This window comes from Sorex araneus, chromosome 2 (genome assembly GCF_027595985.1).
Source record: "Sorex araneus isolate mSorAra2 chromosome 2, mSorAra2.pri, whole genome shotgun sequence".
Classification (NCBI taxonomy): Eukaryota; Metazoa; Chordata; class Mammalia; order Eulipotyphla; family Soricidae; genus Sorex; species Sorex araneus.
In genome coordinates this window covers 94,653,882-94,769,460 of record NC_073303.1, presented here as the reverse complement: position 1 = coordinate 94,769,460, position 115,579 = coordinate 94,653,882, and the positions used below count along the sequence as shown (strand labels likewise).

General features: G+C 37.3%; 1 protein-coding gene across 7 annotated transcripts; it reads left to right on the top strand.

Moving 5' to 3' along the window:
- The first annotated feature begins 19,552 nt into the window (after positions 1-19,552).
- On the top strand, positions 19,553-95,331 carry PHF20L1 (PHD finger protein 20 like 1). 7 transcript variants are annotated; one of them, XM_004602447.3, is made up of 21 exons: positions 19,553-19,689; positions 21,814-21,933; positions 41,992-42,163; positions 42,309-42,393; positions 47,370-47,458; positions 47,684-47,761; positions 51,061-51,274; positions 51,821-51,946; positions 58,268-58,350; positions 61,845-62,097; positions 64,071-64,259; positions 64,517-64,723; positions 72,249-72,305; positions 73,461-73,568; positions 76,811-76,975; positions 80,384-80,565; positions 81,879-81,978; positions 83,140-83,335; positions 87,714-88,077; positions 89,679-89,841; positions 90,807-95,331. In XM_004602447.3, the coding sequence occupies exons 2-21, from the start codon at positions 21,851-21,853 to the stop codon at positions 90,947-90,949; spliced, it is 3,057 nt and encodes a 1,018-aa protein (XP_004602504.1). In that variant the 5' UTR covers positions 19,553-19,689; positions 21,814-21,850; the 3' UTR covers positions 90,950-95,331. The 7 variants fall into 7 exon arrangements, with proteins under 7 accessions (XP_004602504.1, XP_054981144.1, XP_004602505.1 ...); XM_055125169.1 differs by having other exon boundaries at positions 51,818-51,946; XM_055125170.1 differs by having other exon boundaries at positions 19,554-19,689; positions 21,818-21,933; positions 51,818-51,946.
- Positions 95,332-115,579: the final 20,248 nt, after the last annotated feature.

The following is a 115,579-nucleotide window of genomic DNA, read 5'->3' as shown; positions in this document are numbered from 1 at the left end:
GAGTATTTCCTATAAACCAGGCACAGCATAAAATAGTATATGGTTTTCTCTCTGGTATCAGCTGAGAGATGGGTCTAGGAACCTAGTTTCCCTACATATCAAACTGTTTGAATGTTCAATTTCTTCTATGATATAAAAGGTGTATGTAGTGTTTACATAATTTCTATGCACATACCCTCATACTTTTGGGGAGATTCAACCCAGCAATACTCAGGAGTTCCTCTTGGATCTGCACTCAGACACAGGAATTACTCCTGGTGGTACTCAGGGAAACATGGGATGCTGAAGATTGATAATACAGCTCTACTCACTGTACTATCTCTTCAGACCCAGGTGCTCCCCTTGAGTATAATTATCTAATATCAATCACGTGTAAATAGCCTTTGCATTGTATAGTTTAATGAGTTCACTACAGGACTCAACCATTGTAGGACTAGCTACAATGTATGTATTTTCTGTCCTTGGTTGTTAGTTGAATCCATAAATGTGAAAGAGTCAACAGAGAGAACCTCCTGCATGAATATCTTGTTTAAGCTTCAAACAACCCCAGAAAAGAAGTACAGAAATTTTCATGGGGGATGGAAAAATAGGGAGTTAAATAAATATCTTAGCCTTGCCAAGTGTTAAAGCTAGAATTCAATTCTAAGGGCACATCCTTTTTCCTACCTGCCTTTAAGTCTATTAACTGTCTATGCTGTTCCTCCAACACCAGACTTGCTGTTCTTTGTCTGAATATCCTCATCACCGGTATCACTTGTAATCCTGTTGCTCATTGATTTGCTCTTGTGGGTGCCAGTAATATCTCCATTTGTCCCTGTCGCGTGCTAGTGTAGCCCAGTTGCTTACTCCAGGAACAAGAAGAGCCTCAAACCGTTCATTCAGGGTCTTGACGAAAAAGTCTGACCATCTCATAGGTGGGTGGTGAGGAGTTCTTTTGACATCCTGTGGAGTCCAGTCGGTAACGGCTCTAGTCCAGCAGTCGTCTCCAAATCACATTACATGTCTGGCCCATCTGATTTTCTATGCCTTGGCAAATGAGACAGTGTCCCTGATTCTTGATCATTGATGGAGGTCGGAATTCCGGATTCCTTTTGTCACTTAAGTGAAACATGATACTCTAAGCATAGCTCTTTTGATTCCTCTTTGGGAGATAGGAATAGCGTTCTTATCCTGTTTTCATAGGGCCCAGGTCTCTGAAGCATATGTTAGTGCAGGAAGAATGGTACAACTTCTTTGACGCTCTTAAAGGCATTCCATGCCACTCTTTCCAGTGCAGTTTAGGTGCCAGGTAGTTGGTCATGTTGAGTTCTCAACCTAGGTACACATAACTGCTGCATTTGGAGATGTTCATTGTGTTGAGATAAAATGGAATGTCAGGAACTAGTCCGTTTCTCATGAACATTGTCTTCGTGAGATTCAGCTGCAGTCTGACCTTTCCACACTGACAGTCAAAGTCAGCCAGCATTCCTGCCACTTGGCTAATGTTTGGTCTTATTAGAACAATGTCATCAGTGAAGCGAGGGTGGTGTAGTTGCTGACCATCTATGTTCACTCCCATTCCTTCCCATTCCAGTTGTCGCATGACATTCTTGAGGGTGGCACTGAAGAGTTTTGGCAAAATGGTATCACCCTGCCTAACCCCTCTCTTTACCTCGATGATCATTTCTTTGTAGAATGGTGAGATCCTGGTGGTGAATCTGTAATACAGCTCGTTGAGGATCCTGATGTACTAAGTTTGAATGCCCTCTTTAGCTAGGGCTTTGATGACCACTTCAGTCTCAACAATATCAAAAGCCTTCTTTAAATCAATGAACATTAGACAGAGCAGCATCTTGAACTCTCATGAAACTTCAATGAGCTTGGTCACTGTGTGGATATGGTCGATCATTCTGAATCCTTTTCAAAGCCCTGATTGCTCACATAGCTGTCCTTCATCTAGTGTTCTGCCAATCCTATTTAGGATGACTCGGGTGAACAACTTGTAGACAACAGGCAACAGGCAGATCAGGCAATTGTTCCCAATGTCATGGATGTCTCCCCCCCCTTTTTTTACAACAAAACAATCCTGCTGGTTTTCCATTGGGATGGAACCTTGCATTCAGACATGTAGCTTGTGAAGAGCTGAGCCAGTATATTGACGAGTACTGGTTGCAGATTCTTCAGGTGTTTGGGTCTGACTTTGTCTGGACCGGGCACTGTACGCTTCTTTACTGACAAAACAGTGTGTAAGATTTCGGAAGGGAGAACGCTGGGAACAACATATCCATCCTGTGGAATTTGGTATACAGGCAGGTGGATGTGGCTATCAAAGAGATCCGTGTAGATGTGGTGGAAAACCTTCTCCATTGCTCTTCTGGAAGATGTGATAGATCCATCAGGACATTGGAGGAAAGTTGTCTTGGTCTTATAGTTGACGAAGGACAGGTGGGCATTGCAAATACTTTTCCCGGCTTCTGCCGCATCAGCCAACACTGCTGCTCTTCTGTCTTTGAGGTCTTCCTTTATAGCTTCTCTGCACAGCTTTGTGAGCTCAGACATTAGCTTGTGATTGCCTGAGGCTCGCACCAAACCATGTTGGTGAATGAGCTCGAGAGTTTCCAAAGACAAGCGTCTTTTTGTGGCTTTCTTACTCTCGGCATTCCTCGCACAGTCATGGAGGTGCTGAACCAATTGATTCATATTCTTTGTTGATATTGTCAATGACAGTATCTTCCCATACTGCTGCAATAGTGCCAAAGAGCTCCAAGTTGGTGGTCGTTCTGGGAGTTCTTCTCTTAAACTTTTCAGTTCTTTCTCTCCACTGCATGAAGTAGAATTTCGCACGAAGGAGACGGAGGTCTGATCCTGTCTGGAGTTTTGGGACAATAGCGATATCAGTCGGGCAAAACCATCAATTGAATATGATGTGATCAATTTCATTGTGGACCTGTCCACCGGGAGACTTCCATGTCCAACGTTTGAATTCAGCCTTCTGGAACTGCGAGTTACCATGTCTTTGTCAACATGATGAACTCAGACAGTCTCTCACCCTGTTCATTCCATTCTAGGCGGTGGCTCCATCGTGATGAGTTATTTGGAAGATCTCCTTAGTCCTATCTTGGCATTAAAATTACAAAAATGACCAGGTAGAAGGTGTGGTCTTCTTTATAGAACTTCTCCAGCTCCATGTAGAACTTCTCAATTTCTTCTTCATTGTAGTTGGATGTTGGTGCATAGACGATGAAGATAGATACTGCCAGCAATGAGCCACATCTATTCAAACATAAACGTCCAATTCGAGTTGTTAGGCATTTAAACAAATCAATGCTCATGGCCAAGTTCATGTTGATGAGGACACCAACACCACTGATGCCTCTACTGTTACATGTTCCAAGGAAGAGTTCTTCTCCAGTGTCGAAAATGGCATGATGTGATCGATGCCTTCTCATCTCAGTCAATCCAATGACATCATACTTGATCTTCTGTGCTTGCACCATCAGGTCCTCAATGGATGCTTCCGATGCTAGCTTACATGTGTTAAAAGTGCAGAGAGTCATTTTAGTCATTCTTCGCTTTGGCAGCCTAGTTCAGCCCTGAGATTTTATCAGCCTTTCCTTGTTCATCATTCTCAATGCTGCCGTATTGGGGGCTCTTCCAGGGTCAGGGGAATGAGGACCATTTTTTTTTACATTTTTGGCATATGGAATATGCCACAGGTAGCTTGCCAGGCTCTGCCTTGTGGGTGGCATGCTGATTTGCTCTTTGCCAGTTGGTACTGTTGCCACCCCTCACCACAATTAGGCAGTAAACCATCGAGGGGGGAATATCCTCATAATATTCAAAATTTTCTTCCTTATCTCCTAGTTCTTTTCACAATCTCTTGGTCACTAAATCAGTCTCTATACATACACACTCTCTAGTCTTTCCCTACTTTATACTTCTCTTTAGCTCTTTTCATTATGCAGCATGATGTACCATTTATTATTTCTAATATGAAATACAATCCTTTTTTAAATTGAATCACCAGGAAATACAGTTATGGAGTTTTAATCTTTGAGTTTCAGTGATACAATGATCGAACATCCATCCCTCCACCAGTGCGTATTTTCCACCACCAATATCTCCACTATCTCCCCCCATCCCAGCCCTCCCCCTGCCTTTGCGGCAGACAATTTCCCGTATACTCTCTCTACTTTGGGGCATTATGGTTTGCAATATAGATACTGAGAAGGCTATCACCTTTGGTCCTTTATCTGCTTTCAGCACACATCTCCCATCTCGAATGATCCCTCCAACTATCATTGACTTAGTGATACCTTCTCTATTCCAGCTATCTTTTCCCCCAGCTCATTAGGCAGGCTTCCACCTATGGAGCAATATTCCTGGTCCTTTTGTCTACTTACTGTCATTGGGTGTCAGCCTCATATTATGTTATTTTATATTCCACAAATGAGTGCAGTCATTCTATGTCTGTCCCTCTGTTTCTGATTCATTTTACTTAGCATGGTACTCTCCATTACTATCCACTTATAAGCAAATGAAATACAATATGTAGTAACAACATAAGATTCAGGGAGTCAGACAATTTTGTTACATCATTTCTGTAGTCACAGTGATATTCACACTATCCTTGAATAGTCCTTGTCATATAAGAAGTTAACAGTCTTTGTATAATGAATAACTGGATTAAAATATATGTGGAAGTGGCTTCAGAACCTTTAGAACCTCTGAATACTATCAATAACTGTTTCTAAAAGAATCTGCTATAGAATTCTCAGCCCTCCAGTATTAGTGGAAGTTGTACATGTGGATGGGAGAAAGGAGTTAATTTCAGCTTATTCTTATCACTTCTATCTAACATCATGCTGGAAGAACTACTACCCAGAGACAGGATGCAAGGAAAAATAAATAATGGAGCCAGAACATTAGTACAGTGGGTAGGGCATTTGCCTTGCACGAGGCTGACCCTGTTTTGATCCCTGGCATCCCATATGGTTCTCTGACACCACCAGGAGTAATTCCTGAGTACTGAGCCAAGAGTACTGAGCCATGATCATCACTGGGCGTGACCTAAAAAGCAAAAAAAGAAAAGAAAAGAAATAAAATATATAAAAAGCAGAAAGGAAGAAGTAAAATTATCTTTATTTGGGGGGTTAATGAATTAACACAAAGAATAAGGAGTTTATCTACATGGATCAGACCATGCTCCCCAGACCACCTTGCTCCCCATCACAACATGTGGTCCCTTGAGCACTTCTAAGAGTGATTCCTGAGCTTGCAGCCCGCAGTAAGCCCTAAACAGGACAAGATGTGGCCTCCATTTGTAAAGATTTATAAAGATACAAATTATCTTTGCTTGTTATTATCAAGCAATGATATTATCATAGTCCTATAAAATGCCAAAGATGGCTCAAAAAAAACCTTCTATAATATTAAATTAAGTAAAGTTGCAGCATAGAAAATCAATATACAAACATCAGATTTTTTGTATACTAATTATGAACTCACCCATTTCTCATTATATAATAGTATCAAAAATAACTGAATATTTAACAAAGAGGGTGAAAGCCTGTGCACAGAATACAATAAAACATTAAAGAAAGTATGGGGGAAATAAGAAAATGGTAAAAATATCATATCTTATATTTATGGATTAGAATATTAATATGTTTATTCAAACTACTGCCAAGAATAACATAAAACATTAAAGAAAGCACAGGGGAAATACTATACTGCAGTTTCTTTTCTTTCTTTTTTTACAATGCTTTCAGGCTTAACTCTCAGTTATACAATGCTGAAACAACCATCCCTTCACCAGTGCACATATTCCACCACCAAAGAAACCCAGTATACCTCCCATCCCCCCACCCACCCACCACAGCTTGTGTAACTGATAAATTTCACTTTACTTTCTCTTTACTTTGGTTACATTCAATATTTCAACAAAAAATTCACTATTATTGTTAGGACTTCCCCACTAGAGTCAGACCTGCTGTGAAGAGATATGATGTCGGTTTTGGATTTCTGTATTTTAGCAACTAAGTCCAGGGAAGTTTCTTCCGGAAATTAGATCATTGCAAGCTTATATCTCTCATTAGTGGTCCTCATAATATGGCGGTTGCCATGTCCTTCACCTCTGGCAAGGAAAAGGCGAGAGAGAATGCCTCCTGGGCAGGCATGGGGCCGCGGCTTAGTTCTCAATCTGGAGACATTTCTGCAAGGAGCTGCCGGTACCAAAAGTAGTTTAGCTGGCGTCTAGAATCATGCTCATGTAGCTGCGGTGAGACCACACACATGCGGCCTCTGGGATCACCTTCTTTTCTTTAAAAAAAAAATTTTATTAGTGGATCACCGTGAGGTGCAGTTACAGACTTATAAATTTTTGTGCTTGTGTTCCAGTCACACAATGATCGAATACCCATCCCTCCACAGATACCCATTCTCCACCACCAATAATCCCAGTATCCCTCCCAACACCCCCACCTTACCCTCCCATCCTCGCCCACCCTGCCTCTGTGGTGGGGCATTCCTTTTTGTTCTCTCTCTCCTTCTGGGTATTGTGGTCTGCAATAGAGGTATTGAGTGGCCATCGTGTCCAGTCTATAGTCTACTTTCAGCACATATGGAGCGGGTCCTCCAAACACCCTTTACTTGTGTTCCCTTCTCTGTCTATCTGAACTCTCTTTTCCCCCAGCATGTGAGGCCAGCTTCCAAGCCATGGAGCTAACCTCCTGGTACTTATCTCTACTATTCTTGGGTGTATAAACAGCAATTTTTTAACTTTTTTTTATTAGTTTTTTGACAATGCTCAGGGGTTACTCTTGGCTTTATTCTCAGGAATCACTCATGGCTGGACTCAGCAGCCCATATGGAGTGCGAGGGACAGACCCTGGGTCAGCCACATACAAGACAAGTGCCCTGCCTGCTATAATATCTCTCTACACTCCCTCTCCCTTACCCTTAAAAAAAGAACAAAACCAAACCCTGAATTTAGGCATGGGATTAATGTGGAAGCACAAAAGAGCTCCAATTCCCAAAGAAACTTGAAGCAAGAAGAACAAAATTGGAGGCATCACATTTAACTTACTTTAAGCAGCCCTTCTGATCCACCAAGACCAATTTCTAGGGACTGGAGCAATAGCACAGTGGGTAGGGCGTTTGCCTTGCACGAGGCCAACTTGGGTTTGATTCCCAACATCCTATATGGTCCCTGGAGCACAGCCAAGGTTGATTACTGAGTACAGAGCCAGGAGTAATCCCTGTGCATCGCCAGGTGTGACACAAAAAGAAAAAAAAATCCAATTTCTAGGTCATATAGCTGTCTGCAATTTTCTTTTGGAGCATACAAGACAGATGCAGTTAGTAGACTGGATTCTTATAGATGTTGGTTTCTCCTAATGTGCTCTGATCCTCAGAAAATGGAACCATGCCTTATTCATTTTCTCTTATAGTTTCCTAGATCAGCATAAAGCCTAGTGCATGGTAGTATCATTGGGCTCTTTGCCACACCTACCAGAAAACTTCATTTGGATAATGCCCCCAAAATGCTAATGATCTGGAAGGAGTTGGAGGAAAGCCATTTATCACAACAATTTGTGTTGTGATAAATGTTGTAACAAACAAACTAGCAAACAAACTCATGTTTTATGTTATAACTAATGGTTTTGCTTCTTCGCTTAACCTGATCTATATATGCTTCGTCTTATTTTGAGGTCAAATCCTTACTAAAAAGGCTTATATTCTGCATTATTCCTTTTGATTATGTTTCTTTTTTTGAACAACAATATATCTTGTTATGTGTAAACTGGAAATTGACAATCTCTAATCATTGTCCCTCTATTCCAAAAGGGTCAGTCCTTTGTCAGGGAAATGCTCTTTTAGATGCAGAAGAAAACGGATAAAAATCTGGTAGATATATACAATCGTTTTTAAAGTTTCTTTTGATAAGTAGTATTTGACATTAAACTCCCATTTCTTTGTTAAATCAAACAAATGGTTAAGCATAATGTCTCTGCAATAAGGAAGCAAATCTCTCCCATAGGAAGCATGACTATCAGAGAACAATGGATGGGGCATTGACAGCAGATGTGCACTGAAAGGAAGTGATATGGTTACATAATTTATAATCCTTTGTCTATTTACCATTCCATCTTTCAGTAGATAGTATGCTTATTTTTTCTCTTTAGAAGACACCCCAAAAATCCCTTTCAAGCATGGCAGCAGATTTTAAGTCCCTGATCTTGGAAAAGTCTGAATATTGAGGTAGTTCCTTTCCAAATGTATATTGATCGCTGAACCATCTTACCCTCTCTGCCCAACAGTCAGTACTGAAACAGGGACAGAAGAGCCTCAATTCACTTCAAACCTCTGCTGTTTAGAACTGGAAGTTATGGGAGACACAATGAGTTCACAGAAGTTCTAAAATGCACTGATGGGTCAATGTAAGAGCTTGGTTCCCTATGGTAAGAGCTTCTAAGAAAACTCAAATTCTGTATCTCAGGTGTGGTAATTGGGCAATTATTTACAACCCCTGGCTGAACCCTCTAGGAAGTAAGGGCCATTCTTTTTCCACTGCTTTCTGCTCACATCTGAAATTACACAACATGTCTTTCTAGGAAACTGAACAGCTTTCTCACTTATTCTTTATTCTTCTAAGTTGAAAAGTGGCAAGATCCTTTGAAATATTGAATTAGCTTAATATCTTTGATATCAGACTGCCATAAACAAAGTCAATAACTTTTACTGATTTCATTTCAATCAGCTCTCTGTAACAAAATGTGTGCCTCGGATTGTAAGAAAGACCTATCTTTATATTTATAAATAGCTACTGTCATCAACTGGCCATACCACCTGCTTCAGGGTATTTGTCATGAGTAATGTGAATAAATGCAAGGGCATGGTTTTGAAGAATCTTCAAAATGGTTTAGTTTTATGAGAATTAAATTATGTTCAGCATATGAGTTATAATCAGATAATAATATCAGAATGCCAGTAAATGGAATACTTTGTAGGTAATATGGGGCAGGGATAGGAATTTTCAAGTATATATCAGGAAGACATGATAATAATTCAGTTGAATGATTCACTAAGAAGAAGCAAAAAAAAATCAGGAAACTGTCCAGACAGGATAGAATGTACATTTTTAAAAATACACTCACTTCATTTAGGTTTTTTTGGGGGGAAGAGGGCCAGACCCAACAATACTGAGGGCCTACTTCTGGAGGAATCACTTCTGTTGGTTCTTGAGGGATCTATATGAGATTGTGGGAATTGAATCTGGTCAGCAGCATGTAAGGCAAGAGCCCTACTTGCTGGACTATTGCTCTAGACCTTTAACCCACTCACTTTAATTCCCTGGTTATAATACTGGAGTGTCTGATGTTCAGATTATGATAGAATAATTAAATCTCTAATAGCATTTTGAATTTAAAAATTTTGAGGCACCATGATTGACAGTATTTTTAATGAAAGGGTTTTGTGCCTACAATGTCCCAACACCGCACTCTCCACCAAAGTGTCTACTTCTCTCCACTGGTGTCTCAGAGTCCCCTCCCACCAAACCCCCCCCCTTGGTGAGTTCATTTTGTAGACTCAGTCTGTAGACCAGTTTTTTGTTGTCTTAGACCACTTGTTATTCTCATAACTATGCTTCTTTATATCCCACATATGAAAGAGTTCCTTCTGTATCTGTCTTTCTCCTTCTGACTGACTTCATTTGACACAAAACACTCCAGTTCCATCCACATAGTGGTAAATTGCATGATTTTGTTTTTCTCTTATAAATTAGTTGTTTCACTGTGCATATTTATGACAACATCCTTAGTAGTCATCTGTTCATAGACAGTGGGGTGTTCTCATAGCTTGACTAATGGTGTCTTCTGCATGTTAAAATCTACAATTTATATACAGACTCATTGCAGTACTTTTATTACTTGTTTTAAAATTTTATTATAATTTATGCTCTCAGATTTCCTTCATTACTAATGTATCAGTTTAGAAGGGTCTGGCCCCCTTCCCTCAAAAAATATTGTAATTTGTATAATATTTCTTACAATTTGAATTCATTTTGCTCAAAAGTAGTTTACATAGTTTCTCACTGATTTTTCAGCATTCATACTTGATTTGCAAAATTGAACTGAATTTCTTGCTTAAAATAAAGATTAAGAGAGAGAGACTGAGCACTAGTGGGGGTAGGGATTCAGAGTGGGAGAACTCAGAAAAACTGATTTTCTAGTGAAAACTCTACAATAATGTCTTAGTAAAAGCCTACCTCCCCGATTAAAATAACAGTATCTTATTCTGTTTTGTAATCTCCAGCAACAAATATGTGACTTGATGCAAAGTAAGTGTTCAGAAAATGTATGTTTTCATGGAATCAACAGAATAAAATGGGAATTCATTAGAAATTATAATGACCAGAACTGCGAGTCCCTGTTAAAGGTGAAATCAGAACATGAATTTCATGTGATGTGATATTTCTGTATCCAATATGATTTTTTCAGAGAATGTAAGATTTATTCTATGTAACCCAGTTACATAGAATGCTCATTACAACTTTGCAAAGGAAATTTAAGATTTATGTTTACATGTGAGGAAAGGAACAGGGAAAAGTGTCTTTTCCCCAAGCATTCTAGAAATAGCCTCCAGTCTAATGTACACTTTTTGGTCTTATTTCACATTATTGGGGTCTTATGTGCTTTAAAAAATTTGAGTTTTTACCTAAAAGTTTCACAAAACACAGATTCATTTTAGATGTATAGTATCCTCTGATACTCCTTATATCATAATTCTAAAAGAAAAAAGAAAAAGAAAAGGAAAACATCAAAGGGCGTTACCCTCTACCCAATATAAAACTGGCTCTGTTGAATGTTTTGCAGAAACACAAAAGAGGAAGTAATCTAACACCTGACCACAAAGTTGTGTTGCTTCAGTGTTTTTAACTATCGAAAAACCACGGACTATGGCAATGCTTGTGCTGACAAGTCCTCTGCAGTAAACCAACCCTAGTCTACTTCTGAGAAGAAACTTTTATCTCACTGTCAGGCAGTTAGTTACCTTGGAGATACTGCTATTATTTTATAGCTCTGGCCAAGAGGACAGAAACTTAGAGAATTTGCAACTGATCAGTTAAAGCACATATTCTGACCCGGTACATTCCTGCTTAAAATGGTTTAAAAATGAAACGGATTGTGTGTTGTTAAATGCTTCAATGTTAGGAATTAAGTTTATTCATTACTATGCACCCTAGGTACTATCCATGGAAGATAGTCAATACATGCTCCAGAGAAAGAAATGGAGGTAAAGTGATGTATTGTATGGTCAGAGCTTAAATGAAAACTATGAAGAATTATAGAATAATAATGATTTTGTAGAGATCAGAGAATTTTTATTTATAGCTTACTATTCATCAAACATTACCCCCTTGATAACCTCAGTTCTGTGGTTAGACTGAGGTTTGTTTTACTTGGACATTGCCAGTTCTCCTGCTTTGTTTCTTTACGTATCACTTATGGGTGAGATCACTGGTATTTTCTTTTCTCCTTATGACATATTACATTAAGCTTGTCCCTCTTCTTTCATCCATGTTATAGCAAAAAACAATAGTTCAGCTTTTTAAAGGCTGAACTGGGTATGTAATACACTGGGGCACTGCATACCTTGTCTAAGTGAGACCATGAGTTCAGTGCCAGCAATGTTGACCTGATTCTTGCCCCAACAACTAACTGCGCGTGAGTACTATAACTTAATATATAACTCCTGGTGCATTGCAACAACAGCAAAAAATAAATACAATGCAGGACCAAAGTAATGACATAGAGCGCAGGCAGTTATCTTACATAGGGCCAATCCCAGTTGAATCCCTGGAACAGTGACCCCTCCAAGCACCACTAGTTTAAAAACAAATAAACAAAAAAATCAACTAGAAGAAAGAGTAGTAGTTAACTGTGTGTAAACATATATTGAGAACATCTGTATTTATTTATCTAATGTTGTATATGTGAATCATTTCCAAGTCTTAACTGATTTAAATTGCACTGTAGCACTGTAGTACTGTTGTCCGGTTGTTCAATGATTTGCTCAAGCGGGCACCAGTAATGTCTCCATTGTGAGACTCGTTACTGTTTTTGGCATATCGAATATGTCATGGGGAGCTTGCTAGGCTCTGCTGTGTGGGTGGGATACTCTCAGTAGAATGCCAGGCTCTCCAACAGAGATGGAGGAATCAAACCCGGGTCAGTTGCGTGCAAGGCAAATGCCCTACCTGCTGGGCTATCGCTCCATTCAACTATAAATAGTATGACAGTATATATAGTTTTATACATTGTTTCAAATTAATGGTTGTTATTGTGCTATAAATAAAAGAATGGAATTGCTAGATTTTATCAAATTTTAGTTTTAATATTTTAGTAAATCTCCTTAGTGTTTTCTCCAGAAGTGCCCCTACTAGCTCTTGTCATTTCTGGAATTTTTGATAAAGGTTGCTCTCCAATGTTTGAGATGACATCTCATTGTTATTTTGGTTTGTATTCTCTTACTAATAATAGGTGATACAATTTTTTTTCTGTGTGTACATTGGTTACCTCTACATCTTTTTTAAGTGAAGAGCCTGTTCAGTTCTTCTGATTTTTTGATCCAGTTGTTGCTTTGTTTGTTGTTGAATACTTTCAGAGCTCTGCATAGATTAACTATTATCCCTTTCTAAGATAGTGGTATCAGAGTACTTTTTCTATTCATAAAGATGTCCTTTTGTTTTAACAGTATTAATTTACCACAGTTTGGAAGCTTTTTAGTTTGACATAATCCTCTCTTGATATCTGTGTTGCAAACCATAATGCCCCCAAATAGAGAGAGTTTGGGGAAAATTGTCTGACATGGAGGCTGAGGGAGGGTGGGAAAGTGGGTATACTGGGGAGATTGGTGGTGGGGAATGTGCACTGGTGGAGGGATGGGTATTTGAACATTGTATGATTGTAACTCAAACATGAAAGCTTGTAACTGTATCTTACAGTGATTTAATTAAAAAAAATCCCATTTGTTTACTTTTGCTTTTGTTTCCCTTGCCAGTAGAGTAGATTCATAGAAGACAACACTGAGTCTATTATCAAGAAGTGTTTTGCTAGATTTATTTGGCATATTTTATGAATTGGGTCTAACACCTAAGTATTCCCTTAATTTTGAGTTAAATTTTGTGCATGGTTTAAGATGATCATTTAATTGTATTCTTTTCTAGGTGATTATTCAGTTTTTCTAATGCCATTTGTTGAAGAGTCTTTCCAAAAACAAATTTTCTTTTGCCTAAACATATTTGCATTTTTTTTGTCTGCAATCCAAAACCTCCAAGATACTATATTGGAAGCTTTCATACATTTAGGATGACTTGTATAATGCAAATTTCCAGTCACCAAAGACAAGATATAGATTATGTCCAGGTACCTGTATTTTAACAACCAGCCCAGGTTCTCTAATGTCAATAATTAATGGATAAACATTCTAAAAATATAAATAAAATCAATGCAACATAACAGAAAAAAATAACAAAATCACAGGAGGAGCAAAGTATTACAGTAAAAGTTAAAAGTAAAGCCCATTCTATGTCGTGTTATCACAAGGGAGACTCCAGTGAGGTTGTATTTTATTTTAATTTTTAAAATTTAATTTTTAATTGAATCACTATGAGCTACAGTTACAAAGATTTCATGTTTGAGTTTCAGTCATACAATTATCGAATACCCATCCCTCCACCCAGTGTACATTTTTCACCACCAATGTCCCCAGTATCTCTTTCCTGACCCTGATTCACACCTCCCCATCCCCTTCTATGGTTTTTGTAGTTGATTCCATATTCAATGCTTTTAAATTTCATGAATCTTTGTTTTGTTTCTCTGTTTTATTCTTTAGGTGTTAGGTAGCATGTTGTCATATATTGTTTTTTTTTTTCTTGGACTTCCCAGGAATTCACTTATTGTTCTGGTGTAGTTTTTAATCATAATTCTTCCACTTTCAGAATCACTCTCTGAAATAAATATACACAGGAAGTTGTCATTCAGCTCTCTTGTGTCATTTCTAAGCTTTTGAACCTTTAAAATTTTCTTGGCCTCTACTAGCAGAAAATTATATTGTAAATTTGAGGTAGGGAAGCAAAAGTGAAAAGTTTCTTTTCAAAAACTCCCCAAATGACTATCTCATGTGGCTGAAGAAGGAAAGGTCTTGAGAAAAGAGGATCACATTGTTACACTGATGGACTTTATATTTAAGCTTTCTGAAAAAGGGAAGATTCTAAAAAGTAGTAAGAAACAATTATTGGAGTATGTACAGAAAACACAATTTACACCTTAATTCCAATTAACTTTTCACTAACCTAAAACATTCATTAACTCACAATACCCCAACTGCATCCATGAGATACTAGTGATATATAATGTGTAATCTAGCATGTAGTTTTTATATAAATGCACAGCTTAAGAAATCCCTGATGATGCTATGCAAACTAGTTTTCCTATTGATCCACTTTAGTTATTTCACTACTTCTTAAAAACACTTGCTCATTTTTCATTCCAAAATATGGCACTTGTTTCTCCATTGAGGGTGCCTTTGGGCACCTCTTTTTTTTTAACTTTCTTATTGAATCACTGTGAGAGGACTCTTACAACACTGTTCATGATTGGATTTTAGTTATACAGTATTCCAATACTGGGGGAACTCCTTGAGTATGCACTGTCCCTTTAATAAATCTTAACTACCTATGCTGACTGTGTTGTCCTTGAATTTTTTTCTCATGATTAAGAAAAGAACCAGACTTTCAGGTTGAGGCTACTCACATTTCTCTTATAGACCCTAAAGAGATCCATTTCATCCCAGGCTAAGTTCTACTTATCCTGTGGGACACAGAGTGGCAGGTGTTGAGCCTTAGTCCATGTGAATCAAATGAATCTAAGTGTAGCCTGATGATCACTTGTGGCACTAACAGGGTAATTGCATGACGGGACTGGATCTTTCCTTCTTCTTCTCTATAGTTTCCATAGGTCTGGCCTCTAGAAACACATTATTGCTCCTACATCAAAAAAATTTTAAAAATCTCAGAAACCCAAATAGACTCTGAGTTATGTACAGAGTTCCAGTAAAATACAAATGAGTAAAGTGAAATAGTACAGAACAGCTTAAAATGCTTAGGATTGACTCATTATAATAAAGTATAAGTTAAACTACAAATCAAAATGGGACATATGTCAAAATATAAAGAATGCTCTGTGAACATGAAAGATACGATATATCTATTTCTGGTTCACTTGTGATCTTGAGGGTCAACACAGAGTTTAATTCTTGTGCAATCATCAGTTATGGTCACTTGATAAAGGCATATGGGCACAGATCACTAAGTTAGTTACTTGGCAGGTAAAGAAAATTAATTGTAGTGCCATTTTCAAATATTTTTAAGTAACTTGAGCAGAGAACAGAGTAGTGGTGTAAGTATCTACTATTGATATACATATTTAATTTTTTAAAAACTCAAAACTTGGGGCTGGAGCGATAGCACAGCAAGTATGGCATTTGCCTTGCATGCGGCCGATGTGGGTTCGATTCCCAGCATCCCATATGGTCCCCCTAGCATTGCCAGGAGTAATTCCTGAGTGCAGAGCCAGGAGTAACCCCTCAGCATCTCTGGGTGTGACCCAAAAAGCAGAAAAAACACCTCAAAACTTTTAATTACTTCGCTCATTCTATTTATAATTATTAGAGAAATAAAATATTTCTTGGCGTATTCGATATGCCAAAAACAGTAACGAGTCTCACAATGGAGACATTACTGGTGCCCGCTTGAGCAAATAGATGAGCAATGGGATTACAGTGACAGTGTCAGTGACATTTTATATGTAATCGAATAATATTGGGTAGTTTGTAGTGAGTTATCATCAAATAAGTATATATAGTTTTCAAATTTTCCAAGAGCTCTTGTAGCTCCATAGTCATGTTTTTTAAAATGTTGCAATAATTTAGTTCAGTGATTTCTGCTTAAGGATTGTTTCAAGATAATTTTCCCACTGCTCGTTTCATTCCACTCAAACACAGCTGTAAGATATTTCTATCTATATTTGGAGATGAAGTGACTGATGGCTAACACTAACCATCTGGATGAGGGGTGTGCTGGGTAAGAGTGGAGAGGATATCCCAATGTATAACTTCACAGCATGGCTGGGAAATCATCCAGAAAATTTCCTATATTTTATATTCTTTTTCTTATTTATGTTCTTATTGTTGGCCTTTGGCTCTTGATGGTCAAATGACTCAACCACAGCCTATATGACTTTCTTTATCATATCAAATTTACTGAACCTTTGTTAGTGTTAATATTATATAACATGTTACCCACTTTTCTGATATTCAATTTATACATACTGTAATTAATCAAGGCACATACACTAAAAACTCATGTGTGAGGCTAGAGAGATAGTACAGCAGGTAAATTTCTCACTTTGCAAGCGACCAACCAGGGTTTAATCCCTGGCACCTCATATAAGTCCCGCCAGGAGTAATGCCTGAGCACAGACTCATTGCAATATTTAAAGTTATTCCATGACTCACAGAAACATAATGAAGTAGCTGATACTTCAGCTACTGAATCCTAAATTAAAATATACCCCCAAAATAGCAGCTGCAAATACGAAGTGATACAGGTGCTTTCTATCAGTTCCTTCTATGAGGAGCTTTGCTGTTGTCACATCTAACAAAATAGGATAAATTCTTGGAAATGTTCATCATAAAGGAGAATCTTCCCTCATATAACATAATTGTTCCACTCCTTGAAAATATGAAAACACTGTGATCATGGCTTATGTGTGAAACTGATTTCCACACCCAATTACGTATGGGTTCTTACCCATGTGATGTCTAGAACAATATTCAAAAGTTACTCATGCCCCTGGTAAATTATTCAAAGTATGGGACTGCACTGTGCATTTCAGAATGTCTCACTGCTGGTTCTCACTATTAAACGGAACTTTTCCCTATCTCAATCATGTAAGATGGAGATGAGGACCCAGCCCTCCTATTCCCACATGTTCTCTAGGATGCAGTTGCTGGTCCACATCCTATACTGGCCTACATTATGAAAAAAGGCTGGAAAAAAAAACAGAACTACCAAAATGATTTTGTACTGACAGTTCAAGGACTAATCCTTGATAGATGATAGCCTTCAGATATAAAAAGAATGACATTATCCCCATTGAGAACTCTCCTCTCTATAATCTGCTCAAGTCAGGGTTGTTAGCAGAAGAGATTATTTTCATATTTTTGTTTCAGTTTTATTATTGAATGGGTTCCTTAAATTTTATTATTGAATATTCTATTATTGAATGGGTTTTATATCCCAATAAAAATAGAAAAATTAACTTTGCAGGGTGAATTGGTGGATTTTCAGTGGTGGTGAGTAGACAGAACTTGTTATTCTTGACATACACATTTTGTTTAAATATAAACGACTTCAATTTTTCAGTGATATAGTATAACAAAACATTTTTACTCTGTCTATTTGGGTTCTTTGACAGCAAGTTTCTGTCAAGGTATAGTTAGTTCTGGGATGAAAGAAACATAAGTTATCACTAGTACTGCAAACTGCAACTGTTGGAGAATATTTTCCTCATTTTCCAGAACGTCTCTAGAAGCTTCTGTACCAGAGTCCTCAGTGAGAGGGCTAATTACCACAGCTAAGTATAGCACTTGAACTTCACCCTGCCTTTCTGATGTTTTCATCTTATATAGTGTGAGGTTGACTCTTATTCCAAGATCCATAAAGTGGTTGCATCTATCAGTTTGAATAGGTTAATGCTATAAAACAAGAATTAAATTCTCAGCAACTTAAAGCAACAAAATTTTTGTTTTTTACCTTATATTATGGACCAGTTGCAGATTGGTAGTGGGTTCAGATTTGATATACTAGAATCACAGTTGGTAATATAGTAGAATTCAGAGTTGAATTTGGGGTGTTAGAGCGGCCCCATATTTTAAAAAAAATCTGCCTAGGGTCAGGAAACTTGCTTTTGTGTCCTAACAGGATTTTGACTTTTTAAAAATCCAGCTGATCATGATAATGGTAAATTCTAACCTAGTTTTATTAACTAAAAACAAATTAAATGATCATTAATAATCCTACGAAAGGAAGGAAGCATAATTCTTCTTCCAGGTACACAGAAGTTTCTCAAAATACTTTATATGCTGCACAAATAACAACTATGATGAAAACTTTTCCAAACATGAAAAGGGAGTTCAGATATTAGACTACCAGAAAACAAGAAGGGCAAATGACCAAAGAAGAGATTTTTCTTATTTTAAAATCTGTTCTATATAACTCCATTCTCAGTCTGGCTCACTACCTATTAGTAATATAGTAATTGCTGAATGAATGGAGAATAACCGGATATGAATGAGATTATTTAAATTACACCACAATTAAAAAATTAGATTTGAATCAGACCACAATTGAAGCTTTACGGGAGATGCTTTACTGTTTTAGCTCCACACTATTAAGCATGACCAATACGTTGTTTGCAGTATTGCATTTTAGAGTTTGAAAGCCAAGTGGTACACTGGAAAGAGACGTAATAAGATGTTTCATCTCATCATTATTTAGAATCTGTGCATTTGTTGATTTCCTTTAAAGTGGAAACTTTCTTGGAACCTACATAGTTAACGACAGACATTTTCTTTTATGCCTATAACGGGGCTTGAAACAGGATAGGGATATGTTGCTACATTGTTTATCTGCGCGCGTGTGCACACACACACACACACACACACACGGCTATGCTGCTACATTGTTCATCTGCGCGCACACACACACACACACACACACACGGCTATGTTGCTACATTGTTCATCTGGACACACGCACACACGGATACGTTGCTACATTGTTCATCTGGACACACGCACACACGGATACGTTGCTACATTGTTCATCTGCACACACACACCACACACACACACACACACACCCTTAGTAATGGGTGTCTTATGCGATGAAAAGATTTGATTTTCAGAGTAATATGACTGTGCAACAGTTTTTAACGTAGACTGTGGTTTACATCTAGGCAGCAGGTAGTACTACTGCCTTTGCAAAAGTTTTTCCGAGATGATGGAGCGCGTTTTGGTACTCATCAAAGGATACTATTTCAACCGGCTTCCAGCCCAACTTTTAGAGGTCATCACTCCGCAACTCTGGTACGGCTCCAGAGCCCGAATTCCTTCCCCCACCAACAAAGGCCCCTCCCACTAGCCTTTAGGCTGCAATCTCACGCCCCGCCTCCCAGGAGGCTTTCCAATCGGACGGCGCGTCCCGGGCCCAGCCCCCAGTCACGTGACGCAGCCCGGCCCGCTTCCGGCGCGTCGCGGGTGGCTGACGTCGGGGTCCGGCGTCGCGTTCCGGCTGTCCGGCGGCGGCGGCGGCGGCGGCGGCGGCGGCGACAGAGGCGGCATCAGAGGCGATGGCAGCGGACGCCGAGCGGGCTTGAGGGCTCGGAGCCGTTCTTTCCGTTGCGACTTCGGGGCGTGACGCGGCCCTGCGACTTTCGGCTCTCTCGCTCCCGTCCTGCTTCCTCCGCAGCCGCTGCCTGGGCGGAGGCGGACGCGGTGCTGGAGGCCCGGGCTGGCCCCGCGCTCGCGCCCCGGCTCGGCCCCGGACGGCCCGGGCTGCTGTGCGGAGAGGAGGCCGAGTCGGTAAGAGGCAGCGGCGGCGGTGGCGGCGGGGCCTGCTGGTGGCCTGGCCCCCGCGCCCGGCCTCCCGGGACGCCCCCGCGCCGGGTGTCTGTCCCTGGCCCGCTCGCTCCCCTCCCTCGTCCCTCTCGGCGACTCGCCGCCCCTATTGTCTGGGCGCCGCCGCTCCCGCTCCCCACCCTTCCTCCCCCCACCCCCCCTGCGGAGGGCCGGATGGCTGTCAAACCTGGACCTCCTCTCCCCGCGGCCAGCCGGCCCGCCGCTTTTCCTGTTGGTCCTGTGCCATCGCCTCCTGCCCCTCGTGGTGGCCTCCCCTCCCTGCGCTTCTGGTCCCCCGCTTGCCCCGGTGCTGTATCCTCCTCTGGCAGATAGATGTTCTCTCCGTCCCCGGCTGTCATCACGCACCGCTTGCTTCCACCACTGTTCCTGACGTGGTAGTTTTTTGTTGTTTTAGAAGGGGGGGGCGCTCTCTGGGGTCAGCTTTCCCGTTTTACTGTGCTGGGACCCATTTTCCCCTTTTTTTCTGCCACGCCGCCCCGTGTGTCTGTGTCTCACTTTGTCTTTTCATAAATTGAAATTTCCTCCTGTTACTTCCAATTCCACCCCAGAGAAAGGAAATCTTTACACCCCCCTCACCCCCCCCACTTCTTCCCGCTTTTTGTTTTTTGGGACTTTCTTCAGTATCAGGAGAGCATTTGTACATCTTTATTACTCTGGGTTCTTAAGTTTGAGTCTGGAAAAGGTTAACATCTGGGGAACTGTTCCTTACTATGATCTTTTGTGAAGAGTAGCAGAAACGGCTTGGTTACATTTCTACACAGCTGTTGAAGTTGCTGCATCATAATTACACACTGACCTGACCTCTGTTAAAATGATTTCCACTTTTATTCTTTTTACACCAAATGCCCAATGGTGGAGCTTTTTAATACATTTTTTATTGGGGGGGAGGAGGCAACAGTGCAGGAAAACTCCCCTTATCCTTTCTCTTGAGTATTTTAATTTGGCTTGATATATTTTTTGCAGGCTAATATTGGTGCTGTTTTTCTCATCAGATTCTTTCAAAGAAGAAAAGACAGTTTTTGTTCTCTGCTACGTTTTGTTCTTTTTTGAATTGCCACCCAATTATTTTAAAAAATGACACTTTGTGTGTTGTTGTGTGTGTGTTTAAACTGGAATGAAACAGAGATAGTATCAATTTTTAATATCAGTAGTGTTTTGAGTACCCTTCTTTCCCAATAAAAAGGAGATTTCCTTCCTTATTGCCTATTTTCATTGGGATGTCTGAGAATACTAAAGTATAGTTAGTGGAGGGGGCCAAAAAGGACCACCACAGGTATACTGAGTGGACATTGTGGCTAAAAGAACAGTAGATAGTCCTTCAGTCATCCTGAGACTAATCTGTAGTATTTTGTTTAATATGACAGTCAGCCATATGCACTGCCCATATTGAAATACAGTAATTTGGTACAAATAAATTATTAAGAGTAAAAAAATTCATATTATTGTTACTTTTTGAATAAAATATAAAGACAGAAATTTCCATTGCCACTTTGTATAGGAAATCATTTTCCCATGGAATCATTTCCTACCACTATGGGAAATCATAGGTATCTTTATCACAAGATAATGTATTAAAGTCTTTACCGGTAAAGAGCATGTCGGCTATCTCCATCTTCATGTGCATTTTAGTGTCTTTTCAAGTGTGTTGAGACATTAGTGAATATTGAAAATTTTGATGAGGTTTATCTTTAAGAATTTTAGTAGTTAAATTCCAGAACACTCAGAAGTCTTGGTTTTTTTTTTTCTTTTCTAGCATTTTGGGAAGACTTTTTTAAATTAAAATTTGAGGCCTTTCAGCCTCAGTATGTATTATCAATCTGTAATGCCTATATATTTAAGTATTAATTTTTATTGTGCCCTTTTCTTAATTTATCAAGATTCTAAGTTGCATGCTAGAAGTATTGGTACATCATCTTGAAATATCTTAAAAATTTGACAATGTTAGGTTTTCGTGTAATGTTTTAAAAAGTTCCGGTTAAAAGAAATTTTTTTAAAAGTTCAGTTTAATTCCCTAGACATCTTATGCACAGACTCTAACCATCCCCCCCTTTTTCTTCCCCTCTTGAGGTAGTGAAAAAAGAATACTGAAGAATAGGATCTCAAGATGAGTAAAAAGCCCCCAAATCGTCCTGGAATCACTTTTGAGATTGGTGCTCGTTTGGAGGCACTGGACTACTTACAAAAATGGTATGGACAGTATGGAGCTCACAGCATCTATAGCTTCACATATTGGGGTTAATTGTTCTTACGACAAGTACAGAAACATTAATGTATTCATGCTTTTACTAAAAATATACTTTGTTTTTTAGTTTTCATACTTTGAGCAAACTTTAGGTTTTGTATCTGAAGACTTTCTATTATAGTCACAGATATTTTAGTGACAATAATTTTAGGTGTTTGAGAACTATAAGTAATAGAGTGTGGTTATCAAAAATACAAGATAGAGAGTATTATTGCTCTTGTATATTTAACATGAATGATATTGGTGGTGACTAATACAGAGAACCAGCTTCCCAAACTGGTTAAAAAGATATAAATCGGTTTTCTTGACTATGTTAGAGGTGGCTTTTTAAAATTTAGAATTCTGCAATTAGCAGCCACTGTTTATTCTGCCACTATAAACCAAAAACTAATTTCCCTGCCTCCTTCCCCAGAGGGTAGTAGCCTAAAGGCAGACTTGTTATTGTCTCCTGTCCTATGGGTAATCCTTCTAGATTGTCTCTTATTTCTTCTACTCTGGTCAACTGTGATGAGTGGTGAATTTAAACACATTCGACATACCCCTTACACAGTATAGAAAAAAAAAAATGTGTCACTTAGGATGAAACCATCTAGAGAATGGAGAGGTCATCCCTTATTTTCCTAGGGGATGCTATTCTCATTCTCATTAGTTGGCTTGTGGTCCTGTTCTCTGGGAGAACTGTTTCTTTTCCATGCTCTGTTTTATATCCTGAGAGGACTTGAGTGTGGTTTTTCTTCTGGGGGTTGAGTTGTCTCCACTTGAAGCCCATTTGTTTTGAGAAACAGTTTAGAAATTTCAGAACTTTTTGATTTTTCTCTTTATATGACTCCCAGAAAGCCTGCTAGGCAGTTTGTAAATTTTACTTTTGATTGATTTGCATTAAGTCATTTCCCAAGTGGCAGAGAAATCTTGTTTAGTCATGATACTGTATACTAACCTGGGGTTTTGTGTCTTCAATATGGTGTTAGAACTCTGCATATGTCCCTGATACCCGACATAGTGTGCAGTGATGGGCAGTTAGATAGGAATTTGAAGTGGTTAATCCATAGGTACTTAGTCCCTACCTCTAAACTATATCCCGTTGTGTAGTTCTTTTGAAGGAGATTTAGTTGTTACTCTTATCAGTCCAGAGTGTATGCTTAGTTCTCAGAAGGCATGTGGGAAGTGCCTATGAGCCAGACTTCCCTGGTCATGGCATTAAAAAATTATCTTAAGACAAATTAAAGCTTTTGAATCTAATTCATCTTAATATCTTTTCTTAGGCTTCTAAACTAACAAAGCTATAATTGCACTAATTTCCAGTTTTGTGGTTTATTAAGTCTGTTCTTTTAAGTGGTTTTCAGGGATATTAATATAAGTAACTTTGCTATTGGCAATAAATTCATATTTAGTGGCAAAATTATAATCAAAGATTATTAAAAACTACTTTTTGAGGCGTGGAGGCAGGTGGTGGGGACTCTCAAGTAGTATTTAGGAGACCTAGGGGCCTTTTTCAGAGATTTTTTTGATCAGCTAGGCTGGCAGTTGGATGGTAGGGCCTGTTGGATACCAGGGCCTCAGGATGCACTGCTGTTTTCTCCAAGCAGTTCTAGGGATTATGGACTATGCACCACTCTGGCCATTCCTGTGTGTGTGGTGGTGGTGGTAGGGTGGGCTGGGGGTGTCTCTAGGGCTTCATCTGGTATTGCGCGAAGAACCCTGTGCCAGGGATCAGGGTTAGCTACATGCAAGGCCTGTGCCTTAACCTCTATGCTGTCTCTCTGGCAACCAGCAGAGGACTATTTTGAAAACCAAACCTAATCTGTACATTTCAACTTTCAGAGAACAAATGAAAGTTGTAGCTTAATTGTTTGTATTAACTTAGGTATTTTTTGGAGAAATTCCTAAGTGCTCAAGTAGGATGATAACAAGCAAATATATTTGTTGGTTAAGGTGAGATTTTATTTTTGTTTGTTTGTTTTTTTTTGCTTTTTGGGTCACACCCGGCGATGCACAGGGGTTACTCCTGGTTCTACACTCAGGAATTACTCCTGGCGGTGCTCAGGGGACCATATGGGATGCTGGGATTTGAACCCGGGTCGGCCGTGTGCAAGGCACACGCCCTACCCGCTGTGCTATCACTCCAGCCCCCGAGAGATTTTATTTTTAATAATTCCAGTAATAATGTTCTCTTTAAACACCCAAAATAATCACATAAGAGAGTAATTGAAATTTGTTGATCAGTTTGATTTTTTAATGAGTTTATATATATTAAAATTTTTTCATTCTGCAGTTGTATTCTGAATTGAAAAAAACTCAGTACTGTTTATGTATATTTAAATATGTTCTAGGTAATGTAAATATCAAAAATCAGTTAAACTTAGGTGACCTTTGCATTTAGTATTAAATATAATAATTATGCCAGGCTCTGCCATGGGGGTGAGATACTCTCTGTAGCTTGCTGGGCTCTCTGAGGGGGGCGGAGGAATCGAACCCGGGTCAGCCTCGCGAAAGGCGAATGCCCTACCGCTATGCTATAGCTCCAGAGCCTGGCAAGCTACCCGTGGCGTATTTGATATGCCAAAAACATTAACAATAAGTCTCACAATGTGAGATGTTACTGGTGCCCTCTCAAACAAATTGATGAGCAACGGGATGACAGTGACAGTGACTTAATTATGACAACTAAGTGATTACTAACATTTATTGAATTTTCATGGGGCACAAAAGAAGTTCTGTTAGGTATCATAATCTTAATAAATTATATTTCCAAATAAGATAATAACCTATATTTCTTGTATTTGTCATGTGTTGAGGGTAACTCTTTCACATGATTTCTGCATATATTTGTTTTAATATCAGGTAAAATTGTAGAAGAATTATTTGAGTGTTGAGAACTGATATTGTGAGAAATAGTGAATCATTTAAGATATATTATTATGCTTATTTTCCCTCTTCCAGGCCCCTCCTGTTCTTCCTATTTTTTTTCTGTTGCATCCAGATTGAGTTAGTTATTTATATTTATTTCAGCTGGAAAAGCATCGATTCCTAGTATACATAAATATCTTTTTAGCCATCATAGGCGTTGGACAGGGAAGGAGGAACAGGAATGCAAATATTGCCTATTGTCTCTGGACATGACACATTTTATAAGCATTGTCTTAAGGAAATAGCTTATCACAGTTTGATACATTACCATTTCAGGAGGAGGATTATAAAGAGAGCAAGTTAATAGAGCATCCAGACAAGCTAACTTGATGGCAGATTTATAAAGCATCTTTTATGTATAAAACAATAATTTTTAGTAACTGTCATAAATAAAAGAATAAACTCTAAATTTACTTAACAGAAGTAAATGAAAGTGTTTGTTGTAGATTTTATTTAATAAAAGAGATCAGTCCATTTTTCTTAGGCCAGTGCATCATTACTACTTAACCAAACCACATATTCTTTAAATTATTGAAAGTTAATTTCATCCTCACATTTTAAATTTTAAATTTTAAATTCAGGATTTCTTAGTCTTTTGCTTTCAAAATAACAGTATTGCTACATCAGAAGCTCATTATTTGCCAATTCAAATGAATGAAAACCCTGAGAAACCAGTGAAAGGTCCCTCATCTTTAATTCTAAAATATGGCTTTAATACCTGGATCTCTTCTATATTAACTTTAATTTCAAAAATTTTGTAATTTCACTTGACATTTTATACTCAAGTTTATACTTTAAAGTCTGTCAGGGACAGGAGAGATAATACAGAGAGGTGCTTGCTTTCCATATAGTTGACCTGGGTTTGATCCCTGGCACCACATATGGTCCACCACGCACAGCCAGTAGTCAGCCCTGAGCACAGCAGGGTGTGGCCACCACAAACAAACCAGAAAAAAAAGTTTCTAAAGATGTAACAGTGCTAATATTTACCACTAACATTCTCTCTTATCTCCATTTTTCATGATAACCTTTGTACATTTAAACCCTGACATTTAGTTTTATAATCATTTGAATGCAATGACATCATAAGAATGAAAATGGATTCAGGTTGTTGATATAGCAATGATTTTGGCAAAAAAGAAGTTCAGGGTTGAAATTAAATTGGGGATTCTATAAGTAGATGCAAAAGACAAAGAGATAGGATCATTCACACTCACTTTCTGATCCCGTAAGTATGGGTAAGTTCATGATACCAGTAAGATGGAAGTAGTATTACAGGTTTTTACCTCACAGTGTTACTTGAGTGGTCAAATAAAACTATGTTTAAGCTTAAAATTCCATATGTGTAGTTGTAATGCATTGAGATAAATGCAGGGGAAGAGGGCAAATTGAAAAATATTTGGAGTTTTGAAAATTAAGTTTTTGCCTTTTAATTGTAATGTGAGAGTGACTGGAATGAAGGTGGAATAGCATGTTAAAACAACCATAATCCATCTTGTAGAGATGGGAATCAAATCTTCCACATTTCCACACAGTTTCATAGTTTACAAAACATTCTTGCAAATAATAGTTTTACATTTAGAAGGTTGTTCTATTTATTCTGAATATTGTTTAGTAAGAAAAGTGATGAAATCAAGTTGGTTTTGACTACTGATTTAATTTGTCTTTCATTTAAGTTAAAATAGTTACCCTATAGCAAGTGATTTAGTTATGAACACAAAACGAATATGCTCTGGTAAAAGAAATTTGAATAATAGAATCAATTTAAAACATTCAGTTGAGTTATACTCTTCTGACTTCTTTTTGGAATATTTCTATTTAATTCTCTTCTAGATCTAAAGGAAAGGAAAATGAAAGATTTAAAAAAAAGTGTGGAGATGTCTCCAAGTATCAGAATTTGATAGAACAGTATAAATTTGAATTGGCAAATGCTGTTTCCACAGATTTGGAGTTTTTTGAACTGTATGGAACATTTGCAAATGTGAGTTTTTAAAATGTTCATGAAAAGAATTTTGAAAGTGGGGAACTTGAGTAAATTTAGATTGCAGCAAGTTCAAATACCTCCTAATTTAAATAAAAATGCACATTTTCAGATTAAAGAGAGAGGCTTTACTCTAACTAGATTTGGCCATTCAAAGGTTAACAGTAGAGGCAAGTTTGGATTAGGGCGTGCTCCTGAAAAGCAGCTCAGGCACACTTTTGAAAACATACTTCTACTTGATGAGTTTGAAATTTGTAGATACTTTAAATGAAATAGAGAGTTCTTTCACTAATAAGAGTAATGTTTTGCATTTTTGTATATTGGGTTTTCCTAACTCTTTGTATATACTTGAAATAGGCTCTTATTGAGCCACAGGTCTTGAAAACCTAATTTCAGCTGTTGATACAGAAAAATGAGCACAATTATATATCACATGGATTTAATTATTTATCATAGGTGGATCATAGAAAATTTATACATGGGTTCTCGATTTGTGATCCCTGTAGAGAATTTCACAATGAAACTTATCCTTTCTTCTCTTTTATTCTTTTTTTGTCTTTTAACAATTTTGAGATGCTTCACATTTAATAGTCACAGAGATTTGATATGGTCTAAGTGAACACTCAATTTTTGACCTGAGTCTAAACATTTTAGTTCTGTATTTTAAAAAATTTAAAAAATTTCCATAACTGAAAAGACCTATAAACTTTCAAAAATAAGAAAATTCTCCCCATTCCTCCTTCCACCAAAAGGGGGGGCAAATGCAGAAAGTTTAAAGACTATGTTTTAAAATATACCTGGTGCTGATTCTTGCTCTAATGTTTTTTCATTATGTTGGTTGATCCATTTGTTAGAGATTTTTCTGTCTGAAGTTTTTTGTTTGTATATTTTTCTTGAAAAGTGAGTGAAAAGAATATTGTAAAAAGTAAATTTAATTTGAAATATAGTTCCTTGATGCTGTTGTGCCTTGAATTGTATATCTTTGGAGACTTACTGCTCTTCTTTAATGTCCTGTAAACGATATTCAGGGATAGCAGATTATATATGCATCTATAAGCATGTGCGAATATGTATATATATATTTAAAATCACATTTGAAAGATAAGTAACAGGATTTGAGACAGTACAATTGATAAGGAGTGAAAAGTTATGTTCAAGACTGCTAATCATTAGAAACAGAAAATGATTTTTAAAAAACTGTGGTAAGGTGAATATAATCTGGAACAAAAATAGGTAGCCGAGGGGCCAGAGTGTTAGTACAGCAGGTAGGGTGCTTGCCTTGAACTCAGTCAACCTGGGGTCAATCCCCAGCATCCCATATGGTTTCCCAAACACCTCCAAGAGTGGTAGAGTTCAGAGCCAGCAGCAGTTTCTGAACACGACGAGTTCTCCGCCCCACCGCCAAAAACCAAACAAACAAAAAACCGAACAATAAAAATAAGTGTTGAGGGGCTGGAGAGATAGCACAGTGGGTAGGGCGTTTGCCTTGCACGCGTCCGACCCAGGTTCAAATCCCAGCATCCCATATCGTCCCCTGAGCACGGCCAGGGGTAATTCCTGAGTGCAGAGCCAGGGTAACCCCTGTGCATAGCCAGGTGTGACCCAAAAAGCAAAAAAAAAAAAAAAAAAAAGTGTTGAAAGTGTTTGTATATAATGGTTTTGGGAACATTGTTACACTTCTCCAAATTGCCCTTTCACTCTTTTTTTTTTCTTTTTGAGTCTCCCATCCAAGTACTGGAGTGATAGCACAGTGGGTAGGGCATTTGCCTTGCATGCAGCTGACCTGGCTTCAATTCCTCTTTCCCTTTTGGAGAGCCCTGCAAGCTACCGAGAGTATCCCACTGCATGGCAGAGCCTGGCAAGCTCCCCATGGAGTATTCAATATGCCAAGAACAGCAGCAAGTCTCACAGTTGAGACTTTACTGGTGCATGCTCGAGCAAATTGATGAGCAACGGGAGAACAGTGCTACAGACAGTGCTACAGTGCTTTTTGGGTCACACCCAGCAATGCACAGGGGTTACCCCTGGCCCTGCACTCAGGAATTACTCCTGGTGGTGCTCGGGGGACCACATGGGATGCTAGGTCGGCTGCGTGCAAAGCAAACGCCCTACCCACTGTGCTATCGCTCCAGCCCCTGCCCTTTCACTCCTTTAAATGCTTTTTAATTTCCTATTTAATCTTGAAATTACTTAGAATCTTATCTGGTGTGAGATTGGCTTTAAAATGCACTTTTACTCAGGCTAATTACCTCACTTTGCATTGCGTTACCAGTTAGTTTTCTTAAAAGTCCATTGATCACTTGGACAGTGGTGGAGGGTGTGGTGCTGGAATGTTTAATGCATGAAGTCCTACCACTCTCTATATTGTTAAAAAAAAAAAAAGTTCATGCTATGGTTTTGAAAGTTAATAGGAAAAACTCTAAAAGGGTGAGTCTTCAACTGTATCAGAATCACTTGAATTTGAATGTAGATTGCCAGGCTGTCCCACTGCTTCTGGGAGGTTTGAGGTGGGACCCAGTTATTTGCATCACTTAGTAAGTTTTCAGGTGTAGAACTGGGAGCACATAGGCACCATGGTTCTTACAGTAGTGGGTTGCAACCCTACAAGGTGGGTCGGGAGACACAACATTAAAAAATCTGATTTAAAATAAATGTATTTATGACTTATTGTCAGCAAAAATTTGATTTGTGTACCTTTTTAAAATATACCTTTTTAAAATATGCCTATAGTCTGTAAAAATTTCTTGGGCAAAAAGTGGAAAGGAATCCCTGGTTTAAATTATACAGACTTAGTAACAAAGCTTGGTTTTATAAAACATTTTTTGTTTGCTTGTTTTGTTTTGTTTCTGTTTGGGGCTGCATCAAGTGGTGCTCAGGGATCACTTAGGAATTACTTCTGGTGAGATGGGGGAGACTGTGAGGTGACAGGGGTTGACTGCTTGCAGGGAAAGTGCTCTGCAGTTCTATTTGGCCCCTTAACAGAACTTTTGTGGTAGAAAGAAAAGGATGTATCTAGGATTATATTTTGAATTTTTAATCTTATTTTAATTACATTTTTGGAGAGGGCATAAGTTCATTTCAAAGTGATGCATGATCCTACAATCCTTTTTTTTTTTCCCAGTAGACTATATTACCTACATATGATTTTGAAGTACTTCAGTTTACTTGTCCCTCCTCTTTCTATAATCTTCAGCACTACCTGGATGGATAGTTACTAGGATTTAGACCCTTGTTGCTTAAAGCGAAGACAGAACCTTACAACTGTACATGGTTATAGTTGATTGTAAGTGGACTATTATGAAATACAAATTTATAGTGCTATGAGAGCATATCTATGTAAGCATATTTAGTATGTCACTTGAATTTGGCAAAAATTCCGTTAAGATAAGGGATAATCTACTAGTTTTGAAATGATAGATCTGACATTTATAGATTAAACTTATTTTTTTTTCTTTTGGAAGTTCCAAGGAATTAGTACTTAGATGATGCTCTGGGATCCACTGTTGGTGGTCCTTGGCCCAGCCTACCCAGATGGTTCAGTGCTCTGTCCCAGAATACTTTGCTGCTTGAGCTCTATGATGCTGGTGATGACTAGAGCAACCTAGTAACGCTGTAGATCCCCAGGGCTGCACTCAGTGAGTGTTGGGGACCTCTTAGGTAAATCAGTGATGCTTGGGGCAAACGTACTGCCAGAAATTGAACTGAGGGTGTGGCTCTGGTCCCAGTCCTATCTTACCAAATTCGTAGATTGAACTATTTTGTACCAGACCTAGCCATAGTTTTATTTAACTGAATGTGGAGGTCTTGAAAAATCTTTGAAATTTGTTTAAAATAAATTTATTACTTTCTGCTTTGTTACTAGTAAATGTTTGATTTGAAATCTAGTTGTTATACCTGTATACCCAGAGTTCTCTAAATGTTTTTCAGACCAAAAGGGATCACTAGTATAAAAAGATTAAGAAGCCCTAATCTGTATGCCTTACAGCCTAGTTCTCCCTCTCAGAGAACCTGGCAAGGTACCGAGAGCATCCTGCCTGTACTGCAGAGCCTGGCAAACTCTCCATGGCATATGCGATATGCCAAATACAGTAATAATGATGGGTCTCATTCCCTTTACCCTGAAAGAGCCTTCAATGAGGCACCACTGGGAAGAATGAGTAAAGAGAGGCTGCTAAAATCTCAGGGATAGGATGAATGGAAATTTTTACTGGTGCCTGCTTGAGCAAATCAATGAGCAATGGAATGACATTGCTGACAGTGATACAGTGTTAATCTGTATGAGGTAGAAGTCTCATAGCCAAGTTCTTTTGGTTCTTAACTACTTATTTTAATTCATGATTTCATATGTAGATGCCCTAGAGCTTTGAGTCTCAGCTCCAGGGAGTAATTGGGCTCATTGTTCCCAGACATCTTATATCCGTACCTGCTCTGGTGGCAGGGCGTATGTCTTCATATTTAGAAGGACCTTCAGAGTCTAGCACACCTTGGTCATCTTATTCTTTACTTTTTGCCTGTTTTTACTTAAGCAAGTTACTTAACTGTTCAGTGCCTCTGTGTTCTCTTTAGGATCTGAGAACAATTTCTAACTTAAAATGATTTCTAAATCTCAAGGAATTAAGGAAGATGGTATATAAGAACTACTCATGGTGTGTGCCAGATGGTAGATAGACACTTAATAAATGTTAACACTAGTAGTAATAGCAATGCGCAGGGTCCTAAGAAAATAGAATTTAATGGAAGTAGAAAGCTTGTAAATTCTCAGTAGAAGCTCTGCTCAGTTTAACACAATACATAAAACCTCTATCCCAGGACTCTTTCTTTGGTTTAGTTCTTTCAGTGTGAAGACTGCTCTGGATTCAAGAGCACAGTGTAATTCTTTAATAAACTTACCTATAATCTCAAAGAAAAAGAGAAACCAGACTGCCCCAAATTTAATCAGTAGTGTCAAATATCAAGATATAGGAACTAGGTGAACAACTTGTTTTGAGGTTTCTTAGTTTTGTGACAAAATTAAAAAACAGAGTTTGACCATGCCAACCTGTATTTTGGTTTTTGGTAGTCTAGGAAAGGAGTTCTTGCTAGTATGAATCTATAGGTACAAAGTTGTGTTGCAGGCATTTGGATTTTGTTAAAACAATATGAATGAAGGTTCACAAATCAGGAGATTAAGGGGGTAGACAGGAGCCGGAATTAAAATTTAGTGATTTGGACAAAACTTTCATTTAAAAGGTGGCTACCACAATAGTCTGGAAGGAAAATACATAGCTAAATTTGTTCTTACGTACCTGTTCTTACTACAAAATTATGGGTAAGAAACTTGTATTGGACATGTGTCTTGTGGATTAATGTGTCAGAAAAGACGTGAACGATAAGTGGAGATCCTTAGAATGAACAGTTTTGGCATTTAAGCTATCACCTAAATATTCTTTACTTTTTTGTTTTTGTTTTTGAAACACCCTGTGATATTCAGGAGTTACTTCTGGCTTTGTGCTCTGGCATCGCTCCTGGCAGTGCCTGGGGGACCGGTCCCTGTGGGACGCTGGGGGTTGAACCTAGGTCAGCTACATGCAAGGCAAGCACCCTACCTACTGTACTATATCTCCAGCTCTTATCATCTTAATATTCTTTAACTTCTAGATTTTTAAAATTAATACTTCATTTTGAAATATCAGGTTTGATTAATTAAAAATGATTTTACTTAAGTATGTTATTAAAGTGTGCAATATTTTGTATCTAAAGCACTTTGTCTAAAAATACTTAGGTGATGTTCTTGGGTTAGAATTAATGTTTCAGTCATCTTTAAAAAATTTTTTTACCAGTTTCTTACTTAAGAATATCTTATCAAAAACAATTAGATAAGATTTGGTTAACATTTAGATTATGTTTAAGTCAGTTTCAAGTATTCTTCAAAATTTCAAAATTTCTTAATTATTTCAAAAATTAAGATGTGGGGCAGGAGAGAGCTTGTAATGGATCAGGTGCTTGCTTTACATGCAGCAACTCAGGATCGATCCCCAATACCCTACATGGTGCCCAAGCCCTTCCAGAAGTGGTCACTGAGTACAGAGCCGGGAGTAAGCTCTGAGCACTGCGGGGTGTGGCCCAAAAACCAATTAAAAATAATTAAGGACCTACTTTATTTGGGAGAACACTTAATTTAGGTATTCTATGTGCTGCTATAGTATGTTGTAGTAGCTGTTGTATTCTTTCTCTCCTTTCTGCCCACTGAATTTGTTGGTTGGATTCATCTTGAGTTGTAGCTGTATTCCTATGGCAGTTTCTGGAACATAGACATAGTGAACTAGAGATTCAGTGTGTTCTGAATGAGCTAAAATGATTGAGGAATTGTCAGTTTTTAAACTTGCATAAAATGTTGCCAATATAAGTAAGAAAATGTCTAAAATATGTAGCTTGAGTAACTTGTTGGGTCAATTAAAAAAACTCTCCTCTTCTTATTTCAAGTGACTAGTCAAATCAATGAATCTCAGTGGGGCTTAGGGCATTGGATAATGTTGACTGACTTAACTCAATGGATTGTCACCTGTTAGTGAGTATTAGCCCCGTTCTTTGATTTAAGCATAGGGGATTTGATATCAGATTCGTATCAAGGAATTTTCTCTTGCTGTTTTCTTATGGTTATCTCTTATCAACAGATAAAAAAATCTGTATGCTTCAAACTAGATGATTAACTAGAATGACTTCTCTGAATTCAAATCATGCTTATGTTTTACAGCTAACAGAATATAAAGAGACTTAAAAAATATGTGAGATGGTATTTCTGCCATAGCCCCATACTCATCATTTCCTCTTTCCAAGAATAACGGGGCAGCTATAGTTTGGGTATTAGTGTATGATCTTGCCTTCCAAAAGACACATTTAATGTTATGTATCCCTTAGAAATCCTGATTATGTTGTAAAATCCCACATCAAAAGAATAGTCATGGCCATTTATACAAAGCATGTAACATTTCCTACACAGACTTAAGGGAAGAGAGCTGTCCATCTAAACAGTTAACAACAGTGTGATCTAGTTTTGGAAATTCTTTGTAACAGTAATTCCTGTTTTAGGTTTCTCATCTCTATATTTTGATGACACTCAAAGAGTTGATACTACGAAAAACAGACTCCTTCTGTGACTAATCTCTTTGGTCATTGCCTACTTTTTATTAAATTATAGCTCTAATCCAAAATCTATAACTCTTGCTGTTTTCTGAACAGTGAAAGGCACCAGGGAATGACAGTACTGCTATTATCAGATAAGATAATAAATTACCCTAAGGTGGGTAGGTAAGAGTAAATATTACAGGAGGTAAAAATTATTTTAAGTGATGGATCTTCTTTATCACTTTGTAATTATTGCCACAGTTCAAATTTTCTGTTAGGAAACTTTGTCTGCACTGATTTAAATAGGACTCCAAGAAATCACTTAATGTATTATAGTAAAATTATGTGTTTTTAGTACTCTGTTAGATTCAGCAAGGGTTTGAGTTGGAGAGATATTATAGTGGTTAAGGTGCTTGCGTTGCACATGGCCAAAATAGGTTCTATTCCCAGGATCCCATATGATTCCCCGAGCCCCCATTCAGGAGTAATCCTCAAACATTACTAGGTTAGTTGCCCACTCTCGCACCCTCAGCTAAGCAACAAAAAATTAATTCAGCAAGACTTGTTGTAAAGTTTTCTCAAATTTCATCTTCTCAAATTTTTGAATGCCATTCATTTCCATTAAGCCAAATAAGCTAAGAAGAACCAGTTTGGGGGAAGATAATTCTTATTAAATTTTCTTCATGTAACTTTAGGATTTTGATAAAAGGAGTGGAGCTATAGCAGGAGTGGAATGATAGCACAGCAGGTAGGGCATTTGGCTTTGCATGCGGTCGACCCACGTTTGATTCTTCCATCCCACTCGGAGAGCCCAGCAAGCTACAGAGAGTGTCCTGCCTGCATGGCAGAGCCTGGCAAGCTCCCAGTGGCGTAATCAATATGCCAAGCTCTTTATGATTGTATTTCAGTCATATAGTGTCCCAGTACTCATTCCTACTACTTTTTAAAGGCCAGAATGGTAGTTAAGTGGGTAAGGTGTTTTGCCTTGCATGCAGCTGACCCGGATTCAATCTCTGGCATCCCATATGCTCCCTTGAGCACTGCCAGGAATAGTTCCTGAGTGCAGAACCAGGAGCAACTCTGAACATCTCTGGGTGTGACCTCAAAAAGAAAAAAAAATGGCAATGTAATATTTATAGACGAAAGTAGAATTGTCCCAGATGTAATTACCTTGGCCACTAAGGATGTAACCCAAGTGCTCCAAAATCATCAGAATCATCAGATAGCTTAGAATTGTGAAAGAAGATTTAGTGATGCTTAAAAAATAATCTTTTAGTTGTATTTATGTGCTGACTACCTGTAGTGAATTAGTGTTGATTTCTTGGAAGTAATCCTGCTTTCTTTTTTTAACTTCCTGACTTGAAGTGTTTTTGTGATGTTTTCATCAAGATTCTCTTTGAAGTCTATTTTATTTTAAATAGATTTTCATGTTAAACAAAAAGTATTATCACATCTTTCAAATTCAATAAGAGAAATCTTATGTTCTTTTAATACTCATAATAAAATACATTTGTTTAATACTGTTTTATCTCTTTGTGAAAGCACTTTTATTATGGATCATCTGCCAGAACAGATAAATCATTTCACTGTAAAGCCTATATGTTAAATGGCCAGTTCAAGCATTTTACATATATAACAAAGATCTTGATGTTAGGATTCCCCCTCCTTGTCTATAGTTGAAATTAAATACAAATACAAATATTAAACACAAATACAAACAGGAATTCCCTGTTATTTGTAGAATAAAGGATCATTTTGTTGTGAGTTTGCAATTTCAAAATTCTTTGGTATGTACCTAGCTCATTATTCTCATTTTTTTCATCTTAACTACTTAAGTCTGTGAGCATGAGGTCCTTGAAGTTATTAATTATATCCTACTTGTCTGAATCCTCATTATGACTTACTGACCTTACTGAGTTTATAGGGCTTTAAGAAAATGAACTGTAGTTTAATAAATAAATTGTGTTCTGTGCATATACTTTACATTTGTGCCATGTTAATTCCAAATCCTAAAGATCACCCCTACATCCTCATCGGTAAACTCCTAATTTTCTCTGAAATTTTAGTAGCATGTAGGATTTTTTATATGTTTGCCAATTTGTCATGTTTTATAATTACTTTGATACAAGCTTATTCCATTTCTTTACTAGGATTTTGTGCCAATAAATTTACTCTGCCACATGTATCTTGGACAGTCTTCATCTGTTAAATGGGGACTATATTATCTATACCTGGAATGGTTGCCAGAATTTAATGAGATGAAATACATACATTGAGAAAGGAATTAACCTTCAGTAAGAAAAGAACATAGAATTTGATAGACATGTGACACACAGGATATCTTCTGATTCTTTTATTATTTAAAAAAAAAATTTTTTTTGACTTAGTAAGAGAGCCAAGCAGATGTTCCTTGTCTTATATATTGAAACACATATTACTTAAGTGAATAGAAATATAAACTTTAAAAATAATGTAATATTTATACTAACTTCATTAAGATTAAAAATTGTATTAGTATACTTTAAAATTGGGGGCTGGAGCAATAGCTCAGCGGGTAGGGCCGACCAAGGTTCGATTCCCAGCATCCCATATGGTCCCCTGAGCACCGCCAGGAGTAATTCCTGAGTGCAGAGCCAGGAATAACCCCTGTGCATTGCCAGGTGTGACCCAAAAAGCCAAAAATAAATAAATAAATAAATAAATAAATAAAATTAAACTTGATGATAATCTTGGATATTTTTTGCTCTTTTAATGCCTGATCTTCATCTGATATTTTCATATTTTTTATGTAAAGTATGTAACATTGCCCACGGCAGAGCCTGGCAAGCTACCCGTGACATATTTGATATGCCCAAAACAGTAACAAGAAATCTCACAGTGGAGATGTTACTGGTGCCCGCTCGAGCAAATAATGAACAATGGGATGACAGTGCTACAGTGCTATGTAACATTGCAAATTATGTTGAGGAAGATTCTTTAGATGTAGTATTTCAGTTTGGTTGTTGCATCAGCCATCCTATCAGTCAATAGAATTAGAAATATTTTGAGAAAATTGGAAAAATACAATGCTGATTTAAATTCTTTGAACTTAGAGTTCGAGGCATTGCTGAATTGAATCATGTAAATGAATTTGGATTATTTGAATTTTGGAAATCATCATAAACCTATGAATCTGCTACTTTGTAGATTGTTTCTGCTTTGAGAAATATTTTAAATGTATGGGGCTGTGTATATTAAAATTTGAAAATATCTAGAAAATAAACTCTTTAGGCTTGCTCTTTCAAGCCTTCATTCTTCTTTGAACTCATTTTTACTGACTTGCTTAAGTCCATGTTCTCTCTTGAAAATGTTACTTCCTTTCCTTCCAGTCAAGTCTTTCTACGTAAAACTATCTTGCTTTAAGGCAAAACCAGGAAAATTCCTGATTTTTTATTCAAAAAATGAGAGAATAAAGAAAATTAAAAGGTCTTCTATTTGGAGAGGGATTTATGAATTAAAATAATCTTTACTTCAGGGGAGGGGCTGGGCCATGCTCCTTGTGGTGCTCAGGGCTTTATGCCTGGCTCTGTGCTCAGAAGTGACCCCCTGCTGGCTGTGCTCAAAATGCCTTATTTGGTGCTAGGTACTTGAATTAGGGTCAGCTGCATGCAAGGATAGTGCTTGCTTTCTGTACTGTATTTCTTCAACCCTGATTTTTTTATAATTGATAGAAAAATATCTTGATAGCAAAATGTCTGCTTATGATGAAAATGTTGAATGATAATAAATAAACTAGGGTGTTGGGTACCTGATATCAAAATCAAAACCAAGAAAACCCTAAAAACCCAAAGGGCAAACTTATTTCTTTTTTTGTTTGTTTGTTAATTTTTATTTCTACTGAATCATTGTGAGATAGTTACAAGCTTTCATGTTTGGGTTACAATCACACAATGATCAAACACCCATCCCTCCACCAGTGCACATTCCCCACCACCAGTATCCCCGGTATGCCCCCTTTCCCACCCTCCCCCTGCCTCCATGACAGACAATATTCCCCATATTCTCTCTCTACTTTTGGGCATTATGGCTTGCAACACAGACACTGTGAGGTCATCATGTTTGGTCCATTATCTACTTTGGGCATGCATCTTCCATCCCGACTGATTCCTCCAGCCATCATTTTCTTAGTTATACCTTCTCTGTTCCATCTGCCTTCTCCCCTCTGCTCATGAAGCAGGCTTCCAGCTATGGGGCAATCCTCCTGGACCTTGTATCTACTGTCTTTGGGTATCAGCTATATATGATGTTATTCTGTACTCTATAAATGAGTGCAGTCCCTCTATATCTGTCCCTCTCTTTTTGACTCATTTAACTTAGCATGATACTCTCCATGTCTATCCATTTATAAGCAAATTTCATGATTTCATCTCTCCTAACAGCTACATTGTATTCCATTGTGTAGATATACCAAAGTTCCTTTAACCAGTCATCTGTTCTAGGGCACTTGGATTGTTTCCAGATATTGGCTATTGTGAACAATGCTACAATGAACATATAGGTACAGATGTCATTTCTACTGTACTTTTTTGCATCCTTGGGAGATATTCCCAGAAGTGGTATTGCGGGGTCATATGGAATTCAATTTCTAGTTTTTGAAGGACTGTCCATACTGACAAACTTGCTTTTTGGCTTCCCTTAAGCTGATTAATAATTTTTATGTTTTCAACAATCAAAGCAACAAAAATAACTACTCATTCGCAGTGAAGGCCTCTGGTGTGTCAGCAACAGAGCATGCTAATCCCTTAGGTTTTGTTTTTTTTTCTTTTTTATGTTTTGCAACAATTTTTTTCTTGCCCACTGTTGCTTGTCTTAAGAGACTTAAGATTAAATTTTTATAGGGCTGGAGTGATAGTACAGTAGTAGGGTGGTTTCCCTGCACACAGCTGACCTAGGTTATATCTCTGGCATTTCATAGGGTCCCCCCAGCATCACTGATAGTAATTCCTGAGCACAGAGCCCAGATAAACCCCTGAGCATCACCTGATTTGGCCCCAAAACAAAACTTTTAAAAAATCATATAAAATGATATACCTGGGTTACTAGTCCCCTAAACTCTAAAGAAATGGACAGATTGTATTTAACATCACATCTCAAGCATTCTGAGTGGCTGGTATACCTCTGTCACTGCTGTGTGCTAGAGATTCAAAGATTGACTTGACTTAGTTATAAGCCAAAGCTCACAAATCAGGGTAGATACTAATACCATGCTCCTTGCTTCTCTATTGCCTTGAGAAGTATGAATATGCTATCATAAAAGGTTTATAGAGTAATTGTGAATGCTTGATCTTCATCTTTTTGATGGTAGTCACCAAGAAGGCTTTCAGTTTTAAAGAGTTTTAAAAAATCCAATGTATTTTGAGCTTGTTTGACTATGGGACTCAAGTGTCATTTGAATTAGCATCAAAGCTATTGACTGATGTGCAGTGGTGTTTCTCAGCCTTTTCTGACCTTGGCCTCATTCCAACCTTGTTTCCTTTCTATGACCAACCCTCCCCCCAATCCCATCCTACTATTATCATTGGCCTCCTAGTCTCATAACCATCGCCCCTATATGCTTGGTATTTACCTTTGGCCTTCTTGGAATATTTTGGTGCCTCACAGGGTCATCTATCTGGTGAGAAATGCAGTCCTATAGCACAATGTGTGATCTTGCATAGTATGATAGTCAAAGTCATAGAGTACAGCAAGAGTAATAGGGGTTTAGGGAGATACACCTTAAGGCAGTATTTCTGAAAAAGGTAAAATCAGCCACTGAAAAATGAGGTTTGTAATCTGGGGTACAATTGGAGGGCACTTTGGTTACTGAAAAAAGGTAAAGAACGTGCTGAGTTGGCCAAATCAACTTGAAAATTTCTTCCTTAAACTAAGATTCGGGTGAGTACATAAAGGAAGGGAAGGGCAGCTTCGGCCTAAGGAGAAAGAAGAAAGTATCCAAAAGCACCAGTATCTGATTGGTTGCAGTGTGTTTAAGGAGATTCCAAGGAGTTTATTATCATTATTGCAAAGTGGAGAATGAAACCATATCAGTAAACAATGGAGAGACTTTGACATTTTAAAAATTCCTTTAGTGATTGATCTCTAAAGCAGGTAGTAATCAGTTACTAAATTTAAATCTTATATAAGGTCTATCATACTTTAAAGTTAATTTTCTATAAGGAAAAGAAAAAATTGCATATTTGTCAAAAGTAAAAATATGAGATAAAAATAATGGTGTAATTATCTGCCGTGGACTGTTAGAGAATTCATTTTATTTAATGATACTTTAAAAGCATTTGAACATTTAGCATACTACATTAGAGATGATGAGACAATTTTCTGTGCTAAAGTTTTGTTACTGATTTCTATTTTTTAATTATAGGAAAATCACACTTGAAGAGAGAACAGTGTGATGTTATTTTTAAATTTTTCAGTTTAATGATTAACAGAATTTTCTACCATCATTAGTGCACACTATAAAATAGTAGAAAGTATTGAAAATACAATCTGCAATTGATTTTATACCCAATAGAGACAAATGTACAGGTTCATACTTTTTCCTAGAAAAATTATTTCACATACTTAAACTTACACTGCAGCTTTTGAATGTTTTTCCATATAAATTCTTTGTATATGCCACTTTTTAAATATATTGAATTAATTCAGTGGCTGTATCATAGCTTATATGGCTGTAAATAGTCTTCAGTATTTTGAACCATATTTGTAGATTGATCCCAAAGTGTTTTGTACAGATAGTGCCAGAATTGGTATTATTGGGTCAAAAAAATAGAAATATTGGGGGCTGGAGCGATAGCACAGCGGGTAGGGCATTTGCCTTGCACGCGGCCGACCCGGGTTCGATTCCCAGCATCCCATATGGTCCCCTGAGCACCTCCAGAGAGTGATTCCTGAGTGCAGAGCCAGGAGTAACCCCTGTGCACCGCCAGGTGTGACCCAAAAAAGCAAAAAAAAAAAAAAATAGAAGTAGAAATATTGGGGTATAGTGCTGCCCAGCAGGTCAGCCTGTACCTGCGAAGCGAATGCACCAGTAGCCTGATGGTGTCTTTAGGCTTCCGATACCCCAGAATTGCTGCTGTGCCTCTGGTTGGACCCCAACCAGTTGGGACCAACTTTCTTGAGAAATTAAATGGCCAAAAGTTAGGTATGTGAGAATCATGCCCACAAACCATCTCCGGCTCAGCTGTACAATCTTATGTACCTTGCTTCAGAGACCCATAAATAAATCTTAAAAGAGATCAAAAGCAGGCCGTTAGAGTGCATTAATGGCCGTGATTCAGAGACTCACAAATGACTCTTGAAGAGAGCAGCACACCACAGATATGCTGCAGGACCCCAAATACTTAAACATTTTAAAACTCCAGGAGCACATGGCCACTTTCATGGACACATGAAACCTCATACTATTCGTGGCAAGCAATATAAAATAAATTATTTAGCATCTCCCTAAGGAGCAGGCCAGGGTGGTGGTGCTAAGATTCAAAGTAATGGTGGTGGGAAAGTGCAATGGTAATGCAGTTGGTGTTGAAATACTGAATGTATACAATTATTATGAACAACTGTATAAAAAATTTTTTTAAAAATGTTTCATTTTTTAAAAAAAATTTAATGCGGAGTTTTTGCCTCCTTCAATCAGTGTAATCAGTGGCTGAGTAAATAGCATTAAATTACATTAAAATTAATGTTAAAAAATTACATTAAAAAATACAAATATTTATAAGACTCTTGATACATGTTATGACATTACCCAAACTGATAATTTAGATTTCCACTTGGAGTATATCAAAATGTTTATTAAGTTTTGAGAACATTCTATTTTTAAGAGACTAAAGGAAAAAAAATTGGTTGATGGTTTATAATTATGAATTCATATTGTTTTGTTTTTTAGGGGTAAGCAGTAATTCAGTGAAGTGGTTTTAATATTTTGTATAAAAATATAAGGACTTTCTCTTTATGTGATGTTCCGTTTTCTTTTGAGGTATCCATCACGAATTGAAAAAATTGACTATGAGGAGGGCAAGATGTTGGTCCATTTTGAGCGCTGGAGTCATCGTTATGATGAGTGGATTTACTGGGATAGCAATAGATTGCGACCTCTGGAAAGACCGTCCTTGAGAAAGGAAGGGCTAAAGGATGAGGACGATTTCTTTGTAAGTAGCAAGCTTTTCCATTTGCCAACTGATTTATTGGTATATTTTAAGAGGAATTCTGTTTAATTTTTATTAAAACTTAGTTTTATTACGGAAATGTGTATTTATTTTAAATGGTATTGATCTTAAAAGTTGTTTAAAATAGGATTTTAAAGCTGGAGAGGAAGTTCTGGCTCGTTGGACAGACTGTCGATATTATCCTGCCAAGATTGAAGCAATTAACAAAGAAGGTATGTATTAGGCATGTTCAGAGACTTAAAAATGAGATTTAAAGTAACATTTAACCATATTCCAAATGTTAATTACTGCTGGGAATTGTTAATAGAGCTGTCCCTTCTCTCTGTCACTCTCACCCATCCACCTGTCTCTCTTTAGATGGTTATGGGCTCCACACCCAACAGTTCTCAGGGTACACGGCCACTCTTAGGATGTGCTAAGAGGTCCACTAGGGCCACTTCTGACATTGTTCAGGGGATCATTGGTGCCAGATATCAAAACCAGGGAGGGCCTCACACATGTTAGATATATGGTCTTTCACTCGAATCACCTCCTTGGTCTTTTTCTTTATTTTATGCTAATCAATTTCCTTCTAATTTTTTGTACTATTTAATGGTATAAAGAATGTGATAACAATATATTCATGTTATACTTACAATAGAGGTAAATAGTAAAAATTTTTTAGCTTACCATTCAGATTGATATTATATACATTTTATTTCTGTTTCTCTGTATCCAGTTTGTTAGCTAAGAAAATTTTTTAAACATTTCAATGTGAGAGGAGAGGCTGTAGCACTGCACTGTAGCACTGTCGTTCTGTTGTTCATCGATTTGCTTGAGCAGGCACCAGGAAGGTCTCCATTGTGAGACTTGTTGTTACTGTCTTTGGGGTATCAAATATACCATGGTAGCTTGCTATGGGTAGCTTGCCAGGCTCTGCCATGGTGGTGGGATACTCTCAGTAGCTTGCCGGGCTCTTTGAGAGGGATAGGAAAGGCTAAGTAGGAAAATTCAAATCTGTTTCAACTTTCATGTGAAATGTTGTACAGTATTTTCTAAGAAAGGATGGGAACTTGATAAAAAGCATATACTATATTTGATCTTAGCCAAAAGGTGAAGAAATGATGACAATATGAAACTTGAATATGGAATTTGAGGATTTCCTTTATTAGTTTGCCATTGTCCCTTTTTTCTTAATCCCCACAGATAAAAGTTTAGTTTTTTCCTTTTTTTCTAAAAAGAAAGGGAAGTAGGCCAGTAAGAGGAGGTAGACCTCGTTGGATTTAGTGCCACAAGTTCTATTCTCAGGCCTTACTTGTGGTTCTGTGCTCAGGAATCACTCCTGGCAGTGCTCAGGGTACCGTATCTGGTGTTGGGCATCAGCCTTATTCTCTGTACTAATTTCTCCAGTCTTGAAAGTTAATTATTTTCTAATAGAGTTTTGTGGTTTCTGATATTATTACTGAGAACAAATTACTGAAGTAATTAGAAACGTTTAATGCAGACCAAGAATACCAGTGTGGCATAATATTAGTAAATCTGAACAAAAATATTTAAAAAGAGATTAAAAACAAGTTACACATTTATCTGGAAAGAAATGAAATTCAGATATTAACTTATGTATTTTATTTAATAATTTTTAAGTTTATTTTATTTTTTATTTGGGCTCCACCCAAGGGTTCTGAGGGTTCATGACTGACTCGGCACTTAGGAATCACTTTTGATGGTACTCAGGGGAATGACTTTAAGTGGTGCTGGGGATTGAACTAGAGTTGCCTGTGTGAAAGGCAATACCTTAATTCTTGTGCCATCTCACTGGCCCCTATTATATACATTTCTTGTTTATAGTGGTTGTGAAATACTTGTAAATGTCTACTAGTTTGCTTTTACAATTATTTCTTCAACTCAACCACTTACTTTTTTTTTTAATTTATTTTATTGAATCACCAAGTGGAAAGTTACAAAGTTCTCAGGCTTATATCTCAGTTATATTTTATAACTCAAACACCCATCCCTTCACCAGTGCCCATATTCCACCACCAATAAAAACAAAAGCAAAAACAAAAAAAACAGTATACATCCCACCCCTCACCCCCCAACCCCCCACCCCCGTACGTGAGTGATTTCACTTCCTTTTCTCTTTACCTTGATTACATTCCAGATTTCAACACACAACTCACTATTGTTAGAGTTTCAAAACAGACTCACTATTTTTGTTGGAATTTATCCCCCAAAAATACAGCTCTATTAACAGGGAAATATTTGATAATAAATTTTCCACTGATGAGAATGAGGAGATAAAATGTCGCGCGGCCACGGTAGCGGCCACGCGGTTTACAATTTCTGTATTATAGTAATTAAGTCCGCGGAGATTTAAGTTGGAAAATGAATCATTTCCCTTCCTGGAACAGCATGTAGCAAAAGCTTAGTTCACAGTCTCCATACATGGGTGCAAGCACTTGCTGGAACCCCAAATCCTAAAGCTGTCTCTGGTTCCCGCTCGTTCCACATCCACTGGCTGTGCAGAGGCACGGGCACCCGGGTCGAAACTTGGCCGGAGCCGAGCACCGGCCCCGGCTGGGACTGCCCCGGTATCCCGCGGCTGTTTCAAGTTCAAAGCACATTTTTTTTTCCGCGCCAAAAGTTCATACCTCCTCAAAGGACCCACAAAATGTCGGACACCACGCCTTCTCCTGGAGGGGAGAGAGACCAAGAAGGAAGGATATTTCCTCCATTAGCCGGCGAGCGGCAAAAGCTTAGTTCACAGTCTTCACACATGGGTGCAAGCACTTGCTGGAACCCCAAATCCTAAAGCTGTCTCTGGTTCCCGCTCGTTCCACATCCACCGGCTGTGCAGAGGCATGGGCATCTGGGCCGAAACTCGGCTGGAGCCGAGCACCGGCCCCGGCTGGGACTCACGTTTTTAACTAAATTAATGCACATTGAGTTTCTGTACATGAAGGCTTTTTAAGCTAATTAGTGTATGTTTCCTTTAACCTGTATCCCCAAAGACAAAGTTAAGTTAGCCAAAGTGCATTTTCAGCAGAAGAAATGGTATATACCACAGAATAGAAGAAAAGCATGCTACTTTATGAGGAACATCAAGCATTCTTATGACTCGAGAAAAAAAGGTTTCTTTAAAAGAGGTAGACTAGTAGGAGAAGAAGGTGGAATTAAGCGAAGATCTGTAGTAAAAAGTATTTTGTAATCTTGCTAAAGAGTTTGGTTTTTATTTGATGGTTAATGGGAATCATGGAAGGGATTTAAAGGGCAATGAGAAAAAAATTGGTAAGAGAAAATAAAGGAGTACAAAGCTGAAAAGAGACTTAATAAAGATTGCCAGGTGGAAGCATAAAACTGCATGCTTAATACTCTCAAGCCAGACTTTATTCCTTGTACATTCACATTTGCCCATAGCAAATTAAGCTTAATGTTATTGTAATGATGGTATGTTGGTCATTTCAGGAATAGTTTAAGTGTTCCCTTAATTATTAGTAAATATAACTTGTTTTTAAAGTCTCCACTGTAAGAATTTATGATTTCTATATGCCCAGTGTGGTGTTTTAACCTTCCTCAGTCTCTTCACACTTGCCACAAGCCCCTCTGCCCACCCCCCAGCATATAAAGTGGAAAAAAATGTCACAGGGAGCTTTATATTCACTGCATAAGCTAACCAAAACTAAGAAGTATCAACAGATTAATATGCAGATTTGTAATATGCTCATAAAAGTAGAAGGAAAGGGCAAGGGAGGAATTTAAAAAGAGCTGATCTATGATGAGTAAACTAGAATTCGGAAAGGAGGAGGCATCAACATGATGAGCAGCACAGTATAAACAAAATCAGCAGGAGTTGAATGCACACTTGTAGTGAGGAGCCTGAAATGTCCTTGCCTGCAGTGCACGTCGAAGAAGGAAGAAGACATGGAATGATGATAGTGTGATGCATTTTGTGACACATGCAAAATTTTCAAATGTCTTCACATTCTTGTTCATTCAGTTTACAGTATTTTGGAAATGAGTTTAGATTTTTGTGTCTATGATATTGTGATCAGATATGAAGTCAGTGGTACTATATTTTTTTAACAAAGGATAATCTGAACATTTGTCATTGATGTTGGTGCTAGCTTCAAAGAAAACATCACTTTCATTAGTTATATTTATTTGTAAAGGTCCAATGTCTTAGAGTGGCACTTGATTGTCATTTAATAGGAGATTATAGAAGTACACTGGAATTTCCATAAGCGTAAAAATCACTGTAATTTTACTTGACTTGAAAGCGTAGCATCTGTGATGTGGTTAGGAGCCACCAGGGTTACCTTCAGCAGTGCTTTAAGGACCATATGCCCAGAATTAGATTTAGGGCCTCACAAGCAGTAAAAGAAAAGATTGTTTTGCTGTTGTCATGCAAAGAGAATCTTGAATCATCCAAGCAGGATGGGATGGTAGGCAAGGTTACCTGGAGACTGGAGCATTAGGTTTGTCTCTGTTGCTCCTTAGCTGAGTGTCTGTCATTGGATTCAGCACTTAGCCTCCCAATTCTAACCTGCACTAGTTACCTAGATAATATCTAAAGTATTTTTAACCTTCATAGCTTATGAATCCATAATTTTTATTTGCCAGTTCATTAATATTTCCAAACAAATAACTTTTTCCTGACAAAATAGCTTCTCCTCTTTCAGATATTTTTTATTTACTTGGAAAGAAAATTCAAAGAGAGTACATGTTTTCAGTACAAATAGACATTTCTGTAAATGATGACTTTTTATCAGTCATATGTATTTGAGATCTTTTTACATGTTTTTTTGTTGTTGGAACCATTTCTAGATGTGGTTAGGAGTGACCGGGGTTGTCTTCAATAGTGCTTTTAAGGACCATGTGCCCAGGATCAGATTTAGGGCTTCGTATATTAGTGAATATGCGGTCTCGATTGAACATTCAAATCAGATATGTCAGTTATAAACTTCAAAAAATTTTCAGTTAAAAGTCAAAATTGCATTTAACATCAAGACTTAATTTCTATACTTTTAAAGGGAAATAAGAACTGCTTTTAAGAGGGAAATAAACTGAATAAAGATATACTCTGAAGAGAGGTAGATGTCTTCGATTATTGTGATCACGGTGTTTGTTTATATGAAGGCTTTACTTGTTAGATTTCAGGGGTTACTAATGAATTACATATTCTAATGTTTTTGACCTGCTCTTATTTCAGGAACATTTACAGTTCAGTTTTATGATGGAGTAATTCGTTGTTTGAAAAGAATGCACATTAAAGCCATGCCTGAAGATGCTAAGGGACAGGTAAGAGTGAGTGTTCAGCATTCTTAGCTCTCCAAAGGATATCATCCTGAATGGTCAACAATCAAAAAAGTATATATAAAGTGAACTAATTGTAGGATTATGTGCTGATAGCCCCAAATAGCAGCAAGAAAAAGAAGCATAGAATGTAAAATAAGTTTTACCCTTAATTTTTGCTTATTTGGTTTTAGACCTGCTAAAGTTATAGGTTACTAGTTTCTGTTCCAGGTGAAATCCCAGCATCCACTAAGCTGGTGTTGTCCTATCGACCCAGCTGGATCGTGTAACCAGTCTATGGGAAGTGAGGTAAGTGCCTTTTTAAAATTTTGTTGTTTTCCTGATATATAGTAGCACTTAGAATGCTAATTTTAATAGAAAAATTATATATTGAATTTCTCATCTTTTTTCTTTCTTTCTGTGAATCAGTCAATCTTCTTTTAAAAGGCGCTTACCTGACGCTCTGTAGGCTGTTGCAGGTAGGGCTCTCTGAGTCATATGGATAAGCAGTGTTTTACATGATCTAACACTGCTCACAATTAGATTAAATGGTTAGCATTTGAAGGAGAGTCTGGGATAAAGTTCCAACCATGATTCCATTATTTAAATGTTTTATGAAATACTAGAAAGAAAAGGTGCCAGTAGAAATTGAAAACATTTTCTTTAATGTTCTGCTGTTATTTGGGATTTTCAGCACCTGGACCTACAATTAATTTGAAAGTAAGCTATAAACAATGTCTAATGTGGGAATACGCTACATATGTGTTCTGTACCTGCAGTGAAAATGTCATCTTGAAACGTATTGAAGTCATCTAATCTGCTACAGTTGTGTATGTGAGTGTGTGCATGAGTGTGCACGTCTGTGTATGTGTGTGTATACATATATTTGGAAATATAGAGCACCACATTTTCAAAAAGTGTTCATTGTATCTTCAAAAAAGATGGTTGCTTAAATCATACGATTTTCAAAGATTTTTGTTTTGAAATAATCCCTCAGTAGACTGATTTTCCCTGATTGAATTTAACATGAAAATACTTTGGATCACAAAATTGCTTTGTGTCTTCCTACTCACATGTACTTGTATGTATTAATAAAATGTTCTTTTAATCATTTAGAGGTGTAATTTCTTGTTACCACATAGAGTAAAGCATTGGAAACTTAAGTTTAACATGAACCTATTTAGTAAAATGCTATTTTTTAATTTAAAACCATTACTTTATCATTCTAATTATTCAAAGGTTATTCTGGTTGGTTATTCATGAGGTAGCATTTGTCTTAAAACTTGACACTCCCCTCCACCCAGCCCCCAATTGAGACACTGAAGCAATTTGTTTTGTGGTACAATTACAAAGTGAAAACTCAATTTATTGGGCATATTGAATATTTCTAAGTATGTTATTTACACCATGGTGTAAATTACATTTAAATTAATGCCAAATACAAACAACTGAAAGAAAATAAAGCACTTTTAATTTTTTATTGAGATCACTTTATAACATGTTTCAGTTATACATCATTAAAACTTAGCATCTTTTTATACTTCATTAAGTTCATTATTAAAATTCTAATTCAGTGCTTCACCAAACAGTTGACCCCTTTGCCAGATTAATGAACATCTGTCCTCCTTTTCAGTAACCGTTAATATGGTCGTATGGCCTGATAGTCTAAAAAAGTTTTCATTCTATGATTCTTTCATTCCCCAATAAACCTTCATTGTTTTCCTTTAAAAAGTATGATAAATTCAGTATTTTGGGGGCGGATTCTCAGAATTGTCTTTGCATTATTTATCATCTTGATTTTGAGCACTTTGAAAATAACTTATAAAAATAGGCTTTAGTATAAAAATATATGGTATGAAATATAGTATAAAAATCTACCTTATTTAGTATAAAAATGGATTTTAGTAATGAAGAGATATTTAGTCTTTCTACTAAATTAACAAAGGCCAAGGTACCAAATTTTCACACTCTGGAAGTTCACTTCTTTAATCTTTGAATCTCTGTTCTTTTTACATTTCTGGAGTGTGCTGAAATAAGATTTCCATTGTTCTGTGTTAAAGATTGGTGGCCGACTAGGTTGTTTACTATTTACAGTTTTTTTTTTTTGTATTCATTATTTTGTTGGATTTTCAGAGCAAGTCCATCGACATTGCTACGGCTAATGTTTGGACTTTGTAGTTGAGGAATTTGAAACTATAAGACTTCGGTTACTTAAAATTTCACTCAAATATTATGTGCTGCATTTTCATTCAGATCTGATATCAAACATTGCTTTTGTTAGGCACTGCTCTTTGATGTTATCCACAGGGAAGTTTGAAACATTAGCTCAATTTGTGAATGAAACAGCAGTTATTTTTGATAGTAAATCTTTCCTATTTTAAATGAGAACAAAAGTGGACACAGCAGTAGTACAATAGATAAGGCAGTTGTCTTGCACACAGCTGACTCAGGTTTGATCCTTGGCACCCTGTATGGTACCCCGAGCCCCATCAGGAGGGATTCCTGTAGGCAGAATCAGGAGTAAGCCCTGAGCACTGCTGGGTGTGGCCAAAGACCAAAAATTTGTTTTTTTTTTAAATTAAAACAAAACTAAAAGTATAAAGTAAACAACTGCTATGAATTCCATGTTTAAAATATTTTTCTTTTAAAAAAAAGAACTTAAAAGTTACAATATGAATCTGTCTTTACTCCTGGCAAGTTTTCAGCATTTCTGTTACCAACTCCCCATCCCTCCTCCTTCTTGGAATCCAGTAGTAAATCTACTGCTCTTAGTAAGACTGCAAATATGTGGTCACTGTTGACTTTATAACTTTTCTTTGTCTGATTTTATTTTTGTTTCTCCTTCTACTTTGTTGATTCCTGTTATTTTGAGTGGTAATACTCTTTCTTGCTATTTAGTTGTCAATCTCAAAGTGCTAGTTGGTTGTGATTAGTTACTTAGATTACCTTTGACTACTCATTGCCCATCATGTGCAGCTGACTTCTGTTTGTTTAGTGCACTCCTTTGTTTAATGTATCCAGTTATACTTTATTCTTCTTCCCTGAAGTGTTTTGGCAGAGTACAATTCACTAGTTATTTTCACTGTACTCTACTAGTCTTCATTTAGTCAAAATCTTTTTTGTTGTTCTCCCATAACATATATATTATATATATTCTCCCATAATATATATAATATAATATAATGTTTATTTCTCTCTCCGTTCATGCTGTCTTGTAGTTAATTTTTCTTTTTTATAGTCCATTATATTAAAGAAAAAATACACAATTCAACTGTCAAAACAACCATGAATCTTAAGGTAGACATTAGCAGCATTACATATTTGTCATAGATTCCATCAGTTAATTTAGACTTTATTTCTGTGAAAATATCTAAGGGACATGTTATTGAACATGTTCATGGTCTAGTTTTAAGAAAAGGTATGTAATCCAAGTGATCCATTATATTTGATGATTGGTCTATTGTTAATCTATTGTATGAATATAATTTGATTTTTATATTTGCATATTAGTGAAAGCTTTAAAAATGTGAAACATGTTTTTCTTCATTAGTTTAATAACATTTTGATTAAATATAATACTAAATACGTTTTGTATTTTTCCTTTGGAGGATTGGATAGCTTTAGTCAAAGCAGCTGCTGCAGCTGCAGCCAAGAATAAAACAGGGAACAAACCTCGAACCAGCGCTAACAGCAATAAAGATAAAGAAAAAGATGAGAGAAAATGGTTTAAAGTACCTGCAAAGAAGGAAGAAACTCCAAGCTCTATAGCCACAGCAGAAGTGGAGAAGAAGGAAGATCTGCCCACTTCTAGTGAAACGTTTGGTACAAAATATGTTCTTGTGTTCACTTCTTATTGCAAGGGGAAAATCATGTAGTGAATAGGTCAAATCCCTTGGCTGTACTTTTGAATGTATAATTTAAGTGTTAGTCTTCCCCCCCTAAGAAAATATGATTAACTATTTTCAGTATCTTTTAGAGAGATCTGAAGATTAATTATGTAACATGGGTATTTCACAATGGAAACCTGCAATATTTGTAAAGAGAAATGAGTTAAGATTTTATTTCTAAGTTCTTCGAAGTGGATTCTTTTTTTCCTTTTTTCTAAGTTCCTTAAGTGCTTCTGCATGTATTTCAGCAAATAACATGAAAAGAGCAGTGATTTTCCTTCCTGTGTTTCTCCCCTAAGGAATACATGCTCACTGTTACTCACTTCTAAAATATCAGTTGCAGAGATGTGGTTTTTAAAGTTTTGTGTCAAGCGCTGCATTAAAGAGTTAAATGCAAAACACTTTTTAAGAAATAATTTTTTTTCATGTTTTAACCTTGGATTATAGATAAATTCTTATATATGTATTCTATTAAAAGTAGGACTTCATGTAGAGAACGTTCCAAAGATGGTCTTTCCACAGCCAGAGAGCACATTATCAAACAAGAGGAAAAATAATCAAGGCAACTCATTTCAGGCAAAGAGAGCTCGACTTAACAAGATTACTGGTAAACTACAATGATTATTTTTGGGGGGACTGGAGGGTTTGGTTTTACAGTAATTTGTTTTGGATAAGCAGTGTGTTAACTGCTTAAAAAAGACAGTTATTTTGATTCTCCAAGATCAGTGTCTTTCACTACTACTAATTTTTTCTGTTGGAAATTTGAAAAATGCCACATACCTTATACCTACCTCACAGGGATGTTGTGAGGATTGATAGGCTCAAATGTTATACAGTTGCATAGTTTTAAAATCACCTTATGGTGGTAGTAATTTTTGTAAGAATTGAATTAACCAGCTTACCGAGTTGCCATGATACAGTGACTGAGAGTCTAAATTCAATTGTTTAAACTTCTCCTTCTTGGTAAGTATCAGCAAGGATGGTACTTTGTATGGTTGGAAATACAAATCTGAAATTAAATTCAGCTCCTGAATCTGTTTACTTTCTTTGTAAAAATACTAATATAAATTTGAATATCTGTCCTTTAGGTTGTTTTGTAGAATAAGAATTTAATTCTGTGTGCTTTATTTTAATGTATAAGTGCTCATACGATGAAAAACACTGAAAATCTTAGCCTTTGGTAAAGGATTTAATTATTATAATTAGAGCCAGTCTTATCACATTCAAAGTCTATCCAGCCTAATGGTTGTATAAGAGACATTGTGAGCGTATCTAATTTTTGAGTGTATATTAAAAGGGCAATTAAAATAATTCAGTCATCTGTTCTTATTTCAAGGACAAAATGAGTTTCAATGCTTTTGACCTAATAAAGCTATATGAATTTTTGTTGGCATTCTTTTAAATAATTTGAAGGAACTTGGTTTCACCGTTAGATCCAAGAATAAAGATAAATTTAACCTTTTCACTATTTTGTGAAGAGTGGAAGCCCACTGAAAAGATGACTCCCCAGTGAGAATTCTTTAGAGTCACTATTTAGAATTCATTTTACTGTTTATAAGTGTTTTCAACAGGTGGGCCTATTTAGTTTTTCTATTTGCTAATATTATTTTTATGATGAAAATATTTTTATAAGATCATTTCACTAATAAAGAATATATTTGGCCCAGGACAGGAATTTTTTCTAATCAAAATAGCCATTCTACCTTTTCCTTAGAATCTATTTACTTTGGCAAAGGACAAGATGGTTTTCCAAGTGCTACTCTGATGACAGCTTAAGACTTCAGCTGTGCCTTAGAATAATGGAATCCTGTGCTCTGTACTGTGGCAGAGGCAGAATAAAAGTTCTAGTTCCTAGGATTCCAACGTTGAAACAAGACTTGAGTTTTGTTTTGGGGGCCACACCAAGCTGTGTTCAGTTCTGTCTTTGAATCCATGAATTACTTTCGGCGAGGCTTGGGGTACCATAAGGGGTGCCAGGGATCAAATCCTACTCTGCTATGCACAGTGTAAGTGCCCTACCCATGATATTATCTCTCCAGCCCGAAACAACACTGTTGGGAAGAGCCAAGATCAAGGAAGACAGAAGTGAATGCAGTGCAGCACCGCTGCCAGCATGCCAGTATCACAGTTGTTTCCTACAATTGGGACGACCTGCTTTTAGTTTCATTCATAATTCTTAAATGTGCCTTACCGAGATTGAATACCCAACATGTCAATAAGTTAAAAAGCAGTTCACTTCACAGTGCTACATTATCTCTATGTTGTCTTAAAAATGACAATAGTGGGGTGATAAAATAACCATTTCATCATATGCCTCAAGGAAATTTAAGTATTTGTTCCTTGATAGCATCCTCTGGTTTCTGCCGAGAGATTTTGTACTTTCCCTCTGAAATCTCCAGTGAACAAATGATAGTTTCTGTTTTGTTAAAAATTTTTTTGTTATTTGGAGCAGGGGCAGAAAGGAAGGGGTGGGGGGTGCATGCAGTGTTGGATTACACCTGACAGTAGCCGTGGGTATTACTGACACTTGTGCTCAGGTGGTACTTGGGGAGATTTTGTGTGGCTGGGAGTTCAAACCATGTCAGTGGGATGTGAGTAGTTGGCCTCTGTACTTTCTCCAGTGCTTGTTTGTTGTTGCTGTGTTTGTCTTTTAATAGGGTCTTTCCAGTAGTATTAGGGTATAGGAGCCACTTCATGCTATGTTCAACCTTGTGAATGGGCCTGACAATTGGGTGCTGTGGCCTGATGAGGCAGTGCTGCTCCTGTTCACTGGTGCTTAAGGGCCAAACTGCCTGTGGTGGATTGTGGGTTGGAGTTATGTGGTGCTGGGGATTGCACTTGAGACCCTGGTGTGTGCAAAGTTTTATGTTCCACCCGTTCGAACCATCTCCTTTCCCTGATATTTTTGTAGCACTAGAAAACAGATTTGAAATTTTTATTGTCTTTCCCTTTACTTAGAAGATTTAGATGAACAGTAGTTTTTTACCTTTGCCTTTTTTGATTTCATTGAAACATGACAACACGGTTCAGAGTGTTTTCACTGAGGAATAGGACTACTATCATGATAGCATCTCATCCTGCTCTGATGTAATTCTCTTTCTTTTATAATAGTTCTAGATAAAAATATATGGACAGGCCACTGGATAAATTGATTCTGTATTCACTCTCTTTCTGTTCCCTTTCCTCTGTTTATTCCCTGAAAGATTCTAAATTTTATTTTTGTTTCGGTAAAGGTTTAAGGATTGCTATTTTCAAATGAGAAGCCACTGAAACTATATTACTAATTATATATGTTCTTCCAGTCTTAACTTTTCTTATGTAATACATCTTTATGCATACTGATTTAGAATAGATGATTTTATGAAGAAAATCAATAGATCATATTTGGGAAAGAGAACTGCCAGCAAATTTGAATATCTATTAAAATGTAGGTGTCAAAAAACTTGAAAAATGTACAGGCACTGTTCGTAGCTACTCTGTTTCTAACAGGAATACTTTTATGTGAAAGGTCAGCAAGATTTGAATATGCTTGGCAAATTATATCATTATTATAAAACTCAGGGAATTGAAATTGACCATTAATGTATTATAATAATATTAAGACTTTTACTTGCTCAGTTTTGGGTTTTTTTGGCGGGGAGGGGTGGTGGACCATAACTGGTGGTGTTCAGGAATTACTCCGGGTTTTGTATGCTGGGAATCAGACCCACGTCGGCTGCATACAAGGCAAGTGCTCCTACCTGCTGTACTATCTCTGGCCCCAAGTCTTGTACTCTTAATCCAAGCAAGACTGTTGTGTTTTGGGATTCCTGGATGAAAAGTAGATTACAGATTTAACCACATTGTTTCCTTCTGCAATGTCAATTCAAAGTCCTTTATTCTGTTTATTCCTCTTGACAGTGAGTGACCAATTGTATATTTTATAGCTAAAGTAGAATATTGAGAAATCATTAATTTGTAGTGGTACTCATGACTGTTCACTGAGCACCTAATATTTAAATAAATTCTTGAATCAGTGGACTGCATTCTGATAAGAATCTGTGATATTCTTCTTTTTGGGGGGAGGGGGGTCACACCTGGCAATGCTCAGGGGTTACTCCTAGCTCTGCACTCAGGAATCAATCCTGGCAGTGCTGGGGGGAACCATATGGAATGCTGGGAATCGAACACGGGTTGGCTTCTTGCAAGGCAAATGCCCTACCTGCTGTGCTATCACTCCAGCCCCAGGAATCTATGATATTCTTATGCAGAAGGACCTGTTAGTAGAATATACTGACAATATGTATTTGGAAATAACAAACTAATTTCATTTATATGCTTTCCATTCAATTCTTCTAAATTTCCAAGGATATTGCATTTCTCCTCAGAACATTAGAGGTCAAGCTAACAAATATTGGATTGCTTCTTAAGACAGCAGTAGTCAGATGTCCTCAACAATATACTTTTGTTTATTTCCTTGTTTGTAGTTGGTAACTTATTTGTGTTAGCTGTGTTAGTATATGTAGTATTAAAAACTTTTTTGTTGATTACATGGGGATTTTGAATTAACTATATTACCAAAAACTGTTTAATTTTTTTTTTTTTTTTTTTTTTGCTTTTTGGGTCACACCCAGCGATGCTTAGGGGTTACTCCTGGCTCTGCACTCAGGAATTACCCTTGGCGGTGCTCAGGGGACCATATGGAATGCTGGGAATCAAACCCAGGTCGGCCCCATGCAAAGGCAAACACCCTATCCGCTGTGCTATCACTCTAACCCCTCTAGTTTAATTTTAAATAAGTTTATTAAATGACTAGGTACTTTTTATAAGAAATTTATAAAACTATTTTTTCCACAAGCCATTATATAAGAATTGCATTTGATTAATTGGATATGTAGTATCCTAATTTTATGGCTGAATTGTTTCTTTTAAAATTTGTGGGACCCTATTTTAAATTTCAATTTGTGATTTATTCTAATTTTTATATTTAAAAGTATTTCCACCATTTCATGAAAAGAAACAAAACATTAGATATATATAACATATTATCAAACATTTTTTCTTTTTGAAAAGTCTGTAGAAATAACAGTTCCTTCTTAGTTCCTGGCAAAAGAAGAACTTGATTCCAAATTTTTTTAATTTTAGTATTATGTATTTTGAAAATACTTATTAAAGAATAAAAACCTATTGAATACCTAGGCCTTAATAAAAATGTCTTTTAGTCACTTAAAATATGCTTAGAAGTTATCATTAGGATTTTTAATGTATAAGCTATTTTATAGAAAATTTTTAATATATATTTTTCCCCATTTAACTCTAGTTGAGAGCATTACTTGAACAACCTAAATGGAATACTCTTTCAAACTGAGTTAAATGCCAGTTCAATTGCAAATCATTGATGTATCAAAATTATTGTTTTATCCTCGCTTTTTCTATTTTAAATTGCATTCTAAATGCTAGACATTCAGTTTCCTCATAAAGGTAATTTTTACTTAACACTTGGCTGTGGTACTACCGTGGAATGTATATTTCATATTTATATTCCTACTTATCTTCCTTAACATCTTTCAGTTGTTATCTGAAAAAGTCAAGAGAAGTTGCCCTGTAAATGGCTCAGGGCTTTGTGGCATTTGAGGGCATTGCTTAAGTAATATAAGAGGTATAATTGCTATAGTAATATTAGTGATACATGTATATGTATGTATATGTATATATGTGTGTTTATATGTGTATATAAAAAGTATTGTGTTGATAAACATGCATCTTTTAAAGCATATGTTTTATTTCACCAACTTTGAAATGACACAAAAATGGTTCTGGTTTGACCTTTTATGTATACTGTGGACATAAGGAACAATACTTAATGCAAGGTTTATAAACGTAACTCACTGAAAATGCGAAATGTGCTTAGCAAAGAATCTTAATAAGTGCCTTTAATTTGAAATTTTAATGCCTTTTAAAGCTGAGAATGACACTTACTCCAGAAAAATTATTTTCTTCTAAAACTGAAAATGAGTGGTATACATTGGAGCAAAAAGAAACTCCAAATCATTCTCCATCACTCTTAGGATGAGACTATTGTAATGAATTCAAATATTATAGGATGAACATACAGTTTTTCCCTGTTAATATGATATCATCATTAGTTTTCAAAACTTATATAAGTCACAACTGAGCATAGAAATAAATCTATGCAGCCTAGATTAAAAGATTAAAAAGAGGGGCTGGAGTGATAGTACAGCAGGTATGGCTCTTGTCTTTCACTTGGTTGACCCAGGGCAGATTCTCAGCACCACATAAGGTCCTGAAACCTGTCAGTATTGATCCCTGAGCAGTGGAGGTGGGGGGTGGGGTGGGGTGTCCCAAAATCAAAACCTGAAACATAAGAAAGATTCAAGTGAAATTGTAAATTAGTATATTTAAAAACTTTTTCTGAAATGTTTTTCATATCTTAATGATACTCTTATTTCACATGTTTCTACAAAGCCCATATCAGTAAGTAATCGTAGTTCAACATTAAGCCATGGAATTAAAAAAATTTTTTTTTCCTTTTTGGGTCACACCCAGCGATGCTCAGGGGTTACTCCTGGCTTTGCACTCAGGAATTACTCCTGGCGGTGCTTGGGGGACCATATGGGATGCCAGGGATCGAATCCGGGTCGGCCGTGTGCAAGGCAAATGCCCTACCCGCTGTGCTATCGCTCTGGCCCCGGAATTTTAAATTTTGACAGAATAAAAATGTTTGTCTATAAATTGCACAGATTACACAGACAACTCTCAAATTCTATTTTAGATACCTGAATTATTGCAAAGGGTGTTTGTATTGACAGTTAAGCTTATAAGAATATCCACTTCCAATGTGTGGGGAATTTTAACTGCTACTTTTGATGTTAATTTGGATAAGTCAGGATTTCTTCTAATAAGCAATTTCTGTACAATTTCTCTCAAGGTTTATTGGCTTCCAAAGCTGTTGGGGTGGATGGTGCTGAAAAAAAGGAAGACTACAATGAAACAGCTCCAATGCTGGAGCAGGTATGAAATGGTAGCATTTGATTTTTTTCAAGGTTCCCAACTGGAATGATCACGGAGCTATAGTATCCACCTAATTGAAATTGCCCTTTTGATCAGATATATGGGAATAGGAAACTAACTGATGATATATTTTTAATTCTGCTTCTCCAAGCTACACAGATAAACTTCAGACTTCATTCTTTAGCTTTTGTTTTCAATAGACTTGCATTCAAACCTTTGTCTCCAAAATTTGAAGGCCTGGAGACAGGCATCCCAGGGTATAAGCTTCAGCTGGATCATCTTTAGCTTACAAAAAGACCCTTACACAAATACTTTTATTTGTGAGTTAAAACAGGGTTTTTTGGCATTACTAAAGCTTCTTTTGTAAGAAGTTTCTTTTATATTGTAACAATTGGTGTTAGACTATGTGTTTTATGAATTGATCAATGAGCCATACATTTTTGCTAGGATGTATATTTTAATAACTACAAAAAAAGATAATTAAAAAAAACTATTAAGGGTCTGTCTTTAAACCACCTAATAGAGGAATTAAAAGTGAAGGTTGCAGTTGCTAGATTTTGCCTTGGCTACCTTCAGATTCCCACAATACCTGTACATAATGAACTCTGCATGCTTTTACATTCTCTAAGGGCTTAACTTCTTGGACACTGTAAGACTATAAGAACACAGTAATAGCCATAATTGGGTTTCCTTGGTTTTCCTGTTTTAAAATCTGAGCCTTAATGTAGTTTTACTCTATCTTTTTGTATTATTTTAATTTTCTTTAATTAGGAGTCTAATTAACACTTTAAAATTAGTATCTTATATGCTTATATGCATTTTTTAAAATAGCCCAAATTTAATTGATATTGTATTGAGTTTTTCAGGGTTATTTTTAGGCCTGAGTTGATAACAGTGTGATGTTTTGGTGCCCCCATTAATGTTGTATGAAATCAACGGTCTTTTAAATTGATTAATATGTCAGCAAATTATATCTTCTGATTGAGTCTTTGCCATTATTGTCAGTATACCAACCAAATTTTAAATGACTTTTTTACTGTGTATTACTAAATTCAACATCCCAGATATGGTATTTTGTATTTTCACCACTGTTCATGGTATGCTCAGAATGCAGTAAATCAGGGACTTGTTGGGTATGTTTCTGGAAAATTCATTACAATGTCAATTTTATGCACAATCTTGCTGAGTTGAATGTGACTGTGAAAATTACTATATGTAGAAGCTATTGTAGAGGGCAGTGCCCATCTCAAAGGGAAGTATAGAAAGCAGCATTTTGAAATTGAGTTAAAAATACAAAAAAACTTGAGTAACTCGGCTGTTTCTATTTGCATAATTAATATCTTTGAAGAGTCCTTGCCAGTTTTGTAACAAAGAGACCAGTAATAATTTATGAAAACTGTAAATTAAGATTTTTTTAGGAACAACATACTGTTCCTTTATTTTTTGTCATTCAGTTGATTTCGATGTGAAAATGTTTTGTAACCAAACTCTTTAATTTTTGTGCTGTTTGCCCTGCTTCAAAGTTTAAAAGCCGAGTTATAGAGCTCTTACTTAAATCTCAGTTGTTATCAATAGTAGATTTAAAGGAGAGGTATTGATTGTAACTAACCTCTGTTGTCCTAATGAGTTAAATGTCACTTGTGACATAGATTGATAACAGGCCTATAACTAAAACTTACTGTGCTAATGGATTTATTTTATTTACATTAAAAAAATTCAAACTGTGGTCTTGAACCTCAATTTTCTGATTATTATAGATTATTTAATTGTATTAGGGAAATGTCGTGTTATATTTACTTTGGATAAAACTTGCATTAGATGCATAATTCAGTAAGTTTTAAAAAATGTTAATTTGTCCTTGTTTAGAAGTTAAGCACCTTTTTAAGATATTAATTTAAGCTTTAAAATCTTGTTTTATAACTTTGTAACTCGAGAGTAATGGATGCTGTAGTAATGGATGTCTTTCACTTATGTGAAGATGAACAATAAAATTGTTTATTTACAAGTAATGGCTCTAATTACTTTTCTGGCAACATCTTTTATGATAAGCTTAGGAATTCTTTCCATTTGTGAAGCACTTTTTGTAACGATTAATACACATTGATACACATGTGTAATGAGTAAATTCAAGAATAAAATTGATGACAACTGAATGAATGGGAATTCAACACCAGTTCCTTATGTGGTATGTCCCACATGCCATTTAAAGAGCATTTGAGGGTGCTCTGCTTAATACCAGATAAATACTTTAAAAAAAAAAAAAAAACCTTACAAAATCAAAATCTGAGTGCCTTGTATTTTAGTGGGAACAGAAGGCTAATTGGTTCCAGACAATGATCTTTCATATTCCAGAAAATTGCAGACTACAGACCTGATGGTCATCCTTCAATAAAAGATAAAGAAGTGAGAAAAAATATAAAGAAGCGAAAAAAAAGATGATTTCTTGGGAAATAAAAGTGTGCTGTTCATAGTGTTAGCAATTCAGTTCTTTATAGAGGCCTATCTTAGTTTAGATCGTTTTCAAATGTGTATCCTTTTATTTTGCTCTCAGATACATAAGTCAGAAATAAAGGCAATCCCCCACAATAAATTGTAGAACCATCCAATGTGACTATTCTCTGTTCTTTGGATACATTTACATATATTTTTGTATATAGGGAATTTTGCTGCCAAATGAATTAAAAGATTCTTATGAAAGAACTGACAAAAGTTCTAATTTTTTTTTAAAAGTATCAGTTGGCAGGAAGAAGGTAAAAAACTTTCATCTAAGAATGCGACGTATTTTGTTTTTATATCCAATGTTTTTAACTTACACTTTATCTCCTTAGTTTTTTTTTTTCTGTTGTTGCTTGTTTTGTATTGTTTTTTAGTCTTTTAACTCTATATTGCTGGTGGCTTTGATTTCATGATGCATTCGTTTATGCTTATGAAACTAGCTTTCAGCATTAAAATGAGTTAAAGATAATATTTCGTTAATTTGGTCATTGTTTTCCTGTTGAGATCTTTCTTTAAAGGGAAACTGTCGACTCAGACCTCCAATTCCAACTTGATAAGGAAAATTATAAGAACATCTGAAAGTCAGAATTTTAACTTACTGTTTGTTTCTGCTCTAAAACTGAAAAAAGTTTATTTACCTAATTTCTATTTGTCATTGGTCATTACAGATTTAAAGAGCTTATTTCAGTCCCACACTGAAAATATTTGTCCAGTAAGATACATTTTTATATTCTGAAAAGGATATGAGTGATATATATATATATATGTAAAAAGCCAAATTTAGACAAAAAATTGACAGCATCCCTTTAAAGACAGCCTATTCAACTTTTAGTTAATAATTTGTGGGGTTCTTTTTTGATTTTTCATTTGTAATAGAAATGTTATATGTTGCTTAACAATGTTTTTGGATACTAAAGTTGCTTAACAATCAAAATAGAATACAAAAACCAAAATGAAGAAGCCAAAATAAAAATATCAATTTTTTATTATTTATTCAGGCGATTTCACCTAAACCTCAAAGTCAGAAAAAAAATGAAGCTGACATTAGCAGTTCTGCCAACACTCAGAAACCTGCACTGTTATCCTCAACATTGTCTTCAGGGAAGGCTCGCAGCAAGAAATGCAAACATGAATCTGGAGATTCTTCTGGGTGTATAAAACCCCCTAAATCACCACTTTCCCCAGAATTAATACAAGTCGAGGATTTGACGCTTGTATCTCAGCTTTCTTCTTCAGTGATAAATAAAACTAGTGAGCACAGATTTTTAAAAATAGTTACTTATCCTATAAGATACATTAAAAACAGTTTGATTGTAGTTATAATGTCTTTTTTATGAAGTTGCTTTTTAAAAACTCAAGTGGATATGATAGGGAAGGCTTGAAACTTTCACGGGCAAAAATCATATACATTTCTGACTGATTTATTGCACACAGACTGTACTACTGGTTGAGAAACCGTTACCATTAATGGAAATGCCACTGTAGTTTGACTCTCCTCAACGAATAATTCAAGCACAGAGGCCTGATTCATTACAAAAAACTAAAGCAAAATTAAGCAAAAAGCAGATATTAAAAGACCCATGTGGATATTTTTCTTCAACTCCTAGGATCAAGCTCATGTCTAGTGTCTCCACTTGTCTTTAATCCCCCTTGGCTATACATTTTATTCATTCTTAGCCTAGGATTTAGAGTACAGACTTCAGTTTAATGTGATTAACGAGAGATCTTTCTTGATCTTATTTTTTAAATGACCTTGTTTTAATTACTTTATGTTTCAGTACCACTAATCTTTCAAGAGTTAACTATCTTTTTAAAAAAACCTTGCAGCATTGGTCTGGATTCCTGTGATTTTCAAATTATTTTATATTTATATTTAATATTATTTTCATAATATTCTAAGTTAGACATAAAAAACAATTATTTGTAAAATCACTGGGTAAAAGATCTTTTTTTTATACTAGAAGTACCAAAAATTGTTTAGAAACCCAATTAGTAAGTGCATATGCAATATTTTCTTATCATTTTACTTGTCTTTTAAACCAAAGATGCTGCTGTTGAGATCTTTTATAAATTGCATATATTTACATCTTTTCCATTATGTTGCCATATTTTCTGAAAACATATATTTCAATTTTTGTCAAGTCTTCATACATTTTTGTTTTTGTTTTCCTTTTAACAAATGGGTGAAAAGGATGAGATAGAAGTACTTAGTTTTTTTTGTACTAGCTTTATTTTATCATGGCATTTTCCGTAAAGTAATGCCATTAGCCGTTAATATAGTGTCTCATGACATTGATGAATTTTATTTTGAAATTGCTTGTATTTTGGTGTAACCACAAGTTGCAGCAATTGAATTTTATTTTTCAAGTATCACCATGTCCTTTTTTCATTTTGAATAATTGACCCAAAGCTTCAATCTCTTTGGACTACTCTCTTCCATCTTTTAAATAAACTTAATTTTCTGTTTTTTTTTTTTAATTCTGAAAATGAAATGTTTACATTGTGTAGAAATAAGATAATGAAAGTTAAACAACTTCTAAACTTCCATGTTAAATAGAAGCTTAAATAACTCATTAGATTATTTGAAAAAAATCAAACATCAAGGGCAAGCAAGAACTGTCTCTTATTCTTTCAAAATTCTCATTGTTCTCTATAATACAGATTAAAGTTGTTTCTGTTCTTTTCTTTCTTTTTTTTTTAATGAATCAGGCCCAAAGATCTATTCCTAAAACTCCATTTGGGGGAATGAAGGTGGGATCAAATTATTTACATCTATTTTACTTTGGCAATTAAAGTGAAGCACTAAATCTATAATGCATGTCAGATTTTTGTCACCTATGATTCCTACCTCTTTTTCCTCTTTAGAGTTTCTAGATTGATTATAATTAGCTATTTGGCTATACAGAGACTATTTTCCTAAAGGAAAAATGGCAACTAACACAACAATCTGCAGTTAAAGAATTAACTGCAGTCTGTCACTTGGGAAACTACCTGAAATTAATGTTCATATTCTTTTGGTTTAGATTTGAGAGGTTTTGATTATATATTTGAAAATGAGGGCAGTTTTTGCCTTTGATTACCATATGGAATTCTGTTCCTTGGATACCTTAAAACATCATCATCAGAGGGCAGGATTTGAATCATTTTCCCCATTTGTCTCCTTAAATATTATAAGATGATCCAAGCATGTATCTGCTTCGTGAACATTGAGGATCTTTTTCTAGGTCCTCCACAGCCTGTGAATCCCCCTAGAACTTTCAAGCATAGTGAGCGGAGAAGAAGATCTCAGCGCTTAGCCACCTTGCCCATGCCTGATGATCCTATAGAAAAGGTTTCTTCTCCCTCTCCAACCACTGATGGAAAAGTATTCTCCATCAGTTCTCAAAGTCCGCAAGAGACTACAATACCAGAGGGTAATGTATATTGATTTCCTATAGCATCAAACATAAGAGAAGAGAAAAGAAAGCACTAAGAATTAGATGATTAGAATATTAAGAAATCTTTTCTTTTCCTTCTAACATCATTTGGACTTGTAAGAACTTCATTTTACCTACCATTGTTGACTGCCTTCTTTATGCCAGGCACTATTTAATGTATATAACATTTTGATCTGCTTACTAAGCTTGTTTACTGGTGTTAATATTATATTACATTCTTTATTTTTGTGTAGTGCCTGATGGTGCACATTTGTCACTTGAGAAGCTGGGACACTGTCTCCCTCTTGATTTAAGTCGTGGTTTGGAAGTTACAGCACCGCTAGCCCCAGAGTCCTCTTACCATAATGAATGTCTCAGGATAGAAAAAGAAGATACTCAGATGCTTACAAATCCTTCTTTCAAAGCAATAACTGATGGAAGAGGCACTTCAATAGCACCAGGTAATAATGATTTATTTTCCAAATAGCTGGGCTTCATTTTAGTGTATGAACATTTTGATGCATAATTATATAATTTTGGTATCTAATTTCTCTGTTTTTTTGTGCAACTGTTTTGTTACACATTCCCTGGACATATTTCTTTTCGTTATTATTTTGTTCCTCTGTTTCTTATGTACTATTTTTAGTAGTTCTTGAATTTGAAGAAAAAAAATATATGGTATCAATACTTACTCTTTTTTTTTTTAATTTTTATTTTATCACCATGTGGAAAGTTAAAAAGTTTTCAGGTTTATGTCTCAGTTATACAATATTCAAACACCATCCCTTCACCAGTCAATACTTACTCTTAGGAATTTTAATAAGAATTTAGAAATCGCTTAAATTGTCTACATGTATCTTAAATGTAGTCTTATATTTTGATGTAGGACCTCCCAAAATCAAATGTAGTTTGTTGTAATATTTTTGATATAAAATTAAGTAAAATTAAGCAATCTCGCTAACACACTTTTGGAATAATTTTGTGGTTTTTTTTTTCCCCAGTGGTCTGAAACCAATTCAGAGTCATTTTATCAAATAGGTATTTTCATCTGATTTTATCTTTTTATTTCCCTTTGGTATTTATATTCTTTTACGTAGGATATTATAGAATTTTAACCTCAACAAAACAATATTATACAAAAGAGGCAACTATTAGTTTTTAAATTCTTTTCCAATAAATTGCTGATTTGTAATTAGATGGGTAAAGAAGGTATAAATTGAGTCAGTTTTGAAATGGAGAAAAAGAGAACTATTTCCTGATCTTTCAACCAAGAGGACTGGGGATAATTATATTCAATAGTTATCTTCCCTAATTTCATTTTGTCAGCAATTTAATCAAGTATGGTATAGAGCTTGCTCTTTACCTGATAGTCTTACATTAAGATAATGTAATTCAAGTGATTGGAACTGCTTCTTACCTTTTTAGTAACTGCTGCTTTAACCTCCTGATTTCTTCTTTCAAAGTAAAGAAGGAATATTAAATATAGCTATTAAGAAATGCTCAGTTTTCTACAAGTCTTTCTTTTTTTTTTATTATTGAATCACATTGAGAGATACAGTTACAAGCTTCGGTGTTTGAGTTTCAATCATACAGTGATCAAACACCCATCCCTCCACCAGTGCACATTCTCCACCACCAACGTCCCCAGTATACCCTCCCTTTCCAACCCTTCCCTGCCTTCACGGCAGACAATTTCCCTCATACTCTATCTCTACTTTGGGGCTTTATGGTTTGCAATACAGATACTGAAAAGTTATTACATTTGGTCCTTTATCTACTTTCAGCTCCCATCTCCCATCTCGAACCATTCCTCAAACATTATTGGCTTAGTGATCCCTTCTTTAATCCAGCTGCCTTCTCCCCCAGCTCATGAGACAGGCTTCCAACTATGGAGCAATATTCCTGGCCCTTTTTTCTACTTTACTTGGGTGTCAGGCTCATATTATATTATTTTATATTCCACAGACGAGTGCAGTCATCCTATGCCTGTCCCTCTCTTTCTGATTTATTTCACTTAGCATGATACTCTCTACGATCATTCACTTATAAGCAAATTTTATGTCTTCATCTCTCCTAACAGCTGCATAGTATTTCATTGTGTAGATGTACCAAAATTTCTTTAACCAGTTGTCTGTTCTCGGGCACTCGGGTTGTTTCCAGATTCTGGCTATTGTGAACAGTGCATCTTCTTTTGATTGAAATCTATGAGTTTGCCTGTGCTGGATTTCTGTGTGGTCTGTGTGCTTTTCTCTCAACTTTTTTTTACCCAGTCCTCTCTACATTGCTTCTGCAGTATTTGTTGGGCTTCTATCTGCTCCCCAGGTTATCTTACATTTAGAGTCAAAATACCTGGTGTTTTTTGATGGGAGATTGGTGGTAGAGGAAGGCTGTCCTTCTTCAATTCCTGATGTCCCTTTCGGTGCCATATGCTGTAGTGCTTAAGGGCCTCTGGCCACTCCTGGTGCTCATTGAACATGCTCAGTAATGACCATGGCTGGCAGTGCTCAGGGCACCACGCATTTTTGGGGCTTGAACTCAGTGCTTTGCACATGCAAGATATGTATCCTGTTACTCTTGAACCACATCCCTAGCCCTTTGCTGTTTATGTACATATATTTGGCTGGTTGGTGTTTATCTTAATTATGAAAATAATTTGTTTTATGCTTCAACTTCTACGGAAAGCATTATTTACCAGAACTTGTATCAAAAACCTTTTCTGGGGTCTTGACAAATTGAAACTTGGGATGTTTAGAATATTGTGATGTTAGACATTAATAGTGATATTGTTTGACACACTTAGATTTTTGGTTATTTTGTATAGGAATGTGTATGCTGCTGGTACCGTGGTCACCCTGAAACATTGGTAAATTGTATATCAGTAGGTTATGTGAATATAATTCAAAGCCTTTTTTGTTTATTTTATGGGACAAAATCACTGGTGCTCAGGGCTTACTACTAGCTGTGGTCATACAACGATATGGGATACAAGGGTTTGAACCTGGGTTGGTTGTGTGCAAAGCAGGTATTGTCTTCGCTTTACTATCTCTCTAGCCCCAATTTTAAGCCTTTCAAATTATTTCTTTATTGAAAAAAATACTGTTAGAAAATAAAGCATCTATGTTGTCATTGTGTTCAGTACATAAATATCAAGGATATTTAATACCCTTAACATAAATACCCTTCTGTTTTACTATAGAATATTTGAGAGTCATTTAAACATGAATTTAAAAATCATGGTATTTATTCATAAGCCATTATGTTTTAGGGTACCACTGATTGAAATACACAAAGTTTCTCAAGACCATGACTTTGATTGTCAAAGTCATATATGAAATTGCTTTTTAATGGCATTTATGTAATAAATATTAGTTAAGATAGTTGGACTTCACTCAGTCATATGTAGAGTATTCATGTAAATATTACTGATTGATTTGCTTACTGGTTAACACTTGTATCATGTAATATATGTTATACTACAGAGGTAATATTACGCTTTCGGGGGATGTTTGGAGCCACATGTTTCAGTGCCAAGGATCAGAACCGGGTGGACTGTCTGAAGTGTCTTATCAACTGTACTACCTATCTGGCCCTCAGTATTACACTTTGATTGCATAGGATTAGTCTGAGTTAGTTTGGCAAAAAGCACGTGACAAGTTGTCTAGTCTGCTGTGTTTAGATTAAAAATGACCTTTATTTTTTGGTTCAACATTTTCATTACCTTTTCATTAACTTTTTTCTTTATATTTTGTCCCTTCCCTTCCATTGATGTTGAGATGACCGGAAGTTGCATTTGCTCACTGTGAGTGCTTGCAGTTCCCCCAGGTTTCACACCCTTTGCTGTGGTGCTCACACACAGCATATACTAGAGTTCAGTTTGTAGGAATGGCAGCGCTTATGAGATTGCATGTGGCTAATGGGGCAGTGTGAGGGGTTGAGTTGGATTCCTTGCCTCTCTTCAAAGTAGGCATTTTGTCAGGGCATCTATATTTGCTTCTTAATAGCCTGTTTCAAAGTGTTTTCCTGTTTATTTTCCTTCAAGAATTATATCAAAGAGAACAAAACTATAACCAGAAATTGAAATCTATCTCCACCCCCATAACAAATGTCCATGGCTTATAGAGAGCCTAGGGTTTCCATGGAGAGTCTCAAGTATATCCACCTTTGTGGCTGTAAGAATCTGAGATACTTAGCATACCAGAAAAGGCTTGAGAAACCACTCTGTAATACAGTTTTAAATTTTATACAGGCAGGTAAGGTTCAGCATTCTACCTCTCCTTAATTTAAATAACTCCATTTGTTTTTTGTTTATTTCTTTGTGGGGAGGGATGGTATTAGATTATTATGTAATGTTTTATTTGAAGAAATGGTCTGTCACTGCAATTTAGTTTTTTTAAAAAATGCAAATTAATATTCTAGTATCATTATGGGCATAGGTCAGATAAGTTCAATATAATGAACTTACATAAAACAAAATTCTTTTTTGATAAGTTCTATTAAGTCTGTCTATTTCTCTTTATAAAAATCTTGCCTTTCAGTTAGGATGGGGAAGGGACCACTAAGCCATTGATGGTTGGAGGGATCTTTCAGGAGGCAGATGTGTGCTGAAAGTAGACAAAGGACCAAATGTGATGGCCTCTCAGTATCTGTATTGTAAACAATAATGCCCTAAAGTAGAGAGAGAGTAAAAAGGAAATTGTGCCACAGAGGGAGGGGATGTGGTGGAGTGGGGGTGGTGGGAGGGATACTGGGTACATTGGTTGTGGGAAATGCACACTGGTGGAAGGATGGATCATTGTATAACTGAAACTCAATCTTGAAAGCTTTGTAGCTGTATCTCATGGTGATTCAGTAAAAAAAAATGTTAATTAAAAAAGTCTTACCTTTACTATGAGTATCTCATAGTGAATATCTGTGATATATTCATAACAATATGAATATCTCAACTAGTCCTTCAGATTTTACTTTTGAAATCACTTAATTTTAAAACTTGGGCCACTAGATGCTTCCAAACTGAATCTAGAACTTTGACTTTCTAAAAGTACTCTGGGAATGTCAGTCTTTCTGTAGTATGACTTGTGTTCTGGCAGAGGCAGTTCATAAGTGTCTTTTTATTTCAAATATCTGAGGGAACTTACGTATTCTAATTAGTAAAAGGAGCCCAAAAAAGAAAGTTGCTGTGATTTGAAACAGCATTGGGGATTTTGGCAGAGTCTCCTGCCCCCACGCCTGGCTGTCTTCACCGGGGTCCCTCGGAGTGGGGGCGAGTTGAGTCCCTCCCCACCCTGAGCAGAGCCCCAGCAGCCGAAGACTTCCGGAACCCAGCCACAGCCATGCTCAAGGCCACTCTCCACACACTCAGATGAGCCTCATGCATGAAGAAACTGGCAGAGGAACCAAGGTGTGCGGGGCTGAGATCTCCAAGCCTGCTCAGATGGGGACTGGGCCTCCTTCACCCAGATCCCCCATTTTTCCAGTAGCTAGGCAGCCACACCCACAACTGCCCCCAGCGCCATGTAATCCCATCAACAGCCAAGATCCAGAGACTATAAAACAAAGTTCCCAGAAGCGACCTCGTACAGCCTAGTTCTCCCTCTCGGAGAACCCGACAAGCTACCGAGAGTATTCTTCCCTCATGGCAGAGCCTGGCAAGCTCTCCATGGCGTATTTGATATGCCAAACAGTAACAATGATTGTTCTCATTCCCCTGACCCTGAAAGAGCCTCCAATGCAGCACCCTTGGGAAGGACGAGTAAAGAGAGGCTGCTAAAATCTCAGGGCTAGGATAAATGGAGACATTACTGGCGCCTACTCAAGAGAATCAGTGAACAACTGGATGATAATGACAGTGACAGTGATTCTACTTTTCAGCCAGAGAATTCAGCTTCAGAGAATTAGGGACTTAGAATGCAATAATTAATAAGTGCACTCTCTGAATTTTATCCTCACTGGGATGTGGGGATTTGGACCAGACCCAACAGTGCTCAGTGCTTACTCATGGCTCTCCACTAGGAGATCTCTCCTGACTGTGCTCAAACACCTGTATGATGTGCTGGTGATCAAACCTGGGTTGACTGTATGCAAGGCAACTGTCTTATCCACTGTGTTATCTCTCTGGCCCTGAATTGTGTCTTACATAAATTTTATGCCATTGAATATGTATCACTGGGAGAATATTTCTCATGTCTGTATTATAAATGTTTATTATTTTAAAGAAATTGTGTCAGATACGTAGAATTTTCATGATGTCAGATACGTAGAATTTTCATGATGTGATAATTAGTAGTACTTAGTAAAAAGGAAATGGTACATTTATTTGTTTAATAGATTTGATAATAAGCAAGTGTGATTGTGTTTCCCTTTGAGATAATGTCTTTTTAGTAATAAGTAAAAGACTATGTTCTTATTTAATTCACTGGTATTCAAGTTGAGTAGTGTTTTTTATGTTTAACATATAGAAAATACTTGAAGTAAGATGAAGATAAAAGTTTTAGCTTTTTCAATACCTCATAGGAGTCTTATATTTGATTATATTAAAGTATAATTCAATAGGCTGAAATTACATTTCAAAAAGTATTTGTGGGGGGGCCTGCCAGAGCGATAGTATGGCAGGTAGGGCATTTGTCTTGCATGTTGCCGACCCAGGTTCAATCCCCAGCATCCCATATAGTCCCCCATGCACCACAAGGAGTAATTCCTGAGAGAAGAGCCAGGAGTAACCGCTGAGCATCGCTGGGTGTGACCCAAAAAGCAAAATAAATTAATAAATAATTTTTTAATAAAAGGTATATGTAGGGGCTAGAGCAATAGTACAGCGGGTAGGGTACTATTAGTAGTAGATATTAGTAATAATTCCTGAGTGCAGAGCCAGGAATAAGCCCTGTGCATTGCCGGATTTCACCCAAAAAGAAAAAAAAAAGTATTTGTAGTTTTCTTAGTTTAATTCAAAAGCAAATAAGACAATGTTGGGAAGGGTTGAATATGAGTTGAGAAATTTTATGAAATCCATATGGAAGCTCTGTTGTTTTGTGGTGCACTATTGATTCTAAAATATGTTGTTATTGGGGCTGGAGTGATAGCACAGCAGGTAGGGCGTTTGCCTTGCACGCGGCCGACCCGGGTTGATTCCCAGCCTCCCATATGGTCCCCTGAGCATCGCCAGGGGGAGTTACTGAGTGCAGAGCCAGGAGTGACCCTTGTGCATCGCCGGGTATGACCCAAAAAACAAAAACAAAACAAAAGAAATAAAATATGTTGTTATTGGATTATTGTATACTAATTTTTGGATAATAATTCTGGATGTTGTTATGGATGAATATTCTTGCATCAATGAACATAGTATTTTAGATTTATGTATAGTCCAGAATGACTTGCTAAACTGATTCTATTTTCACCTTTATAATTACCTAACAATATATTCATGGTGGAGTTCAAAGGTAGAAGTTTTTGTTAGGGAAGAAATGTTAAATATTATTTATAAAACTTGATACAAATTATTGAAAACTTATGTTCTTTGTGTGAAGCTTAACATTTCATTAAGATGACATGGACAGCATTCATGTCATACTGTCACCAAAAGTGAAATGTTCCCTGTACCGACCAATGCATTTCAGCCTCAGACACCATGCTGAACATCTTATGTACTCTGTTTATATAATCATCACATTACAAGCCAGTACATGTGTATTTATATTTGGCAGAAAGGAAACAGAGAAGAATTCAGTTACATCCTAAATATCACATAGCTAACCAGTGGGGAAGCCATTGTGGACTCTGGGAGATATCTGAAGAAACAGAAACTAAGCTTAATGGTTTTTTTCAAGTGAAAAAGAAATCCTGCTTCTTTGTTATAAATTTAGACAGTAAAATAATGTAGCCCTATATGGGGAAAGAGCTTATGTAGTATTTGTGAGCAGTCATAGTGTAAAACATTGTCCCATTCACTCAACGTTTTCTGACTAAGCTTTCATTTTTTCCCTAAATCTACAGGAGTATCGAAAACAGAGAAAAAAGTGAAATTGGAAGAAAAAAGCTCAACAGCATTTGGTATGAATAGAAAGTAATCTTTAAGCGGAAAAAGAATACAAAGCTTGAGCATGGGATGCCATAGGTTGCCCCTTCTTTAGTACTTCCCTAGGTATTAATACTTTTTTAGGGATGAATGATGAGTTAGTATTAATTAGTATTTCTTAGCTCCTGATAGATTTTTTAGAAGGTATCATATATATATGTATATATGTACATATACATGTACATATATGTCACAGAGTATAACTTTCTCTGGTAACTTTGTGTTCTTAAAGCATTTTTAGGTAAAATTATGGCTACTTAAAAAAATAAGCCAGCATTTAACATTGTTGAGATTTAGAAATTAGATGAAAAATTAAGTCCTTCTTTTCAGACTTCAACCTTCCTTAGAAAACTGTCACAGTTTTTTTGGCAACTTTTTAATCTATAGTGACTAAAACTATTGAATAATGAATGATAGCTATAAACTGTTTAACCAAATAGTAAACTGGAGCTTGGGTCACTTAAAGTTGGTTAAGTATTGTTGACAAATTTAGAATAAACTGATAGTTGAATATATGTGTGATGAATTTGATTTTAGATAAAATACCACTGAAAGCTGTTTAACATTTATTTTTGTTAAAGTGAATATACTTCAACAACAGATTGTTAAAATGTTGGGGACAGTCAGTCTGTTAAGTTCTTTTGTTTTCTTAGTCTTAATTCTTGTATGGAGTGGGACATTAATATAAAACTTAAGGAAGTGTGGATTGAAGTTTTTATTCAAAAACGTTCATATTTGTTTACTTTTCTAATATAAATTTATTAAATTATATATAGATATGCTGAGTCTTCTCAGTTAAAGCTTTCTTAAATTATGAGGTTTATTTCTTACCACTTCAGGAAACTGAGTTATATTACTCATTTAAAGATTTTAACTACTGTCTGTGTTAACTTTAAGGTGTCAGGAGTTGGGATTTCTCAACACTGCTAATGAAGATCCCCTCTTATAGTCCAATAATCTAATCAGGAGTTCCAGACTCATGACAGGAACAGTTTAATTGAATCCATCCACTCTGGGCAGGTGACTGGAATAGCTGATTAAAACATAAATGCTGCTTTTAGGTTAATCACAAAGGATCAACTCAGGATCAATATTGACTACTAATTTATTTACTCACTTTTGTCATATAGGTAAGAGAAAAGAAAAGGATAAGGAGAAAAAAGAGAAGAGAGACAGAGATCATTACAAACCTAAACAGAAAAAGAAGAAAAAGAAGAAAAAGAAATCTAAGCAGCATGGTAAGTATCTAAAATGGTCTTTCATATCAGTAATCTGTCTTTAAAGATATAGGGGTGAAGCTTAAGCTTTGCATTTGGGATCCTCCAGCTGTGATCTCTGGCGCCTCATGGTTCCCTTAGCACTATTGGGAGGGAATCCTAAACACTGCATCAGGAATTGCCTCTGACTACTACTGTATGTGACCACCCCCCAAAAAAAACACACAAAAATAAACCCCAAATCCAAAAGAATTTGTAAGACAGAAAAATAAAAATTAAGAAATAAGGTATTCATTAAAATCATTTTTAAATAAGAAATAAATCCATGGGGCTGGGAGATAGTATATTAACAAGGCACTTGCATGTGGCTGGCTCAGGTTATACATTCGGCGCCATATAAAGTTTACTGAGCACTGCTAGAAGTGATCCCTGAGCATCCAGCCAGGAGTAAGCCTTCAGCTTTACTGAGTGTAAACCAAACAAGAAACAAAAGAAATTCACATATATCAGCAATTATATGAGATTATCATGTAAGGTTTAGAAATGCAGCTGTTATTTTCGTGAAGTCCAAAAATAAGATTAGAGAAGATGAAGCAATGTTCTAAATGTATGGGGCACTCAAAAATATTTTTTAATGATAAGAAAGATCACTGCAACAATCTTGACCCCAGGATACCAAGCTTAGTTCCTAAAGAGTTTCTTAAATAGACACAAACACTGAAATGGAACACAAGCTGAAACTTATAAAAAAAATCTCGACACATTTTAAAGGTTGATAATGCAGAGTATGGTGTCTACCTGCAGTATTGTAAATTAAAATCAGTATCAAAAGGATAAAATAGGAACTGGAGATAGGGTAGGTAGTAGGTAGGGTGCTTGCCTTGCATGCTGCTGAGTGATTGGATCCCCAGCACCCCATAGGATTGTTCCCTGATCCCCTAGGAGAGATCCCTGAACAGAGCTAGGAGTAAGCCCTGAGCACTGCCAGGTGCTGAACCAAAATAATGATAATAATAAAATTAAGAAGAGAAAGTTCCCATATGCTTAGAAATCAAGCCATACATTTCAATAACTCAGATCAAAGAACAGTACAAAAGGAAAGGTAAATAAGGTGTTAAAAACCATGAAGAGGGGTTAGATAGTAGAGTGGGATAGTCACTTGCATCTTATCATTTCCCCAAAAACTGCCTTCCACACACATGAGGATGAAAAATTATGTATCAAAACTTGAAAAGACAGTTAAGAGTGCACAAGGAAAATATGATGTACAGGTCTGTATTCGAAAAGTAATAGAAAAATCACTTAAACTTTCTGCTTTAAGAAAATAACAAGCCCAAAAGAGATAAGTAATGAAAATATGAGCAGACACTCACTTAATAGACATATGAGCGGACACTTATAAAATGCACCAAAAAACAATAATGATTAATGAACCATAAAATATTTTTAAAAATTAAATGTGAGCAGGCATTTAATAAAACATGCCAATAAACATGTTAACAATGGTTAATAAAATATAAATATAAAATGTATTTATTTTTTACTTTTTGGGTCATAGCCAGTGGTGAACAGGGCTTACTCTTGGCTCTGCACTCAGGAATTACTCCTGGTGGTGCTCGGGGAACTATATGGGATTGAGTCCAGGTTGGCCCCGTGCAAGGCAAATGCCCTACCCACTGTACTATAGCTCCAGCCTCTAAATATAAAATGTTTTAATAAAAATGAAAGAGTGAGCACTTCATAAATGAGCAGATATTTAATGGACATTTAATGAACATTTAATGAAAAGCCAAAATACTAAGAAGATAGTTAAAACTTGCAAAATTAATTCCTGCAAAAATGAATAAAGTTATCAGACCATTGTCCTTTCCCATACTGTTCTCTGCTAATTTTGAAAAGTTATTTAAATCATCTAAATTTGAGGTTCTGTTAGAACGATGTTTAAACAAACAAAAAATGCTAACCCTAAAAAATTGAAAATTTGATTTGACTGAAATTAAGAACTGGGGCTAGAGCAATAGCACAGTGGGTAGGGCGTTTACCTTGCACTTGGCCAACACGGGTTCGATTCCCAGCATCCCATATGGTCCCCTGAGCACCACCAGGGGTGATTCCTGAGTGCAGAGCCAGGAGTAAATCCTATCCCAGGTGTGACCCAAAAACCAAAAAAAAAAAAAAAAAAAAGAACTTTGCAACACGTAGATTTTCTGAATTAGTATTCAGAAAATTTGAACTCTTACAAATCAAAAAAGAAACCAAAAGCAGTAGGAAAATAGGCAAAAGACTTTAAATAGATACTTAGAAACCTTGAAATGCTAAGATCAAGTAATATATGATATTCATCTCCTTTTCTTTCCTTTTTATTATTGAGGCTACTATGACCAGGAGCTACATGTTAGTTGTGTTGTTCCCACAGTGACTTGTCGAATTTACTGTGGGACGCACACTGTGTTGTGACCCTCAAGGATCCAGATGACAGGTCTTTTGGGATGGCACTTGTCATTTGAGTTAGTGCTAAGAATTGAATGCAGGGATTCAAATTGCCTTCCCCATCTTATCCTTTCCTCACTCTCCCCTACTGTTTTCCATTGCTTACTTATTCCCTTACCTGTCCCAATTGGCATCCTTTGTTTCACAGTTACCTGAGACAGTAGAAGCCATTGAGTAGGAACTTGTTCATCTTCTCTCCACAACTAATTCTTCATCTGAATATATTCGTTCACCATCTTTTCTTGAGTCTAACATCGAGGGATCATTATCCTGGCATTATTCAAACCTTTGTCATTTCTTTCAGGACCAGTTAGTTAGTTTTGTGCAGAGGTTTTTTGGCTGAAGGTTTTGCTGATCAGATTATCATTATAATAGTTGGCAGAACCTACATAATAATCTGAAAAAAAATAAGCACAGTTAATTTCCATTTTGTACATTTTACTACAGATACAGCTGTCATTGTAGCAGAGAGAAAATGTAGAAAAAAAAAACATTCACTTCTGGAGTGTGCACCAAGATTTTACTGCTATCATTTAGAAAAAGGTGGTCCCTGCCATGTAAATAATGCCTGGGATCTATTTTTCAGATATTCTAACTGAATTCAACTTAGCAGATATACAATGACCTATAGTTGTTTCTGGGTGAGAAGAGAAAGTATTAAGATGATTATTTTATGTATTTTGAAATATGGCTTTATTGTTAATGTCATTGTAGTGACTCTTCTTGATTGCTTAATACTTCATTAATATATCTTTATGTACTTTATGTTGCAGATTATTCAGACTATGAAGACAGTTCCCTAGAATTTTTGGAAAGGTGCTCTTCTCCACTAACTCGATCGTCTGGGAGTTCTCTAGCTCTGCGAAGCATGTTTACGGAGAAAAATACAACTTATCAGTACCCAAGGGCAATTTTGTCAGTTGATCTTAGTGGTGAAAGTATGTGTAACCAAGTAATATTTAATATAAATCTTAAAATTTTTAAATGCATAACTGAATAATATTTTATTGAGAACCTTTGTGATCAGGCACACAACTTAAAAAGTCATTTGATAAATATGGCTTTTTTTTTTTTTTTTGCTTTTTGGGTCACACCCAGCGATGCTCAGGGGTTACTCCTGGCTCTGCACTCAGGAATTACTCCTGGCGGTGCTCAGCGGACCATATGGGATGCTGGGAATCGAACCCGGGTTGGCCGCGTGCAAGGCAAACGCTGTGCTATCACTCCAGCTCCCAAATATGACATTTTAATGTTTAAAATTGAACTACTTTTTATATAGCTAATAATTGATTTTTGTAATTGAGGATATATTATTTTGAGTATCTATACTAGTCTTTAGGTTTTTAATTTTTTAAAAAATATCTATTCACCACCAACCTTTAAGGTAAATATTGTTAGTCACATCATGTAGGTAAATAAGCAGAGACTTAGCAGGTTATGTAATTTTGCAATCTATTTGGTATTAGAATTAAAAGTCAAACTAGGGTCTGTCTTAACACCGGTATTGATAAAACTTTTATTATCTGAGTATTGATCATAGTTTTAAAGATGCACTTTGGATTTCTCATCACAGATACATCTACACCTAATCTACCTCTACATCTAATGTTATCAAATTACAGGTGCAAACATAGTTGGATATTAGGGATCCTTATGTAAACAAAAGCCCATGTCAGGTGGGATTAAGAGTCCTAGAGTTTGAGTCACTCAGATTTTCCTAGCAGTCAGTCTCAAGAGTAGAAATCATGAGGATCCTGACATCCCACTGTTCTCAGCAGGAGGGTCTTGCATGATTCTGAGACACTGAAGGCAAGGGCTTGGGGTTGGAACTCCAGGACCGTAGTAGCCAGAGTCAGGAAATGAAGATAGCCTCATCTTATGTAAAATCCCAGAATTCCTAGGGTCTGCATCTTAATGTAGTGTATGAGGGGTACCTATGGGTGAGCTCATTTTTTGTCGTTTCCTTCTGAGTGCCTTATATGGTAGATACTAGACAATGTGTTTTCTTTTTCCGTTTCCTCCTGCTCTTTTTCAGGACTAATTCTTTGCTTGCCCACTCTGGGTAAAGCAACTTCTCAACTCTAAAGTAAATGCACAGCAATCGAGTTATTTTAGTTTCTGCAGAAGAGAAAATTTGAGGAAAAGTTTTTATCCCTCCCAACCCCTTCCTTTTCCAACAAGCACAAGTTCTTTTTCCCATTTGGACCATTGGGTATTACTACTATGTATACATTGTAATCATTGCTCTGATGTTTTTATACCTATGACAAAATATACCAGTACTGGGCCCTGCCCCAGAGTATAACTATGTGAGATTTCTGAGAGGGTACATCTCTCTTTCGATATAGCTTCTGAACTGTTCTGGGAGGCAAGGCAACTAGGGTTGAAAATCACCTGCACTATGCATACCAGTGAGCTACTCAGGATCTGAAATGCATCTGTACCATAGGGTACCAAGCTCTGAGAGTAGGGCAGGAGATTATGTATGAACCAGCAGTACTGATGGAACTCTAACATATGAGAGAAGGGTGGAATAAGTATCATGAATCTATATATTCCCTTGACTTCACCATGTCTCTGTTCTGCCCTTCATGGGATCAGGTACTGCGCTTGAGAAAAAAAAGATTTTAGAAAGGGCAGAGGTTCTCAAATGTCAATATACATTTAAATGCTGTTCAGGACTTCATCTTACGAATTTCTGATTTATAAATTCCTAGGTGACCATGATCTAAAACTCCCATTTTGAAAATACAATCTGAAAAAGTTACCTTGAAGTTCAAGGGGCAAACGGGGAGTAAGTGTTCATGTGGTCCCTCAGTTGGAGATACTGTTCAGTTAGCTATTTAAATGTGATGGGGAAGTAGGACTTACTTTTCTCACTTTGCTTCCAGACATTTTACAAACCTCTTGATGATTTGTTACAGGCATTCAATACTCCATCTCCAGTCCAACTACTGCGGTCACCTTCCCTCCACCATTAGCCAAGCATTTGTTTGGTGCTTGGGAATTAGTTACTCAAATTGGATTTTCTGGCCAATGAGTTACATTTGCATTTTAACATATAAACTTTGGCCATCCAAGTACATGTGAGATATACTAACTAGTTCCTTTCAAAAAGAATTGGCAGGAGAAGGGTTTTTGTTTTACAGGCTCGAAATTGAATATGGGTATGCTCTGCCACTGAGCCAAATCCCTGACCCTGAGAATCATTTTAAATTAACTATTCTGTCACTGTCACTGTCATCCCGTTGCTCATCGATTTGTTCGAGCGGGCACCAGTAACGTCTCTCATTGAGAGACTTATTGTTACTGTATTTGGCATATCCAATATGCACTGGTAGCATGCCAGGCTCTGCCGCACAGGCTCAATACTTCGGTAGCTTGCCGGGCTCTCCGAGAGGGGCGGAGGAATTGAACTTGGGTCGTCTGCGTGAAAGGCGAATGCCCAACCTATTAATTACTATTGTGAAAGTCATTTATTAAGTATTACATGAAAATCTAATATCAAAAGAGCATCTAGAGATGTTATGGGTGCTTCATCATCCAAGTTTAAGAAATATTGATGAAATCGTAAGACTTTACAGTCAGGCAGTCCTAGATGCAGTTTTCATCATCACTAAGTGACTGTATAATATAGTGCTAGGCATATAGGGAATGCAGTGGTAGTTGATGAAATTTAATACTGTTCAGAGTACTAGTTTTAATATTAGAACCTCAGAGGCTTCCTTTACTTCTTTGAATTGCTGACTATCTCTGCTACAGTTCTGAACTTATCTTTATAAGCCATGGTTTTTGTGAAGATACAAAGGGATAGCATTTTGTTTGTTTGTTTGTTTTGTTTTTGGGTTACACCTGGCTATGCTCAGGGGTTACTCCTGGCTCATGCACTCAGGAATTACTCCTGGCGGTGCTCAGGGGACCATATGGGATGCTGGGAATCGAACCTGGGTTGGCTGCATGCAAGACAAACGCCCTACCCGCTGTGCTATCACTCCAGCCCCAAGGGATAGCATTTTTAAAATTCTCTGAAAGGTATGCAAATTGAATTATCTCAGCTTGTCTAAATTCCCATAGTAGGGGATATTTTAAGTCTCTTGTAATATTGTATACGTGAAGATGTTTCAAAGCATTCATCTTTAATTAAGCTTTAATAATCATTTGATTATTATTTGATGATTATTAGACTTTAATAATCATTTGTTTTTGTCCAATGACAACTTATTCCCATGTTTTCCTTCTCTTTCTAAAGTTGTCATAGTGTATAATCTCTTCTGCAGCTTCTTTCTTGCTGGAAAATGACCTGAAAATCAAAAAAATATGCTGAGTATACTTTTTGTATATTCTAGACTTATCAGATGTGGAATTCCTAGACGATTCTTCAACAGAGAGTTTACTTCTGAGTGGGGATGAGTACAATCAGGACTTTGATTCTACCAATTTTGAGGAATCCCAAGATGAAGATGATGCTCTTAATGAAATTGTGCGATGCATTTGTGAAATGGATGAGGAGAATGGCTTCATGATTCAGGTAACCTGTATTCCCTGTAGTACCAAATTAAGGTAGTCACTTCAGGTGCGCAGCCATCTGGTTTCTGTTTATTAATCATCCAATTGAAGGTGGGGGTTTCTAACATGCCATCATGGTTTTTTTTTTTTTATGTTTTTGTTTTGAGGGCACACCTGGTGATACTCAGTGCTTATCTTAGCTCTCCTCTCAGGGATTATTTTTGGTGGAGCTTAAGAGACCCTGTGGGGTGCCAGGTTTCCAACTGAGGTTGGCTGCATGAAAGGCAAGTGCCCTGCCTACTGTGCTCTCTCTCTCTTTGGTTCCCAAGGTAGAATTCATTTCCAGAACTAATAAGTTTTGTAAGTGCCTACATGGAAGGTGTCTTACTGTTGAGGATCCCTGTTGTTTAGTAATTTACATTACATAGTCACGCTTTAATTGACAGGTATTGAAATAAAAGTCTCCACTGTTCGCAGAGATTAAAGGGAAACTTTGTTGTAAATGCTAACAATTATAAGCAACCTCTTTCTGTAGAAAGAATATCTTTAAGAAAATGGGGAAGGATAATTTATATTTTGTGATGACATTTGGAATATCTGAAGGCCTTAGTTATAAGAATGAAGTAATACAAATTTCATTTTCCCCACCAGTTTTTTAGTGGCTTTTGCAATTAGGGCTCCATAATCATAAAATCACCAGAAGTCATTGCTACAAACACTGCTGTAACTTGCTCCCCCCCTCCAATTTCTGTGCTTCTACGATTCTGTATTTGTAAAGTAATTTTGAAGGGTTTTAAGGATATGGTTACCTAAAAATCAATGGGAAATAAGGAGGGAAGAAGTTTCTAAGAATTTTTTTGTGATTTAATTTACTGAAGTGCTTTTTAACAGGTACAGCAAGATATAATTGTCTGTTTAAAAGGTTTTTCCTCTATTATGTTTGTGGGATGTAAGGAAACATAGTAAGAGGAATAAAAAATGCCCAAAGGCAACAGAAACTGAGAAGTCATCTACAGTAGGAAGCCACAGGTGGGGGAGGAGGGTGAGTGGCTCTGGGGGGGAATAAGACTGGGGGACATAGAGGCAGTGGTGGAGGGAAATGGGTACTCTGGTGAAAATTCTGGTGCTGGAATGATTCATGCAAGAAACCCTGCTGTTAACCAGTGCTGAGAAGAAAAGTTTAAAAATGAAAAAAGAAAAGTTCATCTAAAATCATTTAAATATGTGGTGTAAGAGTGGTGGCAAGCAGTGAGAGATGAAGCCAGCTTCGTGAAAGGAAAGGGATTTGTGTCACAGCGAGTCCAAGGTTGCTTCTAGGCTCTCCTCTGTTTCCAGTGTGAAGAGTGCCTGTGCTGGCAGCACAGCGTGTGCATGGGGCTGCTGGAGGAGAGCATTCCCGAGCAGTACATCTGCTACATCTGCCGAGACCCTCCTGGTAAGACTTCACCACTGCGTGCGCTGCAGCATGTCTGAGTCATCGTGTCTCAGCTGTGTGACACACGGAGACTCTCCTTCTGTGTTGGCTTTTGCGTACTTCTTACTGTTAGAGTTTTATTGTCCATATTATGTAGGTTAAAGTGATAGCATAAGTTATCAACATCGAACCTGTCTTACAAGAAGGATGGAGGTAGGACTTTTTCCTGCAGCACACTTGGCAACCTTTTGGTATATTCCTGGGCATTCATTATTTCAAAATAGGTTATGTCTATTCAAATGGGAGCTATCTTCTGAACTTAGGGTTCCTCTGAGATGGTTTTGAAAAAAAATGCTGATGGTGCTACATATCCTTCTAATTTTAGAAGTGGCTAGGATCTCAGATTATCATATGTGATCACTTTTATGGCTGAAACAACTAGGGAGTAGAAAATTGAACACCTTGTGCCCATGGATAGAACTAGACATGGCAGAGCCTGGATTAAAATCTGTGCCTGTGGATTCCTCATCCATGTGTTTTCTACCTACTTCATTCTTCTTGTTAGACATTCTTGAAGTAGCAGAGTTCTGAATATTGTTTATGCTTCCAAGACAGGAAATAACCACTTATTCTCAAATAATAGGCCTTCCTTTATTTTTTATTGTAGTAGGGAACACAGATATAGTGTGCTAATCATAGTAAGATAGGATTAGTATTGCCATGGTGGAGGATATATTGCTTATATAAGATACAAAGATTTTATGCATCTCAGGCACGAGAGAAGGATCTCTATAATCTCTTCACTAGAATTTTTATTTTATCCAGTTCAAAACAAAGGTTAGTGAGAGAAACAAATACCCAAATCTAGTTTATCTCCAGCCCCCTCAGCCTGTGTTACCTGTCCAGATGGCAAGTACACACTTTAGTGTAGTCCATGTTCTCTTTGCTACTGGCTGCATCTGTAAGGGAATTTGTTCTTCTGAGTGAACAGGAAATCTGGATGTGCAGAAGGAACGTTGAGAGGTTACATTCTCAGACCACAGTTTTGCCCTTCTTTTGAAGTTGTTATTGATACCAGAGTTTGCAGTCTTTACTGAGTAGTGTTAGGTGTCCGTTGAATGGAAGTCTAATAGGTAGAATATGTTGTAATGGTTTTTTTTTTTATGTCAACCTTATCCACAGGCCAGAGATGGAGTGCAAAGTATCGTTATGATAAAGAATGGCTGAATAATGGGAGAATGTGCGGATTATCATTTTTAAAAGAAAATTATTCTCATCTCAATGCCAAAAAGATAGTTTCTACACATCACTTGCTTGCTGATGTCTATGGTGTTACAGAAGTACTACATGGGTTACAACTGAAGATTGGAATACTAAAGTAAGTGAAGGGTGGCGAAGGGAGGGTAACCCTTCTATATCAATTTTCTTATAGGAGAAGTCACTTGGCTTATGTTTAGCTTCTAAAAAAGGAGAAATCAGTAAATATCTGATCAATAACTACTTCATCCTGGAATATATAACATGGTTGAACATAGATCCAGCAGTTGTTATTTCAGCATTAGTCCCTATCCCCCTGTTTTGTGCACTCACCATATACACAAAGTAAAATTGTTTCTATTGGGAAACCTATTTTTGTCCTTCTCCAGAAATTCTGTCAAGATGAAATAGATTGAATAATGTATTTTGAAATTGCCTAAAGATGGCGTTTCAGGAAGCCAGCAGCTCAGGTCAGTCATCCCTGTGCTGTGCCTTTTGTCATTCCAAATTAATTTCCCCTTAACAGTGACAAACCTGAACCTCCCTACACAGAATGCTCTTATTTCAGCTCTTAATACTTGGATACCATTCTTTTACACACACACACACACACACACACACCCCACACCCCCCCACGCCCTCCCCCAGTCCAGGTGGTACACACACTGAAATTTTTTTTTTTTCCCAAAAATGTTGGGTTTTTCAAAAGTTTTAGTTTTGCATTTTGTAAATTCACTTGACTGGACCAGAAGCCTACCCCTCCCATCCCTGTCCCATACCCCCTATACATCCATTTGGTGCACAGAGTACTTTTTTATATACATTACAGTCCCCTTGGTGCCCAGTGAAAAGGGGCTGAGCTCATCATCATGCTTTTTTTTTTTTTTGTCCCTCTGTGGTTCTTGGTCCACCTGTCATTTTGTTGCCATGTCTTCCCTTTCCTAGCTTTTTTTCCTTCACATATATTTTTTCCTAATTTAATTTAATTCCTAATTGAAGCATGCTTTTTTACAGCTTCTTTATTCACACCCAGGAATGCCTTCTACTGTTTATAATTTAGTAGATGTCTTTTCAGGGTTCCTGGTTTTACTGGAGTTAATCATTCGATTCTTGGCCAAATTCTGTTTACTGCGGCCGCCTGCCTTGCTACAGTTTTTCTGTTTTACAGTTGGGGAGGCCTCCCAAGTGGTACCAGGTCACACAGACAGTGCTTGGGGGCCATTTCCAATGGTGCTGGGGGAAACCATATGGTGCTGGTGATCAGGATCCAATGCAAGTCAGGCACATATTACATAGTACCCTAACCACGGCAACCTGGTCCCAGGCGCTTTGTTTTGTTTTGCTTTCCTATTTTATTTTCTTTGGTCTGTTTTGTCTTAAAACTTACGATTTCTTGTAAGGGTTATTTCTTACTCAGTCTTCGCCCATCTATTTAGTGATAAGTACTCAGCCACTGCTTATTGAATGGAGTTTGCTTCTTTTGTATTTCAAAAACCTGGATATGCATCTCCTTATGAAAATTCCATCTTGTTAGTCAGCAAATGCAGTCATACTAAGCTATGACTTTAGAAAAAAAAAAACAGCAAATTGTTCTTATCCACCAAAATAAATACAAACCCTTGTACTTTTCTCAGATTACTGGATGGGCTGAGAGTAGGAGTTTGGAAGAGTGGAGGGCATCAAGTGGGTGGATGGATACTGGCACTGAGTGTCAGGCATTTTTTGGTAACACGCTTGAAAAGGTCTGAAACCATCCCTTTTAAAAAATATTGTAAACCAGCCTTACGTTAGTGAAAGAAATAATATAGGGTGTGAGGGATAGTATAAGAAGTAAGGCACTGGGGCTAGAGTGATAGCTCAGCGGGTAGGGCGTTTGCCTTGCACACGGCTGACCCGGGTTTGATTCCCAGCATCCCGTATGGTCCCCTGAGCTCCTCCAGGGGTAATTCCTGAGTGCAGAGCCAGGAGTGACCCCTGTGCATCGCCGGGTGTGACCCCCCCCCAAAAAAAAGAAGTAAGGCACTAAGGCACTTGGCCTTTTAGTCTAGCCAACCTGAGCACAGAGCCAGAAGTAAATCCTGAACACTGTCAGGTGTGACACAAAACCCTGAAATTTAAAATGGTTTATCATTATTGACATCAGTATGAACTTTTATGCATCTCTAATTTTGATAAGCATATTAATTGAACCATTTATCCACTCATACCTGTAATCTCCCCTCATGGAATTTTTCTTATAATAATGATTATTATCACTCTACATTGAAAGTCTGTTGTATGCCAAATATTTTGATTTAATTCTTATAATAAGTTTGAAACTTCATCTTTCTTCCTTTGATAGTTGGATACTCAGTGGTAGAGGTCAGGTAATTAAACTCCAGTCAAGGGGCAGGAGGGAGTATTGTAGGTAGGGCATTACGTTTTCTTTCTTTTTTTTTTTCTTTTTGGGTCACACCTGGCATTGCACAGGGGTTGTTACTCCTGGCTCATGCACTCAGGAATTACCCCTGGCGGTGCTTGGTGGACCATATGGGATGCTGGGAATCAAACCCAGGTAGGCAAACTCCCTACCTGCAGTGCTGTTACTCCAGCCCCTCATTAAGTTTTCTTGAAGCTGACTTGAGTTCAATCCATGGTACTGTATATTGTCCCCCAAATCCTTTGTGTTTTGGGAGTACTCTTTGCGCATAGAGCCAAGATTAAGAGCAGAGCACAGCACCCACAGTGCCCCCCCCCAAGAAAACTCTTCAGTGCTTAAAGGGATTTAATTGAATATCTTGCACTATAAAACTAGCTTTTTTAAAAACTGTCATTTTACTAATGATGAAATCCTATTGTTTGTGGTCCAAATGATAAAATTCTACTTATATATCAGTAGAAGATAAATTTGATTCCAGTTTTTATCTAACTTGGAATTTGTTAATATGCATTCATTCTTGAGCCTTATGAAAGTTTTTTTTTTTTTTTGGTTTTTGGGTCACACCTGGCGATGCACAGGGGTTACTCCTGGCTCTGCACTCAGGAATTACCCCTGGCGGTGCTCAGGGGACCATATGGGATGCTGGGATTTGAACCCGGGTCGGCCGCGTGCAAGGCAAACGCCCTACCCGCTGTGCTATCACTCCAGCCCCGCCTTATGAAAGTTTTATATGTACCAGATAATGGCTTCTTTCTCTGATTCTAATGAATGAATTCATTTACCACTGTAGAATTTTAACTACTGTACAATTAACTGTACAGTACGGTAGTATGATAATTGGATATAACAATAAAAGGATATTGACATAAACTCTTGATGAGGTTACAGTTAGTATAACCTCTTTGTAAGCCTCTTGGAATAAAAAAGGTGCATACATTGTCTTGTAATGCAATATATAGAAATTGATCTGACTAAAATATATTCTCGTTTCCATATAAGATATATACTTACACATAAGTCTGTCAATGGGGAGTTAGTTGGGTAGATGAGAAGGGTATATTAATACTTAACAACTCCTAGAGTAAAAGTAAGGGGATTCTAAATATATTAATGGGCAAAATGCCCATACATGATACATATGAGTAAAGCAGATTGTATGGGACCTCCCTATTTGTGTGTAAAAAAACTGTCTGCTGTTTTGTAAAACATTACACACACACACACACACACACACACACACACACACACATGTATAGGAATAATAGCATAAGAGATTGCACTTCAGTTATTGGTAATGTCCATGAAGGGATAGTTTTGCTTGTAGAGATTTATAGTCCTATTTTGGTGATGGGCTAGTATCATTTTTTCTTTAAAATGTTCCTTTAAAAAATTTAGTTGCTTTTTATTTTTATTTAATTATTTGATTTTTCATAATTTATTTTGATTTTTGGAGCACTCACAGCGGTACCTGGAGCATGTTCCTGGCTCTATGCCTACGGATCACTCCTTGTGGGGTTCGTGTATGGTATCTGGGATCAAACTGGGTTGGTCACATGCAAAGCAAGTGCGGCTATATGATCTCTCCCATTCATTAGTTGCTGTATATAAGTACTACTTTTGATTGAATAGCATTTTTCAAATATGCCAAAAAATGTTTCATATCATGAAACTACAATGAAAAATCTAGAAGAAGCAGTGTCTATATAAGATTATGGTGTGTGAAGTCAACTGAATTGAATTTATTATCACTGTGTCATCTGAGTACCGTTTTTATAAAATGGTGAAAATTTAAATTCTGGGGCAAATTAACCTAAAGAATACCTTTTGCTTTTGTCTTAAGTCTGTGACTCCCTGCTAACTTGATTCCCTTATGTGGTAGTTTAAGTCTTTAGTAAAATTTGGGTTAAGGTCACCCAAGTCAGCATAGATAATCAAGAGTTAACTATATAATTTTACCATCTAAATCTTATTACGATATTAACCTTGTTAATGGATGTTCCTCCTTTGTTCCCCCCACCCCCATCCCAATTTACAATCTGCCTCCCCCCCCCCCACCTCGTCTCTTCAAATTTGTTTTAAGGAAAAAATATCATCCTGACCTTCGTTTCTGGGCTTGTTCTGGGAAACGATTAGACCACGATCAAGTAATTGCTGGAATAGAGAAAAAAAAAACAATGCAAGACATGGTTAACTTAGAAGGAAAGAAACATCATGTACAAAACCATAAAGAGCCATCTCATTTGCCTCTAAAAATGGAAGGAACTTACATAACAAGTGAGCACAGCTACCAGAAGCCACAAAACTTTGGTCAAGACTGCAAATCTCTTGCAGACCCAGGGAGTTCAGATGATGATGTTAGTAGTTTTGAAGAAGAACAAGAATTCCACATAAGAGATAAAAACCGTTTGCAGCACTCAGGAAAAGAAGATGGAATGTCCCGAAAGGTATAACTAGTCTTGTTTAGTGCTAGAACAACAAAGGAAAGCATATTGAAACCTTAAATTATAATTACATTTTCAATTTCACAATTATGCCTTATTAGGATAAGGACATATTTTGGTTTCTCTACAAGGAATCACTGGCATATTTAATTTTATCCTAATTCAGGACTGTGATAATCAATAAGCTTTTGCTCTGACAAGCATTTCAATTTCTTTCATTTTGTTTTTGGGCCATACCTGGTGATGCTCATGGCTTACTCCTAACCCTGTGCTCAGAAATCACTCCTGGCAGTGCCCAGGGGACCGACTTGGTGCTGGAGCTGGAACCCTGATAGCCCATTATTGGCAAGTGCATAACCCAGTGTACTATTTCTCTGGCCCCCAGAGTTTCATTTTTTTTAACCACACATAAGAGATCCCCACAAAACATGTGCCAGGTTTTATGGTATATGGAAAGATCTGTGTATGAGAAAATCAAAGTCCTTATGGTTATATGTTTATATTAATACAACCATTAATAAAAGCTTGTTTTCCTTTGATTATGTGTATCAGGTGAAGGTGACACTGTATAATTTTTTTTTAATATTTAGCATTTGTGTTAATGTGTTATCAATCTCATTGTGTAGTAAGCAGCTCTGTGTACATTGGATATTTATATACATTTCCTGTTCACGTTAGAGTTGTTGTACATCCTCTATTTTAATATTGGGGGATAATTGTTGCTGTTAGTTGGAAATGCTACTTTTTTTTTATGGGGGGAACCAAACCGGGAGAATTGGAGCCACACCCAGCTGTGCTCGGCTTACTATTGGCTCTGTGCTTAGCTACATGAAAGGCAAGCACCTTACCTTACTCTGATCCTGGAAATGCCACTTTGATGTTAGTAGTTAGGGACATGGTTAAGTTTTAGTGTGCATGCCTTTTGTGTGGAAGATCTGACTTTGATTTCCAGTGCTTCAGAATAAGATGAGAAAATAAAATGAGTTCTTTATTTTTCTGGACTTCTTTATCATGTAACCATTATAAATATTTAATTGAATTTGGGAAACTTGTATTTAGTAAAGTTTATGGTCAATGTATTTTTTTAATTTATCCATATTATGAAATGGGTTACTTTTTGTTAATCCAGGTTCACGTTTTGTATGTTACACAGTCTGTACTTGAAATTTTTAAATATTTTTAGCTTTCCTCTCCTTTATGATCTTACTACAATAGTAAAATCTCATCTATAGTTAATTATACTATATGCTATTCTTGCTTACTTACTTACTATTTCCACTATTGCTTTTTGCCTTCACCCTTTTGGTATAGATTGAGAGTGGAATCAGTCTAATATTAACTATATGTTCTAACAAAATATAGCAGTTTGGTAGCATGATTTATTGAGTGCTGTTTATTCCTGGATAACTCTGCTAGACATTGTGGACATAGTGGCTGAGTCTGCTTTGAAGCATCCTCAGGTTTAATTTGATCATTTTAAGAACATTGTGGGACTCCGTTTGGATTTCACCAATAATTGTGGATGATGAGGTTCTTAACATGTCTTTCCTTTATGTTGTTACATTTTATCCAAATCTCCTTTTCCCAATGGTTCTTTGGAGAAGACCCCAGCTGAAAAGAAGACAGTGTTTGTCTATAGTGATAAGAAGAGCACCGAAGACCCAGGAGATGCACATCTTCAGTGGCAGCTCAATCTCCTTACACACATAGAGAATGTGCAGAATGAAGTTACCAGCAGGATGGACCTCATAGAAAAAGAAGTTGATGGTAATTTGTGAAAAAATCAAAGTACAATTACTATAGGCTGAAAAGTGCATTTGCTATTTTAGTGATATAATATTTTGATGATTTTTAATGTTTTTTAGTGAAAAACTTTTTAAATGATGGCATAGAAAACTGTACGTGCTCTCCATACTGCTGGGACTCTATTGCTCCCTTTATATTACATTTACAACAGTGGCTGTTGTGGTCTTTTATACTCAAAACCCTAACCCTATTAGAATTATTAGTCCATTGTTATTCATTAAAAAATATAGAAAATAATTGCATTCATACCATTTTTAATATGCTTGCATATTGTAAGTAGTGATAAAATAATGGGATGGCAAAAGATGGTAAGAAATTATCTCCTCATGTGTTAGAAAAAGGTTTAGCATTTAAAAGAATCAAATGTGTTAACATACCTGTATTTTGTGTAAAGTCAAGAGGATTTAAGCGATTTAAGTAGAAAGCTTGACTGGGAAAGATTGTTTCCAATTTTAGAAAAAAACAGGAAGAGAAAATACTCAAAATAAAGCTGTTTTGTATAGAGGACTGGTGGCAGGGATTAGCTTATGCTACCACAGAGTGTCCTAGAAAAGAGCAGAACTTCTTTGCAGAAAAGATGCTCTTCTGCTTGCCCAGAAAGCAGTTTGAAGGGCTGGAGCGATAGCATAGCGGGTAGGGCATTTGCCTTGCACGTGGTCGACCCGGGTTCGATTCCCAGCATCCCATATGGTACCCTGAGCACCGCCAGGAGTGATTCCTGAGTGTAGAGCCGGGAGTAACCCCTGAGCATCGCCGGGTGTGACCCAAAAAGAAAAAAATTAAAAGAAAGACAGAATGCAGTTCGAGACTGTTGAGAGGAAGCATAGACTTTTTGTCTCCCTTACTTTTTCAACCTTCTGATGCTATCATTGTTTAACTCTTCTTTCAGTTACCATCTAATTTATTTGCTCTCTTCTCTCTTTTAGTTCTGGAAAGCTGGCTTGATTTCACAGGGGAGTTGGAACCACCTGATCCTCTAGCAAGACTGCCCCAGCTTAAACGCCACATCAAACAGCTCCTAATTGACATGGGCAAAGTTCAACAAATAGCAACACTTTGCTCTGTATGACAACAGTGAAAATCAAATGGAAGGGAGAGAGGCATGGCTTTCTTCAAGTAATTTTTGCTACCCACATAATAGTGGATAGTTAAGTCAAAGCTTGGTCATCTTTGGTTATTAGCTGTGACATCAGTATTGGTGGCGCCCTCAAAAGGAAGATGTAGAACTACTTCATCAAGGAGGAAGTTCTTATAAAAAATTTATATGAGCAAACTACAAATGATAATGTGTTATGTGCTAAGGATCAATGAAGTAGAATACAAGGGAATCGAGTTAGCAGGATTTTTGAGTAGTTGCTTACGTGAAACTTGGGATACCTGTAGAGTGAAATATGGTATTTATATAGTTTCTAGCTGAAAGAGCCTTGTTTATATACCAGTGTCTGGCCAGCATAATTGTAGAGGAAAATTAAATTTCTGGAGAGTTCTGTAAGGTTGTTGTAAGAACTGTCTTCTCTGCAGTTAATCCAGCTGCACCAAAATATGGGATATTCAACTTAAAGGATCATGAGCTGTTTCATAGATGATGAATGTACTGAATCAGAAATCTGGCAGTAGAAACCTCACTTCTGGAGAAAACAGTTGTGGATTCTTACTTTATTATGAATTATTTTTAAAAGACACCAAATAATTGGATTTTATTGCAAGCATTAAGCTCACTAAAAACAAAATGGCTTGCAGAAGGGTCACTGTGCCAAATGATGTTACTGCTGGAAAGAGGATTTTCTAAATTGTGGGAGTTCTCCCACCCCAAGTCTTACATAATGCCATCAGTCTATCACAAATGTGTATCTCAGACATAAACACTATATATGTTACATATATAGTTGCATTGCAGTATTCAGGCTTCAACATATAGTTTGATCCTGAGTATGCTTTGGTGTTTGCCTTCAGGAAAAAAATAAATAAAACTGTAAATAGCCTCAGCTGGGATGAGGAGTGACAAAAAAATCAAAAATAATATGTGGTTGTGGAATTTTTAACTGCTGTAGCGGAATACTGGAAAAGCTTCATTTCTGAAGATAAATTTTATTTTTAAAAAATACATGCGCACTCAAAACGTGTAGCTTTGATCACAAATGGACAAACTCCTGAAACCAAAGGCAACCAAGTTGCTTTGTTCGCTCTTGCTGGATTTTGAGCCTAGGTCCTCCTGCCTGCCAGTGCTCTTGTGAGTTATGTGCGGTCCCCAGTGCTCCATACGCAGTTATGCGTAAGAGTGTATGCTTGTTCGAAACAAACACTCAACGTGTATATGTACATAATCTACACATATTTATATCTACACATATCTAGTTTTAATACTATAGTCTATAAGAATTGGTGGTTAACATGAAATGTTACCTTTTAACAGACTGTTTTTAAAATTTTTTAAAAAATGTATGTACAGGTTTTGAAACTTTTTTAAAAGGGGGAAAAAAGACTGTTGAGGAGGCTATTTGGTGACATATAACACTTGAATATTTTATGCCTCATTCTGTTTATCAGTTCTAGCAGTCTGTATAAATGAATTTTAGAACTGATACACAGTAAACTTGAATTTATCTTTGATAAGAATACATGCCATTGTACATTCAGATATTATTTAAATTTGCAAACACACTGTTCTATATGTAAGGTACTGTATGTAAAACTCTTTATTAAAACTATTCATATATCCTGAAACTTCAGTTTGCCTTTTTGCGGCCTTATATTTTGATGTAAAGGTAATTAAAAGATTGTACTAAACAGTCACTACAATTTTTATTGCCTTTTGAGATTCTTCAACTTGACAAATGTGCCAAAGATGAACAGACATTATATACAGTCCTGTATATTTACTAGTGAACTTTGTCAAAGGTCTTATCAAGACATGAAAAGCTTTAGTAGAGATAATATGAAATAATTGCTTATATTTGCATATTAAAGGTAGACAATAGTGCCTATATTTCATGTGTGGAGTAAATTTGCTGATGTGTACATTTCAGGATTGGTACTGCATTTTTTGTGTTTTAAAACAGTAGCTCTGGTACTTTTCTTCCTTGTCAATTCAAAACACTTAAGTTGTATCTTTTTGTCAGATGTAAGCAAAAATAGCATCCTTAGCCTGTGAATGGTTATTGTTGCCTAAATTCTTGTCACATGCACAGAAAACCTTTTGTCCCCAGAAATACTCATCTTTTCAGTCCCTGGTGACCATTTTAAAGTAGTGTACATTTGTTACTATTATGCCATTGAAGTAAATAACTTTATTAGAAGCCAGCAAACTGGAATTTTGTTAAGAATTAGATTATTGAACTCTTTGCTCTAGTTTTATGTATATTAATTGGAAGTCTTGATTTTTATTTAGTCTAAAATCAGTTTTATATCATGCTATCCATTTTATTACAGAGTATAGAAACAACCAGTTAAAGTGTTTTAGCAACTGATGGGCTAAGCCTTCCCTTGTGTAAGACAGTGAGTTCATTTTTGAGAAAAGGGATCATTGTGAGATTTCAGATCTTTCCACTTGGATCTACTTTAAAATTTTTTTTAAATGCATATGCAGACCTATATATACATATACACATACACACACTATACATAGATATGCATATATATGCAGTAAAATAGGGTGTTTCTTGATCAAAAGAACCTTTCACTGCTACCCAGACGTAACAGAGGATTGGTGGGGATGGACCCTTCTTAGCATTTTACTGATAAACGTAATTTGTACTTTTTCATATTTTTGTGTGGTCCTACTGACTTAAAAGTAATTTTTTATTTTCTTTAAAATGTGGTTGTTCTCATAATTTTAAATTCTGGCCATCTTCCCTACACTCATCTTACTTCCTTGGACTTATTTTTCTCTCGGATGTCCATATTCCACATGTTCAAAAGGAAGCACCCCATTTTCCTTCAATAAACTGGAATTGGTGGAGCTCCACTCTATTAAGAACATTATCTGAACTGTCCCAGCTTGTAATATGTGTCCTACCTATATCCATCTCATCGGTAACTTGCTGCTTCTTCAGAGTGGATGGAGTTATCTTCCTCCTTCCCAATTCTACTATTTATTGTAGTCCACTATTTTGCATTAAAAAGGTCATGGAGATTCAAGTACTGTTCTCAGAAATTTAGCTTTGTTTTCATTCTGACTCATTAAAATGTCATTTCCGGGCTAGAGGATTAATGCGTCTTCAGTCCCTGTTCTACCCAGTAATGTACATACTACCTATGATATCTTATTGCATTCTTTGATAAAATAGGTAAAACAGAGTCACGTTCAAGTGCTAGATAATATTTAAGTGACATATTTAAGATTCAAAGCCTGTATTAATTCAGGCTCATTTTCTTTCCTTTGTTTTAATGATCCGTTGTTAATTCAGCTTTCTTCTCTGAAACCACTAGTAGCTCCACTGTTTGAAAGCAAATCAAATCTGTGTGATATGAATCTTTTGGGCTTCCCTGTAAAAAAAATTTTAAGTTTATTTAAATACAATGTTAGATTGTAATTGTGTCTTCACAATTCACATCTTGTGTCTTCATGTCATTTTTCTCTTCCGAGAACTCATTTATTTTGTCTCTACAGACATGGAAAATTATTTGAACTTCATTCTCTTCCTATGCCTAGAGATACAATTCCTCAATGAGGGATTTTACACTATCCTATATTGTACACAACTATGGAGAAACTGTATCATTGAATACTAAGTTGTGTGGTGGACCAGGCATGCTTTGTAATCCTCTGCTCAAATTTTCACTCTGGTAAATCACTAGTAATAATCTCTTACCTTTGGTTTCTTTATCCATAAAATGGAAATAATACCTGGGTTAGGACTTGTTTTGAGAATGAAATGAAGTGCCTGGAAAGTGTTTATAATTGTAAGTTGAAAATTAAATGTCGTAGACATGCTGAATGTTATCTGTGTGTGTCAGCCATTAACTTATGTGACTGGATGTTGAATTAATGGTTAGATAATACTCTTGACATTTTCCCATGAGATAGGTGATTTCAGAGAATTCATGGAACCAAAGAGATAAAAGAAAATAAAGATGATTAAATGTTAAGGGGCTTGGGGAAAACATTGGGTATTGCAATTAAAATAGTGGTCTTCAAATATTTTCTGTCAGCAACCTCTTCATAGGAATTCTTTAAAAATATAATGCACTATTAGTATCTTTTGGTACTCCTGGTTTTTGTACTGGAGATAAAATTCAAATGTACTTAAATAGAGGTCATCAAGGGGAGTTGAAGTATAGAAGAGTAAGGGATGGGTGGGAGAAGCCAATACAAATGTGCACACAAATTGACACTGCTATGTCGATGAGATTTTGATTTTTCCATTCAAATTTGTTTATCATAAATCTAAATTTCAAAGGATGTGATTTCCAGTTTGTAAATATTTGCATATTAAAATTTATTTGTAATCATTTTTATTTTCCTTTCAATCTTTTAAAAATAGAAATAACATTGCATTATAACAAGTTCAGATATGCATCATTAAAAATGAATGTGTCTAATGCAGTAAGTTCACCACCAAAAATATATTCCCATACTGTTTTTAAATATATGCAATAGGGTAAATACAGTTTGGATACTTAACATCTATTTTTAAAATGTATGAGCTGTGAGTCCCTGTGCTTGATCCTTGGCACCATAAAATGTAAATTAAAAAATAAATATATACAAGCAGGGTGCGCTGAAACAGTTCAAGTTAAGAACACATGTCTAGCTAGTACAAGGCTCTGAATTGGGTCCCCAGCACAGCTTTGTTGGGCACCTGAGCATTGCAAGTGTGTCCCTACTAAAAGTACATGAACAAGCTCTTCCTTTAACATTTGGAAATAGTACATAATTTTTGCAAGGCAGAGCCTGGCAAGCTACCCATGGCATATTCGGTATGCCAAAATCAGGAACAACAACTCTCACAATGGAGACGTTACTGGTGCCCGCTCAAGCAAAATCGATGGACAATGGGATGACAGTGCTACATAATTTCTATTTTTTCTGTTTTCATTTAACTATCCAATAGAATATTATCCTACTTTTTACTTTGTCATCCATCTTTAGTCCACCAAAAAAAAAGTAAATTGCAATTGTAAGATATACAGATTGTATAGAATATGAAAATACATGAAGCAAATACTAACATTGAGTAGAAAATAGACAAAATTCCGTTGATGGTTTCAACTTTCCCCTCACCTTTTAATTTATTTGTTTAAGGACTATACCTCACTGGGACTGGGACTCAGGGCTTATTCCTGGCTCTGTGCTCGGGGATTATTACTAGTAGGGCTCCAAGGGACCACATGCAGTGCCAGGTCAGCTACATGCAAAGCCAAGTTCCTTACCTCCTGTCGTATTTCTCCAACCTCTCAAGCATCCTTTAGATTGAGAGGACCAATAGAAATCAGGATACAACTGGAACAAAAATGAACACTTGACTAGATCTAATTGGCATTTTTAACAACAGGAATACACATTTCCTTTCCAAGTACACATGAAACACCCAAAAAATAGATATTGAATATCAAATAGGTGTCTGTTTTTAAAGAACTGAAGCCATACACATTATGTTCTCTGATGACAATGAGATAAAATTGGACATGCCCTTCACCCCAGTATTTAGAAGTTAATAATGTACTTGTAAGTAACATGTGAGTCAGAAAAATTAATTACAAGTAAAGGTAGTATTTTTACTGAGTGAAAAGGAATACACTAAAATTTGTGGGATGCATCTCAACCAATGTTAGAAATTAATAGCTGTAGATGCTTACATTAGAAGGAGGAAAATCACTGATCTCAGATTAAAAATTTTAAAAGATTAGAAAAAGTATTCATGTCAAAATAATCAAATACAAAAACTAAGTACAGAAACATCTGAACCAAAAGGCTCACTGAAGACAATAATGAAATACTGAGATAGACTCTGAAAATCAGAATGAAGGTATATACTTCTACATACCTGAGTTTTTGAAAATATTATGTAAAACTAAATGGCAATTTGGGAATTCCAAGAAATGGGAAAATTCCTCAAAAGACACTACCAAAACTTACTCAAAATGAAAGCAAATGAAATTTGTAGTGACAAAAGGAGCTTTCAAAATACCAGACTTAAGTGTGAAATATAGTAAACATAGAAGAAATAACCTCAAATACACACACGTAGGAAACATAAAATCAGAGCACATTTAAAAAATCTAACTTCAAGCCAGAAAAAAAGTTACTAGTATATGCAGTTGGAAAACATATTCCTTAACAAGATATTAACAATGCAAATCAAATGTGCAAAACATACTGTAAGGATAATAGGTAAAGATGTAGTTGAGTATTTCACAAGAATACAATGTCAGTTAAGTGTGAAATTTCTTAAGTGTGAAAAAACAGGCTGGAGTGATAGCACAGCGGGTAGGGCATTTGCCTTGCACGCAGTCGACCCGGGTTGGATTCCCAGCATCCCATATGGTCCCCTGAGCACCACCAGGAGTAATTTCTGAGTGCATGAGCCAGGAGTAACCCCTGTGCAACTCCAGGTGTGACCCCCCCACCAAAAAAAAAGTGAAAAAACGTTCTACAAACCAGCTTTCATTTGTGATTTAAAATAAGAAGACAGTAATTTGTGTAATTTCTAAGAGCATTTCCTAAAGGAACTTGTCCTTAACATAATAATGAATACTTCCTTTCCTCTCAGATAAAGATCAAGAACCAAAATGTATATTGCTTCTATCCAGTATTGATCTAGAGATAATGCCTGTGCATGCAGAATTACACACTGATAAAGAGAAAAAAACAGAAGTTGGAAATAAACATTTACAGATAGCATATACCTGGAAAAGGACTAGGAATCTAAGAAAATGCTACTAAAATAACTTGTGTACATCATCAGTAAATAATGGGAAGTGGGGGCAGGGATGGGTTGTTTGGGGGCCACACCCGCAGTGCTCAGGGATTTTTCTAGGCTCTGTGCAGAGATCATACCTGGCAGGACCTGGGGACACACAGGGTGTCTGTTGGAGATTGAACGTGGCTTGACTGTGTCCAAGATAAGTGCCCTACTATCTCCGGACTGAAATTGAAAATTGTGCATACTGTTTTCAGTAGCATAAAAGATTAGTATAAGTCTGAGAAAAGGTATGTGCCGATTCTGCACATGGAAAACTACAAAACAACGCCTTGAATAACAAAATACGAGATAATGTGGAAGATCATTTCCCAAACAAAATACCCCCTAGCACAGGTAGTTCCCTGGGGACTAGGGCTTAGGATATATAATGGAACAGGCAAAAATATGCCCATAGGCAGCAAAAATACATCTAGGAGAGGACAGAATAAAGCAGGTAATGTAGAGGGCAGCATAGGCAAAAATAGAGTAGGAAGTGGTCATGACTTTATACTTGAGTTATGGCTATGTAAAGTATCCCAGTCTCTGCTTTTAATATACCCACAAAATTTTGATGTGTCCTTAGTGTCTCTGTTAACTTAAGCAGTGGCTCGCCTATTGGGAGCCATGCAGGGGGACTGATATATTACTGAGTAAATGGGCAGCCTGTGCGCTCACTCAGGGCTGCCCAGTAACCAGAAAGCGTGGGCAGTCCTTGTGTGCTTCTTTATCTCCTTTCAATATCTATCTGTTTCATTCTCTCCGATAGATCCTCATTGGATGGAGGTTGAAGGTGCCCATCCAGTTGGCTTTATTGTGGTAAATTGCTACCAATTAATATACCCACATCATGGTTTGAAAGACTGAGTACTGTAAAAAGGTCATTTCTCTCAGAACTGATCTTTACATATGGGATAATTCCAATTAAAATCCTCAGAGTCTGTTTGACATAGAAATGAGTAATTCTGGGGGCTGGAGCGATAGCACAGCAGGTAGGGCATTTGCCTTGCACGCAGCCAACCCAGGTTCAATTCCCAGCATCCCATATGGTCCCCAAGCACTGCCAGGGGTAATTCCTGAGTGCAGAGCCAGGAGTAATCTCTGTGCATCGCCAGGTGTGACCCAAAAAGCAAAAAAAAAAAAAAAAAAAAGTAATTCTATAATGTTATGGACATGTAAAAGACTCAATAGCTCAGGCAATTTTGAAATAAAAGAGCAAAACTAAAGGTTCTACAATTCCTAATATGCAGAAGGGGGCTATTATAAAGCCACAGTAACCAAAATGGGGTGAAAGTGGCATAATGGTCAGAACAGGGCATCAAAAAAATAGACCTAAAAGAATCATACCAGCTAAATGAATGTGTTTGTGTTGCTCCAAATCTTTGTCAGAATGTGTTGGAATGTTTGGTATTTCAGCCATTGTAATAGGTTTGCAGTAATACCTGCTTTTACTTTGTATGTGGATCCAAATGGTCCAGCAGTACTGGCTGAAAATACTGTCTTCATTTTCCCTTTAAATTAATTAATTCTGGGGGTTGCAGCGTTAGCACAGCGGGTAGGATGTTTGCTTACATGCAGCTGACTCAATTCCCAGCATCCCATATGGTCCTCTGAGCACCACCAGAGTGCAGGAGCCAGGCGTAAACCCTGTGCATCACCGGGTGTGACACAAAAAGCAAATTAAATTAAATTAAATTAAATTAAAAATTAGCTAGTTCTTGGTGATAATTATTGAGATTTAGTTTTGCTCTCTGTGATCTCTTCTCATTTTTCTATATCTAACCAAAATAACAAATTCTTGATTAGCAAGGCTTTACAGTAACACATGGAATTAGGTATATAGTGTAATTCCTCTACTTACGTTCTTTCTTAACTGTTTTCCCTATTTTTTCTCATTTTAATCAACAAAAAACACAACTAAAAATTGTCAGCTTCTTTAAAAAGAAAAAAACTGGATCTCAGAACAGGGAAAATGCTATTAAAAAACAGTTCTACTAAGGTGTAATTTAATTAACAATATCTCATCAATGAAAGTTTCTTAGTTTTGGTCATTTCAGCAAGGTTATGAAAATACAAATTAGGTAAAATTTACTAAAGATTATATGGGGAATTTCATGCTATTTCAACTTTTGGATAAGTTGAAAAATTGTTTCCAAATAAAGTTAAAAAGAAAATCAGGATGTCACAAAAAGAAAATGCAAGCTACAAACTTTAGAAAATAACGTATGAATATTGGCTCATTGTAACAAATATAACATTAATTCAATATTTAAATAATAGGAGAAATTGTAGAGAAGAATGATATTGATTATACAATGCACTTAGTTTTTCTGTAAATCTACAACAAAGTCTACTAGCTAAATAGAGAAAAAGATATGAGGTGATAATTATGCTATGTTTAAACTTTTAGAAGCAAAATTGTAAGACTACAGGCTATTTAAATCTATCCTTCAAATACTCTTATCTCTAGGAGTCAGTCTTGCCTAGAAAATAAAGGAGGAGGGGCTGGAGCAATAGCACAGCCGGTAGGGTGTTTGCCTTGCACGCTGCTGACCTGGATTCCATTCCCAGCGTCCCATATGGTCCCCTGAGCACCGCCAAGGGTGATTCCTGAGTGCAAAGCCAGGAGTAACCCCTGTGCTTTGCTGGTTGTGGCCCAAAAAGCAAAAAAAAAGAAAAAAGAAAGAAAAGAAAGGAGGAAATACAATCATTAAGAATGCATGCTTCTTTAATCAGCACAGGAACATCAAAAGATTGAAAACAAGATTTTAAAAAAAAATAGAACAGGGGGCCAGAGCAATAGTACAGCAGCTAGGGTGTTTGTCTTGCACACTGCTGATCTGAGTTCAATCCCCGGCGTCTCATATGGTTCCCTGAGCACCACCAGGAGCAATTCCTGAGTGCAGAGCCAGAAGTAACCCCTGAGCCTTGCCATGTGTGACCCAAAAAGCAAGCAAACAAATAAATAAATAGAACAAAAGAGTGTTGATTGGGAAAACATTAAAACCATTCAAGGCAGACTGGCCAGATTTGGAACAGAAAATGAGACTTTGAAAGTCAGGGTAGGTATGCAAGTGGAAGCAAACATAAGCAAATGGGACTACATCAAACTAAGAAGCTTCTGCACTCCAAACAAAACAGTGACCAAAATACAGAAAGAGCCCACAGAATGGGAAAGAATATTTACCCAATACCCATCTGATAAGGGATTAATATCAAGGATATACAAGATACTTGTAGAATTGTATAAGAAAAAAACCTCCAACCCCATCAAAAAATGGGGAGAAGAAATGAACAGAAGTTTCCTCAAAAAAGAAATACAAATGTCCCAAAGGCACATGAAAAAATGCTTCATATCACTAGTCATCAAGGAGATGCAAATCAAAACAACAGTGAGATATCATCTCACACCACAGAAACTGGCACACATTCAAAAGAACAAAAGCAACCAGTGCTAGCGTAGATGTGGGGAAAAGGGAACACTCCTTCACTGTTGGTGGGAATGCCGACTAGTCCAGCCTTTTTGGAAAACAATATGGACAGTCCTTCAAAAACTAGAAATTGAGCTTCCATATATGACCCCGCAATACCACTTCTGGGAATATATCCCAAGGATGCAAAAGAGCACAGTAGAAATGACATCTGTACCTATATATTCATTACAGCACTGTTCACAATAGCCAAAATCTGAAACAACCCGAGTGCCCTAAAGCAGATGACTAGTTAAAGAAACTTTGGTACATCTACACAATGGAATATTTTGCAGCTGTTAGGGGAGATGAAGTCATGAAATTTGCTTATAAATGGATAGACATGGAGAGTATCATGCTAGGTGAAATGAGTCAGAAAGAGAGGGACAGACATAGAGGGACTGCACTCATTTGTGGAGTGTGGGGTAGTATCACATGAGGCTGACACCCAAGGATGGTATATCCAAGGGCCAGGGGGATTGCCCCATAGCTGGAAGACTGCTTCATGAGCAGAGGGGAGAAGGCAGATGGAATACAGAAGGGATCACTAGAAAATGATGGCTGGAGGAACCAGTCGGGATGGGAGATGCAGGCCGAAAGTAGATAATGAACTAAACATGATGACCTCTCAGTGTCTGTGTTGCAAGCCATGATGCCCAAAAGTAGAGAAAGAGTATGGGGAATATTGTCTGCCTTAGAGGCAGGGGGACTGTGGGAAAGGTGGGGTATACCCGGGATATTGGTGGTGGGGAATGTGCACTGGTGGAGGGATGGGTGTTTGATCATTGTGAGATTGTAACCCAAACATGAAAGCTTGTAACTATCTCACGGTGATTCAATAAAATTTTTTAAAAAAGAAGAAAAGAAAGTCAAGGGTAGGTGATGAAGTGGGAAATAGAGTTGCATAGAAGTCACTATTGAGTTAAAAAAAAAGAAGCAAATATAAGTGAAATGAGTCAGAAAGAGAGGGACAGACATAGAATGACTGCACTCATTTGTGAAATATAAAAGTAACATGAGACTAACACCCAAGGACAGTAGAGACAAGGGTCAGGAGGATCACTCCTAGGTTGGAAGCCTGGCTCATGGGGGGAAAAGCAGTTGGGATATAGAAGAGACCACTAAGTCAATGATGATTGGAGGGATCACTCGGAACGGAGATGTGTGCTGAAAAGGACCAAACATGATGGTCCTTGGTATCTGTGTTGCAAACCCTGTTGCCCCAAAGTAGAGAGGAGAGTAATAAAAAGAGTGCCTGCCACAGAGGCAGGGCATGCATGGGGTGGGTTGGGGGGAGAGATACTGGGGACATTGGTGGTGGAAAATGTACACTGCTGGAGAGATGGGTGTTCGATAATTGTATGATTGAAACTCAATCATGAAAGCTTTGTAACTATCTCATGATGATTCAATTGTCACTTGTCACTTGTCATTGTGTTGATCTCCGATTTGCTTGAGCAGGCACCAGTAATGTCTCCATTTGTCCCTGTCACATGATAGTGTAGCTCAATGGTATCTGCTCACTCCAGGAACACAAAGACCCTCAAATCATTCATTCAGGGTTTTGACAAAGAAACCTGACCATCTCGTAGGTGGGCGGCCATGCGGTCTTTTGATGTCCCATGGAATCCAGTCGGTAACAGCTCTAGTTCAGCGGTCATCTCTAAATCGCATTACATGTCCAGCCCATCTGATTTTTGATGCCTTGGCAAACAAGACAGCGTCCCTGATTCTTGATCATTGACGGAGGTCAGAACCCCAGATTCCTTCTCTCACTTGAGTGAAATGTGATATTCCAGTCATAGCTCTTTTGATTCCCCTTTGGGATACCCAAATAGCATTGTTATCCTGTTTTCACTGGGCCCAGGTATCTGAGGCGTATGTTAGTGCAGGGAGAACAGTGGAGTCGAAAAGATGTGCCTGAAGCCAGAGGTTCTTCATCCTCTTAACAACTTCTTCAAAGCTCTTGAAGGCATTCCACGTTGCTCTCTTCCTCCTGCATAGTTCTGGCGCCAAAGTCATTCCTCATGTTGAGTTCTCAACCCAGGTACACATAGCTGCTGCATTCGGAGATGTTCATTCCATTGAGAGCAAATGAAACGCCAGGGACTAGTTCTTTTTTCATGAACATTGTCTTGGTGAGATTCAGCTGCAGTATGACCTTTCCACACTCACGGTTGAAGTCGGCCAGCATTTGTCCTGCTTGGCTAATGTTTGGTGTTATTAGAACAATGTCATCAGCGAAGTGGAGGTGGTGTAGTTGCCAACCATCTATCTTCACTCCCATTCCTTCGCATTCCAGTCTCGCATGACATTCTCCAGGGTGGCACTGAAGAGTTTCGGTGAAATGGTGTCATCCTGCTGCACTCCTCTCTTTACATCAATGATCACCTCCCTGTAGAATGGTGAGATTCTGGTGGTGAATCCAAAATACAGTTCATGGAGGATCCTGATCTACTGAGATTGAACGCCCTGTTTGGCTAGGACTTTGATGATTGCTTCAGTCTCAACAGAATCAAAGGCCTTCTTTAAATCGATGAACGTTAGACAGAGCAGCATCTTGAACTCTCGAGAAACTTTGATGAGCTTGGTCACTGTGTGGATATGGTCAATCATGCTGAATCCTTTTCGGAACCTGGCCTGCTCAAATGGTTGTCCTTCATCTAGTGTTCTGCCTATTCTATTCAGGATGATTCGAGTGAACAACTTGTAGACGACGGACAACAGGCAGATTGGGCAATAGTTGCCAATGTCTTGGATATCTCCTTTCTTGTCCAATAGGACGGTCCTGCTGGTTTTCCACTGGGATGGAACCTTGCCTATGGACAGGCAGCGTAAAAAATGCCGAGCCAGTGTATTGACGAGTACTGGTGGCAGATTCTTCAGGTGTTCAGGTCTGACCTTCTCTGGACCAGGTGCTGTATGCATCTTTATCGACAAAACAGCGTGTTGGATTTCAGAAGGGAGGACGTTGGGGCTGACATATCCATCCTGTGGAATTTGGTATGTGGGCAGGTATACATGGCTGTTGAAGAGATCTGAGTAGAAGTCGTGACTAATCCTCTCCATTGCCCTTCTGGAAGATGTGATAGATCCATAAGGATGTCAGAGCGCAGTTATCTTGGTCTTGTAGTTGGCCGAGGACAGGCAAGCGTTACAAATACTTTTCCTGGCTTCTGCTGCATTGTCCAACACTGCTGCTCTTCTCTCTTTAAGGCCTTCCTTTAATCGCTTCTCTGCACAGCTTTGTGAGCTTGGACGTTAGCTTGTGATTACCTGAGGCTCATGCCAAACCACGTTGGTGAATGAGCTTGAGAGTTTCTGAAGACAGGCGTCTGTTTGTGGCTTTTCCACTCTTGGCATTCTTCATGCAGTCATAGAGGTGCTGAACCAGTCGATCGTATTCCTCGTCAATGTTGTCAACCATTGCATCTTCCCACGATGATTCAGTTAAAAATTAAAAATTAATTTTGTTGGGGCTGGAGCAATAACATAGCGGGTAGGGCATGTGCCTTGCATGCAGCTGACCCGGGTTCGATTCCCAGCATCCCATATGGTCCCCTGAGCACCACCAGGGGTGATTCCTGAGTGCAGAGCCAGGAGTAAGCCCTGTGCATTGCCGGACGTGACCCAAAAAGCAAAAAAAAAAAAATTTGTTTTATGTGTAGCATACTTTAAATATATACCAATGTATATATAGCAATGTATAAAGCAAAGTATTAAATGTAATGTTCAATACTTCGAATATTATAGCAATGCCATAATATAATTAAATTAGCTTCTTAGTCATATGTTTACCTGTCAATAAACACAGACTGTAATGGTAGGCATGAAATGTCATGGAAAGCTTTGATGTTAGTACTGAACTCGCAGTCTATGGGGTATGGTAAAAGAGCAGAAGATTATAATAAAGTAAAATCTTAAAGTTGAAAAAAAAGCAAATATAGAAAGGGAAAGGAAAAAAACTAGAAGAAAGGGGTAGAGAGAGGAGACAGATGAGAAGCCAGAGGCCAAGAGGCCAGGTCAGGGGAGTTAAGTACAAAAGTGGTGTTAAATGACAAAATTAAGTATCCAAACTACAGAGTCAACAAATAAATTGAGATCCAAAGGGTAACATGATAACCTTCAGTATTGGTATTGCAAACCATAATGCCCAAAGTGGGAGGTAGGGGAATGTGTGTGTGGGGGGAGAGAGAGAGAAAGAGAGAGAGAGAGAGAGAGAGAGAGAGAGAGAGAGAGAGAGAGAGAGAGAGAGAGAGAGAGAAGTGCCTCTCATAGAGACGGGGACTGGGGGGTTGGCAGGAGGGAGGGAAACTGGGGACATTGGTGGTGGGAAATATACACTGGTGAAGGAATGGGTGTTGGAACGTGATATGACTGAAACCCAATCATGAACAAGTTTGTAACTGTGATACTATTAACAAATAAATAAACATTAAAAGTAAAAAACAACTTACAAAGCTGCCTGTAAAGAGGCCAGTCTGCAGTGGTGGGAGGTGGGGAAAAATATGGAGGGACCCTGGTAACATTGGTGGAGAAAGTTGACACTGGTTGTGTGTGTGTGTGTGTGGGGGGGGGGTAATCAGTGCTACAATATTGCATGTCTAAAACTCAACTATGAGTAACTTTGTACATCATGGCACTTTAATCAAATTTTTAAATGACTGAATAGAAATAGAAAATGGTTAATTTGTTGAGAATTTGAAATATCTAGATATGTGGATATGTGGATATGTGGATACACTGGATATATATGTGGGTATGTGGATACATATCTAGATATGTGGATATGTGGATACATTGCTCCAGAAAGATCTGCACAGAATAAATTCTCCATATGATTTCAGTGTAAAATAGTCACCCTCATGAGAGATGGAGATATAGATGGTGCTTACCCTGAAGAACATGCCATTAAATATTGTAGAATAATGAATATTATAGAATGATGGCTCTAATGCCATAAATAAGAGAATAGTAAATCCATTAAAGGAAAGCCAACCAACACGATAGCATCCTTATCTAGAATCTTGACCAGATAGCAGAATGTCTTGACTGACAGTTGAAGAACTAGCAGCAGACAAGATGTGTGAATAAATGATGCTTTTGTAGTGCCACATTTTGCTGATTTAGTTCTGGGAGGTCCAAAGGACAAGATTTTAAGTGCATACTTTAAAAAATATTTCCCAGAGAGAGTACAAAACCAATAAAGACCAGTCCAAAATCAGAGAAGAAAAGCAAATGGCATATTCAAATTATTATGGAAATAGACAGCTTCTCTGAAAGTCAAAGGGACTGCAGCCTCATTTTTCCCCCTCACTGTAGACACAGAATACTGATTAAGTCATGGGACATGCAAAAATATAGATAGCATAGCTTCAGGAGCATCAGACTTCTGGTCACCCTACAGCCCTGAGTCTCAATGAACTAAGAATTGATTCAGCTCAAAATTGAAGATGAAGAAGGATTTATTTCTAAGGCTGCGGTTTCAGAGGGTTGTGTAATTCCAGACACAGAGCATGATAGAAGTCACTGTGGGACAGGATTGTGAACAGTTTTCCACCAGAACTAGTGAATGAGGTATTGGTGGTTATGTCCCCATTCAGTGTGACTTATTGACTCAAAGATGTTTTTGGTGCGTTGAAAGGAAAGAAATGCACCTTAAATAAGACTGATGTCTGTGCTGCCACTAGCCACTGTAAATTGCTCATTTTACAAGATAATCATGCAGTACTTTTGCCACACATTATGCACCTTAAGTTTATTGATTTATTTAGTGATCACATCATCTTATAAAATTGGAAACTAGTGGCACCATGACTTGATAAATGGAAAGCTGAGGCACGTAAAGATTATGTCGGTTATCCATGATCACAGAATTGGTATTCCTGCAGGATATTATGGAAATGGAAGTAGGTATATGTGGATGGATGAGTAATAATTTTCTTATCTATTCTTTCTCGGTTGAAACTTTTGGATTTCTTTGGTTTGGAGAGAAACATCTAAAAGACATCATAGTTATAGTTTATTTCTGATTTTTCAGTTCATAAAAAAGGATTTTACTCCAAGTACCCTTTTTAAAAAACTTTTATTGAACCACTGTGATATAGTTACTCATGTTTTGGTTACAATCACACAATGATCAAACACCCATCCCTCCACCAGTGCTCCACCACCAATATCCTCGGTATACCCCCTTTCACACCCTCCCCCTGCCTCCAAGTACTCTTTTTAAAAGTTTTTTAATTAGTGAATCATGGTGAGGTACAGGTACAAGCTTATGAACTTTCGTGTTTGCATTTCAGTCATACAGTGATCATTTACCCATCCCTCCACCAGTGCCCATTTTCCTCCACCAATGTTGCCAGTATCCCCCCCGCCCCCGACCCCATTCCCCACCACCCTATTCAACCTCTGTGGAAGGGCATTCCCTTTTGTTCTCTCTCCTTTTGGGTGTTGTAGTTTGCAATAGAGGTATTGAGTGGTCATTATGTTCGGTCTATAGTCTCCTTTCGGCACACATCTTTCAACCCGAATGGATCCTCCCAATGTCCTCTACTTGATGTTCCCTTCTCTATCTAGACTGCCTTTACCCCCAGCATGTGAGGCCAGTTTCCAATCTGTTGGGTAAACCTCCTGGTCCTTATGTCTACTACTCTTAGGTGTTAGTCTCCCATTCTGTTACTTTATATTCCACAGATATGTGCAATCTTTCTATGTCTGTCTCTCTCGTTCTGACTCATTTCACTTAACATGATTCTTTTCATGTTCATCCACTTATATGCAAATTTCATGACTTAATATTTTCTAACAGCTGCATAGTATTCCATTGTGTAGATGTACCAAAGTTTCTTTTAACCAGTCATCTGTTTTGGGGCGCTCCGTTTTTTCCAGATTTTGGCTATAGTAAACAGTGCTGCAATGAATATACAAATACAGATGTCATTTCTACTATGCCTTTTTGCCTCTCTGGGATATATTCCCAGAAGTGGTATTTCTGGGTTAAATGGGAGTTCACTTTCTAATTTTTTGAGAATTGTCCATATTGTTTTGAAAAAGGATTGAATCAGTTGGTATTCACACGAGCAGTGAAAGAGAGTCCCTTTCTCCCCACATCCACGCCAACACAGGTTGCTTTTGTTCTTTTGGATGTGGGCAGTCTCTGTGCTCCACTGGTCTGCTGCTCTGCTTTTGTTCTAGTACCATGCTGTTTTAATTATTACCGCTTTGTAGTAGAGTTTGAAGTTGGGGAAGGTGATGCCTCCCATCTTCTTTTTCCCAAGAATTGCTTTGGCTATTTGTGGGTGCTTATTGTTCCATATGAATTTCAGGAGTGTTTGCTCCATTTCTTTGAAGAATGTCATGGGTATCCTTATAGGGATTGCATTGAATTTGTATAATGCTTTGGGGAGTATTGCCATTTTGACAATGTTAATTCTCCCAATTCATGAGCAGGGGATATGTTTCTATTTCCTTGTGTCCTCTTTTATTTCTTGAAGTAGAGTTTAGTAGTTTTCATTATACAAGTCCTTTACCTCCTTAGTTTAGCTGATTCCGAGGTACTTGAATTTCTGAGGCATAATTGTGAAAGGGATTGCTTTTTTTCATGCTGCTTTCTTCTCTCTGATTATTTGCATATAAGAAGTCCATGGACTTTTGGGTATTGATTTTAAAGCCTGCTACTTTGCCATACAAGTCTATTGTTTCTAGGAGTTTCTTGGTAGAGGTATAGTATCATATAATCTGCGAATAGTGAGAACATGATTTCTCCCTTTCCTACCTGAATGCTCTTAATATTTTTTTCTTGCCAAATTGCTATTGCAAGTACTTCCAGTACTATATTGAACAGAAGTGGTGAGAGTGGGCATTCTTGTCTCGTTCCTGATCTTAGAAGGAAGGCTCTTAGTTTTTCCTCATTGAGGATGATACTTGCCTTGTGGTAGATGGCTTGTGGTAGATGGCTTTGAATATATTGAGGAAAGTCCCTTCTATACCCATTTTGGTGAGAGTTTTCATCATAAATGGGTGCTGGAACTTGTCATATGCTTCCTCTGCCTCTATTGATATGATTATATGATTTTTATCTTTATCTTTTTTTGATATGATGGATTATGTTGGTTGATTTCCAAATATTAAACCATGCTTGCATCCCCGGGATGAATTCCACTTGGTCGTGGTGTATAATCTTTTTGATGAGTTGTACGCACCTAATGAGGGACCTGTTAAATACTTAAAACATCTACTAACAGATTTTAAGGAGGACATTGATAGCAACACAATAATAGTTGGAGATTTCTACACTGCCCTATCAACTCTAGATAGATCAACAAGATTAAAATTCAGCAAGGAAACACTGGCTTTGAAGGAAGAGATAGAGGAGAGAGGGCAATAGAGCTATACAGGGCTTTGCATCCCAAAAAGAAATACACATTTTTTTCCAGTGCACATGGAACATTTTCCAAAATAGATCATGTTCTGGGTCACAAAACATACCTCAATAAAATCAGCAAGATAAAAATTGTATCAACTATCTTTTAAGACCACGATGCAATGAAGATAGAAGTTAATGACACACAGACACAGAGAACCAAATCAAACACCTGGAAATTAAACAACTTAATGCTGAACAATGAGTGTGATAAGAAGGAAATCAAGCGTGTCCTGCGCGTCCCGTCTCCCGACAGGCTCTCTAACTGAGGCCTGCCCACCCAGGTACCGTCACTGACTCTCGACCACGCCCTCCCGACCCCGCTTCCCACTGAACGGGGTCCCCGACATCCTGCAGCTGCCCCACCCCGTGTCCTGCGCGTCCCGTCTCCCGATCAGGCTCTCTAACTGAGGCCTGGGGTCTTCCCGCCTGACTCTCTAACAGGAAGACACTGGGGGCGTGGCCTGTATCTTAGGGGCGTGGTCTCTAAGTGGGCGTGGCCTCCTGTCGGAGCGGCGGCCGCTAACACGGCCGCAGTTATTCTTTGTTACCTCAGCATAATTGTTACTATCTATTTCTCTGAAAATCACTTTAGCTATCTCAAACACTCATGCAAAATATCCATTAGCTTAGTTTGACACTATAAAAGCTGTCAGTGATTAAGGGAAGTTTAGCACAACCAGAGCCCCTCCTTTCCTCAGCAAGAGGGAACAAGAATAGATAACTACAAAGTTCCAACTCTATACTTCCGTAACAATATGAAGAAGCAGCGAAAATCCCCTCCACCAAGAGAGGGAGAAGAAAAGATTCCAGAAACATCAACGGGGGCTACTCACATCTACGTCCTCTCAGATAAACAATTCAGAGAGGAGATCTGGAGGAGAGTTGACCTACTCCAAGCAACCATGGAACAGACATCCAATAAATTAAGGGAGGAGATGAATGAAGCACTGGAACAGTCTACCAAGAAAATGCAGGAAGAAATGAGAGCAGAAATCTCAAACCTACGAACGGAAGTCACACAAATAAAGGAATCGGTAGATGAATTAGAAATCTCACGAGATGCCCTCAACAGTAGAATGACTACAGCTGAAGACAGAATCAGCAACCTGGAAGATAAGCTGCAGAAAGCTTATAGACAACAACAAATCATGGCCAAAGACCTCAAAATGGCTATAGAGAATCAGAGCCCTGGGGGATGACTTCAAGAGGAACAACATAAGAATCATTGGAGTACCAGAACCACAGGGAAGTAACCCCAATGAAAAAAACACAGTCAAAGACATCATTGCTAAGAAATTCCCAGAGCTCGAGAAGGCAGGCATCCAGATACAAGGAATCTGAAGAGTGCCAGCAAAAAGAGACCCGAATAAAAAGACTCCAAGGCATATCATAGTCAGAATGACGGATGCTATGGATAGAGACACAATTCTGCAAGCAGCAAGGTCAAAGAAGGAAACCACATACAAAGGAGCACCCCTCAGGTTTACAGCAGACCTGTCAGAGGAAACCCTCCGAGCCCGAAGACAATGGTGGGACATAGTGAAAAAACTCAGTGAAATGAATACCTCACCAAGAATACTTTATCCGGCTAAACTCTCACTCAAACTCGAAGGAACCATACACTATTTCTCGGATAAACAACAGCTCAGGAACTTCATAGACTCAAAACCAAACTTGAAAGAAGGTCTAAAGGGGCTACTGTAAGACAAGGAGGAGCCCCATAAAAACAACAAATACTACAGAAATATGACACAAAATCCTATCACAATAATCTCTCTCAATGTCAACGGCCTAAATGCACCCATCAAGAGACACAGAGTGGCAAAATGGATCCGGAAATTAAACCCAACATTCTGCTGCCTGCAAGAAACACACCTGAACAAACAGAGTAAACATAGACTCAAAGTCAAAGGATGGAAAACAATCCTGCAAGCAAACAACTCCCTAACAAAAGCTGGAGTGGCCATCCTGGTATCCGACAACATAGACTTCAGGTTGAAAAAGATTAAAAGGGACAGCGAAGGTAATTTTCTATTTATCAACGGATATGTACAACAGGAAGAAATCACACTCTTAAACATATACGCTCCTAACGAACGACCAGCTAAATATTTAAAACAACTCCTAACAGACTTCAAAGAGGACATCACTAACAGCACAATTGTAGTCGGAGACTTCAATACAGCCTTATCGCCTCTAGATAGATCGACAATAGCAAAACTCGACAAGGAAACACTGACTCTGAAAGAAGAAATTGAAGAGAGAGGGCTAATAGACCTATACAGGGACTTACACCCCAAAAAGAAAGAATATACATTCTTTTCCAGTGCACACGGAACATTTTCTAAAACAGACCATGTACTGGGCCCCAGAACATACCTCAATAGAATCGGAAAAATAGAAATTGTATCAACCATCTTTTCAGACCACGATGTGCTGAAGATAGAGGCTAACCACTCACCGACACGGATAATCAAATCAAACACTTGGAAATTAAACAATTCAATGTTGAACAATGAGTGGGTCAGGAAGGAAATCAAGGAAGAAATCAAAAAATACTTAGAAACAAATGAGAATGAAGACACGAGCTACCAGAACCTATGGGATGCAGCTAAAGCCGTGATAAGGGGAAAATTTATAGCTCTACAAGCATTCCTCAGGAAGGAAGAAAGGGCCCACATAGACAGTTTGACTTCAGGACTCAAGACCTTAGAAAAGGACCAAAAAAAGGAACCCAAACCAGATCGAAGGAAAGAAATAATAAAAATTAGAGCAGAAATTAATGACATGGAAACCAAAAAGACAATCCGAAAGATCAATGAAACAAAGAGCTGGTTCTTTGAGAAAATAAATAAGATTGATAAACCGCTAGCAAGACTCACAAAGAAAGAAAAAGAGAGAATCCTAATAAATCGAATCAGAAATGAAAAGGAGGACATCATAACAGAAACCAGTGAGATTCAAAAGATCATTAGAGACTACTTTGAAAGTCTATATGCCACAAAACAGGAGAACCTAAAAGAAATGGATGGATTCCTCCATTCCTACAATCTCCCAAGACTGAACAAAGAAGACTTGGAATACCTGAATAGACCCATCAATGTTGAGAAAATTGAAACTGTAACAAAAACCTCCCCAAAAACAAAAGCCCAGGCCCAGATGGTTTCACTGGCGAATTCTTCCAAACATTTAAAGAAGACCTGTTGCCTGTTTTCCTCAAACTTTTCCAGGAAATTGAAAAAACAGGAACTCTCCCAAACAGTTTCTATGAAGCACACATCTCCCTAATACCAAAAGCAAACAAAGACACCACTAAGAAAGAAAATTACAGACCAATATCCCTGATGAACACCGATGCGAAGATCCTCAACAAAATACTAGCAAATAGGATCCAACAACTCATCAAAAAGACCATACATCACGACCAAGTGGGATTCATCCCAGGGATGCAAGGATGGTTTAACATTCAGAAATCAATCAACATAATCCACCATATCAACAAAAGTAAAGATAAAAACCATATGATCATATCAATAGATGCAGAGAAAGCATTTGACAAGATCCAACATCCTTTCATGATTAAAACCCTCGCCAAAATGGGGTTTGGAGGAACTTTCCTCAAGATAGTCGAAGCCATCTATCACAAGCCTACGGCAAGCATTATCCTCAACGGGGAAAAACTAAGGGCCTTTCCTCTGAGATCAGGCACAAAACAAGGATACCCACTCTCACCACTCCTCTTCAATATAGTACTGGAAGAACTTGCGATAGCTATTAGACAAGAAAAAGAGATTAAGGGCATCCAGATAGGAAAGGAAGAAATCAAACTCTCACTATTTGCAGACGATATGATACTATATCTAGAGAAGCCTAAAGCCTCTACTAAGAAACTCTTAGAAACAATAGACTTATACAGTAAATTTGCAGGCTACAAAATCAATACCCAAAAATCCATGGCCTTCATATATACAAACAATGAGACAGAGGAAAGGAACATGAAAAAAGCAATCCCATTCACAATCGTGCCCCAGAAAATCAAGTACCTCGGAATCAGCTTAACCAAGGAAGTAAATGATCTCTACAAAGAAAACTACAAAACGCTACTCCATGAAATCAAAGAGGACATGAGGAAATGGAAACATATACCCTGCTCGTGGATAGGGAGAATCAATGTTGTCAAAATGGCAATACTCCCCAAAGCATTATACAGATTCAACGCAATCCCTATAAGAATACCCATGACATTCTTCAAAGAAATGGATCAAGCAATCCTAAATTTCATATGGAACAACAAACGTCCAAGGATCCTAAAACAATTCTTGGGAAATAGACGATGGGAGGCATCACCCTCCCCAACATCAAACTTTAATACTAAGCAGTAACAATTAAAACAGCATGGTACTAGAACAAAGGCAGAGCCGTAGACCAATGGAACAGGGTGGAATATCCCTACACACAACCCCAAATGTATGATCATCTAATCTTTGATAAGGGAGCAAGAGATGTGAAGTGAAGCAAGGAAAGCCTCTTTAACAAATGGTGCTGGCACAACTGGACAACCACATGCAAAAAAATGGGCTTAGACCTTGACCTGACACCATGCGCAAAAGTCAGATCAAAATGGATTAAAGACCTCAACATTAGACCACAAACCATAAGGTACATTGAAGACAAAGTTGGCAAAACCTTCCACGATATTGAAGATAAAGGTATCTTCAAAGGTGACACGGAACTAAGCAATCTAGTAAAAACAGAGATCAACAAATGGGACTACATTAAACAAAAAAGCTTCTGCACTGCAAAAGATACAGTGACCAGAATACAAATACTATCCACAGAATGGGAAAGGATATTTACACAATACCCATCAGATAAGGGGTAGATATCAATGGTATATAAAGCACTGGTTGAACTCTACAAGAAGAAAACATCCAACCCCATCAAAAAATGGGGCGAAGAAATGAACAGAAACTTTACCAAGGAAGAAATACGAATGGCCAAAAAGCACATGAAAAAGAGCTCTACATCACTAATCATCAGAGAGATGCAGATCAAAACAACCACGAGATACAACCTCACACCACAGAGACTAGCACACATCCAAAAGAACAAAAGCAACCGCTGTTGGAGAGGATGTGGGGAGAAAGGGACCTTCTACACTCCTGGTGGGAATGCCAACTGGTTCAGCCCTTCTGGAAAACAATATGGACGATTCTCAAAAAATTAGACATTGAGCTCCTATTTGACCCAGCAATACCACTGCTGGGAATATATCCCACAGAGGCAAAAAAGTATAATCGAAACGACATCTGCACATGTATGTTCATCTCAGCACTGTTTACAATAGCCAGAATCTGGAAAAAACCCGAATGCCCTAGAACGGATGACTGGCTGAGGAAACTTTGGTACATCTATACAATGGAATACTATGCAGCTGTTAGAAAAAAGGAGGTCATGAATTTTGTATTTAAGTGGATCGTCATGAAACGTTTCATGCTGAGTGAAATGAGTCAGAAAGAGAGAGACAGATATAGAAAGATTGCACTCATCTATGGTATATAGAATAACAGAGTGGGAGACTAACACCCAAGAATTGTAGAAATAAGTACCAGGAGGTTGACTCCAAGGCTTGGAGGCTGGCCTCACATTCTGGGAAAAGGGCAACTCAGAGGAGGGATCACCAACTATAATGTAGTCAAAGGTCATGTTGGGGAAGGGAGTTGCAGGCTGAATGAGGGCTAGAGACTGAGCACAGTGGCCACTCAACACCTTTATTGCAAACCACAACAGCTAATTATAGAGAGAGAACAGAAGGGGATGCCCTGCCACAGTGGCAGTGTGGGGTGGGGGGAGATAAGATTGGGGAGGGTGGGAGGGATGCTGGGTTTACTGGTGGTGGA

Coding starts and splice junctions, on each gene's coding strand:
- PHF20L1 (XM_055125169.1), top strand. CDS start 21,851: ATGAGTAAAAAGCCCCCAAATCGTCCTGGAATCACTTTTGAGATTGGT. Junction 62,098..64,070: donor TTCAGTGATAAATAAAACTA/GTGAGCACAGAT, acceptor ATCTTTTTCTAG/GTCCTCCACAGCCTGTGAAT. Junction 88,078..89,678: donor AAGATGGAATGTCCCGAAAG/GTATAACTAGTC, acceptor TCTTTGGAGAAG/ACCCCAGCTGAAAAGAAGAC.